The sequence below is a fragment of the Patagioenas fasciata genome, chromosome 30 (assembly GCF_037038585.1).
Source record: "Patagioenas fasciata isolate bPatFas1 chromosome 30, bPatFas1.hap1, whole genome shotgun sequence".
Lineage (NCBI taxonomy): Eukaryota > Metazoa > Chordata > Aves > Columbiformes > Columbidae > Patagioenas > Patagioenas fasciata.
The window spans coordinates 2674538-2810507 of NC_092549.1; the positions used below are offsets into that span (position 1 = coordinate 2674538).

The 135970-nt window shown below is 59.4% G+C and overlaps 10 protein-coding genes and 1 pseudogene across 12 annotated transcripts in view; 7 read left to right on the plus strand and 4 right to left on the minus strand.

The window, feature by feature from the left end:
- Positions 1-4659: 4659 nt before the first annotated feature.
- On the minus strand, positions 4660-26319 carry IQGAP3 (IQ motif containing GTPase activating protein 3). Its single transcript, XM_065857504.2, has 38 exons — positions 26242-26319; positions 24133-24220; positions 23621-23777; positions 23309-23386; positions 23026-23102; positions 22795-22862; positions 22447-22560; positions 21301-21479; positions 20923-21010; positions 20479-20642; positions 19318-19405; positions 19037-19200; positions 18731-18891; positions 17895-18019; positions 17552-17715; positions 17116-17206; positions 16844-17011; positions 13689-13831; positions 13444-13614; positions 12487-12570; positions 12149-12220; positions 11588-11657; positions 11054-11262; positions 10493-10645; positions 10231-10394; positions 9842-10066; positions 9622-9762; positions 8703-8787; positions 8189-8421; positions 7969-8101; positions 7581-7683; positions 7285-7429; positions 7039-7126; positions 6555-6767; positions 6270-6436; positions 6045-6146; positions 5742-5850; positions 4660-5585 (listed from the first exon to the last, which is right to left on the minus strand). The coding sequence occupies exons 1-38, from the start codon at positions 26282-26284 to the stop codon at positions 5472-5474; spliced, it is 4941 nt and encodes a 1646-aa protein (XP_065713576.1). The 5' UTR covers positions 26285-26319; the 3' UTR covers positions 4660-5471.
- A 679-nt stretch (positions 26320-26998) lies between these two features.
- On the plus strand, positions 26999-31353 carry TTC24 (tetratricopeptide repeat domain 24). Its single transcript, XM_065857587.2, has 8 exons — positions 26999-27372; positions 28138-28905; positions 28985-29197; positions 29278-29406; positions 30263-30384; positions 30476-30589; positions 30722-30828; positions 31227-31353. Exons 2-8 carry the CDS (start codon positions 28152-28154, stop codon positions 31351-31353), a joined length of 1566 nt encoding a protein of 521 aa, XP_065713659.1. The 5' UTR covers positions 26999-27372; positions 28138-28151.
- A 1583-nt stretch (positions 31354-32936) lies between these two features.
- On the plus strand, positions 32937-36063 carry NAXE (NAD(P)HX epimerase). Its single transcript, XM_065857665.2, has 6 exons — positions 32937-33148; positions 34650-34758; positions 34856-34966; positions 35092-35205; positions 35279-35426; positions 35508-36063. The coding sequence occupies exons 1-6, from the start codon at positions 32970-32972 to the stop codon at positions 35714-35716; spliced, it is 870 nt and encodes a 289-aa protein (XP_065713737.1). The 5' UTR covers positions 32937-32969; the 3' UTR covers positions 35717-36063.
- LOC136112777 (G patch domain-containing protein 4) lies at positions 35092-38921 on the minus strand. The gene is made up of 7 exons (XM_065857647.2): positions 38766-38921; positions 38215-38288; positions 38038-38130; positions 37361-37468; positions 37106-37212; positions 36929-36979; positions 35092-36819 (listed from the first exon to the last, which is right to left on the minus strand). The coding sequence occupies exons 1-7, from the start codon at positions 38839-38841 to the stop codon at positions 36339-36341; spliced, it is 990 nt and encodes a 329-aa protein (XP_065713719.1). The 5' UTR covers positions 38842-38921; the 3' UTR covers positions 35092-36338.
- A 7826-nt stretch (positions 38922-46747) lies between these two features.
- On the minus strand, positions 46748-59795 carry UBQLN4 (ubiquilin 4). 2 transcript variants are annotated; one of them, XM_065857547.2, is made up of 11 exons: positions 59620-59795; positions 56863-57014; positions 54282-54487; positions 53232-53494; positions 51849-52007; positions 50942-51167; positions 50301-50440; positions 49757-49840; positions 49017-49132; positions 48315-48492; positions 46748-47932 (listed from the first exon to the last, which is right to left on the minus strand). In XM_065857547.2, the coding sequence occupies exons 1-11, from the start codon at positions 59767-59769 to the stop codon at positions 47780-47782; spliced, it is 1827 nt and encodes a 608-aa protein (XP_065713619.1). In that variant the 5' UTR covers positions 59770-59795; the 3' UTR covers positions 46748-47779. The 2 variants fall into 2 exon arrangements, with proteins under 2 accessions (XP_065713619.1, XP_065713620.1); XM_065857548.2 differs by lacking the exon at positions 49757-49840.
- An 841-nt stretch (positions 59796-60636) lies between these two features.
- On the plus strand, positions 60637-63592 carry LAMTOR2 (late endosomal/lysosomal adaptor, MAPK and MTOR activator 2). Its single transcript, XM_065857703.2, has 4 exons — positions 60637-60774; positions 62260-62422; positions 62530-62619; positions 63358-63592. The coding sequence occupies exons 1-4, from the start codon at positions 60707-60709 to the stop codon at positions 63412-63414; spliced, it is 378 nt and encodes a 125-aa protein (XP_065713775.1). The 5' UTR covers positions 60637-60706; the 3' UTR covers positions 63415-63592.
- Positions 63593-63737: 145 nt separating this feature from the next.
- Positions 63738-67802, plus strand: RAB25 (RAB25, member RAS oncogene family). 2 transcript variants are annotated; one of them, XM_065857683.2, is made up of 5 exons: positions 64055-64736; positions 65720-65915; positions 66026-66219; positions 66326-66406; positions 67058-67802. In XM_065857683.2, the coding sequence occupies exons 1-5, from the start codon at positions 64697-64699 to the stop codon at positions 67186-67188; spliced, it is 642 nt and encodes a 213-aa protein (XP_065713755.1). In that variant the 5' UTR covers positions 64055-64696; the 3' UTR covers positions 67189-67802. The 2 variants fall into 2 exon arrangements, with proteins under 2 accessions (XP_071656451.1, XP_065713755.1); XM_071800350.1 differs by lacking the exons at positions 66026-66219; positions 66326-66406; positions 67058-67802 and having other exon boundaries at positions 63738-64736; positions 65720-65858.
- Positions 67803-68808: 1006 nt separating this feature from the next.
- Positions 68809-74862, plus strand: LOC136112798 (ras-related protein Rab-11A-like). Its single transcript, XM_065857680.2, has 5 exons — positions 68809-68903; positions 72252-72447; positions 72522-72715; positions 72792-72872; positions 73089-74862. The coding sequence occupies exons 1-5, from the start codon at positions 68864-68866 to the stop codon at positions 73226-73228; spliced, it is 651 nt and encodes a 216-aa protein (XP_065713752.1). The 5' UTR covers positions 68809-68863; the 3' UTR covers positions 73229-74862.
- Positions 74863-84903: 10041 nt separating this feature from the next.
- On the minus strand, positions 84904-100584 carry MEX3A (mex-3 RNA binding family member A). The gene is made up of 2 exons (XM_065857580.2): positions 99820-100584; positions 84904-88689 (listed from the first exon to the last, which is right to left on the minus strand). Exons 1-2 carry the CDS (start codon positions 100283-100285, stop codon positions 87584-87586), a joined length of 1572 nt encoding a protein of 523 aa, XP_065713652.1. The 5' UTR covers positions 100286-100584; the 3' UTR covers positions 84904-87583.
- Positions 100585-106895: 6311 nt separating this feature from the next.
- On the plus strand, positions 106896-107014 carry LOC136113036 (5S ribosomal RNA; annotated as a pseudogene).
- Positions 107015-123853: 16839 nt separating this feature from the next.
- The window catches only part of LMNA (lamin A/C), a 22818-nt gene continuing 10701 nt past the window's right edge, over positions 123854-135970 (plus strand). The window contains exon 1 of the mRNA XM_065857544.2: positions 123854-124320. Within this exon, the coding sequence (XP_065713616.1) occupies positions 123971-124320 (350 nt within the window). The 5' untranslated portion in view covers positions 123854-123970. The remainder of the gene's footprint in view (positions 124321-135970) is intronic.

Below are 135970 nucleotides of genomic sequence, written 5' to 3' on the forward strand. Positions count from 1 at the left end.
CCAACCCCTTCGGTTCTCCTGGCAGGAATAACCATCAGAGCACCGTGCTCTGGAGGCTCCGGGAGGACGGTGCCCACGTCCTGAGGACCTCAGTTCTTAGATTGATAGAGTTGTAGAATCAGTTGTTTTGGTTGGAAAAGTCCATCAAGATCATGGAGTCCAACCACAACCCACCCCTGTCCCTGCCCCATGTCCTGAGAACCTCATGTCCGTCTGTCCAGCCCTCCAGGGATGGTGACTCCAGAACTGCCCTGGGCAGCCTGTTCAATGCCCCACAGCCCTTTGGGGAAGAAATTGTTCCCAAATCCAACCTCAACCTCCCCCGGCGCAACTTGAGGCCGTTTCCTCTGCTCCTGGCGCTTGTTCCTGGGGAGCAGAGCCCGACCCCCCTGGCTCCAAGCTCCTTTCAGGCAGTTCAGAGATCAGAAGGTCTCCCCTCAGCTCCTGTTCTCCAGCTGAACCCCCAGCTCCCTCAGCCGCTCCATCACCCTTGTGCTCCAGCCCCTTCACTTTTCCTGCTGCAGCCCCCGAAGGGTTAACACACATCTCTGGTGCTGCTCTGGCTGCACAGAGGGTTCCAGGTCCCCAGGGGCAACATCACCCACCTCCTCATTGCTCTGCATCGCTGGGCTCCGGCTCTGCTGGGTGTCAGCCCTGCACAGCCCCGGGGCTGCAGGAGGGATCCAGGGGCTTTGGGAGCATCCTCATCCTCCCCAAGCCCACTCAGCTCCTCTCCCCTCCCTGGCCACCTGTGTCCAGGTGAACCCACACACCGTGTCACCCCAGCAGCCCCTCTGGCGAGCCATGCACAGCGCTGCACAGCACCAGCCACCCTGCTATGATACAGCCGGTTTGCCACCTTTCTTCTGGATGTAAAAGGAGCTGAGCCCAGATACTCCCCAAGCACCCCAAGGAACAGCCGGGCCGGCCGCTTTCCCCACGGAACCCGTCAGACCCATAAGCCATGTTTTCTTTGCTAATCTCAGATCTGGGTCCCTCTGTGGGTGCAAAGCAAGTGCCCATCCCAGGCTCACCCCGCCGGACACAAATGCCCCCCCATAAATTCCCCTGCCCCAAAGCCCCCCAGCCCAACCAGCGGTTTGCACCGCGCTGGCATCTTCGCCCTGCAGAGCCGAGCCCCAGCTCCTCGCCGTGGAGCGCGGGTACCAACGATGCTACAGCCTGGCATCTCTTCCCGGGGTTGCCAAAGCAACCGCAGAAACACAACAAACAGCAACAACACGCAGCAGACAGTCGGCAAACATTCCCCTCTTATTTGCGCTCCGTTTGTGCTTCTCCCCCTCTCCCACGAGGAAGCTGCTGCCATCGGAAGGGAACAACAATATTATTCTTCGAGCCCGCGCCATCCCAGCGGGACCCGCATTGCAAAGCCCGTGGTGCCAGGAACGCGGCTCCTTCTGGGGAGAAACCCAGCAAATCCGTGCTGAACCCCGAATCGCAGGCTCGAGCCGCTCACCCACCTCCTGGGTGCCGCAGGCGAGGTCCTTGGAACCGAGTAACCGGGGCTGTGCCGACGCCAGGTTGGCCAAGTGGGGTGAATCCGTCCTCCTGGGCACTGCGGTGCTTCCCTGGGTTGTTGGGGTGTCCTGGCCTCAGGGCGTACCCGGTACAGCCCAACCTTGTGGATCTTTACATCAGCCTCTGTCCAAGGGTGTGTTTGGGGGGTTTGGGGCTCAGCACCCTATGGCACAGAGCAGGGAGCACATGAGCATCCTCAAGGCTGAAGCAGGAGCAGGCAGAGGATGTGGACGTGGCACTGGGTGCAGGGACACCCCGGTGCAGGAACACCTTGTGTGCAGGGACACCCCGGTGCAGGGACACCCTGTGTGCAAGGACACCCTGGTGTAGGGAGACCCCATGTGCAGGGACACCACAGTGCATGGACACCCTGTGTGCAGGGACATCCCAGTGCAGGAACACCCTGGTGCAGGGACACCACATGGGTAGGGACACCCCATGTGTAGGGGCACCCCGGTGCAGGGACACCACAGTGCATGGACACCCCAGTGTAGGGACACAATAGTGTGGGGACACCCCGGTGCAGGGACACCCTGGTGTAGGGACACCCCATGTGCAGGGACACCACAGTGCATGGACACCCTGTGTGCAGGGACACCCCGGTGCAGGGACACCACAGTGCATGGACACCCCGGTGCAGGGACACCCCGGTGCAGGGACACCACAGCCCGAGCTCTACAGCCACCTTGGTGACGGGGATTAGCGGGCGCAGCGTGGGGTGCGGGTTTTCCAAATGGGACCAGCACCGCTGCGGCACGCGATGCCAGGGAGAGCAGCTCCCCGGGAGCGCCACGACCATCCAGCCTGCCCGGCGCCGAGCTCCCGCTGCACCGGGCCAGGCGGCCCCGAGCTGGTGGGATCAGCACCCGCGGCTGCACATTTCTGAGCCAAATTTAAAAACTTATCATCCTTTTTGGGGTTGTGGAGGTGGCAGCTTGCAGAGCAGTGGGGCACAACTGCCAGCTCCTCCGCAGATGACACCGCATGGCAGCCGGGTGTGCCAGGGCAGACTTGGGGGGTCCCACTGCAAGGACAACACGTGTGGGTGTGCAGGGAGCGCAGGGCGCTGGCCGGTGACCGGCTGGAGAGAGTCCAGCGCAGCCACCAAGATGCTGGAGGGAGTGGAGCATCTCCCGTGTGAGGAAAGGCTGAGGGAGCTGGGGCTCTGGAGCTGGAGAAGAGGAGACTGAGGGGGGACTCATTCATGGGGATCAAGATGGAAAGGGGCAGTGTCAGGAGGATGGAGCCAGGCTCTGCTGGGTGACACCAGTGACAGGACAAGGGGCAATGGGTGCAAACTGGAACACAGGAGGTTCCGCTGGAAGATGAGAAGCAACTTGTTGGGGGTGAGGGTGGCAGAGCCTGGCCCAGGCTGCCCAGGGAGGTTGTGGAGTCTCCTTCTCTGCAGACATTCAAACCCCCTGGACCCCTTCCTGTGGAACCTCAGCTGGGTGTTCCTGCTCCGGGGGGATTGCACTGGATGGGCTTTCCAGGGCCCTTCCACCCCTCACATCCTGGGGTTCTGTGATTAGGTGAAACATGAGCCTCAGAGGGAGCCCAAACCTCCCTCTTCCTCCCCATCCTCAAACGCCACTTTCCGGATGGTTTTAGCAGCAGCTCAAGGTGGGAATGGCCTTTCCTCCCTGTCCCCTTTCAGCTGGCTGTCCCAGCCTTGGCCAGCAACACGCAGCCCCCAGCAAGCCCTGCGTCCTGGGCAAAGCCCCCAGGGCAGGAAAGAGCCCAAGGGCCATGCATATGAGGACAAGTCCCCTGCGCCCATGTGCCCCAGCCCAACATTCAGCCTGCGTGCCCAGGGATCCGTGCCACCGCTCCATCCCCCCAGCCAGGACCACACCACAGGCACAACACCGCAGCATCCAGCACCCCGCAGCAGGAGGGTACCGGTCCCCGCGGTGGCACAGGGTGCTTGGAGCACCCACAGTGCGCAGCCCCGTACGGCACAGCACCAACAGCCCATGTCTGGGTGCCCATGGCCACCGCGCTTTCCCCAGCTTGCAATGACACCTAGTGGAGCTGCCTCGGGGATCGCTCAGCTCCTGTCAGGCCTGTTCAGCATCACTGGGCCTGCTTGGCATTGCTCAGCCTCGCTGGCATCACCGGGCCTGGATTTCACCCTCCAAACTCCTTTTTGAAACCACAGAACCCCAGAGTGTGAGGGGTTGAAGGGCCCTGGAAAGCCCATCCAGTGCAATCCCCCCGGAGCAGGAACACCCAGCTGAGGTTCCACAGGAAGGGGTCCAGGGGGTTTGAATGTCTGCAGAGAAGGAGACTCCACAACCTCCCTGGGCAGCCTGGGCCAGGCTCTGCCACCCTCACCCCCAACAAGTTGCTTCTCATCTTCCAGCGGAACCTCCTGTGTTCCAGTTTGCACCCATTGCCCCTTGTCCTGTCACTGGTGTCACCCAGCAGAGCCTGGCTCCATCCTCCTGACACTGCCCCTTTCCATCTTGATCCCCAGCAATGAGTCCCCCCTCAGTCTCCTCTTGTCCAGCTCCAGAGCCCCAGCTCCCTCAGCCTTTCCTCACACGGGAGATGCTCCACTCCCTCCAGCATCTTGGTGGCTGCGCTGGACTCTCTCCAGCAGTTCCCTGTCCTTCTGGAGCTGAGGGGCCACAACTGGACACAATATTCCAGGTGTGGTCTCCCCAGGGCAGAGCAGAGGGGCAGGAGAACCTCTCTGACCCACTGAGCACCCCCTTCTAACCCACCCCAGGTCCCATTGGCTTCCTGGCCACAAGGGCCCAGTGCTGGCTCATGCTCACCCTGCTGGCCCCAGGACCCCCAGCTCCCTTTCCCCTACACCGCTCTCTATCACAAATAAATAGTTTCACTGTCAAACGCTGTTCCTGCAAAGCCAACAGCTGCTGGAGGAGACTGTGGCAAACCTGCAGGGAAAGGGCAGCTCTTATTCCACTGAAAGCAAGAAAAGCAAAGCAATATAAACCATGGCGATAGGTAATGTACACCAGCACCCCCCAGAGCCCTCATCCCTGCTGGCAGCACAGCACCCAACAGCTTAACCACATCCTGCTTTAGAACTGCAGGAGTGCTGCAGCCTGCTCCCCATTCATTCCTCCAGAGATATAATCATAGTCTTCGTAAGATGTAATCATAGTATTTATTCAGGAATTAAGTGTGTCTGAAAGCGGCCTAAATTCCCCATGCAAGAGCCGAGTGGAAGCAGCGCTGAGTCAGACGCCGAGGGATGGGGCTGCAGGAATTGTCACCAATGTCACAAAGCAGGAGGGGACCGTTGAGCTGATACAGTTACTGAAGCAGCAATAGAGCTGTCCCAAAAAACCTTCTTTGTGGAGCAGGAGAGCAGCTCCCTCCTTTATTTCTGCCCCCAGCCTGGCTGGGGAACACATAGTGAAGTTAATTAAAACCAAAACCATCTCCCATGGCACTTTGGCTTACTAGGGAACAGCCCATGAGTGTCTTTGGAAGCAGGTATTGCTTCTATGTTCTTCTGAGCCTCCTGTAAGTCTAATTCTGTCATTTCCCCACCTTTAGCGGGAAGAAAAATATATTAAAATACCTTTATTTAATCACTAAAAGCATGTATAGTGTGTCCAGAAATCCATAGTGTCCTCGAGCAGCCAGCTGTTCGCTAAACAGCAACCAAACAGCCAAAATACCCACGGAAAAAGATACTACAAGGTGCTGGGGCAGCTAATTGTCCGTGCAGGGGGGGTCAGGTCCGCTCACGCCTGCGCAAGCAGGACCGGGGGGGCCCCAAGGGATTTGGGGATGCCCGGCGCTGAGCTCCGAGAGCTCTGCATTGGGTGCTGGTGGCTGCGGGTGCTCAAATGCTACATGCAGGCAGGAAAACTCCATTGCGAGCAGCAATGTGCAGAGACATGGAGCACCGGTCCCCCCCAGCACCCCCGTACCCCCACCCGCCGCCCCCGTTACTTCTTGAAGAACTTCTTGTTGAGGAGGAAAATGAGCAGGTTGACGTTGACTTTGGCCTTATCGAACATCTTCATGACGGCTACGCCCTCGTATTGCAGCTGCAGCAGGTCCTGCGGGAGAGGTGACGGTCACCGCCACGCCGGGGGGTCTGTCCCACCCTCGGGAGCCAGCACGGAGCTGGGTCTGCAGCAGCGAGGTGTCCCCAGCTCAGGTGCCCCCAAAACCAGGTGTGGGGGCACCACCCACCCCCAGATCAGCTCCCCCACCTGGTAGTGCAGCTGGAACCGCTCCATGTCGATCCCCATGAACTTGGCTTTCACCTGGAACCTGCCCGATTCCTCGCAGGGGATGATGTCAAAGATCACGTTCCTGAACCTGAAGGGACAGAGCCGCTCGCTACCAAAAGGAGCCCAAAAACCCCCTCTGCATCCCAACCATCCCGTGCTCCGGTTGTGCCTGGACCAACCAGCCCTAGCACGGGGAGGGACAACGCCAGGCGCTTGTGCACCCTCTTCCCAGGCCTTTTTGCCCCTCTTGCACCAGCTCTGTGCAGAGCAGGCGTTACATACTGGCTGAGCGGCAGCTCCTCGATCTCCAGCAGCACCCCCTTCTCAAACAGCCGGGTCGCCGTGTAGCGCAGCGGCTGCAGCTTCTTGTTCTTCCCGCTGACCCTTGAAGAGAAGGGACCACACGCTCAGAGCCAGACCAGCCTCAGACCTCACAGCATCCAGACAGCAATGAAAAACATATATATTGCTTAAAAATTATTGGGGTTTTTGGGTAAGGAAACATACTTGTTGCTGGCCGCCAGGTTGTCGAGACAGGTCTTGATGTACTGGTTGTAATAATCTATTTGCTCCTCGTAAAACGAGGTCTTGGCGTTGAGGCCCTGCAAGGTCTGCCGCAGCTTCAGGAGCTCCTCTCTGCGGTGCTGCCGGTACCGCCGCTGGTTGCGGATGTCCTGGAGGAAACAAAGCCACGCAAGAAACGCTGTACGGCTCACCCAGAGCGTGGTTGAAGCACAAGAGTGAGATCTCAGGTGGGTTTAGTGAGTCCCAGATCAGTGTCCCCCAGCACACCTTGGCCAGCTGGTTGATGAGCTCCTGGTACTGGTGAGCAGAGTCCACCAGCCCCAGGCTCTCCAAGCGCCGCAGGTTGCGGATGATCTTGCGCTTCTTGTCCTCCATGGAGAGCTGGTTGTTGGCGGCCAGCGAGCGGTTGCGTTTCAGCGTGACGGGGGTCTGGGCCTCCCGCAGCGCTCGCCTGCGCATGAGGTGCTCGTGGGAGGCTTCCTGGGGGTGAGACAAGATGGGGTGAGCCTGGCACCCTGCTGGAATGGGACAGGAGGAGATGGAGCAGTTAAACCCACCCCCTCTTTTGATATGAGTCTCTCCTAGCCCAAAATATATGCTTTCTAAGAAAAAAGGAGCCCAGCTCCTGCTGGAACATAAGAGCAGCGACCCAGCCTTTGAGAGGAGCAGGGCAGCTTGTTGCTCATGGCTTGTTCCCATTTTCCTTAAGAATTCTTTCAGCTCATCCCAGCAGCAGCCTCGTGCATCCCACCTCATGCTCCGAGGCCCGTGTCCACAGGATCTCTGTGAGGGAATCTCCTGCCTGCGACTGGATCACATCCACCAGCATCTGCTTGGTGCTAGAGACCAGAGACAGAAGTGGAGGGAGGTCCCTCAGGACCATGACCGCCCTCTACCAGAGCAGCATATTACTTAGTTGTCTCCCGAGGTTTTCTTGCCCCCCACAAGCATCCCAACCTCCAAGAGCCCCCCTGGAGCTCCCAGAGCCTGTTCTCACCTCAGCAGCAAGCTCCTGGCATCGCTCTCCTCGCTGCTGGTTGCCGGCACCAGCTTGCCGGTGAGGGTGAGGGACATCTCCATTTTGCTGAGGTGGGCGAGTCCCTGCTCGGCGCTGCCGTCCGCGGGGCTGGGAACGCTGTCCCCTGCGAGGGCACAGAGAGCCCCAGTAGCCACGTGTGGCTCCGGAGGGTTGGTTCCCCCAAGCCCAAAGCAACCCAGCTAGAGCTTCATGACAGAAAACCATCCTCATCCTCCTCCTGCCAGGGTGGGTGGTGAACACGGAGCTCTACCTACCGACAAGGGCCTGGACCGTAGGAAGCTCATCGAGATCTTCCAGCAGCTCGTGCAGGGGGTCTCCGTGCTGTGGAGCGATGGAGTCCTGGTGCTCGAGCAGGAGCTGGATGGTGCAAGAGTGAGTGGCAAAGAACAGGGAGAGAAGGCCAGCTGGGGATGATCCAACAGCCTTCGCACCCAAGTGGGAACTGCAAAGTTATGAGGTTCAGAGAAGGACAAGCAGTGGAGAACCTGCAGAATCTGGATTATTCTCTTGCTTAAAAGATAAAAAGGGCCAGGAAGGAGCCATGCTGGTGGTACAGAGGAGGTGATGAAACACAGCAGGAAGCCCAGGAGGTGAGAGCAGATGATGGTGCCTGCGTCTCTGCGGTGGGTTTGACTCCCTCACCTTGTGCGTGTTGATGAGCTCCCCCACTGTGATGTAGATGACCGGTTTGGCCACTGCCACCATCTCTGAGTACTCATCCACGTTAAACCTCTCTTCCGGCTCCGGGACGCAGCAAGCAGCAGAGATGAACCTCCTGGGAGGCAGGACCCCTGCAGTCAGCCCCAAACCCTTCCACCGGCTCCCAGCCGCTCTCCCAGCCCAACGCCACCCCCGTGCCCACCTGAACTTGTGGTAGGTGTCCTCCAGGTACCGGTTGACCCCGCAGAGATGCGCGTTCTCCCCATCAAAGGCCTTGCGGGCGGCTGCGTGCTGCAGCACCTTGGCGATGGAGCCCAGGCTGCGGCGGTGGTCGGGGTGCAGGGTCACCCCGGCTGAGATGTCCACGATGTCAAAGCCATCGGGGGCCACCACTGCTGGGTTCATGAAGCGGTAGTAGAGCAGGTTCCCCACGACCTAAGACACAAGACAGGTTGAGTGGTCAGGAATAGGCGGCTGGTGCCCGAGGAGGTGGTCGCTGAGCTGTTTTGTCCTCGCACGGCCCGGTGGGACCCTCGTGAGGGAACAACAGCACAGGGAACGGCTACCATGGGCATTTCAGTGGCTCAAGGAAAATATTGACTTGAAGGAGTGTTTCAAGTCAAGGAAACTCGACCTTCTGTGGAGGGATTGTGTCTGTCCACATATGCACGTGGCTGAAGGCCACCAAACCACATGGCCCTCCAGCCCCAGGGTACCTTGTCGATCTCCTCCTCGGGTGCCTTGGGGAACTTCTCAGCCAGGGATGTCCTGAGGATTTTGGCCACGTAGCGCATCCCATAGCTGAAGAGAAGACAGGGAGAGGTCCCATCAGCACGCAGAGCAGCACCAGGCTCAGCACCCTGCCCCATCCCTACTTGACATCACACAAGCAGCACCGAGTCCCAGCCTTGGGGTGAAGGAGGAGCCCACAGAAAGGGCTGGAGGCTGCAGCACCCATTGCAGGTCCCCCCTCCACCCTGCTGCCAGCCCAGGAGTCCCCAGAGGGGCCTTCACCATAGAACGATTTTGGTTGGAAAAGCCCCTCAAGACCATCGAGTCCAACCATTAGTCCACCCCTGCCCCTGCCCCATGTCCTGAGAACCTCATGTCCGTCTGTCCAGCCCTCCAGGGATGGTGACTCCAGCACTGCCCTGGGCAGCCTGTTCAATGCCCCACAGCCCTTTGGGGAAGAAATTGTTCCTAAATCCAACCTCAACCTCCCCTGGCGCAACTTGAGGCCGTTTCCTCTGCTCCTGGCGCTTGTTCCTGGGGAGCAGAGCCCGACCCCCCTGGCTCCAAGCTCCTTTCAGGCAGTTCAGAGATCAGAAGGTCTCCCCTCAGCTCCTGTTCTCCAGCTGAACCCCCAGCTCCCTCAGCCGCTCCATCACCCTTGTGCTCCAGCCCCTCACCAGCTCCGTTCCCTTCTCTCCACTCGCTCCAGCACCTCAAGCCCTGAGGGGCCTAAAACTGAACACAGCTCAGTAACTCAACCCTGCAGCAACTATGGGTGGGAAGACCCCAACTAAGGGGCTGGGAAGCCTCCATCACCCAACCTCCCTTTCCAAGGCTTTGCTGAAGCCACCTTCAAGCTGCCAGTGCTGCACGGACACGTGTCCAAACCACTGAGGTACATACGGGATCTTGTCTACAGAAGAGGTGATGGCGGAGACAAACTTGTCCGTCATGGCAAGGAGGTTGCGGATAGAAATATCCAAGCGCCTTCGGACCTCGGTGTGGCTGAGAGCCTGCTCGGGGCTGACCTCGTACGGGAGCTTGCTGTGGATGGAAGACAACGTCTGCATCCCCATCCCATCAACCCTGTGGTCAGGCCAAGCCTCCTTGCCCAGGGCCTGACCTTTTCTGCCCGCTCTGCGACTCGGTCTGGTTGATCCACGCCTTGTAGATGTCCACGGGGTCAGTGCGGATGCTGAGGGTCTTGTCCCGCAGCACCTCCTGCACCGGGCCCCCCAGGATCTGCCGCAGGGCGTTCTGGCCACGCGCGTTGCGGTAGAAGCCGACCACCAGCCGGATCACCGTGGCGTTCCCCGTCAGGATGTCATGGACGTGGTCCACCTTGGACCTGGGGAGAACAACGGGATAGACGGGAACAAGGGGATGGACCGGTGTGCTTGTTCCCTAACACAGGAGGCAGCAGCCAGTGGAGACGACTGCATCCAAGCTGATGCTCCTGGTCCAGCCTTTTCCCAGAACCACCCCCAAATCAAGGTACCCATGGCCACCCACCTGATCTCCTCCTGCAGCGCTGCTTTGAAGAGCTGGAGCAGCAGATAAGCCTCCCGGGGGTTGGATGCATAGTTGTAAAGCGTGAAGATCACCGACTCCATGAACTTGGTGGATTTGTTCTGGGGCATCTGGAAGATCAGCCGGGCCAAGTACACAGGCTGGGTCTGCAGGGATGAGGGACACCAAGCTTAAGTCTTGGGGTGGGAGGGGTCCCCACACTGCTCCCCAGCTGTGGGGACACAGCAGAGCCCCCCAGTCCCACCTGCAGGAGGTAGAAGAGGTGCTGGTAGGCCTCCAGCTTCTGCCGCTTCTCCTTGCTGAGCGACTTGAGCCCTTTCTGCTTGTCTATGGCCATCAGCTCCGAGAGCTGCTCCTTGTTCTTCTTGGTCAGCTTCTTGCAGTGGGAAACAACCTCCTGGAACCGCACGGCAAGCAGAGAGAATCACAGAGTCATTTTGGTTGGAAAAGCACCTCAAGATCATCGAGTCCAACCATTCCCCACCCCTGGCACTGCCCCGTGTCCTGAGAACCTCGTGTCCGTCTGTCCAGCCCTCCAGGGATGGTGACTCCAGCACTGCCCTGGGCAGCCTGTTCAATGCCCCACAGCCCTTTGGGGAAGAAATTGTTCCTAAATCCAACCTCAACCTCCCCCGGTGCCACTTCAGGCCCTTTCCTCTCATCCTATCACTTGCTACTTGGCAGAAAAGACCAACACACTCCAAATCCCTTCAACAACTTTAAAAGCAAAGTGGAGAGACGTTCAGTCTGTGATTGCAGAGGGTGAAGGACCAGCTCGGACACTGAAGTGTCTCCTCCTCCCCACCTGCAGCGTGATCCTGTTCTTGACCAGCAGCCCGATCTTGATGTCCATGAGGTCCAGGTCGCTCTCCAGCTGCCGGCTGGCACGGATCCTCTTCACCACCTCCTCCTGCAGCCGCAGCACCTCCGACTCCTCCCAGAAGTCGTGCTGGCTCTGCTCCAGCAGGTGGATGAAGCGCCGGACGATGCTGAGCGGTGGGCTCCTCGTGTGGACTGCAGGGCACAGTGCCACTCGTGGGCAAAACTGAGCGGCCACCGCCACCGTGGGGCCTCAGAGCCCCAGCATCTTGCACGGACACGCTCATCCTCCTCCCCAAAAAAGCATCTTGTCACACCAGGAGACAAGACAAGGTGTCACCATGCTCTGAACACCTCCCCGGGCACACTACGTGATGCTGAGAGGCCACCGAGCCTCTGCCACACTCACGCTTGCCACGGTGACGCTGGGGCCCCACCGCGCTGGGCCAGCGAGCGCCGAGGCAGAGACCCCTTCCCAATTAGTTACAGCCGCTTCAGAGCGGAGACGAGCGACACTTACCCAGCACCCTGTAGTCCCCACGGGCCTTGTTGGCTCGCACAAAAGCCTGGATTTTTATTACAGCTTTAACCTGCCAAAACAAACAAGGGGATGGGGATGTTTGCCCAAAGCAGCCCTGAAACACCCAGCTGCCCGCGGGGAATCTGCCCACACCCAGGACAAGGGGTTGCAAAACCCATAGGGGATTTCAGGGTTTCAGTCTCATTGGGAACCGCTTCCCCTCCACTTGCTGCATCTCACAGCAACCCCAGAGACGCAGCTTCGCTTCCTGCAGCCACACACCCTTTTTCCCCCCAAATCACCTTCCCTCTGATAAGCATCTGGAAGTCCTCGTTGGCTTTTGGTGCAAACAGAGTGGTTTTTCCCTCCTCACACTTTACAGACCCTGATAATTCAGCTCCGACACCCACCAGGCACCTTTTCCTTCCCATCCATCCCCCTGCAAGGACGCGGTTTCTCCCTCCAGAGCGCTCGTGGACAGAGGTCTGAGCACAGTATCATCCCCTCCATCCTCCATCTCATGCCCCCAGGTGCCGTTTTCCCCCCTGTCCCATCACTCACGTTCTCCCTGAAGTAGCGCAGCCTCTCCTGGTACCTTTTCCGAGCCCGCCACATCCTCACGCCCGCCTGGATCTGGGAGAGAAGTGCAAGCAGTTGGATGCTGGAAGGACTCGCTCGGCCAAAGCAAAAAGGTGCATTAGGGGAAAAAACATGGGGTTTTTGCAAGACGATCTCCACCAACACGAGCTCTCCCCATTCTCTCACCCAGCTGCCGTATTCCCCCGTTTCCTCTTTACTGGGTGGGAGGGAAATGCCGCGCTCATCACCGAGCACATCACCGAGCACACGGGTGATGCCCAGTGTGGGAGCAAAAGGTGAAGAGGAAGAGTCTCCCAAACCTTTATTGCAGCATCTGTGTTGGCTCGCAGGTAACGCAGCCTCTCCTGGTAAGCTCTGCGCTGCTTGAACCCCCTCCAGCAAGCCTGGGCATGAGAAAAGACACCAGGTACTGAGATATGCACAACATGGCTGGTTTTTCAGAGACCACACAATAAGGGGGGATAGTGGCCAACAGGACCAGTGACCGAACCTGTGCTGGGACCTGGGGAGGCCAAACTGTGAATCCTGGGGGCAGTTTTGGGCCCCTCAGCTCAGGGTTCAAAACAGTGGCCCCAGGGGTGGTGGAATCACCTCCCACCAAGAAAGGCCTTGAGGTGCTGGAGCGAGTGGAGAGAAGGGAACGGAGCTGGTGAGGGGCTGGAGCACAAGGGTGATGGAGCGGCTGAGGGAGCTGGGGGTTCAGCTGGAGAACAGGAGCTGAGGGGAGACCTTCTGATCTCTGAACTGCCTGAAAGGAGCTTGGAGCCAGGGGGGCCGGGCTCTGCTCCCAAGGAACAAGCGCCAGGAGCAGAGGAAACGGCCTCAAGTTGCACCAGGGGAGGTTGAGGTTGGATTTAGGAACAATTTCTGCCCCAAAGGGCTGTGGGGCATTGAACAGGCTGCCCAGGGCAGTGCTGGAGTCACCATCCCCGGAGGGCTGGACAGACGGACATGAGGTTCTCAGGACATGGGGCAGGGACAGGGGTGGGCTGATGGTTGGACTCGATGATCTTGAGGGGCTTTTCCAAGCAAAATGATTCTCTGATAACGCAGCATAGGAAGAGACAGCAAACCAGATCCCAGAGCAGCTGCTATGAGAAAAAACAACCCCCATCCCACCCTCTGCAGCACCTTGGGTGGGTTCTGATGTTAAATTTACTGCCAGCACTGGTGCTCCCAAACTGCCAGAGGATTCTGCCAACAGTCACCCATGGTTCGCACCCCCCAAGAGAAGGGACAGCTTCTGGCAGCGTCACCTGGATCCTGGTGGCCGCCGGGCGCTGCTCCCGCAGGACGTGCCGTCGTGCCGCGAACTCCCGGCGCACGAGGAAGCCCCGCAGCCGAGCCTGCAGCCGCACCACGAAGGCGACGTTGGACGCCCACAGGCACTCCCGGTCGTGCGCCGCGGTCACTTGGGTGATGACCGACTGCGGGGAACACGATGCACCAAGCTCAGCCCCGGCGATGCCACCAGCGCCCAGCCACCCCGTCCTGCCCGTACCTGGACCTCGTCCCGGCTCAGGTGCGTGGTGTTGGGGGCGCCGTGGCGCGGGCGCTGCCAGCTGCCCTCCAGGCTCTGCAGGCTCAGGTAGAACTCGGCGCCGTCCGCCAGCCTGTGCCGGACCCAGCCCAGCTGCGCGCTCCCTGCATGGGGAGACAGGGGGCTGCAGGGGGGGATGCTGGAGGAGGTGGGGGGGATGACGAGGAGGATGGTATGGGGGGGACACAATGACAATGAGGATGATATGGGGGGGACGATCAGGATGAGGATGATACGGGGGGGAACACGATGACGATGAGGATGATACGGGGGGGGAACACGATGACGATGATACGGGGGGGGGACGGGACACACGATGACCATGAGGATGATACGGGGGGGGGACACACACGATGACGATGAGGATGATACGGGGCGGGGGGACACACGATGACGATGAGGATGATACGGGGGGGGAACACGATGACGATGAGGATGATGGGGGGGGAAACACGATGACGATGAGGATGATGGGGGGGGAACACGATGACGATGAGGATGACGGGGGGGGGACGATGAGGATGACGGGGGGGGGACGATGAGGATGACGGGGGGGGGGACGATGATGATGACGGGGGGGGGGACGATGATGATGACGGGGGGGGGGACGATGAGGATGACGGGGGGGGGGACGATGAGGATGACGGGGGGGGGGACGATGAGGATGACGGGGGGGGGGGACGATGAGGATGACGGGGGGGGGGACGATGAGGATGATATGGGGGGGGGACGATGAGGATGATATGGGGGGGGGACGATGAGGATGATATGGGGGGGGGACGATGAGGATGATATGGGGGGGGGACGATGAGGATGATATGGGGGGGGGACGATGAGGATGATATGGGGGGGGACGATGAGGATGATATGGGGGGGGGGACGATGAGGATGATATGGGGGGGGGACGATGAGGATGATATGGGGGGGGGACGATGAGGATGAGGATGATATGGGGGGGGACGATGAGGATGAGGATGGTATGGGGGGGACACGATGAGGATGAGGATGATATGGGGGGGACGATCAGGATGAGGATGGTATGGGGGGGACACGATGAGGATGAGGATGATACGGGGGGGAACACGATGAGGATGAGGATGATACGGGGGGGAACACGATGACGATGATACGGGGGGGGGGACACACACGATGACCATGAGGATGATACGGGGGGGGACACACACGATGACGATGAGGATGATACGGGGGGGGGGGGGGGGGACACACGATGACGATGAGGATGATACGGGGGGGGGGGGGACACACGATGACGATGAGGATGATACGGGGGGGGGGACACACGATGACGATGAGGATGATACGGGGTGGGGGGGGGACACACGATGACGATGAGGATGATACGGGGGGGGGACACACGATGACGATGAGGATGATGGGGGGGGAACACGATGACGATGAGGATGATGGGGGGGGAACACGATGACGATGAGGATGATGGGGGGGGAACACGATGACGATGAGGATGACGGGGGGGGAACACGATGACGATGAGGATGACGGGGGGGGAACACGATGACGATGAGGATGACGGGGGGGGAACACGATGACGATGAGGATGACGGGGGGGGAACGATGAGGATGACGGGGGGGGGACGATGAGGATGACGGGGGGGGGACGATGAGGATGATATGGGGGGGGGACAATGAGGATGATATGGGGGGGGGACAATGAGGATGAGGATGGTATGGGGGGGACACGATGAGGATGAGGATGGTATGGGGGGGACGATCAGGATGAGGATGGTATGGGGGGGACACGATGAGGATGAGGATGATACGGGGGGGGGAACACGATGACGATGAGGATGATACGGGGGGGGGAACACGATGACGATGATACGGGGGGGGGACACACACGATGACCATGAGGATGATACGGGGGGGGACACACACGATGACGATGAGGATGATACGGGGGGGGGGGGGGGGGGGACACACGATGACGATGAGGATGACGGGGGGGGGGGGACGATGAGGATGACGGGGGGGGGGACGATGAGGATGACGGGGGGGGGGACGATGAGGATGACGGGGGGGGGGACGATGAGGATGAGATGGGGGGGGACGATGAGGATGATATGGGGGGGGGACGATGAGGATGATATGGGGGGGGGACGATGAGGATGATATGGGGGGGGGGGACGATGAGGATGATATGGGGGGGGGGGACGATGAGGATGATATGGGGGGGGGGGGACGATGAGGATGATATGGGGGGGGGGGGACGATGAGGATGATATGGGGGGGGGGGACGATGAGGATGATATGGGGGGGGGGACGATGAGGATGATATGGGGGGGGGGACGATGAGGATGATATGGGGGGGGGGACGATGAGGATGAGATGGGGGGGGACGATGAGGATGAGATGGGGGGGGGACGATGAGGATGAGATGGGGGGGGGACGATGAGGATGAGATGGGGGGGGGACGATGAGGATGAGATGGGGGGGGGACGATGAGGATGAGATGGGGGGGGGACGATGAGGATGAGATGGGGGGGGGACGATGAGGATGAGATGGGGGGGGGACGATGAGGATGATATGGGGGGGGACGATGAGGATGATATGGGGGGGGGACGATGAGGATGATATGGGGGGGGACGATGAGGATGATGGGGGGGGGGACGATGAGGATGATAGCGGGGGGGACGATGAGGATGATACGGGGGGGGGGGACGATGAGGATGATACGGGGGGGGGGGGGACGATGAGGATGATACGGGGGGGGGGGACGATGAGGATGATACGGGGGGGGGATGATGAGGATGATACGGGGGGGGGATGATGAGGGGTGGGGGACACGACAACGATGAGGATGATATGGCGGGGGGGGACACGGTGACGATGAGGATGATATGGGGAGGGGATGATGAGGATGATATGGGGGGGACTATCAGGATGAGGATGATATGGGGAGGGGATGATGAGGATGAGGATGATATGGGGGGGACGACCAGGATGAGGATGATATGGGGGGGACGATCAGGATGGTATGGGGGGACACTGGGGAGGGGTGTGCTCCCCAAACAGCTGGGGCAGGGGTACACTCGGGGCTCCTTGGAGAGGGGGAAGGTTTTGCACCCCCAACTGTTACCCGCGTGACTCCTGGTGGCCATCAGAGCCGCCAGCCGGTCCTGGTAGGCGGCGGCACAGGCGCTGACCACGCCGCGCAGGGACACGGCGGGGTTGAGCAGCACCCGCAGGGTCTGCGCCGCCTTCCCCTCCTTGATGGCCTGGTTGATGGCAGCCATGCCCAAAGCCACTGCAGGAGAGAACGGGTTCACGTGAGCACCTTCTTGCCCCCCACACCACCCCCCTGGCTGATGGGGCCAGGACCCAGCCCCCACTTCTGGGCAGAGCACTCACTGCTCCGGGCTGCCGCAGTGTCCTGGTTGGCCCTGCAGACCCCCTCCTGGATCTCCTCCCACCAGAGCTCAGCTCCATCATCCTCTGTGGCCTGCAAGACAGGGGGAGACAAGGGGAAAGATGGGGTCTAGTGAGCCGGGGGTACCCAGTGATGGGGGATGCTGGGGTGGGTACCGAGTGATGTGGGATGCCGTGCTACCGAGGGGGTACCGAGTGATGGGGGACACCGGGGGGTACCAAGTGATGGGGACTGTTGTGTTGCCAGGAGGTACCAACTGATGGGGGCTACTGGGGGGTACCGAGCGATGGGGGACGCTGTGCTGCCAGGGGGGTACCGAGTGATGGGGGATGCTGTGCTACTGTGGGTACTGAGTGATGGGGGACGCCGCGCTGCCAAGGGGAGGTTACTGAATCACCGGAGGGGGTTCCACCCCACCTGGGCTTTCAGGCGTCGCGCCCGCACCAGGACGTCGTGGTAGCGCCGCGCGGTCGGGAGGACGATGCCGGGCAGGGCGGCTGCCGGCAGCAGCAACGCCGCCAGCGTCTTCTCAGGGTCCGGCTGCTCCAGCGCCTCGTTGATCAGCCTGACAGCGAGGACGCCTGCGTGGCAGGGAGGGGACAGGGGTTCAGCCCCCACCCCAGGAGCACAACAGCGTCACAGCCCAGGGCAGCGCGAGTTTCCCTGGTGTCTGATTCAGGATGGGCTCTCAGTGCAACCTCTCTCCTGGAAAGTTTGCAGAGCACCCTCCTTGACCAACCCCCCCAGGAGCAGGACTCACGGTCGTTTTCCTCTTGCACTGACGAATTCGTGTTGTTGACACTGTCCTGAATGTCATTCCAGCTCAGGAATTCAGCTCCTGCTTCCCTACATTGGCCTTTCAGCTGCATTAAGTCCTCAAAATACCTGCAGGAGAGACACAGGGCAGCAGCTGAAAGGGGGTTGGAGCCAGAAAGGGATGTGGTTTGGCCCCTTCTCCCAAGTAAGAAGCAACAGGAGAGGAAACGGCCTCAAGTTGCACCAGGGGAGGTTGAGGTTGGATTTAGGAACAATTTCTTCCCCAAAGGGCTGTGGGGCATTGAACAGGCTGCCCAGGGCAGTGCTGGAGTCACCATCCCTGGAGGGCTGGACAGACGGACATGAGGTTCTCAGGACATGGGGCAGTGCTAGACCTGGGTCGCGATTGGACTTGATGATCTTGGTGGATTTTTCCAACCATGATTCTATGATTTTAGGCAGGAACAGCACTTGCCTGAGCTGCTACCTTGCTTTTCCAAGGGGAAAGGGTAAGGCACAGGGTGACAACACCGCTGAAACAAACCTGCGCAATGCCCAGGCCCCCCGGTCACCTCTTCCCAAGGGACTGTTCCCTCCCAGCCACCCCAAGACCACCAAGACCACCAAGACCACCAAGACCACCAAGACCACCAAGACCACCAAGACCACCAAGACCACCAAGACCACCAAGACCACCAAGACCACCAAGACCACCAAGACCACCAAGACCACCAAGACCACCAAGACCACCAAGACCACCAAGACCACCAAGACCACCAAGACCACCAAGACCACCAAGACCACCAAGACCACCAAGACCACCAAGACCGGCATCCTCACCGCTGCGCATTCGCATCCTCCACCGCCGCCAGGCCCAGGGCAGGGCTGGCCAGGCTGCTCCAGAGCCCGCGGGCGTCCCTGGCGTCCAAGGCTCGGTTAACCAGCACCACGGCCGAAAGCATCTCCACGGCCACGAAGAGCTCCTCCTGCCCCAGCTCGCCCTGGACAGAGTGGGCAGAGACACTGACCCCTGTGCCCCCACCCTCCAGCCCCAGCATCACCCACAGATGTACAGGACCACCCCCAATCCTCACACCGATCCCTCCCCACCCATGGGTCCCCAGCCCGGTCCTGGGGAGCTCTCACCCGCGGGTGCTGGCGCTGCAGCTGGGCCAGCTGGTGCTGGTACAGGGGGGCGGCCGGGGGGTACACGGCAGGCAGCTGCGCCGCAGGGTCCATCAGCGCTTCCAGCGTCTGGGCCGGTGTCCCTCGGCGGATGGCCGCGTTGATGCGGCTGATGGCTTGCAGCACTGCGGGGGAGCCCGGGGTGAGCGGGCACAGGGGCTGCTGGCAGGGCCACCAGCTCCAGGGGCTGCTCTGGGCAGCAATAGCTGCCACAAGCCCCCTGTCCATCACGGTCAACTCACTGGCTCTCTCCTCATCGCCCCTCTTGTTGGCCACCAGGACGCCGGCCACCAACTCCTCCTGCTCCAGCAGCTCCATGTAGCCCAGATCCTGCAGAAAAAGGGACTTCATAGAATCACAGAATCATTTTGGTTGGAAAAGCCCCTCAAGATCACCAAGTCCAACTGTTTCCCCACCCCTGTCCCTGCCCCGTGTCCTGAGAACCTCATGTCCGTCTGTCCAGCCCTCCAGGGATGGTGACTCCAGCACTGCCCTGGGCAGCCTGTTCAATGCCCCACAGCCCTTTGGGGAAGAAATTGTTCCTAAATCCAACCTCAACCTCCCCTGGCGCAACTTGAGGCCGTTTCCTCTGCTCCTGGCGCTTGTTCCTGGGGAGCAGAGCCCGACCCCCCTGGCTCCAAGCTCCTTTCAGGCAGTTCAGAGATCAGAAAGTCTCCCCTCAGCTCCTGTTCTCCAGCTGAACCCCCAGCTCCCTCAGCCGCTCCATCACCCTTGTGCTCCAGCCCCTCACCAGCTCCGCTCCCTTCTCTCCACTCGCTCCAGCACCTCAAGGCCTTTCGTGGTGTGAGGGGCCCAAAACTGCCCCCAGGATTCACGGTTTGTCCTCCCCATTCCCAGCACAGGTTCGGTCACTGCCCAGTCCCTGCTGGCCACACCAGTGCTGGCACCAGCCAGGATGCTGTGGCCTCTTGGCTCATGTTCAGCCCATCACCAACACCCCCAGCTCCTTTTCCAGCCGCTCTTCCCCATCCTGCAGCGTCCATGGGGTTGTGGTGACCCAGGCACAGGACCCAGCACTTGGCCTTGTTGAGCTCAGCCAATTGGCCTCAGCCCAGCGATCCAGATCCCTCTGCAGAGCCTCCTGCCCTCAGCACATCGACACTGCACCCAGCTTTGTCTTGTCCATGAACCCACCGAGGGTGCCCTCGATCCCCTCATCCAGATCGTTGGTAGATATATTAAAGGGAACCGCCCCCAGTGCCGAGCCCGGACGTCTGGTCTCTCACCAGATCCTGCTCGTGCTGACAAAGCAGCCACACTCACACCCTTCGCAGAACGCTGCCCATCTGCAGAGCAACCCCCTGTATGGGGGGATCCCCCCTCCCTCCTGGAGACCACGGCAGCCCCGGGTCACCCCCCACCACAGGCTCCCCAGCCCCTACCAGCGCCTTCTGCTCCCGGTCGGCGCTGAGCTGCTCCAGGTACCGGTCCAGGTTGTCGCGCTGGAGGTGGCGCAGGGCCAGGACAGGGTCCTGCAGGGCACGGAGCAGCCCCGGCGCGTCCTGTCTCTCCAGGGCATCATCCACCTCCTCCAGAGCCCCGAGCACTGGGAAGGAGACCAGTTCACAACCAGACGAGGCGAGCGGGTGAACCACCCCACAGCCCCAGGGAGCTACAGCTGGAGCCATCGTACCAACAGCTGTAATTCCTCCTTGGGAATACGCTCCCAGCCCCGCTCCCCACTGGGTCTGAAGCTGGCCTGAGCACCTGGCTCCTTTCTGCTGTGCCCCCCACCCCGGGCAGGCTCTCTCCTGCAGCCTGGGCTACCCCAGTCCCACCAATAAGCTCTGGAGACCCCCCAGGAGGGAAGACATTTGCTCGCTCACCATTCACTTTGTTGATGTTCCCTTGGATTTCAGCCTGGGTCAGACAGCGGTCATAGATGTCCTCGCCCTCCGGGATCCCCTGCAGGTACTGTAGAGGGACACCCCACCCTCAGCTTTCCACCCAAGCACACCCCAAAACCACACAAGGGGGGTCCCTAGCAGATGCCAACACTTATTCCCCAAGCCCTGGATCAACCAGCCCCCAAAAAGGAATTATCCCCCCCTCACTTTCCCCATCTTGTGACCAGCACATGAGCTCCCAGGCTGCGTTTTACCCACCGCACGTGGGGACGGTCTCTGAACAAGTGACACCCCCAGCACATCACTGAAGGGGCTGCTCCTCTCCAGCGCCCCAGGAGCCTCCCGTGCCCTCCTCACCCTGTTCCTGGCATTGCTGCCCTTCTCCAGCTTGGCGCGCTGGAGCACGTCCTGGTAGGCACCCGCCAGCGCCTGGCGCAGGTCGCGGAGCATCGCGCTGGGGTTGAGCAGGGCGGCCAGCGTCTCCGGCACCACCCCGCGCTCCACCGCTTCGTTGATGGCCAGCACCGCAGCGTGGACTGGGGGAGAGAGGGAAGGAGGTGGGTGAGAGGGGCCACGATGGACCAGCTGCTACATCCATGTGCGCAGTGGGACAAGTGATGCCACGCACGATGGTGGCGACCGCCCTTCTCAAAGGGCAAATTGCAGCCTCCAGCGCCTGGGAGGCATCAGTGCTTCTGCAGTAGCTACTGTGAAACCTGGGGGCTGCTGGGGGGTGTGCCAGGCCCTGCAACCACACACAGGGCTGGAGGAGCAGCCAGGTGCCTCCACTGCATCCCAGAGCACAGAATCAGAGAATCACTACGGTTGGAAAAGCCCCTCAAGATCATGGAGTCCAACCATTCCCCACCCCGTCCCTGCCCCGTGTCCTGAGAACCTCATGTCCGTCTGTCCAGCCCTCCAGGGACGGTGACTCCAGCACTGCCCTGGGCAGCCTGTTCAATGCCCCACAGCCCTTTGGGGGAGAAATTGTTCCTAAATCCAACCTCAACCTCCCCTGGCGCAACTTGAGGCCGTTTCCTCTGCTCCTGGCGCTTGTTCCTGGGGAGCAGAGCCCGACCCCCCTGGCTCCAAGCTCCTTTCAGGCAGTTCAGAGACCAGAAGGTCTCCCCTCAGCTCCTGTTCTCCAGCTGAACCCTCAGCTCCCTCAGTCACTCCATCACCCCTGTGCTCCAGCCCCTCACCAGCTCCGTTCTCTGCTCTCAACTCGCTCCAACACCTCAAGGCCTTTCTTGGTGTGAGGAGCCCAAAACTGTCCCCAGGATTTGAGGTGCATCCTCCCAGGTTGCAGCACAGGGCGGTCACTGCACTGGTTCTGCTGGCCACACCAGTGCTGGTAGCAGCCAGGACACTGGTGGCCACTGGGCACACTGCATTTCCCAGAGCATCACGCAGTTTGCTGGGCTCAGATTTGACATTTGGGGGCTGAGCCAAGATCCTGCCCTGGCTGCTGCCCAGCCCCGCTCCCTCCCTGGGCACCATCACCTGCTGCTTCATCCACCGAGAGCTCGTTGGCCAAAATGCCGCCGATCCTGCTGAAGGCGGGCAGCTGCAGGCCGTACTTCTCCAGCTCCCGCTTCATGTTGGTGATCTCCTCCTCTGGAGCAGAGCACAGAGGTGTCACCATCACCAGGGCCCAACCCGGGAGTGGGGGTGGCAGCAGAGCCCCCGTTCCCCCACCAAATCACAGCAAACACCCACCCTGGGGCAAGCGTCACCCAGGCAGCTTTGGGAAAGCTTGGCCAAGGTCTTCGTTCCCCACACCCCTCCCACCGCAGGGACCCCGCAGCGCTGCCGGCAGAGCCCCGCACCGGTTCCCCCGCGGTGCCGTACCCGTGAAATCCACCTTCCCGTACAGGTCCTGGATCTGAGGAGCCAGCCCCAGCTTGAAGAGGTACAAGCTGAAAGACGAAGTGGCCACCATGAGCGCGCAGTTACTTGTTTCTCACTCCAGAAGCTTCTGCAACGGCCGAGGCCATTGCGGTGATCCCCCCCCATAGGGCTCCTGAGCACCAACATGAATCATGCCAGGTTTTGCCCCCAATGCCGAGCCAGGGACCCCACCTGAGCGCATGGATGCAATAGACCACCCGGGGCATGTTCTTCTTGTCATAGATGTCGGTGGTCTCCGGGTGGAAGATCTGCCCACAAAACAGAGACTGCTCAGGTGGAGACACCACCAGGATGGTCCATGGGCAGGAAGGTGTCCCAGGGTGGGGGGACAGGGATGAACCCCCCCCTGCAATGCCAGCTCCCCCCACAAGCCGAGCTGGTGCCACTCAGCACTGGCACAAAGGCAAAGGCCAGCGTGTCCTTTGGCACGGGGGGGGCGCAGGGGACACGTTACCGAGGGAAGCCCCACGTGGCTCATGGCGTCACGCCAATAGTTGATGTTGTCCGTGTGCCGAAAGTGCAGCCCGGATGCCTGGAGGAGAAGCTGGAATCAGGTTGAACCCCACATTCTGTCCATGGGGGTCCCCCTCTCCCTCAAACCCCCCCAGCTTGGAAAGGGAAGCAAAGCCTGTGACCTCCCCACCCTGGGCAGCCTGCTCAGTTAATTTGCCCTTGATTGCAATTAGTATGTCACATCCCCACTTTGCATTCAGCAGCGGTGCAAAGGCCCCTGCAATTCTGGGGTTACGCACCCCCTCCATCGTACCTTGTAGCGCATCTGCTCGCGGTCGTAGATCTTCTTCAGAGGGACCACGGTGGGGGCGAAGCAGTGGCCCAGCTTGGCCAGGACCACCCCATTGCGCAGGGTCTCCTCCAGTTCCGTGGGGGGGGGCAGCTCCTCGCTCAGACAGGTCTCCATCCAGCTGGCAGGGCCGAGATGGGCACGTCATGGACCCCCCCGGGTGGGAAAAGGAGGCACTGTGTCCCCTCCGTCCCCATCAATCCCCTCCATGGCAGGGAGAGGTTGTCCCCCCACCCCTGTGCTGCAGGGTTTATCAAGCAGGTGTTTCTCAGTTTGGGTGCAACAGGATGAGGACCCCCCCCCCAAAAAACAACCCCCAAAACCAACTCCGAAGGCCCCTTCGGAGTTGGTTTTGGGGGTTCTTTTTTGGGCAGCAGGGGCAGGCAGGATTTCACAGCTTTATCCCCTTCCCCCCCAATCTTCTACTCCCTTTACCCCCCCAAATTTCAGAGGGGCCCCCCCAGCCCCAGCCTCACCGCTTGGCTTCCTCCAGGCGGCACAGGTACTGGTAAGCAATGTTCTGCCGCCTCTCCTCGTCCATCTCCTCGGCGGTGCGGCGCTCACCTGGGCGGTAACGGGGGGACGTGAGCCCCCCAGCTCTGGGGGTGCTTTTTTAATCGCCCTTTCCCCACCCAAATTAAGATTTGTAACGGACGGGGCCTGGAGCGAGCACCCCAAGGGGATGCAGCTGCGGGTTGGGGGTCCCTTTTGTACCACTGTGGCACCCGGCAGCACCCCCACCCCACACATCCCCAATGGGTGTCCCCTCCAGCTTGTCCCCAGGTGCCTCGGGTCCCACCACTGTCCCCCAGATCTGTCCACGCACACACTGATATGCACCCCCTGACCCTCCTGTACCCCCACACCCACCTGCACCCCCAGACCCTCCTGTCCTCCCACATTGACCTGCACCCCAACCCTCCTGTACCCCCACACCCACCTGCATCCCCAAACTTGCCTGTACCCACACTGGCCTGCACCCCGACCCTCCTGTACCCCCAGACCTGCCTGTCCTCCCACATTGACCTGCACCTCAACCCTCCTGTACCCCCACACCTGTCCACCCCCACACTGACCTGCACCCCAACCCTCCTGTACCCCCACACCCACCAGCACCCCCAAACTTGCCTGTACCCACACCGGCCTGCGCCCCGACCCTCCTGTACCCCCAGACCTGTCCACCCCCACATTGACTTGTACCCCTGCACTCCTGTACCCCCATATCCCCCCGCATCCCCAGACCCTCCTGTCCCTCCACACCCACCTGCACCCCCAGACCTTCCTGTCCCCCCACATTGATCTGCACCCTGACCCTCCTGTACCCCCACACCCACCTGCACCCCCAGACCTGTCCACCCCCACACTGACCTGTACCCTTGACCCTCCTGTCCTCCCACACCCCCCTGTGTCCCCAGACCTGCCTGTCCCCCCACATTGATCTGCACCCTGACCCTCCTGTCCTCCCACACCCCCCTGTGCCCCCAGACCTGTCCACCTCCACACTGACCTGTACACTTGACCCTCCTGTACCCCCACACCCACCTGCACCCCCACACCCTCCTGTCCTCCCTCCTCCAGTCCCCCAGACCCGCCTGCACCCCCAGACCTGTGCGCCCCCACAATGACCTGCACCCTGACTCTCCTGTCCCCCCACACCCACCTGCACCCCCAGACCTGTCCACCCCCGCATTGACCTGCACCCCAACCTTCCTGTCCCCCCACACCCCCCTGCACCCCCAAACCCTCCACACACCCACCTGCATCCCCAAACCTGCCTGTACCCACATTGACCTGCACCCCTGACCCTCCTGTACCCCAAGATCTGTCTGCCCCCACACTGACCTGCACCCTTGACCCTCCCCTGTCCCCCCACATCCCTGTGCTCCCCCAGACCTGCCTGTTCCCCCACACCCACCTGCACCCCCAGACCTGCCCACCCCCACATTGACCTATACCCCCACCCCTCCTGTACCCCAGACCCACCTGCACCCACAGACCCTCCACACACCCACCTGCACCCACACTGACCTGCACCCCCAACCCTTCCGCAGCCCTGGACCTGCCTGTCCCCACACCCTCCTGCACCCCCACACTCCTGCCTCCCCCACCACCCACCTGCACCCCCAGACCTGCACTCCCGACCCTCCTGCACCCCCAGACCTGCCCATCCCCCCACACTGACCCGCACCCCCACCCCTCCAGTCCCCCAGACCCCCCTGCACCCCCAGACCCTCCACACACCCACCCGCACCCCTGGACCTGTCCATCCTTACACTGACCCGCACCCCCAACCCTCCTGTATCCCCACACCCCCCTGCACCCCCAAGTCTGCCTGTTTGCCCACACCCACCTGCACCCCCACACCTGCCTGTCCCCACAACCCCCTACGCCCCCAGACCTGCCTGTCCCCCCCACATTGACCTGCACCCCCAGGCCTGCCTGTCCCCCCACACTGACCCGCACCCCCGCCCCTCCTGTACCCACAGACCCACCTGCACCCCCACACCTGCCCACCCCCACATTAACCCGCACCCCCGGCCCTCCCGTCCCCCCAGGGCCAGCCCCCGCCCGCCCCGGTCACTCACAGCGCCCGGATCCGGATCCCGCTCCCATCCCCGCTCCGTCCATGGCTGCGGCCGCGGCGGCTCCACCCGCGATTTGAATCTCCCGCCGCCCACGTGACGCCGCGCGGGGGCTGCCGGGAGCTGTAGTTCGGGACCGGGGCCGCGCGGGGCGGGGTTGTCACACGCGTGGGTGCTGGGGGGGGGGGGGGGGTACAGCCCGGGGCCAACGCACACGCGGGGACACAGGGGGACACACGGGGGCGTTGGGCATGGAGCATCTCCCGTGTGAGGAAAGGCTGGGGGAGCTGGGGCTCTGGAGCTGGAGAAGAGGAGACTGAGGGGGGACTCATTGCTGGGGATCAAGATGGAAAGGGGCAGTGTCAGGAGGATGGAGCCAGGCTCTGCTGGGTGACACCAGTGACAGGACAAGGGGCAATGGGTGCAAACTGGAACACAGGAGGTTCCGCTGGAAGATGAGAAGCAACTTGTTGGGGGTGAGGGTGGCAGAGCCTGGCCCAGGCTGCCCAGGGAGGTTGTGGAGTCTCCTTCTCTGCAGACATTCAAACCCCCTGGACCCCTTCCTGTGCAACCTCAGCTGGGTGTTCCTGCTCCGGGGGGATTGCACTGGATGGGCTTCCCAGGTCCCTCCAACCCCTGACACTCTGGGGTTCTGTGATCTGCCCCCCAGGCTGGGCCAGCTGGGGGTGCCAGTGGGTCCCAGGTGCCCGTCAGCCCCACTGCACCACACCCGGGTCCCCACTAAAACCCACAGCACCTACCACGAGCTCGCTGGGCCAGCGAGGGCCCGGCTGTGCCCGTCGCACAGCTCTGCTGAACCGAGTTGCCATGACGCTGGACACGGCGCCGGTGACGGGGGTGAAACCAGAGCCAGCCGAGCCATTGCGGGAACGAGCCCCCCCAGGACGCCCGGCTTTGTCCCCGTTTGTGCCACGCAGCACCTTGGTGCTTTCCTGGCGCTCAGCATCGGGCCCCAGGCACCGGCACTCAGCACCCGTGGCTTCCCAAGACACCCAAGGCGCCTCAGACACCTCCATCCCGTGCAGAGAGCAGCGGTTTGCGGCTTCAGGTGACGGTGATGCCACAGCCCTCCCCTCCACGCTCTCAGCACCCTTTACGCCTACAGAACAAACAGTAAGTGTGTGCAGCTGATTATTCTGCCCCCCCAAATACACCCCAGGAGCCCCCACCCCGTGCTGTTGTGTGTCCCCCTATTCCCCTCTCCTCTCTGGCAGCCGTGCAGGTTTGCAGGACGCACCGAGGGCAGAACCTGGGCTGGGGTTCTCCATAGAAAGGCCTTTTCACCCTTCAAACTTTAGTAGCAAACAGGTTACAAGACTTTTCTAATATTTTGCTTAATATTATAAAATAACGGTGCTTGTTTCAAGTGTGATGGGAGGCCAAGAAAGGCCTTGAGGTGCTGGAGCGAGTGGAGAGAAGGGAACGGAGCTGGTGAGGGGCTGGAGCACAAGGGTGATGGAGCAGCTGAGGGAGCTGGGGGTTCAGCTGGAGAACAGGAGCTGAGGGGAGACCTTCTGATCTCTGAACTGCCTGAAAGGAGCTTGGAGCCAGGGGGGTCGGGCTCTGCTCCCCAGGAACAAGCGCCAGGAGCAGAGGAAACGGCCTCAAGTTGCCCAGGGGAGGTTGAGGTTGGATTTAGGAACAATTTCTTCCCCAAAGGGCTGTGGGGCATTGAACAGGCTGCCCAGGGCAGTGCTGGAGTCACCATCCCTGGAGGGCTGGACAGACGGACATGAGGTTCTCAGGACATGGGGCAGTGCTAGAGCTGGGTCATGGTTGGGCTCAATCATCCTGAGTGTCTCTTCCAACTGAAATGATTCTGTGGTTCTATAAGAAGCCCAGCACCGCGCCGGCTCAGGCTGCGTCTCTGTGCCGCAGGCAGGCTGCTGCCCATGGCTTCCGAGGACGCTGCTAATGCAGGAGCAGAGCCCCTGGCCCCCGCGGAGCCCGCGCTCAGGAAGAAGAGCAAGAAGAAAGGAAAGGGAAAGCCCAAGGAGGGTGCGGGTGCCCAGCACGGGGAGGACGAGGCCGCGGGGCCGGCGGCTGAGATCGCGGCGCTGACGCGAGCCGGGCGCCGGGCGCTGGCGCTGGGCAACGCGCGGGAGGCGCTGGGCTGCTTCAGGAAGGCGCTGCTTCTCTCCAGGGACACCGCGAGCCCCGGGCTCCGCCGGGCTTGTGCCTTCAACCTGGGGGCTGCCTACGTGGAGAGCGGGAAGCCCAAGAAGGGCCTCGAGTTCCTCCTGCAGTCCCAGCCCTCGGAGGGGGAGAGCAGGGAGCACGTGGAGGACCTTTACTTCAACATCGGGGCAGCTCATGAAGGGCTCCAGGACTTTCCGAAAGCCCTGGAGTGTTTTGGCAAAGCCGGTGGCCACGGCTGCGCGCCGCAGGCCGGCGGCCGAGCGGGGACCCACGTGCGCATGGGCTGCTGCTACCTGGGGCTGCGGGCGCCGGCGCGAGCCGCGCGGTGCTTCCTGGAGGCCGCGCAGTCCTTCATATCGGCCGCCAGCCCCGAGGCCGCCGCCGTGGCTCTGAGCAGGGCGAGCGGCTCCATGCTGCAGAGCCGGCGCTTCGGGCCGGCGGAGATCGCGGGGGTCCTCGCCCAGTGCCGCGCGCTCTGCGAGAGCATCCCCGACCCAGCCCTGCGAGGTAACGCCGCGCCGCAGCCATCGCTCTCGGTGCCCTGGGGAGCGGCGCCCGCAGGCAGCTCTCCCCTTCTGCCCCGCAGCGAAACTCTACGGTGACATCGGCCTGGGCTACTCCCAGCTCCGCATCTTCTCCCTGGCTGCCGAGAGCTTCCAGCAGGCCCTGGCGCTCTGCGGCGCGCAGCCGGACCGGCGCAGGGAGGCTGCGCTGCTGCAGAACCTGGGCGCTGCACACAACGCCCTGCGCGGCTTCCGCACGGCCCTGGGCTGGCACCGGCGGGCGGCAGCGCTGCACGGTACGTCCCACCGGTACCTCTGGCTTGTGGCTTTGGTAGATGTGCCGGCTCGGGATGGAGTCTCACGTCCCCCATTGCAGGTGCTCTAGGGAACCGGACGGCGCAGGGGCAGTGCTTTGGTAACCTGGCGTATGCCTGCAGCCAGCTTGGGAACCACGAGGCTGCCGCCGAAAACTACCTGCATGCCTTGCAAGCCTTCCGGGACTCAGGTAAGGGGAGGCGCAGGCAAATTGGCCCTGCGCGGGAGCTCTGCAGCGTCCGGATGCTGAGCAGACTGGAGCCAGGTGTGTGCTGGATCCAAAGGGCATCGGCGATGCTGCTTCCCTGGGATCTGGGCTGCAAAGTGGTGGGTCAGTGCTAGAGAGCGATGAAGGGGAAAGGGAGCTGGGGGTCCTGGGGCCAGCAGGGTGAGCATGAGCCAGCACTGGGCCCTTGTGGGCAGGAAGCCAATGGGACCTGGGGTGGGTTAGAAGGGGTGCTCAGTGGGTCAGAGAGGTTCTCCTGCCCCTCTGCTCTGCCCTGGGGAGACCACACCTGGAATATTGTGTCCAGTTGTGGCCCCTCAGCTCCAGAAGGACAGGGAACTGCTGCAGAGAGTCCAGCGCAGCCACCAAGATGCTGGAGGGAGTGGAGCATCTCCCGTGTGAGGAAAGGCTGAGGGAGCTGGGGCTCTGGAGCTGGAGAAGAGGAGACTGAGGGGGGACTCATTGCTGGGGATCAAGATGGAAAGGGGCAGTGTCAGGAGGATGGAGCCAGGCTCTGCTGGGTGACACCCAGTGACAGGACAAGGGGCAATGGGTGCAAACTGGAACACAGGAGGTTCCGCTGGAAGATGAGAAGCAACTTGTTGGGGGTGAGGGTGGCAGAGCCTGGCCCAGGCTGCCCAGGGAGGTTGTGGAGTCTCCTTCTCTGCAGACATTCAAACCCCCTGGACCCCTTCCTGTGGAACCTCAGCTGGGTGTTCCTGCTCCGGGGGGATTGCACTGGATGGGTTTTCCAGGGCCCTCCAACCCCTCACGCTCCATGATTCTGTCATTCCGTGCTGACTCTCTCCTCCACCCCCAGGCGATGTGCAGGGGCAGTGGCAGGTGTGCGAGGGGCTGGGGTCATCCTGCTTCCACCTGGGCCACCCCCAGAAAGCCATCGGGCACTACAAGGAGGCCCTGACTTTGCTTTCCCATTGCCAGGTAAGGCACGGCGGGGAGAACCCCAAGGCCAGACCCTCCCATGCATCGTGGGGCATCTCCCCCAGCCTGCATGGGGCTCTCTCATCCCCAGGACACCCCCAGATCCACCCGTGAGCGGGTGGTGCACAAGCTCACGGACGCCATCCAGCACCAGCTCTGCCTGCACGGCCGCCTGTCCCACCAGGGGGGCTGGGCCCCCACCCCGGTGAGCACCACCACGGGCTGTGGGGCGCATGGGGGCGCTGGGACTGCCACCCCAGCTGGGGGGCGGTGGAGAGAGGCACCGGGTCAGGGGGGCACGCGCGTGACATCCCAGACTGTCCGTCTGTCCTAGCAGGACCACAACCACCTGCGGGTTTGCTCCACGCAGCCCCGCGGCCCATCCGAGGACGCCGATGGTCCCAGCGCCGCTCCGGGCTCTCACAGTCAGCTCCGCGCTAACAGGTGGGTGGGCGAGGGGGGAGGCGCCCCAATGCAGCCCCTTGCACCCACAGAGCAGGTTTTACCCCTTGTAGTAGCGGCAAATGTAACACGGCAAGCGGCATCACCCCGGGGACTTCACATGGTGAAAATCCACCCCTGGGTGGTATTTTCAATCTAAGTTTATATAGATATAGAAGAAAGCAACTGGAATAAGGCAGTGACTGCACCTACAACTCAACGAGCTAACAGAAATAGCTTTGCTTGTCGTTATATAGCAGAGTTTTAATGATGTGTAGCTCTGGGGAGCATGTTTGAGGTAATTCAAGCTGGAATTTGGGGAGGCTTCAGTAATAAGGGTGGAGATTGTCACACGGATGCTCCCCGTCCCCTCCACACGAGCATCTCTGCTTTGCCCCCAGTGACCCGAGCGCCCCCCCGCGCCACGGCAGCCTCCGGCCCAGTGAGTACCAAAACTCAACCAGAGCTGCTCTTTGGCAAAGCGCCGAGGGCCGCGGTTCTCACAGCGCGTTTCACAGGGCACCGTGACCACCGAACCCTCGGGCCGGCGTCCCTGGAGCGGTAGGTGACGGCTGGAGGAGCGGGAAATGGAGGGGATGGGGGGTCTGGGTGTCCTCTGAGAGGAGGGTTCAGGGATGGAGACCCCGGGCAGGGCTGGGGACACCCCTGCGCCTTCCAAGGGCTGTGTTCCCGAGCCCAAAACCACAGGGCCTTGGGATTTTGGGGCTTTGCAGCCAACCCCAAACCCTGGCGCGTTCAAGCACCCCCCCTCCTGTCATTCTGTATCCCCCTGGGCACTCCTACACTCCTTAAACTCAGTGGTCCCGGTGCTCCCAGCTCCACCAATGACCCCGCGTCGGGGACACAGGGACACGGGAACCGGGAGCCCCGCACGAGGAAAAGGACCCTGTCCCTCATCTGCAGCCTCGTGTGACAGCAGAGGACACCGGGGAGGTGGCTCCCGCCCACGGCGGGACCGGGCAGCAGGGCCTGGTCTGGACCGTGCGCCCCCCGGACAGGGCCGAGCTGCCGGTGGGAGATCGATCATGGTGCTTGAGACAACATGGTTTGGAATATGGTGCTTTGCCATCTTCCTTTGCGTGCTGCGGTTGGGTGTCCTGGAAGGGGGGGACAATACGGACCTGGCTGGCTGTCTTTACCAACGATCTGAACAAGGGGATCGACGGCACCCTCGGTGGGATCGTGGACAAGACAAAGCTGGGTGCAGTGTTGATGTGCTGAGGGCAGGAGGCTCTGCAGAGGGGTCTGGATCGCTGGGCTGAGGCCAATTGTCTGAGCTCAACAAGGCCAAGTGCCGGGTCCTGCGCTTGGGTCACAACAACCCCATGGACGCTGCAGGATGGGGAAGAGCGGCTGGAAAAGGAGCTGGGGGTGTTGGTGATGGGCTGAACATGAGCCAAGAGGCCACAGCATCCTGGCTGGTGCCAGCACTGGTGTGGCCAGCAGGGACTGGGCAGTGACCGAACCTGTGCTGGGAATGGGGAGGACAAACCGTGAATCCTGAGGGCAGTTTTGGGCCCCTCAGCTCAGGGCTCAAAACAGTGGCCCCAGGGGTGGTCGAATCACCTCCCACCAAGAAAGGCCTTGAGGTGCTGGAGCGAGTGGAGAGAAGGGAACGGAGCTGGTGAGGGGCTGGAGCACAAGGGTGATGGAGCAGCTGAGGGAGCTGGGGGTTCAGCTGGAGAACAGGAGCTGAGGGGAGACCTTCTGATCTCTGAACTGCCTGAAAGGAGCTTGGAGCCAGGGGGGTCGGGCTCTGCTCCCCAGGAACAAGCGCCAGGAGCAGAGGAAACGGCCTCAAGTTGCACCAGGGGAGGTTGAGGTTGGATTTAGGAACAATTTCTCCCCAAAGGGCTGTGGGGCATTGAACAGGCTGCCCAGGGCAGTGCTGGAGTCACCATCCCTGGAGGGCTGGACAGACGGACATGAGGTCCTCAGGACATGGGGCAGTGCTAGAGCTGGGTTATGGTTGGACTCCATGATCTTGTGGGTTTTTCCAACCCCAGTGCCCCCATGGCCGCAGCCGGGCTGCGAACCCGCGTTCCCGGCTCCCGGGCCCGGCCGCTGCGCTCCGCCCCGCGCATGCTCCGTGCGCCGCGCTGCTGCGGGGCCGGGCCCGCCGGATGCCGGGGCCGCGGGCGCTGCTGGGGCTGGGGCTGCTGGTGGCGGCGGCGGCGCGGGCGGGCGGGCGCTGCCCGGGCCGGGGCTGGGGCTGGGACCGGAGCTGGGACCGGGCCTGGTGCCGCCCCCGCCGCGCCATGCACGGGTCCAGCGCCGGGCCGCAGGGGCTCCGCTTCCTCGGGTACTGCTGGGAAGGGGACCCGGGTGGGGGTACGCGGTAGCGGGGGCACAATTGCAGGGGTGTCCCGAGGGTGGCAGAAGGTGCGGGGGATGCTTGGGGGTCCGCAGGGTGCAGGGAGGGTGCGAGGGGGGTAACAGGGGCCCGGGGTGGGGTGAGGGGTTGGGCAGGACGGGGTGCAGAGGGGTTGGGGGGGACCCATGGGGTGCAGAGGGGTTGGGGGGGACCCATGGGGTGCAGAGGGGTTGGGTAGGATGGGAGGTGCAGAGGGGTTGGGGGGGACCTATGGGTGCAGAGGGGTTGGGGGGGATCCATGGGGGTGCAGAGGGGTGGTTGGATTGGACCCATGGGGTAGAGAGGGGTTGGGGGGATCCATGGGATACAGAGGGGTTGAGTAGGACCCATGGGGTGCAGAGGGGTTGGGGGGACCTATGGGTGCAGAGGGGTTGGGGGGGACCCATGGGGGTGCAGAGGGGTTGGGGGGGACCCATGGGGGTGCAGAGGGGTGGTTGGATTGGACCCATGGGGTACAGAGGGGTTGGGGGGATCCATGGGGTGCAGAGGGACTGAGTAGGACCATAGGGTGCAGAGGGGTTGGGGGGACCCGTAGGGGTGCAGAGAGGTTGGATGGGACCTGTGGGGGTGCAGAGGGGTTGGGGGGGGATCCATGGGGTGCAGAGAGGTTGAGGGGATCCATGCGGGTGCAGAGGGGTGGTTGGATAGGACCCATGGGGGTACAGAGGGGTTGGGGAGATCCATGGGGTGCAGAGGGACTGAGTAGGACCCATGGGGTACAGAGGGGTTGGGGGGGATCCATGGGGTGCAGAGGGGTTGAGTAGGACCCATGGGGTACAGAGGGGTTGGGGGGGATCCATGGGGTACAGAGGGGTTGGGGGGGATCCATGGGGTGCAGAGGGACTGAGTAGGACCCATGGGGTACAGAGGGGTTGGGTAGGACGGGAGGTGCAGAGGGGTTGGGGGGACCCATGGGGGTGCAGAGGGGTGGTTGGATTGGACCCATGGGGGTACAGAGGGGTTGGGGAGATCCATGGGGGTACAGAGGGGTTGAGTAGGACCCATAGGGTGCAGAGGGGTTGGGGGGACCCATAGGGGTGCAGAGAGGTTGGATGGGACCTGTGGGGGTACAGAGGGGTTGGGGGGGATCCATGGGGTGCAGAGAGGTTGAGGGGATCCATGCGGGTGCAGAGGGGTGGTTGGATGGGACCCATGGGGGTACAGAGGGGTTGGGGGGGACCCATCACATGCAAAGGGTTTGAATAGGACCGATGGGGGTGCAGAGGGGTTGGGGGGGACTGGTGGGGTGCAGAGGGGCCCGGGGGGCTCAGCGTGGGGGGCCGTACTCTGCCTCCTCCCACACTCGCTGGCACTTCGCAAATCTGAGGGGGCGGCAGCCGCCCCTGAGCCCCCAGACCCAGGGCCTGTCCCATGTTTCGGTGCCTGTCCCATGTCTGGAGGCCCCTAGAGCCGCCGTCCTCTCCCCCAGGCAGGACGAGGCCCAGGCCATTGACCAGGAGCTCTTCACCGAGTACAAGTTCAGCGTGGACCAGCTGATGGAACTGGCCGGGCTGAGCTGCGCCACCGCCATCGCCAAGGTGGGCGCACAGGAGCCAGGCAGAGTCCCCGGGGTGTCACCGTGGTCCCTGTGGCCCCGCTTCCCCAGCATAACCCTCCACCTCCCGTCCCATGCAGGCCTACCCGCCCAGCTCCTTCACCACGAGCCGGCCCGCCGTGCTGGTCGTGTGCGGGCCGGGGAACAACGGCGGTGACGGTTTGGTCTGCGCCCGGCACCTCAAAATGTTTGTGAGTGTCTCATGCAGGCGGCTGCACGTTCACCCCACGAGGGCGCCCGTCCCCCTGCACCCCTGAGCTTTGGGGGTCCTGCTCTCCGTGCCCGGGTGCTGCTCAGGTCCCTCTTGCTCTTGCAGGGCTATGAGCCAACTGTGTATTACCCCAAGCGCCCCAGCAAGCCCCTGTTTGAAGGTTTGACCACCCAGTGCCAGAGGATGGACATCCCCTTCCTGCCCGAGTTCCCGGCTGAGGTGAGGAGCACCCCCTGGCTCAGGAGCAGCCGTGCCCAGGGCTGTTTTCCACCGTTTTCCTTGCCCCCCGCAGGCCGCGCTCATCGATGAGCTCTACGGCTTGGTGGTGGATGCCATTTTCGGGTTCAGCTTCAAGGGCGCGGTGCGGGAGCCCTTTGGCAGCATCCTCAGCACCCTGGAGCGCGTCACGGTGCCCATCGCCAGCATCGACATCCCCTCGGGTGAGTAACGGCCAGACCTGCCGCAGTAAAGCGCCCGCCGGGGTCTCGCAGGCTCCAGCGTGGTCTCGGCGCTTGTTGCAGGCTGGGACGTGGAGAAGGGGAAGGCGGACGGTCTCCAGCCTGACATGCTCATCTCGCTGACGGCACCCAAGAAGGCAGCGATGCATTTTGCTGGCCGCTACCACTTCCTCGGGGGCCGGTTCGTGCCCCCCGCGCTCCAGAAGAAATACGATCTGAATCTGCCACCGTACCCCGAGACGGACTGCGTCCTGCAGCTCAGCAAGGCCTGAGGACGGGCAGCCCAGGGTGGGGGGCTCGGGGTGCCAGACTGGGCTGCAGCGCAGCAAATCGCAGCCTAATTCTGCCAAACGCTCCACTCTCTGGGAGGAGGATGCTCAGCACCTCTTTGGGTTTCAGTCCTACCCAGCTCTGCCAGAAGGATCGAAGTTTGGTGGCCAAAAGCCCCCCTGAGCTCTGGACTGAAAGTGCAGTTGCCAGCCAGGCTGGGCTTGCTCCCTAATCCAAGTGCTTTGGGGAGCAGGCGCAGTCCAGGGTCTGCTCCGTAGCTCACGTCACGATAGTTTTGCTGCAATAAAGATTTATTGATGCCATTAAAAAATCTGTCAGTGCTCTGCGAGATCTGTCCCTTGTGTCCTTCTGCGACTGACCCACACAAACAGGTCCCTGCCCCTGGGTCTGCTGGGACCTGGGGCCACCCCTGATGGGAGGAAGGCTCATGGGGTGAAATAAAAGCTTGATCCAGCTCCAGATCACCCAGTCCCAGCGCAGTGCTGTGCTCCACCTGGGAAGAGCCTGGAGCACCCCTGGGTGCCAACCAGCACCGGCGTGCAGGATCTGGACCCTCCCAGGCAGACGGTGCCGGCAGCTCAGCACAGCGGCCCCGGCCCTCGCTCACTCTGCCTCCCTCTTCCTCTTCTTCCTCTTTTTCCTGGGGCAGTGCCCAGCCTGGTCTGGCCCGTCTGTGTCTTCCAGAGGTACCTCTGTCTCAGCCAGCTCTTTGTCCTTTGTCTCAGCCAGCTCTGCTTTGTCTTTCTTCTTCTTTTTCTTCCTCTCAGCCACCTCTTGTTTGTCCACGCTCTCCTCCTCCTGCTTCTTTTTCTTCTTCTTCCTCTTCACAACCTTCTCCTCCTCTCCCGCCACCTCCTCTTCTCCACTTGGCTCCTGGCTCTGCAGCACCTCAGGATCAACTTCATCCCTGCACGATTTCCCTTTCTTCTTCTTCTTCTTCTTTTTCTGCTGCCTGTCCGCTGTGGGGCTGCTCTGCGGGGGCTCAGGCTGTCGCTCCTTCTGCCGGTGCGTGGCCAGGAAAGCTCGCTCCTGCTCCTCCAGGCGCGCCAGCTTGGCGCTCATGGTCAGGCCATGACGGGCACCCCTGCAACAACCACGGGCAGCTGGGGTCTGGCACCTCCCGGCCGAGGAACGCGCCCCCCAGCCTGCTTGGAACGGGGAGCCCACCCGCGCAGCCCCACCAAACCACTCACTTGTGCGCCGTGCGGCCCCCGCACGCTCGCATCAGCTCCTCATCCGTCAGCCTGTGGGACACACGGGACACGTCACCCCCAGCGCCAGGGCTGGGGAAAGGGGCTCCCCCTCGCAGCCTTCATCCCTCCCCACCGCCGCATCGCGGGGATGGACGTGAGCTGCTGCCCCGGCCTTGCCTGCGGGCCGAAGAGAGGTCCAGCTTCTCCTCATCCTCCTCCTCGTCGCCTCCTGAGCCAGCGGGCAACGTCGTGGCCTCCTCCCCGTGGGCTGTGAGCGTGGCTGACTGCAGGGAGACAGAGGGGCCGGGGGAAAGGGGGACAAGGAAACGGGGGACCCAAGGGGCACAGAATGATCAGCTGGGGCAGCTGTGCTCGCAGCAGCCTTCCCGGACACACCAGCTGCTCCCCGAGCCGCCCTCCCAGGCCCGTTACCTTCACAAAGCGGCCGTACAACATGTTGCCAGCGCTGCCGGCCTTGCGGGGCTTCTTGTTGCTGATCCTGACCCCCTGCTCAGAAAGCCTCTTCACGCAGACGCCGTCCTGGGGCAGGGAGAGAGTCGCAAGGGGCACTGAGAGAGAGTCGCAAAGCACCCCTCTGCCACCATGTGCTGTTAGGGGCTGTGGGACACACAGCGACAGCGCAGAGGCCACCAAAGGTGACCCTGTGGGAACGGCAGGGTGTGTGGTTCCAGCTAAATGGCCTGGGACAGGTTATACAGAACTATGTTCTTTATGAGCGTAAGGACAGTGAGAATGGTATCGCGGGGCAGAAATCCACCCCTATATGTACGATGTGTGAATGTCGGGCCTGGGTGTGTGAATGAGTGGGTCGGAACGGCGCCCACAAGATACGCATGGGAACGTGACTGAAGACGGCCACAACACGAGTGTGGTGTGCTTGTGATAACATCCCTTGTAACAGCGTCCAGGCCCGTATCTATAAACCTATAAATTGGGAATTGTTAATAAAAGAGGGCTCAGCTCTGCCTGGCTCTGCTCTCACTGCTAACAAGAACTCTGGGCCTGTGTGTCTCTATGTGCTGCTCCTCATGACCCCAAATCCCTGCCCTGCCGTCGAGCCCCATCCCGGCCCCACCGGGGCACCCTACCTGCCCGGTCTCCACCGCCACGTTGGCAGCCGCCTCGTTGAAGACGTGGTCCCACCAGTGGAAGGTGAACGGCTCTGCCGCGTCGTGTCCCACCTGTGGGGCACAGAGGAGCCACCGAAACCGCTGCAGCGCCCCGCGGCTCCTCGGCTGAGCCCAGCGGGACAGGGAGACGCTCACCCCCGCGGTGTCGCACTTGACCTTCACCCGGATGGCCTCGGCGATGCCGTCCTCCCGCTTCCCCAGCCCCTGCCCTGCGGACAACGGGATCTGTCACTGCGGTGGCTCCTCCAGAGCCCCCCAGGGCTGGGGAGGCCACCGGGGGCTGCGGCTGCTGCGGGAGCCCAAGTGTCGGGGTGACAAGGGGGAAGGGGAACAGGGGAGGGGACCGGGGAACTGATGGGGACCGGGAAATTGGCGGGAACTGGCGGGGATTGGAGAACCGGAGGGAACCGGGGAACCGGCGGGGATCGGGGAACCGGCGGGGATCGGGGAACCGGCGGGGACCGGGGAACCGGCGGGGGGACCAGGGAACCGACGGGGACCAGGGAACTGATGGGGACCGGCGGGGACCGGGGGGCAAAGGACCGGAGGGGGCCGGGGGACGCCTGGCCCACGCCGAACAGTGTGGGCGGCCGGGGACACGCAGGGAGCGCCAAGGGCTCGGGGGACACGCCGGGGAGCGCGGAGCGGAGCCGGGGGGGCTGAGGCGACCCCGGGGCAGCCCCCACCTCGCCGCCAGCCGTGGCGCCGCAGCTGGTTCTCCGCGAAGCGCATCCCGCGGCCGAGCGGCTCCGCTCCGCTCATGGCGGCGGGGATGGCGGTTCCGTGGGTGGCGGTTCCGGGGATGGCGGTTCCGGGGGTGGCGGCCCCGAGGGTGGCGGCTCCGGGGGTGGCGGATCCGGGGGGTGGGGGGACTCGGGCGGTCCCGCCGCCGCCTCACGTGGAGCCGCCGCCCGGCAGGGAGCGCTGGGTGCGCGCGCACGCGCGGCGGGAAGGGGCGGGGCCGGGGAGCTGCGCGTGCGCGGCGGGAAGGGGCGGAGCCGGGGAGCTGCGCGTGCGCGGTGGGAAGGAGCGGGTACGAGCGCGGCGAGTGGGGGGGCAGAGCGGGCGCGGGCACGAGGACACGGGGGGGACGCGAACACGGCGACACGGACAGAGGGGACACGGACACTGGGACACGGACATTGGGACACAGACACGGGGGGACACGGACACGGGGGACACGGACATTGGGACACGGACACGGGGGGACACGGACACGGGGGGACACGGACACGGGGGACACGGACATTGGGACACAGACACGGGGGGAACACGGACACGGGGGACACGGACACGGGGGGACACGAACACAGGAACACGGACATTGGGACACAGACACGGGGGGACACGGACACGGGGGACACGGACATTGGGACACAGACACGGGGGGACACGGACACGGGGGACACGGACACGGGGGGACACGAACACAGGAACACGGACATTGGGACACAGACACGGGGGGACACAGACACAGGGGACACAGGGACATGGACATTGGGACATGGACACGGGGGGCACGAACACAGGGACACGGACATGGAGACGGGGACAGGGACATGAGGGACACAGGGACACAGACACTGGGGGACACTAACACAGGGACACGAACATGGGGACGGGGACACACGGACATGGGGGACACGGGGGACGCGGACACATGGGGGACGCGGACACATGGGGACATGGACATGGGGACACGGAGGACACCAACACGGGGACACGGACACAGGGACACATGGGACATGGACACAGGGACATGGACACGGGGAGGACATGGACACAGGTGACACGGGGACACAGACATGGGGACACGGACACGGGGGGACACGGACACGGAGACATGGACATGGGGAGGACATGGACACAGGTGACACGGGGACACGGACACGGGGACACGGACACGGGGGGACATAGACACAGGGACACGGACACAGGGACACAGACAGGGGGGCGACATGGACACAGGGATGGGGACACGGGGGTACACAGGGAGACGGGGGACACAGGGACACAGACAGACACAGGGACACGCTGACGTGCAGACGGATTTACAAACACGTGTGCACACACACGCTCACATGCACGCACACACATACACACCCCTGCATGCATACGTGCGCACCCGTGCACAGACGCGTGCTTGCATGTGAGCACACGAGCGCACACAATACACGCGCACGCTTGCACGCACCCACACACCATACACACGTGCACCAACCCCCACCATCTGGGGCTGCCATAGGAACACACACGTGTTGCACACACACACAGCACTCTACACACCGGTGCCTGTGCACCGCGTGTACACGCTACACGCATACTGCATGCATGCAGCTATACACGCAGTTGCATGGCGTGCGTGCCTGCTGCTTGCTGCCTGCTCTGCACGGGCGCTGGAGCTGCTGGGGGGCAGAGGGGGCTCTGCAGCCTCAGAGGCACGTGTGCCCGTGTGCTCTTGCACGCGTGTGTGCAGCGCAGTGTAAAGCACGGTCCAGCGCTTGGCCCCACAGCGGGGGCTGCTTGCTATTCCCAGGGGGCTGTGCACCAGACCCTGAGCTGGCGCTGCGGTGTTTGCGCAGCTCAGGAGCCCCGTTTGTGACCCCCAACGTGCACATCCCACGGCCAGGCCAAGCCACGCTGTCCTTGTCCCTCCCAGCTCCAGCCCTGCGCCGGCTGCCACTCAAAGCTGTCACCAAGGCCGGTCTATTGCCAGGCCAGTCTCGCTATAAGACTCCCAGCAGCTGCCAGCACCCCGGGCTCAGCTGCGCCTGCAGAGCCGGGGACACCCGCCCCAGCACCCCTCATCCCGCTGGCCCGAGCGACACCGCAGGGATGGAGCCGGGTACCCCCATCGCAGCCCCGGAGCTCCCTTTCCGCGCTCCCTAAAGGGGGAGGAGGACGCGGCGCAGCGGGGAGGCGGCGTGGCGGGGGTGTCCCCGTGAAACGCTTCGACGTCCCTGCACGGCCGCTCACACCGTCCGGGACGAGCAGCCCGGAGCTGCTGCGAACTCTTGTGGGAGAGCCGCAGGCGCCAGGTGAGCGGGGGCGCGATGGGGCATGCGATGGGGGGTGCGACGGGGCGAGCGCGGGGCGGGCGCTGCGCAGTGGGTGCTGTGCAATGGGCCGTGCCCACGCTCACCGAAAGCACCGGTTCGTACTTTGCACCGCTGCAGGTTGCATGCAGGAGCAGCGTTTGCTGGCATGGCCAAGGGGGTCCGGGACGTCCCCCCAGCGCTCCAGCCCCACATCGCTCCCATAGCCCCCCCATGCTTGGCTTTCCCACTCAAACACAGCGTCCTGGCTGCTTCCCCTCCTGCCACCCTCAATAACAGAGCCTGGGGTTTATCTCCAGGGTTGTGCTGAGCAGCCCAGAGTCCACAGGGCAGCAGCCTTGACTGCTCCATATTTCACCGCTATCTGCTCTGTCTGCTGGGGTGAAAAACAAGCAGCAATAACCTTCGTGGAGGGACCGTCTCACGGCCGCGCCGCAGGGGCGTCTCAGGAGGCGGCGGAACGGAGGCAGCGACGTGGGGATTCCCAGCAGGGCACCCAGGAAAGCGTGAGCAGGGCAGGACCCAGCGCCTCAATATCTGCCGAAAGCAGAGCCCCTTCTGGAGCTGCGCCTCCAGCCACCTGCGGTCTGGGCTCTCGGGTGGATCAGGGCTGAGCTGGAGTGAGATCCATCGCTGGCACCGGGCGGGGGGACGTCAGGCACAACCGTGAAGCCCTCAGGCCCCTGGACCTCCCCTGGTGCACAGCAGAAACCCAGCAGGTTTAGCGGGTCCCTCGTGGCACGACAAATGCATCAGCCAGAGCCAACCGGACCCTGTGCAGGGTACACGGAGGCGCAGGGGGACACAGAGATGATGGAGCAGAGCATCTCCCGTGTGAGGAAAGGCTGAGGGAGCTGGGGCTCTGGAGCTGGAGAAGAGGAGACTGAGGGGGGACTCATTGCTGGGGATCAAGATGGAAAGGGGCAGTGTCAGGAGGATGGAGCCAGGCTCTGCTGGGTGACACCAGTGACAGGACAAGGGGCAATGGGTGCAAACTGGAACACAGGAGGTTCCGCTGGAAGATGAGAAGCAACTTGTTGGGGGTGAGGGTGGCAGAGCCTGGCCCAGGCTGCCCAGGGAGGTTGTGGAGTCTCCTTCTCTGCAGACATTCAAACCCCCTGGACCCCTTCCTGTGGAACCTCAGCTGGGTGTTCCTGCTCCGGGGGGATTGCACTGGATGGGCTTTGTGGTCCCTCCAACCCCTCACACTCTGGGGTTCTGTGACACGCCGGTGCCCAACCAGCACTTCTCTCCCTTTCTCTCTCCCCAGGGAGCTCCGGCCGGGCTCTATGGCCAACCCTGTGCCGCCCACACGTCCTTCATCCCCGGGCAGGCTGGAAGACTTGTGATTTTGTTGTTTCCAATGCCAACGGGAGCAAACAACAAATCCCAGTCTCCGCCCTGCCCGGGGCGCAGGCTCCGCACCGGTGATACCGGCACAGGAAACCCTGCACCACGGCAAACCCTGGTGAAACGTGGTGAAAGAAACATGGCCAGGGCTGCACCATCCGTGGGGAACCAGGTATCAACTTGCTGGAGAAATTAAAAATAAACCAAGTCAGAGCAAGGTGACTTTTTGCCCCGAAATCCTGCAGGATTGGGCGAGGAGGCCGAGGAGCATCATTGAACCTCCTCTACCTCCAGCCCTTCCTCACGGCTCCCATGGCTGAGCAAAGGAGCCACAGCAACTCAATCCCGCAACACCTCCCTCCTTCGCGTTTAAGAGGTTTTATTGCAGTTTAAAGCGTTAGGTTTGGTTATTGGGGGAAAAGGCTGCAGTTCTGCCCCAGGGAGGAAGGTCGAATAAAGTGAAAATAAGTTCTTGACAGCACAAATCTCTCTGAATCAATCAGCCAGATTCGCCGTTACCTGCTGAGGAAATTGCTCCTTCCATTACATTTTAAAGGAATTAATTCTATTTATCAGAGAGAAAAATGAGGGGAAACAGTCGGCGAGAAACACCTTTGGGAAATTCCTTGGGGAAGCAGAGATAGAACAGCGAGAAAGTGCAATTGTTGCTCTGAAAGGGGCTTTTTGAACAGCACATTACGGAGGATTAGGGAGAGCTCTCCGAGGGGATTACGGTTTCACTCTAAAGCTCCTTCGCCCCCATTCTCAAAGCCGCCTGTTCCCCCCGAGCCTGGGCCGACCCAGGCCAGGCCGGAAGAGCCGAGTGCCCCGTGGGGCTGCACCCAAACCCCCAGACCGCCCCCTGCCAGCCCTGCTGGGGAACGCGCGGGACCGGCCCCGCAGCCATTCTCCCCCATTGTGAGAGGGGTCATTGCGGCTGCTCCCGTCACCCTGCCCGGAGACTCCACAGGCCCGGGCACAGCGGAAGGGAACGGGTGACAGCGGCTGAACGTGAGCCAAGAGGCCACAGCATCCTGGCTGGTGCCAGCACTGGTGTGGCCAGCAGGGACTGGGCAGTGACCGAACCTGTGCTGGGAATGGGGAGGACAAACCGTGAATCCTGGGGGCAGTTTGGGGCCCCTCAGCTCAGGGCTCAGAATGGTGGCACCAAAATCAACTCAGGGCTCAGAATGGCGCCCCCAGGGGTGTCGGGATCACCTCCCACCAAGAAAGGCCTTGAGGTGCTGGAGTTGAGAGAAGGGAACGGAGCTGGTGAGGGGCTGGAGCACAAGGGTGATGGAGCGGCTGAGGGAGCTGGGGGTTCAGCTGGAGAACAGGAGCTGAGGGGAGACCTTCTGATCTCTGAACTGCCTGAAAGGAGCTTGGAGCCAGGGGGGTCGGGCTCTGCTCCCCAGGAACAAGCGCCAGGAGCAGAGGAAACGGCCTCAAGTTGCCCAGGGGAGGGTGAGGTTGGATTTAGGAACAATTTCTTCCCCAAAGGGCTGTGGGGCATTGAACAGGCTGCCCAGGGCAGTGCTGGAGTCACCATCCCTGGAGGGCCGGACAGACGGACATGAGGTTCTCAGGACACGGGGCAGTGCTGGGGTGGGGAATGGTTGGACTCCATGATCTTGAGGGGCTTTTCCAACCAAAGCGATTCTCTGATTCTGTGACTCTTTACTGCTCCCCGAGGAACCAGGAAGCCCAGAGCTTCAAGAAACAAGGCCCAGCGCAACCTTGAGGGCAATCGCTCCTGTGAGGGCTGAGGGGTTGGGAAAAGCTCATCCCTGTCCCCATGGGGGACGCGACTGTTCCCCCAGCACCGAAGCCACGAATCCGCCCGGCTGCTCCACACAAAGCCCCTCGGCAGCAGCCAGGCCGAGCGCAGAGGGCGGCAGCTTTGCCAAACTGCCCTGGGGAAGCTGCGGAGCCGGCGGGTGAGCATCCCCCGCAAACGGAGCCCTGTTATCTTTGTCTCAGCACCGTGGCTGGCGGGCCGGCAGCAGGTGGGGAACGATCTCAGACTGACACCGAGGTGGATGCTGCGGCGTGGAGAGGCAGAAGAAATGGGTTTTCCTGCTTAAACAAGCAGAGACGGCTGAGGAGCGAACAGTCTCCTCGCTTCTCCCCACATAGACGGTCATTATGCTCCTACGGGAAGCGCTGGAGCAAACCTTCCGTGCGCTCAGCACGGTCCAGAGCGCTCTCCGGAAACACAGGACCCCCAGATTAAGAATTCAATCCCCCCATGCACAGATCCCACGCCTGCATGTGATTTATGCAGCGGCACTTGCTCACACTGAGGAAGGAGCTGGAAGGACCGCGGTTGGCCAGAAACAGCGGTTTGGGAATAGTTTTGCTGGTTAAAGAGGCTGAAATGTAGCGCACGACCTTATGGCAGAGATGGGGACACAGCCCGGCTCCCGTGGCCCAGCAGCACCACCTCTCCTCCAGCTGCCTTTGCTCCTTGGACTGGGTGCCCCTTGCTCTAACACATTGTTTGCAAGAGCCGCTTGCACGGGTACGGAGCCTTAGCAGAGATAAATAGACCTTGGTTGAAGGCAAAGGACATCGGCCAAATCCAAGGATCACCAGGGACCACAGAGGCTCGTTTTTAGCTGCAAAGAGGCCAAATAACATTAGGAAAGAGCTCAGACCCTACCAGCGCAACCAGGAGCTCCAGCACCCGTCCTTACGCAACTTCTAACAAATGCTTTTGATGTTTGAAGAGAGGTTGCAAAAAGAAACCCATGTGTATGTGCACAGGAGAGATTAAAGCTCAGCTTTCTGGACCCGGGTCTAAAAAGCCCTGGTCTTGTTGCGATGCACGTTGCAGAAAGGCAGCAGCGTTTCCAGCCCACGTGCGCTCCCGTGTTTTCTCAAGCGGCTGCTTCTCCACCCACGCGCTCCCAGCACCACCGGGTATTGATAGATCCCATCTCCAGCGCAACGCCGGGTACAGCAGGTTTTACAGGTAGCCAGGAAAGCAGCGCTTGGATCCCTCCCACCCCCTCTCACTGCCCGGTCCCACCCTGCCAAAAGAAACCTAAAACCCCCCAAACAAGCACATTAGAGCCAGCAAACAGCAAGCACTGTGATTGCTGCAGAAAAGCGGGGGTGAAACCCGCGGTGCCCAGAGCTGCTCGGGTGCCCCGAACACCCCTGGGGTCAGCAGAACACACTGGGCTCCTGTGCTGGAAATCAGGTCACCCAAAGAATTACCGAGAACAGAGTCATTCTGGTTGGAAAACATCTTTAAGATCGAGTCCAAGCGTGAACCTGATGCTGGCACTGCCCCATGTCCTGAGAACCTCGTGTCCGTCTGTCCAACCCTCCATGGATGGTGACTCCAGCACTGCCCTGGGCAGCCTGTTCAATGCCCCACAGCCCTTTGGGGGAGAAATTGTTCCTAAATCCAACCTCAGCCTCCCCTGGCGCAACTTGAGGCCGTTTCCTCTGCTCCTGGCGCTTGTTCCTGGGGAGCAGAGCCCGACCCCCCTGGCTCCAAGCTCCTTTCAGGCAGTTCAGAGATCAGAAGGTCTCCCCTCAGCTCCTGTTCTCCAGCTGAACCCCCAGCTCCCTCAGCCGCTCCATCACCCTTGTGCTCCAGCCCCTCACCAGCTCCGTTCCCTTCTCTCCACTCGCTCCAGCACCTCAAGGCCTTTCTTGGTGGGAGGTGATCCCGACACCCCTGGGGGCGCCATTCTGAGCCCTGAGGTGATTCTGGTGCCATTTTGAGCCTCGTCCTGAGGGGCCCCAAACTGCCCCCAGGATTCACGGTTTGTCCTCCCCATTCCCAGCACAGGTTCGGTCACTGCCCAGTCCCTGCTGGCCACACCAGTGCTGGTACCAGCCAGGATGCTGTGGCCTCTTGGCTCACGTTCAGCCCATCACCAACACCCCCAGCTCCTTTTCCACGGGGAAGCTTTCCCGTCACCCATCCCCGAGCCGGCAGCGTTGCGTGGGGTCGGTGTGACAAGGTAACCTCGTCCTACACACATTTCAGAATCCCCAATTCAAAGGTGGCTTCCAAACGGGCACATTTAGGGTCACATTTCGGGGCTGGGCTTCACAGCATTTGTTCTGCATCAAAAAGGTTTCCTGCCCCGAGAGGGAAGGACACACAGACAGGTGGGGAGGTGGGACAACCCCCCGTGATCTGCAGGAGGTGAGCACAGGGGGACACGGATTAATCACCAGTAACGTGGGGAGCTCAATCAGCTTCAAGGTGGCAATCAAGGAAGATACATGGAGTGCAGGGAGACAGATGGTTGTGCGCATTTATTTGTCTTTGATAAAAATGGTATGCAAATTACACAGCCATGGAGGCTCTTGGGAAAGTATCGCCCTGCTGGTCCTCGGGGAGTTCCTTGGAGAGTCCTAACATTGAAACACACCAAAACTGGAGGGGGGGATGGAGGATGGATCTAAACTGGGAAGAACATGAACTTCAACATTTTCCGGTTCAATTTCTCTTTTCGGTGGTGTTTTTTACAGCCTACGGAGCACAAGAGCCACCAAAGCCCTGACAGCCCTGCGCAAAGCGACGTTGCCCGGGCAGAACGCCCTTTTGGAACACGCTCTTCCGCGTGGCACCCTCGATTCAAGTTCAACAACAGCAAGCCTGATCTCTGAAGGGTTCCTTTATACCACCCAGGCTCCTTTATACCACCCCAAGAGTGTAAAGCGGCCGTATTTCAAATGTAGTTGTCACGCATGTGAACCCTCTACCCAGAGCCACCTGTGTGCGGGGGACACAGGCTCAGCTCATCCCACGGAACATGAAGACAAATGACATCAGAAATTTCCAGGTCATTTCCATTTTTCTTTTGATCCATTCCCAATAAGATGCCGGGAGAAATAACCAAACCCCAAACTTGGCTCATTTTTAAATATTTGCCTGAAAGGAGGGCTAGGGGAGGGAATCATGTACAGTTAAAATCAAGCTACTCAAAACACAATCATTCAGGTAAGTAACTAGAAGTATCGCCTCTACCATCTAGAGAGAGAGAGAAGAGTGTCTGAGACAGAGATATTTAGGAAAAAATACACATCTGAAGTCTCTGTGGCCACGATGAGAACTGGAATCCACATACAAGCCAGTTAAAGAGCATTTCAACATGAAATCTTAACTTAGTAGGAAGGGCAGGGCTTAAGCTGTATTTTTTTGTTGTTTGTTTTAAATACATGGACAGCTGTCAGATATGAAAATGATGGTGGGCTTTCCTGAAAGATCCCCTTGTGCATGTGTATGGATGCATGTGCTGGCGTCGGTGGGGCAGCGTGACAAGAGTTTAGGAAGGCTGGGAGCCCAGCAGTCTCTCAATAGCTGCATTGATGTCTCCACCGGTGGCAATAAGCGCCTGCAGGTTGGCCTCACGATTAATGAAGCCCATTGCGTTCAGCTGCTCCAGCTGCTGTTGGAATCGCACTTCAGGGCTCTGCGCCTACGGGGGGAAAGGACAAAGACCTTAGAGATCAACGTCCAACACAGGCGGGGCGAGCAGCGATGGCTGAGCAGGGAGCCTGAGCTCAGCTTTAGGTGTGCTGAACCGCTCCAGGTCTAGCGATGTTACCGCTCTCTCCGCAGGTTTAGTCCCAGCTTTGCACCAGGTGGAAGCAGCACTAGGAGAGGATCCTTGACACTCAAACCTGTGCCAAGGGTTCCAACACCCCAAAGAACCAGCCAGCCTGAGACAACAGACTTCACAGAAAGCACCATGCCCAAGAGAAACCTGTCGCGAACCACAGAGCGGGGTGGGATCGGGACAACCTCTCGCTCACCCTGGAGACGCTCCCCCCACTAAAATCATATCGGGTGTTACATACTTGAGAGCTTCCTCCGGCCAGCAGCTGGATCATCTGCTGCATGAGCTGCTGTTGGGGGTTCCCACCCCCAGCGGGAGAGGCACTGGCCGGTGTCGAAGCGGAGGGAACGGGATTCTCCGGGATTGTGCTTCCTCCTGTGGAGGACGGGGGCATTCGAGGCAAGCCGAAGGAGCCGAGGCTGTGGAGGAAAGCAGGGCCGCTCAGGACAAGCTGACACTCGTGGGCGCCCCTCGAGAGCCGGGCAGCGCGGTACCCAGCGGGCTCTGCCCTCGCTGAGGCCGGTACTATAGCTTTGTGAGTTCAACCAGCACATTGGTGTCCTGGTCGCACAAGGTGTAAACGCTCCTAACGGAGGCACAAGCGTGTCCCACGCTGCCCGTCTGCCCCCACGTGCCCACCCAACCTCGGGGCTGCGCGTCTCCTCAGAGATAAAATTATTGTGTTCAGCCGACCAACTATCGCAAACAAAAGATGGGGAAGGGACCACGCGGTTTCCAAAGCTTTCCTCCAAAAAGAAAGGGTCAAGGATTTCCTGTGGGAATTATGAGCGGAAAGCGTTAATTAGCTGGAGCTCCGAGGCCTGAAGGCGCACACAATTCTCCATGACAGTGCCCTAAGCAGATCTCCTCGATGAATCAACAGCCTGTTGGTATCGAGCACATCAGCTCTGCCCACAGAAAGCCACTTGAAAGCGTTTCTTACCTTGGCACTAGTCCTGGGGCCTCCGTTTGCAGCGTCTGGAGCCCCTGCTGGATCTGGAGGAGAGCCTGCATGGCGCGGGGGTTGGTGAGAATGGAGAGGGAGTCTGGGTTCTGCATCTGCGAACAAAGGCAAAAAGACACAGCGGTACCAACCAGCGAGAGCTTCGGCAGCCAGAGATCCACCGGCTTTAAATCTGCACGGAAAATCGGTGCAGCGCCTCTCGCCCTGCAGCCAGAGCGAACCTGCGAGTCTGGTTCCTCCTCCGAGTCTCCAGACTGCAGGGCGCACCCACAGGGATCGTCACGGAGCTCAGATCCAATTTCCAAAACGAACTGGGTGAATCAGATTAGAACTGGGGGGCACAGGCCTTCGGAATGGAAGTGATTTTGTTTGATTTACCTGAGCGAACCAGCTGCTCTAAGCGTAATTAGGCGTTTTAATTTTTGTAAGCTCATTACAGGGACTGTCCACACAGGGGTTTCACGTAGCTTAACTAGTCTAATTCAAAATCCACCTTTAGGTAATTTAAATGCCTTAATATCGATTGCCTTGTCTAAGCAAGCTCTCCCTTCCTCTCTCCCCTGCGCAAACCCCTTTCTTTCACAGCCCAAACCACCCAAGCCCACGCGCTCCCTACTCCGCTTGACTAAGCAGCCGAGATACTCCCTTTCCTCCAGAGGACGGAAAAGCCGTGGAGCGTGGGGGCTGAGAGCAGCACAGGGCCAGCCAGGGGCCTTTACCTGCTGCAGGAAGACAGGGAGCTGAAGGCGGAGCTGTTCTTGAAGCTGTGGATTCCCAGCAAAGAGGGGGACATTTACCATGATCTAGCAAGAGACAGCACACGTAGGCAGGGTCAGAGGGTTGTTGCCACCGGCTCTTAAACCCTATGTAACTAAGCCATGAGGAACAACTCTTCCAACTGAAATGATTCTATGATTCTAAGTCAGTCATGCCCCTGACTCCCTCCCTGGCCTTTCCAGACATTCTCCTGCTCACGGGGACTGAACCGGGACAGCTCAATTCCTGGCAGCAGCCTGGAACAGGGGCCACTTGGCCATGGGCAAAGAGAAGGGCCATTCCCTGTCCCTCTCAAAGCCACCTGCTTTTGCTAGGGGCTCTGCTAAGCCGCAGTGTTCAGCCTTCAAGCTACGGAGAACAAAACTGTCTATATTCACTCAGCTTTCCAGTTTCTGCAGGAGGAACCACTCCCGGCTACGGAAGCAGAGCGGTCTCACGAGCATCGGGCTCACGGCCCGTCTGACAAGACAACCGCAACACTTTTACCTGTGCTGCAAAGTCCGGGTTCTGGGCGAGGGTTTGCATCATGCTCCGCATATAAGGGGCAGAGATCATGTTCTGCATCAGCTGAGGATTTTCAGAAATCTGCTGCAGGAGTCCTTGCATCTCCGGGCTGTTAAACATCCCTGCAAGGGGAATGGGAAGAGGAGACAAAGGAAAACTCCTTACAAGCCCCAAATACAACATAGAACGGCAAGGTCTTTACTTCATCCCCTGCTCAATGGCAAATACGGCTGCGGACAGCCATGGCAATGCTTTGCTTGCCGCTTTCCCACACTCTCTGGGGTGACAGGGACATCAGAGTTCCCAAATGAACCCTGTAACAGGCACACAAAACAACTCATTTGTGCTTGCACCTGGGCTAGAATCATTCACCTGGGGAGCAGCCAGGGACAGGCACTCCAAAGGGAGGGAACCACCCCCCAAAGAGAGGGAACCACCCCCCAAAGAGAGGGAACCACCCCCCCAAAGAGAGGGAACCACCCCCCCAAAGAGAGGGAACCACCCCCCCAAAGAGAGGGAACCACCCCCCCAAAGAGAGGGAACCACCCCCCAAAGAGAGGGAACCACCCCCCAAAGAAGCCCATTCTCAGCAGCACCCTCTGGTTCCTCTCCTGCTCACGTACCAGCCCCGATGCTCGCGGCGTTCAGCCCAAAGGGGTTGGATACAGTCGGTGTGCTCTGGGTGGTTCCCGAGCCAGTGCTCCCTTCACTGCTGGGCACCTGGCTCTGGGAAGCAGGAGGCGTGGGGCTCCAGGGGTTCGGTAACGGCTCTCTGTTCTCCGTTCGCAAAGGCTGAGAGCTTGAGCTATCAGAATTCCCCGTCAAGGAAGAGAAAGGATTGTTGCCAAACTAGGGAAAAAGAAATAGGTGCGATCAGCCAGCAGAGAACGTCACATTGGCCCCACCGCTGTATGAGCTAGGGAACGGCCCATCGTATTCATCCAGGTCCAGAATTTCCTTAACACTTGGAATAATTTGCCTCTGGAGAAATCTGTAATCCACAACACACCTCGCTTAGAAAAAGGCTCAAGAAGCAGCCACAGCCCTAGATTTGGCTCCCAAATGCAAGGCTTCGAAACACCCATGTGAAATCAGCACCTGGCCATGCCGGCAGGTAACGCCAGACGGGAGTGCGGCTGCACAGCCTTCTGCAGACAGACCTGCGCTCGCTCCTCCTGCGCTCCGAGCCAGCTGCGGCCCAGCCGGCTCCAATCCAAAGGCGTCAGGCTTGAGCTAATCCAGTAAGCCCTGCTGAGAGCAGAGGGCTGCGCTAACGAAGCTACAGGGCCTTCACTTTGGCCACAGCTGGTATCCAGCCTGCTCGGAGGCCAAAGGAGAGAGGGCAGGTCCCTGCTCAGATACAAATGAACCTTCTAAGAGAAGCAGACAACTGGTGCTGCGCAACGGTCTCCTGCCGGTGGCTGCGTTCATTAGCTTTGGGAACGCGGCCCTGTTAGCACGGGGTTCAGGGAAAAACCCCTTTTCCGTGCTCAGCGCACTGCACCCCGCTCACGGCAATGCATGTGGTACCTGCTCCCTGGCTGCGCTGAACATGGGCTCCTGGATGTCCGTGTACATGCGGCGCAGGGCGTTGTATCCTCCTGGAATGCTCTCAAGGTTACTCAAAGCACGGTCCTGGTTCCGCATCATCTCCTGCATCATGGCAGGGTTACGAGCCAATTCCATTGTCTGCAAGAAGGATGGAAACGTGGAAAGCTCAGGTGCGTGGGTACCGCGGAAGGCCGGAGTGGATCGAGAGACTGGTTAGCAGCCCAGTGGTATTCTGAGCTACCAGCCAGGCACTGCAAGAGTTAAACCTCAGCTCCCAGAAGAAAGAGTATAATTAAACCCATTTCACAGCCAGAGAGCAGAGAGATCATTTATCCAAGCAGGGAGAGCCCAGGGATCCTGGCTCCTCCCATCCTTGCTCAGCTCTCTTCTTTCTCAACCTCAATTCAGCTGGATAAGATTGTTTTGTGTCTAAGCAGTATCGGGCCATCCAAACATTTACCACCCATATGTTCCCACTCAAAGGAGATGGACTGCGTTCAAAAACTCAGAAGGTGGAAGAGATTGGATCCTTTCCATTTCCAGAAAAACAAGAAGCCCACCCTCTGTGGGGTTCTGATGTGTCTCCCCTGCACAAGGAACATCCAGAGCTGTTTAAGTACGGATCACGCCCAATTTAGTCCTATAGCTCTAGAATTTCATGTATGGCCGACACAGTTGAGCAGAAGATAACCAAGAAGCAGATGGAGGGGAGGCTCACTCAGCAACAACCCAGAAAGGTCTCCTGGCCAACCTTCCTGAGGGAACAGCAGAGCCCTGTCAGGCTGTTTAACACTTGGGCTCTCACTCGTCCCTTACGCTTCCCTGCCGAGGAGCCTTTGCTGCTCCAGCCAGCCGGTCCTCAAGGGCACGGGCCCTCTGTGTCCTGCGATTGTACAGAACATCGAGACCTTTAGGATCCTGGCCTGTCACAAGTGCTCCCCACTTATAAAAGCAGTAAAATACTGACTGTACAGCTCTGTACTTTATCAAGAGAGAAATGAAGCACTTTCGCAGTAGCTTCACTTCTCTGGGACTGCTTTTAGTCCCGCTCCTGAATCAGAACACAGAAGCCTTTATGCAGCATGCCAGGATGATCCCAGCATCCCTTTTTTTGCTCAACACATGATGAATTCAATAGCCCTGAAAGGCAGATAAGAGTTGGAAGCATGTGGGTTGAGTAATCAGTATTCACATAACTCAAGACCACCATCTGTTTGTGGGGAGCTTACAGCAGGAAGGAAGAGATCTCTAAAAATCACCAATCTGGCATCCACACACTCCCTTGGGAGAGCAGACACTGAAGCTGGTCCACAAAGATGCTCCTGAACATGTTTTAAACCAGGTCGTGGCATCTTGACTCACCTGTCTCATGAGCTCTGGGTTATTCAGCATGTGGCTTATCTCCGGATTCCGCTCCATGAGCTGCTGCATCTGGGGGTTGGCCATGATCATCTGTCTCATGAGGTCAGGGTTAGACATCATGTTCTGCACCAAGGGGTTCTCCATGATCTGAGAAAGCATCTCTGGGTTGGACATCAGCTGCCGCTGCATCTGCTGCTGGAGCTCCATGAAGTTGGCAGAGCCCATCCCAAGGTTGCCCAGCCCAGTGATGCCACCAAAGCCAGCTGGAGAGAGAACAACACGAGTGGGGAGAGGCAGGAGTCAGTAACCGTCAGTGACCGCAAAAAGGGGACAAGCACAGCAGCTGAACTGCACCCACGCTGATCTAGGGCGATCCCGGACTCCTGCAGCGGCCAGCTCTGAGGCAGGACACCCCTGAGCACGCTTCACTGAGGGCTTCGGCATTATCACAGAATCATAGAATCGTCAGAAAAGCCCCTCAAGATCATGGAGTCCAACCGTTCCCCACCCCTGGCACTGCCCCATGTCCTGAGAACCTCATGTCCGTCTGTCCAGCCCTCCAGGGATGGTGACTCCAGCACTGCCCTGGGCAGCCTGTTCAATGCCCCACAGCCCTTTGGGGAAGAAATTGTTCCTAAATCCAACCTCAACCTCCCCTGGGCAACTTGAGGTCGTTTCCTCTGCTCCTGGCGCTTGTTCCTGGGGAGCAGAGCCCGACCCCCCTGGCTCCAAGCTCCTTTCAGGCAGTTCAGAGATCAGAAGGTCTCCCCTCAGCTCCTGTTCTCCAGCTGAACCCCCCAGGTTCCTCAGCCACTCTCATCACACTTGTGCTCCCTTTCCCAGCTCCGTTCCTTTCTCTCCACTCGCTCCAGCACCACAAGGTCTCTCTTGTTGTGGGGGCCCAAAGGAAAGCGAGGTAGGCCAGTGGAAGTGAGTCATGTGAAGCCCAGAGCACACACAAACAACTCCAGGGGTCAAGATCCCCAATTCCTTGGTCTAATCCTAGGAAACTCTTCTTTTGTGTCACATCCTCTCACAGCCATCACTTACACAGGATGGATGTCGCACTGTTAGGGCCTCCATCTCCAGGACCTCCCATGGTCCCTGACCCACTGCTCCGTCTGCTGCCGCTCCCTGCGTCAGGGGCAGAGCTGCTGGATGTGGAAGGCTGAGATGGGGCAGCAGGAGAAGAAGGGGTTGCAGTGGGGGCAGAAGCAGCATTGGGGGCAGAAGCAGCAGATGTTGGATCTTGGACCCTGAAAAGAAACAAAACAAGGTGTTAAACTCCTAAGATTCAGGAAAGGCGAGCAGCGTCCTCTGTGGGGGACACCGGAGGGTGCACCCCACGCTGAACAAGCCTCCCTTCCCACTGCTGTCCCTGGCTGCTCCCACTCCTACAGGACGGACGCACAGCTCTGCTCCCAGATGCCTTCCATCTGCTGGAATCTGCCTCCCATCCTGAGGTACAACAACCCCTGACGTTTTATCCTGGCCCACATGAAGTGGCTTGACTGGTCTTACCCTGAGTCGTATCGAGCTTTTCCTTGAATCACCCTGAACTATTTACCTCAGCTGTATCCCTGAGCAAAGAGTTTGCTCCAAACAGGAAAATCCTCCTGCTGCTCCCACAGAAACCACAGGAGGTTACAGCTGGGCTGGTGCACGGGGTAAACAAGAATCTGCTTTTCTGCAAACCATCCCATGCACCAAATATTCCTATCAGTGCTCCTGGGGGTGAAAAGAAGTATTGGCGTTACTCTACAGATAGGGAAACTGAGGCACGAAGCAGGCAGCATCTGTGCTGTGAAGCTGCAGAACGGTTCTGGTCAGCTTGGTTCCAAATTCATCATCTGCTGCACCTTGCATGCATCTCCATCCAACACAAGTTGACTAGAGCTTCTAATACACACACGCAGATACTGCGCCCACAAAACACAGCGTAGCAGATGCTGGACATCAGCTACATTGACTTAAACCAACCCGAACTAGTACCTTGTAATCACACTTCCTCCTCAGGGCTCTTACAGGAATTTGAAAGAGAACATGTAAAGATTCTCTGAAATATCTGCAGTCACAACAGTGAGTCCTGAACTAGTCCTAAAGAGCTTTCACATGAAATTAGACGACAAAATTCACTTGTGTCAGATAAGAAACGCTACTATGCCACTGACAAGTAAATAAGAACAATGATTTCTTGATTTTTTTTCCCAAACCAAGAATGATTCCTTTCTAACTCCCCTTCCTTTTTCACTCTTATTCTAGGACTTTAAGAACAAAAATCAAACTGAAGGTCCCTGTCCACTTTCCAGACTCATCTGAAAAGCAGCAGCCACCGAGCAGGAGGCAGAGAGTGGGGAACAAAGCAAAAAGGAAGCTGAACAAAAAAGGAAGAAGGAAGCTGGAGAAAGGTCACTTGGTTTCTCTCAGCACAGGAAGAAGCTGTAACACCTTCAGTAAGCACTTCTCTGTGACTATTAAAGGGAAAAAAATCAGCGGTCCAGGACAGCTCTCTGATTTACCCTTCACAATGGTTCACGAGTGCCGCAGTTTGCGGTGGAGACAGCGGTAAACAACATCAGCCTGTCGGACTACCTGGAGATGCAGAATCCAGAGAGAGGCCTCCTGCAGCAGCTGACAATACACATGTTTGTCTTCGCGAAAAAAAGCGAGAAGAGAAATAAATGAAAGCACTAATCTTGACTAAGGCAGTAAGGCAGCTCTCCCAAGGGACAGCAGGGCTGTACAAAGAGCCGCTCAGCGGGAGCCTGAGCAGAGCGCAGCGGGGAGCCCAAGGGATGGCTGCAAAGAGCCTCTGGCTATCAACAAGATGTGGCTGCACCTCAAGTCCAGCAGTTGTTCCCAAGAACCGTCTGTGCCCACTGGAGAGCACTGGGAAAAGCCTAAACTGCAGGATCTTGTGGTCAGTCCTGTGTCCTCTCCTCATGCCCTGATGCAAGCCCAGTCCCAACAGAGTGACCACAGGGCTGCACCCGCAGCGCTGTGCTTGAGCCAAGAGTCACACATGGTCACAGGGCCCAAGCCTCCGCACGTCCCCTCCGAGGCAGAGCACCCACTGTGGACAGGTCTATAGGTACCCCAAGGAAACGCTGTTGTGCCCTACAGATAGTGCTGTCCCCATGTGGCACAACTGCCATGGCACCAAAGTAAAAACCAGGTATTAGTTTCCACTTTGACACAAATTCACTTGGGAAAATAATTTCTGCTCATAGCAACTTTGTTAGAATTAGGATGGTATCAAGTTCCAATGGGTTCTTTCAAGATTACTATATTATAAACTAATATTTAATATTTACATATTAAAATATGTAAAGCCACATACATAAGTGGTGTTAAAGAAGAGTCAGCCCCCTCAGGTACTTGCCACAAACCTACACAGGTGTGTAACGTATGGAAAAGACAGGCGGAGGTACAAAGCCCACAGCTGTATGGCAAAGCCATGACAAGGACAGTTTTCCTGCTGATCACAGCCACAGCCTCATACACAGCCCGGAGCCAGCGCTCGGGCCCCAAAACTGCTCCACTTTGTCACCGACAGCACAGAAAAGCTCCACCATCGCTTATTCCCATCACCCATCTACCCCCAAGCCCCCAAAACGAAACAGTTTCTTACTTCTGTGGAGTCTTAATGACCAAGTGTACAGTCAGCCCATCTTTGATCCCATGTTGATTCAACGTGTCTCCATCCTTCAGGATCTTCCCGGCAAAGATCAGAACCAGCTGATCCTGTTTGGCTTTAAACCTCCTGGAAATCTCCTCTTTGAACTGAAAAACAAACAAAGCACTTTTCAGACAAAGGACCAAGACCAGAAATGTAAAGCTAATACTCCAGATATCACATCCACTATGCAAACAGCATAAGAAACCGACGGTCCTTCAGTACCTCACCCAAAAGGAGCCCATGCAGGTACCAATTCAGTCACCGGTTGCTGAGGATGTCTGAGGTGTTAAGGAAAATAAAAGGCAAGTCTACACTTAAAATGCAGAGTAAATTCCAAAAAGAATAGAGCAATTACCTCAAGATGAGCTGAAGGCTTCCAAAGCAAGACCAAGTGTGGCTCTTAGGTCTAATCCAAATATACCATTTATCCTCTGAATGCCTGATTTCTTTTTTATTCTCTGCTCATTTGATTTTTTTTTTCCTAAGGAAAGCCCAAGTCTGATTTAATACAGGACAGAGCTCTATGGAAAAGGGAACAATCCTTTGTCAGCCAATGGAAATAAACTGGGTCTTCTCCAATTCCTATTTCTGCGACTGAATTCCCTCTGAGCGTGCCACGCCACGGAACACTGGCACCTCTTTACTGTGTGATGGGCTGGGATTAACACCTGCCAATAAAATTGGCATTGTTACGGGGCATTCCCAAGTTGATTTACGAGGAAAAAAGGCCTTGTCTTTGGAAGCCACCAACTACAGGAATTTCCAAGAGAAAGAGAAGCACACATCTCTCCCAGAGGAACTCGCAGCGTTTGCACCTGAACCATCAAAAACAACGCCTGGGAGAGAGCAGCCCCGGTCACAAAGCTTCACGCTTTCCTCTGCACAAACCACCGCTTTGCATCCCACTCATACTGCAGGGCTCACGGAAACCGAGCGGGAAGGAGCAGGAGGGCACAGGGACCCCAGATCTCCGGTGGGTCTTTCACACCACAGCCTCGCGCCCTGCACCCCAGACCAAAGCGCGCAGCGAGCCAAGAAGCCGAGCGCCGTGCCGATGTCAGCTCGTCCCAGCGGGCACGACCCCTTCCACAGCGCTGCAGCGGCCCTGGGGAAGCCCAGTAAGCCCCAGTCCCCTCCTGCTTGCCCCATGAGCGCTGGGGAAGCCCAGTAAGCCCCAGTCCCCTCCCAGTGACCCCAAGAGCCCTGAGAAAGCCCAGCAAGCCCCAGTGCCCTTCTGCTCGCCCCACGAGCCCTGGGGAAGCCCAGTAAGCCCCAGTGCCCTCCTGTTCGCCCCAGGAGCCCTGGGGAAGCCCAGTAAGCCCCAGTGCCCTCCCGCTCGCCCCAGGAGCCCTGGGGAAGCCCAGTAAGCCCCAGCGCCCTCCTGCTCGCCCCAGGAGCCCTGGGGAAGCCCAGTAAGCCCCAGCGCCCTCCTGCTCGCCCCAGGAGCCCTGGGGAAGCCCAGTAAGCCCCAGTGCCCTCCTGCTCGCCCCACAAGCCCTGGGGAAGCCCAGTAAGCCCCAGTGCCCTCCTGTTCACCCCATGAGCCCTGGGGAAGCCCAGTAAGCCCCAGTGCCCTTCTGCTCGCCCCATGAGCCCTGGGGAAGCCCAGTAAGCCCCAGCGCCCTCCTGTTCGCCCCAGGAGCCCTGGGGAAGCCCAGTAAGCCCCAGTGCCCTCCTGCTCGCCCCACGAGCCCTGGGGAAGCCCAGTAAGCCCCAGTGCCCTCCTGCTCGCCCCACGAGCCCTGGGGAAGCCCAGTAAGCCCCAGTGCCCTCCTGTTCGCCCCACGAGCCCTGGGGAAGCCCAGTAAGCCCCAGTGCCTCCTGTTCGCCCCATGAGCCCTGGGGAAGCCCAGTAAGCCCCAGCGCCCTCCTGTTCGCCCCATGAGCCCTGGGGAAGCCCAGTAAGCCCCAGTGCCCTCCTGCTCGCCCCAGGAGCCCTGGGGAAGCCCAGTAAGCCCCAGTGCCCTCCCGTTCACCCCACGCCGCCGTGCCTGGTGAAGCTCCCTGGCAGGACCAGACATCCCTGTCCCCCTTCCCTCTGCTCCATCCACCCTTTGCCCCAAAGCCTCACCCAGCCCCTCTCCCCTCGCTTAAGGGATCTGCCTCCCACCCCACCGCCCCATACGTGCTCCGTCCCCAAAGCTGCTTCTCCCCATCGCAGCACCCTCCCCAAACCAACTACTCACAGAACACCCTCCCTTCTCCTCCCCAGTCCTTCCCACAGGCACCAGCCACCCCAGAGCTCTCTTCCCTCTGACCACTCCCCACGAACCCGCTCTCCCAGCCCCTCGCACACCCCCAACAACGCCTTGGGTTTGACACCCCCAGGACCGGTCCCCCCGCCCCGAACTGTCCCCAAGGGTCAGCTCCTCACCCCGCCCCCAGCACCTGCCCTCACCCAGGGCCCCCAGCTCCCTCACAGCCCCGCTCCCATAAGGCCCCAAAGGCCAAGGGGGTGCGCCCAAAGTCTTCCCAGCTCCCCAAAAATCCTCCGAGTCCCTGTGCCCCTCACCTCCCACCCAGAGCCACGATCCCTCACTTCTCGGGAGCCCCGGCTCTCTCACCCCCCAACGAAAGCCTTCACCCCTCCTCAAAGCGAAGTTCTTCCCCTAAAAATCCCCCTCGGCCCCCCAGCCAGGCCTCCCCTGCGCCCCCCACCCCCAAACCAGCCTCCCCTCGCCCCTCCACACCCCCCAGGCCCGCCCCCACCTCGCGCACGGAGGCGCCGTCCGCGATGACGATCTCCTCCTTGTCCTTGGGGGTCTTCACCGTGACGCGGATCAGAGCCCCCCCGGGGCCGCCCGGCCCCGCCTCGCCCTCCCCGCCGGGGCCGGGCCCGCCGCCGCTCGGCTCCGCCATCTTCGCCGCCGCCGGAGAAAGGCAGCGCGCGCCGCCGACGCAAGAGCGCCGCCCCGGCCTCCCCCCCATACAGGCGGTACCGCCCCCTGGCGGCTCGGCGGGGAGATACAGAGCCAGGGGGCCGGGGGGGTAAAGGGGCGGGGGAGATCACAAAATGACAGAAACACAGAGTATCAGGGGTTGGACCCCAAAAGCCCATCCAGTGCAATCCCCCCATGGAGCAGGAACACCCAGCTGAGGTTCCACAGGAAGGGGTCCAGGGGGTTTGAATGTCTGCAGAGAAGGAGACTCCACAGCCTCCCTGGGCAGCCTGGGCCAGGCTCTGCCACCCTCACCCCCAACAAGTTGCTTCTCATCTTCCAGCGGAACCTCCTGTGTTCCAGTTTGCAGCCATTGCCCCTTGTCCTGTCACTGGGTGTCACCCAGCAGAGCCTGGCTCTTCTGTGATGGAGCGGCTGAGGGAGCTGGGGGTTCAGCTGGAGAACAGGAGCTGAGGGGAGACCTTCTGATCTCTGAACTGCCTGAAAGGAGCTTGGAGCCAGGGGGGTCGGGCTCTGCTCCCCAGGAACAAGCGCCAGGAGCAGAGGAAACGGCCTCAAGTTGCGCCAGGGGAGGTTGAGGTTGGATCTGGGAACAATTTCTTCCCCAAAGGGCTGTGGGGCATTGAACAGGCTGCCCAGGGCAGTGCTGGAGTCACCATCCCTGGAGGGCTGGACAGACGGACACGAGGTTCTCAGGACATGGGGCAGGGAGAGGGGTGGGGAACGGTTGGACTCTTGATCCCGAGGGGCTTTCCCAACCAAACCGGCCCCGCCGCACCCCCGCACGGCGCACACGGCGCCGCCGGCTCAGGGACTGCAGTTCCCGGCGTGCTCTGCGCTCCAGCCCCGCGCCGGGCGCGCCGCTCCCGCCCGTCCCGCCATCCGGCGCGGCCGCCATGCTGCGCCCCAAAGCGCTGACGCAGGTGCTGAGCCAGGCCAACACCGGCGGCGTGCAGAGCACCCTGTGAGTAGCGGCTGGGGGCGAGGGGCGGCCTCCCCTCCCCGCCCGGGGGCTGGGGGGCAGCGCCGGGCTGCCGCAGGCCCCTGGAAATGGCTCCCGGGGGGCGAGGGGCCTGGAAGGGGTGTGTGTGGTGCTGGGGCCGTGCACAGTGCCAGGGTCATGCACACTGCGCAGTGCTGGGGCTGTGCGTGGTGCCAGGACCGTGCACTGGGCACAGAACATGGTGCATGGTGATGGAACCATGCACTGGTCGCAGAACATGGTGCACGGTGCCAGGATGATGCACAGAACATGGTGCACAGTGCCAGGACCATGCACTGGTTACAAAACATGGTGCATGGTGCCAGGACCATGCACCGTGCACAGAACATGGTGTATGGTGCCAGGATGATGCACTGGTCACAGAACGTGGTGCATGGTGCCAGGACCATGCACCGTGCACAGAACATGGTGCCAGGACCATGCACAGAACATGGTGCACAGTGCCAGGACCATGCACTGGTCACAGAACATGGTGCATGGTGCCAGGATGATGCACAGAACATGGTGCATGGTGCCAGGACCATGCACCGTGCACAGAACATGGTGACGGTGCCAGGATGATGCACCGTGCACAGAACGTGGTGCCAGGACTGTGTGCTGTGCACAGAACATGATGCACGGTGCCAGGACCATGCACTGGTCACAGAACATGGTGCATGGTGCCAGGACCATGCACTGGTCACAGAACATGGTGCACGGTGCCAGGACCATGCACTGTGCACAGAACATGGTGCACGGTGCCAGGACCATGCACTGATCACAGAACATGGTGCACGGTGCCAGGACCATGCACTGATCACAGAACATGGTGCATGGTGGCAGGATGATGGACTGGTCACAGAACATGGTGCATGGTGCCAGGACCATGCACAGAACATGGTGACGGTGCCAGGATGATGCACTGGTCACAGAACGTAGAGCATGGTGCCAGGACCATGCACCGTGCACAGAACATGGTGCACAGTGACAGGATCATGCACTGTGCACAGAACATGGTGACGGTGCCAGGATGATGCACTGTGCACAGAACGTGGTGCCAGGACTGTGTGCTGTGCACAGAACATGGTGCACGGTGCCAGGACCATGCACTGGTCACAGAACATGGTGCACGGTGCCAGGACCATGCACTGGTCACAGAACATGGTGCACAGTGCCAGGACCATGCACTGATCACAGAACATGGTGCACGGTGCCAGGACCATGCACTGATCACGGAATATGGTGCATGGTGACAGGATCATGCACTGTGTGCTGAACATGATGCGTGGTGCCAGGACCATGCACGATGCCAGGACCATGCTTTGGTCACAGAACATGGTGCATGGTGCCAGGACCATACAGTGTGCACAGAACATGGTGCGTGTGCTCAGCCCTCTGGCACTGCAGCGGGCTCTGCTGTCCCTCTGCGTTTAGAGGCACCAATTTGTCCCTGTCTCTTGTTTCCAGGCTCCTGAACAATGAGGGGTCCTTGCTCGCCTACTCAGGCTACGGGGACACTGATGCCAGGGTCACTGCGGCCATCGCCAGCAACATCTGGGTGGCTTACGACAAGAATGGACACCAGGCGTTCAATGAGGACAACCTGAAGTTCATCCTCATGGACTGCATGGTAGGTGGGGCTGGGAGCTGCCCTCCCCTCCAAGGGGGTTCCCTGGGACCCCGCGGGTGGTCCCTGCCAAACTGGGGTTGTGATGGGTGCTGTTTCTCCCCGGGCAGGAGGGGCGAGTGGCCATCACGCGGGTGGCAAACCTGCTGCTCTGCATGTACGCGAAGGAGACGGTCGGATTCGGGATGCTGAAGGCCAAGGTAATCCCAGAATCGCAGAGTGTGAGGGGTTGAAGGGCCCTGGAAAGCCCATCCAGTGCAATCCCCCCATGGAGCAGGAACACCCAGCTGAGGTTCCACAGGAAGGGGTCCAGGGGGTTTGAATGTCTGCAGAGAAGGAGACTCCACAACCTCCCTGGGCAGCCTGGGCCAGGCTCTGCCACCCTCACCCCCAACAAGTTGCTTCTCATCTTCCAGCGGAACCTCCTGTGTTCCAGTTTGCACCCATTGCCCCTTGTCCTGTCACTGGTGTCACCCAGCAGAGCCTGGCTCCATCCTCCTGACACTGCCCCTTTCCATCTTGATCCCCAGCAATGAGTCCCCCCTCAGTCTCCTCTTCTCCAGCTCCAGAGCCCCAGCTCCCTCAGCCTTTCCTCACACGGGAGATGCTCCACTCCCTCCAGCATCTTGGTGGCTGCGCTGGACTCTCTCCAGCAGTTCCCTGTCCTTCTGGAACCAAGAGGGGGGCACAGGGCTGTGTCCCCACTGTGAGCTGGGGAACAGCTGTTGAGGAGGATCAGAATGGTGCAGGAACCTGCTGTGCTTGGGATGCCTCTTCCCTCTTTCCAGCAGCTCCTTTGTCCCCTGTACCAGCCCAGATGCTGCACCACACCTTTTTAAGGCTCTAAAATGAATTAGAGATTAAAACGAGCACACGGTTGCTGGGCGTGCAGGTTCCAAACCCCCCCTGGCACTGCTCACACCGCTCTCTGCTCACAGGCGCAGGCGCTGGTCCAGTACCTGGAGGAGCCGCTCACGCAGGTGGCCGCATCCTGACCACGGGAGCCGAGGGGCTCGGAGGTGCCACCGGCAAAGGCCGTTTGTTCAACACTGTCACACGTGGGGGGTGAGCAGCCCCACAGCGATCCCAGAGCTCGGTCCCGCTTTGGTGTGGCCTTTAAAAATAAGGTGGGGGGAGCAAAACACTGTGGGGGGAATAAAAGTGTGACTAATGCTTGTGTTTTGTGTCTCTTGCAAATAAAAGGGGCAGGGGGGGAACACATGCCAGGCAGGGCTGGGGGTGCCCCAGGCAGCATTCTGTAGCCCCATGATGGGTTTGGGGAAATCAAGGCAGGCGCAGTTGGGGGCTCATGTCAAGGGAGAGGGTACGACAGAGCTGGGCCTGCTCTGCACCCCTGCCCGGCTGCACTGGGGTGGTGTGGGGGGCTCCCTCCAGTTTCCCCGGGTTTCACACGATGGCAGCAGAGACGAGGAAATGCACTCGCAGCCGGGTGGAGCTGGGGTTCGGCTGCCGCTCCGCCTGCCCGCGCTGCCTGTGCCGCCGCCTGTGCCCCGAGCTGCGCCGGCCTCCCCAGCCGGGATCAGGCCCCGGCTCCTCCTCCGGCCGCCCCGTGACGGTCCCAGGGGTGACACTACCTGCCCAACCTGCGCTGCGACACCCGGTCCCACCCCTTGAGTCAACCGGCCGAGCCGCGCTGCCAGCCCGCCCGCCCCGCCGCTCCCGGGACCCCTCGGACCCCGAGCCCCGCTGGGACCCCGGACCCCGCTCGGACCCCGGACCCCGCTCGGACCCCCAGACCCCGCTCGGACCCTCGGACTCCGTTCGGACCCCGGATCCCGCTCGGATCCCAGACCGCGCTCGGTCCCCCAGACCCCACTCGGACCCCAGATCCCTGTCGGACCCACCTCGGATCCCGGACCCCGCTTGGACCTCGGACCCTCAGACCCCTCCCGGACTCCGCACCCCGCTCAGACGCCCAGAGCCCGCTCGGACCCCCAGACCCCGCTCGGAACCCGGACCCCGCTCGGACCCCGGAACCCCTCTCGGACCCCGGACCCCGCTCACTTTCCCGGGCCCCGCTCTCTCCCCGGACCCCGCTCGCTCCCCGGACCCTCCTCGGACCCCGGGCCGCACACCGCGCTCGCTCCCCGGACCCCGCTCGGCCCCCGGCCCGCGCCGCTCCCTCCCCAGCCGGGCGGGCACCGGGAGGACCCTTGGCTCCCCGCATCCCCTCCCCCGGTGCCTCCCGGGCCCGTCCCCCCGCCCGCCCGAGGCCTCGCCGCGGGAAGGAGGAACCCGGGCGGCAGCCGGGGCGACATGGGCAGCGCCGAGGAGGATTACAACTTCGTGTTCAAGGGTGAGTCCTGGGCTCGGGCACAACCCCCGTGCCCAAAGCGGGTGGAGAGAACGCTGGGGCTGTGGGGAAGGAGCTGGGGTGCTGTGTCCCCAGGGCTGCTGTGTCCCCAGCTGGCTCTGGTGTGTGCCAGGAGCTCCAAAGGGTTTTGGGATCAGGGAGCGGGCACCGGCCTTGGTCGCGTCCCTGGTTGACGGCGGCAAGGTCAGGGCTCCGAATGGCACCGGGGTCCGTGGAGGCGCCGGGAGACCCGTCCCCGCGCCAAGGCTGCAGACGTGGGGCGCTGGGTGAATTGCTGGTGCGTGGTGGTGGCTGAGGCGGCCAGGGCTGAGCGTGTGGGGCAGAGGCGGCGTGCGAGCCCATTAACGCTCGAGAGCGGCAGGTGTTTAAAAGTCCTTTTGCCGCGGTGACCTGGGTGGTGACGCACGCAGAGGACGTGGGGTCAGAGCTGGGCTGGAGAAATGGGGGCACAGCCTCATGTCCCCCAGCTGGAGCTCCAGTGATGTGACAGCCCCGTGTCCTGCGTCTCTGCCGGGGAGACCTCACTGGGATTCGATGATCCCCTGAGGGAAAGGGAAGATGGACGGGCTCTGGTGCAGCACCACTCCTGGGTGCCCACCGCGGAAGGGTGACCTGAAGGGCATCCTCACCCTGCTCCTGCTGCCTGGTCACCCCCTGTCACCCCAGAGCAGATGGGGTGCACGGGTGGGCTCAGCCGAGATGGCTCAGCCGCACTCAAGGGGCTGAGAGCTCACGATGCAGGGACGGGACCCCCGTTTGCTGAAGGAGAGACCCCGGTGGGTGTCACACCCACAACCAGCATCTGTGGTCATGAAATGAGGGGTGGTTGTGCGCCCTGTGCCAGCCGCTGCGCTTCCAAGGCAATGAGCTGCTGGCTTGGGTCAGAAAGGTTGTTTGAGTTACTGCGAAGGGTGCTGGAGCAGCCTCCTCTGCTCCACAACAGGCTCTCTCCCTTCCTTCCGCAGTCGTCCTGATCGGAGAGTCCGGGGTGGGCAAAACCAACCTGCTCTCCCGCTTCACCCGCAACGAGTTCAACCACGACAGCCGCACCACCATCGGGGTGGAGTTCTCCACCCGCACCGTCATGGTGGGAGACGCCGCGGTGAAGGCTCAGATCTGGGACACGGCCGGGCTGGAGCGGTACCGCGCCATCACCTCCGCGTAAGGATGGGACGTCCCCCTGCTCCTGGGGTGGTGATGCCCTCGTAGTTGAGCCCCACGGGTCAGGGTGCCACGGGGGGTGTCCCAAGCGTGGTGGGATTCTGCCGTAGGTATTACCGAGGGGCTGTGGGTGCCCTGGTGGTCTTTGACATCACTAAGCACCAGACGTACGACGTGGTGGAGCGCTGGCTGAAGGAGCTGTACGACCACGCCGAGGCCAACATCGTCGTCATGCTGGTGGGGAACAAGATCGACCTCGCGCAGGCTCGGGAGGTGCCCATGGAGGAGGCGAAAATGTTTGCAGGTACGGGCTGGCACCCTGAGAGCAGGGACCCACGCCTGGGTGTCTCTAAAGGGCTCTCCAAGTGCGCTTGCTGGGTCTGCATTGTCTCGGGGGACTCTTCTTGCAGACAACAACGGGCTGCTGTTCGTCGAGACCTCGGCGCTGGACTCCACCAACGTCGAGCAGGCGTTTGAGACCATCCTGAAGGGTACACGGCGCGGGGAACGGGGACGCGGGGCTGAGCGGAGGGTGCGCGGCGTCTCCGCGCTGCTCCACGCGAGCTCTTCGGGGCTGGTTTTGGCGTCGTCTTTCTGGCTGGTTTGGTTTCTTGGCCTTTCTCGCTGGGCGTTTCACTGGCTTTGTTCTCACAGCCCCAGGGTGTCCCCAAAGCCCCGGGGGCTCCTTCCCCCCCTGTAATCCCCGGTTCCCCTTCCTGTTGTCCTGGCTCCTGACTCATCATCTCCAGCATCCTGCTGAACCAGCCCTGGGGACCTGGGGGGACAGGGATGGCGATTTCTCCAGGAATGGCAGCCAGTAGCATTGGGACAAGAATGTGGTGAGGTGTGCTGTGCCATGCTGGGCCATACTGGGCCATACTGGGAGAGCCGCCAGCCCTGGCATGGGGTGAAACACTAATCCAGGTTGGGCAAGAGGAAATTGCCCAAGCGCAGGGTGTTCCTGAGGCACCGCAGAGATGCGACTTGGGGGAGCTGCTCCCTGGTCACCCCTCAGCTCATCCCCTCCGCTGCCCGAAGGGGACGGAGCCACCGATGTGCCAAGCGGCGGCTGCGGGCTCGACGCTGTCGCTGCTTTTCCCCTCGGCTGACACGCAGACCCCTCGGCACCCCTTGTTTTGCAGAGATCTTCCACAAGGTGCAGCAGCAGAAGCAGAGGAACAGCCAAAGCACCGCGGTGTCGCTTGCCAACGAGAGCCCGGAGAGCGCGGCCGCGGCGCAGGTGGAGAAGCGCCCGTGCTGTGTCCCCCTCTGAGCTGGCCGGGCACCCCGGGTGGCCCCTGGGGACCCCGCAGCCCCGGGACGTGCCGGTGCCATAGAGCTGGGTCTGCCCCCGCACAGACCACTGGCACGGGCTGGTGCCACCGAGCCTGCGGTGCCACCCTCATCCTGGTGCCGTGGGGACCAGCAGCCCAGGCAGTGGCCAAATTCTGCCCTAAACGGTGAGAAGCACCAGTGCCGGGAGCCCTGCTCTGTCTGCTTTGTTTGTGCCGGGCCTCCCAGCCCCCTCGGACCCGCAGAGGACCGGGACCCCCCGCGCTGGAGCTGGGGTGTTCTGGCCAGGATCGTGCCCATGATGGGAGCTGCTCTGCCCGCAGGTGACCCTGGGGTTGCTCCCGCGGGGTCACCCTGTGCCAGGCGCTGAGGATGCTGCTGTCCCCACAGCTCTGTCCCCACCAGGGACTGCTCTGGGTTCACCCCAAGCCCTAAGGAGCTCAGCCCTTGGCACAGCTTTGTCCCCATCCCAGACATGGGGCAAGTGTGACAGCAGGACCCAGCGAAAGTCCCTCCCGTTGGGGTTTGGTGCTGTGCGTCCGGCACGGTGGTGACACAACCATTAAAGGCCTTGTGAAACGGCAGGTTTGCTGAGCTGGAATTCCTGCGTGCTTGCCGTCCCGTGCTGTGGTCCCTCTGCACCCCCTCACATGTCCCCACACCCTCGGTGGCTCATAGGGGACAGCTGGCTGTGAGTGTCCCCACCGGTGGCACAGCTGTGGCCTCTCCCTACTGCCGTGCGGTGTCTTGCATGGGGATGATTGAGTGCCGTGCACCCCAGAGCCACGGGGAAGGCGCAGCAGCGCTGAGCAGGTACCAGAGCCCTCACCTGGGGCCTTGGGGACAACCGGTTGCTGCCACCTCTAAGAGATGGGGCCTGGCCTGTCCCAGCCAGCTGTGGGAGCAGCTGCATTCACAGAATCGCACAATGTGAGGGGTTGGAGGGCCCTGGGAAGCCCATCCAGTGCAATCCCCCCGGAGCAGGAACACCCAGCTGAGGTTCCACAGGAAGGGGTCCAGGGGGTTTGAATGTCTGCAGAGAAGGAGACTCCACAGCCTCCCTGGGCAGCCTGGGCCAGGCTCTGACACCCTCACCCCCAACAAGTTGCTTCTCATCTTCCAGCGGAACCTCCTGTGTTCCAGTTTGCACCCATTGCCCCTTGTCCTGTCACTGGTGTCACCCAGCAGAGCCTGGCTCCATCCTCCTGACACTGCCCCTTTCCATCTTGATCCCCAGCAATGAGTCCCCCCTCAGTCTCCTCTTCTCCAGCTCCAGAGCCCCAGCTCCCTCAGCCTTTCCTCACACGGGAGATGCTCCACTCCCTCCAGCATCTTGGTGGCTGCGCTGGACTCTCTCCAGCAGTTCCCTGTCCTTCTGGAGCTGAGGGGCCACAACTGGACACAAGATTCCAGGTGTGGTCTCCCCAGGGCAGAGCAGAGGGGCAGGAGAACCTCTCTCCACCTAAATTCCTGCCCCCCCTCCCCTTACCTGGCACAGGTGAGCACACCTGTGCAGTGACGGGCAGCCCCGGCCGCCAATGGGTGCGGAGGAGGAAGGGCTGTGGCCACCAATGGGTGCGCAGGGGACGGTCCCTGCCAGGGCTGGATAAGTCCCGGAAATCCCAGTTGGCCCAGTGTGAGCAGGGCTGAGCGAGATGCGGGGCAAGGATGACGAGTACGACTACCTGTTCAAAGGTGGGTGTCCTGCCCTGGCCGAGCTGCAATGAGCTGGGCACGGTCTCAGCCCTGGGTGGGTGGTGCTGTCCCCATGGGTAGAGCTGGATGCTGCGGCTTGTGCGGGGAGATAACAGACAGTCCCAGCGGTTGTTGGGGCGCTGGGCAGAGCGGTAGGGGGTACCGGTGGTGCTGGAGCTGTAGCATGGAGCTGAAACACTGCCAGCGGTCTGGGGGTTTCTCACTGCTGGTCTGGGTGCTGGGGACTGTTTGTGGCCCTGGTGGTAATTAAAGCTGCTCGTTACTGCTGTGGGAGGAGTCCGGAGCCCTCAGCGGGGTGCAGCACCCCAGGGTGCTGGGGAGCTGCTCTGTGGGTGCTGTGTGGGTCTCTGGTTCGGGTGCTCCCCTCTGGCTGGGCTCAGAGGAGCAGTTCTGGGGCTGAGCGAGCAAACTTCCAAGGGGAAAAGCTGAGCTGCTCCCCTTGCTGGTCCCAAGGGGAAGGGGCCGGTTTGTCCTACCCGGTGCTGGTTTGTCCTTCCCGGTGCTGGTCACGCTGTGACCCCTCCAGCGTGCGAAGGGGACAGGGCTGGGACCCTGATGGTGCAGCGCTGGTTTTCCCGGCTGTAGGAACCCGTGGAGCATCTCGCTCCGAGCTGCCGCCCCCTGCACGCACCAGCTTCCCGGTGACGGTGGCTCTACCCTTGTGCCGGGTGAAGCCAGGGGACGGCTTGGCAATGTCACAACCTCCCGAGCAATAAAAGCCGGGGAGTGAGATCACCCATCGGCTGCCGTGAGTCAGCGCTGCCGGAAAGGCCCCGAGTGATCCCAGTGATTTCAGCCACCGCCATCCCGGTCCCTCGCACACCCTCTGGCCCCTGCCTGGGAAAATCCCCTTTTCCGGAGCTATTCGGGACCCAACAAGGGGGAAACGCTGATGCCTTGCAGTGAGGTGTCTGGGCAGGGTCTCCTTTGGCTGGTGCCGTGGCAGCCGTGCGGCTCCGTGGTGATTGTGGCACAGGGTCCTCCTGCCATGCCGTCCCCTCCCTGGGGTCCGGGGCTGAGAGCAGCTCTGCATCCCCTTCCTCAGTCTCCTGATGGTCTCTGGAGTCCTTAGAACGACCAGAAGGCTCAGTTTTGAGCGCAAGGTGTGCTCACCCCTCCTGAAGTCCAAGGGAGATGTGATTTTTAGGGCCTGTGCTGTCTGGGGTTGGATGGCCCCGCTGAGACCTCCTACCGCTGAGAAACAGGATGGTCGCTGCTCGACACGGCCTTATCCTCATTGCCACCGAGGTGGGAGCACCAGCCGCCTTCTCACCTTGCCAGGAACGATGTGGATCCCAGCTGCGCTCTGGGGAAAGCCCCCGGTGTTGCTGGAAGCCTTGGGAGAGATGAGAGATGGACCTGGGCGCTGCTGCTCCGTGGACCCTTCCCCGGGGCTCCGGTGCTGGGACGTGATGTGTGGAGGATGTTCCATCAGCACCCGTGGGGTTGTGCTCTCTGCTTCAACCGGCTCGATGTTCCATCAGCACCCGTGGGGTTGTGCTCTCTGCTTTAACCGGCTCGATGTTCCATCAGCACCCGTGGGGTTGTGCTCTCTGCTTCAACCGGCTCGATGTTCCATCAGCACCCGTGGGGTTGTGCTCTCTGCTTTAACCGGCTCGATGTTCCATCAGCACCCGTGGGGTTGTGCTCTCTGCTTTAACCGGCTCGATGTTCCATCAGCACCCGTGGGGTTGTGCTCTCTGCTTTAACCGGCTCGTGCTGCGTGTTCAGCGAGGACTGAGCGTGACAAACGCTTTTGTGTGTGGGGTGGAGGATGCCGCTCGAGTCCCTCGGTGCGGTGGCCCTGGGGACCCACGCGGGGTCGGGTTTGTGCCTGGCAGGGGCTGGCCCTGCTCCGTTCTCCCTCCTCAGCCTGGTTTCCCAAGGCTTTCCCCTACCAACCCTTCTCTAGCTGGCTGCAGGGGCGATGCAGCGCGACAAGCTCGAGCCTCAGTTTCCCTCCGCTGTGCTTAGTGCTGGTTTTGGCAGGTGGGGCTCTGAGGTGCCAGCGGCGCTGGCCTCCTGTCCCCAGCGCACGGAGGTGCTTTGGTGGCGCCAGTGACACCACGGCGCTGCTGGGACAGGGACGGACGTGGTGGTTGAGCTGTGGGAAGCAACAACATCCCCCGTGACTTTGGGTGCTGCTTGGAGGAGCCACCCTTCTCTCCCTTGCTGGCGCCATGGCTGGTGAGGCTCTGGTGCCTTTTGGCTACTGTTGGTGACCCCAGGGAGCTGCTCCGCACGCTACAGGGCTCCACAGAGCAATGCGGAGCCTGCGATGGGGGTTTGGGTGGCCCAGGCAAGGCAGCCGAGTTCCTACAGCTGGAGCTGATGGGGAAGGACACGGAGCAACCTCCTTGGAGGACGGTGGCTGCTGAGCCTTCAATGAGCGTGGATGTGCCATGAGGATGAGTGTGGATGTGCCCTGAGGACGAGCGTGGCCGTGCAGCACAGTGGTCCCTGGCTCGGTGTTGCTGCTCCGGCTTTGTCCCCAGCGCGGTGGCTGCGTGGTTGGGGTCTCAGTCCCACTGTCGGCAGATCTGGGGAGGGAGAAGTGTCCCCCGAGCTTGGTTCCAAGAGGGTGGGTAAAGTGAAGTTCAAGTGCACCCGGAGGACGAACAGAATCGGCAGTGAGGGGAATTAAACAAACCAAATGAAATCAGAACCTGTTGAGTCATAAACTCAACAAACTTGATAGGGGAGCTGCGTGATAAAACCTCCCCAGAGCCTGTTCCACCGGATTTCACAGGCACCGGCCAGGTGTGGGACAAGCAGAAAGTGCATTTTGCTAACCCACACCCAGCGATTTCCCCACTCACACTCAGGGCTGGACAACAGCAGCAGATGAGGATGCTGCTTCCTTTTAGATGGGGTCTTTCAGTCCTCTTGTGTGCCCCCAGGGCTGGAGCTTGGGCTGGAAATAGGAGCCCTGTTCTGCTTGGCCTCTCTGTGCGGGCTGTTCACACAGCTCCTGGCTCTGGTTTTCTACCTGTTTGGGTACACAGGTGTATACGGCACCTTCCTGCTGCCGGTGCTGGGACAGAAACCCCTGGAACCTTCCAGACAGGGGTTTATTGAGGGGTATTTAGAGGTGGCTGCGGTGTCGTGGGGATGAGCAGGGGCTGTTGGTCCTGGTCATTGAGTGCAGTTTGCCATCGCAGCCCATCACCCAAAAAGTGGAGGTGGGTATGGTTGGGGGCACCACTGGGGACCCACCACCCTTCCCGAATTGGGCAGCGGGCTTTGCCGGGATGGTCGGTGTTGCCAGATGCAAATGACTTTGCTGGGTGTCCTGGGGGGGCTGACACTGCGCTTGTGTCCCCCCAGTTGTGCTCATCGGGGACTCTGGGGTGGGGAAGAGCAACCTGCTCTCCCGCTTCACCCGCAACGAGTTCAACCTGGAGAGCAAGAGCACCATCGGGGTGGAGTTTGCCACGAGGAGCATCCAGGTGGACAACAAGACGGTGAAGGCTCAGATCTGGGACACGGCCGGGCAGGAGCGGTACCGGGCCATCACCTCGGCGTGAGTCCCCTTGCTCCCCGCACACCTCCCTCACCCGGGGCTGCGCTGTGACCGCGTCCCCTTGCTGTCCCCAGCTACTACCGGGGGGCGGTGGGAGCTCTGCTGGTCTACGACATCGCCAAGTACCTGACGTACGAGAACGCCGAGCGCTGGCTGAAGGAGCTGCAGGACCACGCGGACGCCAACATCGTCATCATGCTGGTGGGCAACAAGAGCGACCTGCGGCACCTGCGGGCCGTGCCCACCGACGAGGCCCGGAGCTTCGCAGGTACGTGTCCCATCCTGTCCCACCTCGAGGGACATGCGGCTGGTGGCACCTGCCTGAGCTCGCCCTGTCCTTGCAGAGAAGAACGGTTTGTCCTTCCTGGAGACGTCCGCTCTGGACTCCACCAACGTGGAGACGGCTTTCCACAACATCCTCTCAGGTAAGGGGCAACCAGGAATAAGGGGGATGGAGATGGGTTTGGACGCCCCGTTGAGAACCCTGGTTGTACATTGTGGGGTGAAATCCTGCTCTGCTGGATGGGGCGGTGTTGGCATTTGCACCCCTTGAGATGTATGTTTTAGGAGGGGGCAGCTCCTCCACCAAAATATAGATTTAAATATGTATATGTGTTTTGCTCTGTTCTCTCTCCTGGCAGAGATCTACCGCATCGTGTCGCAGAGGCAAATGGCTGGGCAGCCGGAGTCGGAGTTCGGCCCCGCCACGGCCATCGAGCCCATCCGGGTGCTGCCCACGCAGCAGGAGGGCAGGCAGGCGCCGTGCTGCCAGAACATCTGATCCCGGGTGCCCCCGCCCCGGCCGTCATGTCCCTCACCCTCCACGTCTGCTCGCCGCAGCCCCCCGGGGCACGGTTGGCTGGTGGCTGCCTGGGCACGGCTGCTCTTGGGTGCCTGTGTGCTGTGTTTATGTAGGACCTACACAAACTGGGGGGAGGGGGGGGAGCATCAGGGCCTCACCCCACGGTTGGGACATGCCCTCCCCTCGTGTCATTGCTTCCTTTAGCCCTGAAGGCGCAGTCACGGGGTGACTCGGGTGGCACTGAGCAAGCCCAAACGTCCTCACTGCCTTGTTCGGTGTCGCGTTCCAGCGGCACCCCTGGGTGCAGCTCTCGGGTGGGGTGGGGGACACCGGCTGCACCCTTTTCTCTCCAGTGAAGCGAGCAGCAGCACAGCGGGTGCACCCAGCCCTGCCCCTTCACCACTAGGGCTGGGTGCACCTCTGGGTGCTGCGGGGGACACCCCGGGGTGGGTTCTGGGGGTCACTCCCTCCTTGTCCCTGGAAGGACCCATTTTTCATGCCATGAGCCCCCACAGAGGGAAAAGCTGCACGAGGGGCTGGAGCAGGGACCAGGGGTTGTGTCCTTCGAGGGGGGGACAAGGGAGTCCCATGGGTGGCGTAAGGTGGGTCCTTGCTGCGTGGTGGCCGGTGCCGCGCAGGAGCCGCCCTGTCACCCTGGCCTGACTTGGACCCGCTGCGCTCTGGCCGGTGTCACTCGAGGCTGGTGACAGCGTGGGGACACCGCTGCCACTAGATGGAGCGGCTGCTGCACCCATGGGGCGACAGCGGCCCTGTCCCCTGCTCGGGGACAGCGGGTGCCTACCGGGGGGACATCACCCGAGATACTGGGACGAGCCCAGGGCCATTCTCAGGGTGATGGGCAGGTGTCAATCAAGGTGGGTGCGGGTGCTGTGCTGGCCTTCCTGGGAGAGCCTGGCCCTCCCCATTCCCCCCAGTGCTGGGAGCGTGTCCCCATTGCAAGATGGGGTTTGGGGGGTCTATGTCTCTCCATGGCTGCCCATCATTCACCCCATCTCGCTGGGTGCCCCCTTGGTGTCTGACCACATGTGCTGGTTTGACTGAAAACGGGTTGATTTCCCTCACTCAGTTACAAACCTTTCTCTTCCATCGCTCGTTATTTGGACTCAGTTTGAGAACAAGAGGTACCAGCCCAGCCCAGCACAGTTAATCTGTTTAATTGCTCTGCTCTGAGAGCCAAGGGCACTGAGCTCTGCCCACAGGGGTGAGGCAGCGAGGAAGGGGATGGACGGACAGAGCCGGACTGACACCCACACTGAGCAATCCCAGTGTTCCAGCCCATTAGTGTCGTGCTCCAGATATAAGGAGAGTTGGGTCTTCTGCTCGTTTTCTTGGCCGCTTTCTCTTGCACGTGTTGGTTTTATTCCTTTGCTCTTTTTGGTGCAGCTGGGGGAGCTTTTGGTGCGGGATTTTTCTGCCTTTCCCCTCTTTTCTCTCTCTGGGATGGGCTGTGGGACCCGGTGCCGTTTCCTGGCACTGGCTGCTCAGCGTGTTCATGAGGAATTGCCTTGACCACCTTTTATTTCTGTTTTATGTAGATATCTACTAGTAGTGCGTTAGTTCTTTGTTATTTTATTAAACTGTGTTTATCTCAATCCAAGTTTCTCCCTTCCCTGTCAATTCTCTCCCCTATTTAGGGGTTGGGGAGGGGGTGAGCGAGCGGCTGCGTGGTTGTGTTGCCAGCTCGGGTCAACCCACGATACCATGGTTAGAGGTTGTCCCCAGGTGCATGACAGTTCCAACCACCCTGTGCCCACACCAGCTGGCAGGGGCACAGCGCCGTGCAGAGCCACGGAGAGCGGCCACCGCCTCCCGCACCATCTGCCCGCACCGAGACGCGGCGCCAAGAGGTGATGTCAGCCTGGCAGGGGGGTCCTGAGGGCGTGAGGATTAAGGATCCTGCCCCCAGCCCTGCTTGAGCCAAGTGTCCCTTGGGGCTTGTGGCCAATAAGTCACAGAATCGCACAATGTGAGGGGTTGGAGGGCCCTGGAAAGCCCATCCAGTGCAATCCCCCCGGAGCAGGAACACCCAGCTGAGGTTCCACAGGAAGGGGTCCAGGGGGTTTGAATGTCTGCAGAGAAGGAGACTCCACAACCTCCCTGGGCAGCCTGGGCCAGGCTCTGCCACCCTCACCCCCAACAAGTTGCTTCTCATCTTCCAGCGGAACCTCCTGTGTTCCAGTTTGCACCCATTGCCCCTTGTCCTGTCACTGGGTGTCACCCAGCAGAGCCTGGCTCCATCCTCCTGACACTGCCCCTTTCCATCTTGATCCCCAGCAATGAGTCCCCCCTCAGTCTCCTCTTCTCCAGCTCCAGAGCCCCAGCTCCCTCAGCCTTTCCTCACACGGGAGATGCTCCACTCCATCATCTTCATGGCTCAGATTTGCCATCCCACCAAGCGCTGACATGGACTCGTGGGCTGACGAGCTCATTTAGGCTCACGGAGACACTTTCAGCTCAGTTTCGCTCCAGGTTTTCCGGCTTTTAAAGGGTTTCTGCTGGAATGAAGCAGCGGGAAGGGTGAAACGCGGCCCAGGCTGCACACGAGGCTCAGGGATGGGGACGGCGCTGCCGACGGGACTGGGAGCAGCAGCGGCTGCAGGAGAGCTGCCAGTCCTGAAATCAAGTTCCATTGCTTTAATTAACCCTTAATTAACCCTTAATTAACCCTCAGAAGTGTTCCCAAAGGCACGAGACACTCATGGCGGTACCAGGTTATGGTCCCCATCCCAACTACTGCTCCTGCCCACCCTACAGCATGGACAGAAACCAAGAGCAGACACCGAGTTTCTTAAGTAATAATACTTTAATAAAATTAAGTTCTTAATGTAATTTAGCACATTTAATACATTAACCCTTTCCCTTCTTTGTTTTCTACAAGTTGTGCAACATCATTATTTTAATTTTTTATTTTATTTTAACTTTTTTTTCCTTCTCCCCTTATACTATATGCCTCAAAACTCAGACAACGAGCCTAACTCTACTTCTATGTTCGGTTATATCTCTCTCTCAGGCCTTTAGTTTGTGTTTTTGCGTAACGCCGGAGAGACGGAAATACCTGGATGGAACATTGTGATCAGTTTCCAATAGTAACAATCCCGACTACAGGTTTCCTATGACGTTAAAAGCAAAATAAGAAAGCCAACGCAACATAATAGGGGATGGAGTTGAAACGGAGGGGCCACACAGTCGGGCTACAGCGGGCAACCCTGCGGCTGCTGGCTCAGCACGAGCTTGGCGGTACCGTGGAGCAGGACCGCGGGACGGCGCCGGGAAAGCGGATACACGCGAACTTGGACAGCGGCTCCGAGCCGGGACGAGAGCGAACGCAACGCCGGTCAAGCCAAATCGTGAAGGGTGGATGTATCGCCCGCATGGGTGGGTTGGGGTTTGCTTGAGCTTACGTCTTAAGCGGGAAGCCCATAAGCGGAGCCTGGATTTGAGCCGGGCACAGCCCTGCGGCCACGAAGGCTCCGATGGCGCAGCCATGGGGGTTCCACAGCCCAGCGCACCCACCGTTTGGGATCCACTCGCTCCCCACATCCCACCGCCTTTCACGTTTGCTTCACGCTGCTTTGAACTCAAGAGCGAATCCTCAATTGCAAAACAAGGATCAGGCTCCTGATTTTGATTTTCTTACAGTTATCTCGACCGGGATTCATAAGGGAAAATGTTTCCCAGCCAGCCTGTGACCGCGTCTCTGCGTCCCAGCTCCGGGAGCAGAGCCATGATCTCCGAGGCCGCCGAGCGCTGCTCTATCTCGTCGTTCTGTTTCTCTGCAAGTTACTTCAAAAGCATCATCGCAAACCTGAAAGCACGTTCTACCATCAGCCGCCCGGTAAACCGGTGCCACCGTGACTTCAGTTTTTATCCTGCGGTGGAACAACTCCAGATTTGACATTAGTGACTTCCAATCGGCTCCATTAGTGATGCTGGAGCGTAGGCTGAAACGGCTTCGGATTCCAGCAGAGCAACCCCAATGGAACAGGGAGTTCCACGGGAGGACCTGCCCGACCTTCAGCAGAACTGAAATCACCCCAGCACCAATTACGGCTGAATTTTCCATCCAACTGACAGCAGAACGTGCATTCGGGTTTCTACAGTATGTGAAAATGCACGATGAAATACAGAGATTGCTCCCTAACATCCTAGAAAGGTTATTGGAAGAACCAGCCCATCGTGGCTCTGCTCCTGCCGGTGCCGACAGAGCCAGGATGGGACCCCACTATTAATACACAAGTTACTATAAAGTGCATCCACTTTCCAGTCCAGGGCATCACCGTACGACGTCAATCACTGACTCTTCAAGTATCGAAACGAAAGAAATGAGGTAAAACAAAACAAATGAAAGAGCAAACAGGCTGCCTCGCCACCCCTGCGAGGAAGGACCAGGCGCTTGATTCCACCGAGCACGAACCCCTCCGAAAGCGCGGGAGACATCGTGCCCTGCTTCCCGAAACCTGAGGAGGGTCCCGTGATCGCTGATTCACAGTGCTAAACGCAGAAACCCAATGAGAACTGTCTTTGCTTCCTGTCCTAACCTATTGCATGGCTTTGCTGAAGGAATGCTGGTAAGCGGCTGCGTCGTCCCACCCCGGCAGCGGCTGCGCGGGTTGTGGGATGAGGGGCAACCGCTGTGTTTCTCAAAGGCTTTGGGATCGTTGTGGATGCTCCTGAGCTACAGGACATCGCTGGGTTCGCTACGGATAGGACAGGAGCCCCCCCAGTAATGAATGGAGTCGACGCTAGGTCGAGTTATACCATGTAAACAGCGATTTTGGTGCGGTGAGAAGCAGTCACCAACGTTCCGGAGGGAAGTGCTGGCCCGGCTTTGAAACGTATGGACCAGATGAACGAGCCGGTCGGGGCCACGAGGCAGATCCTGCCCCAAACGGCCCGGTGCGGAGCTGCCGGCAGCGGCGAAGCGGAACGGACCCGCCGTCCAGCGCCGGCACCGCGCCGGAACGGCCTCTGCCTTCGCTTCCGCTGCCGAAAAACGGGTGCTCGAGCGTCCCCATCCCCGGGGTGGCTGCGAGAAGGACCCCGTGGCCTCGGGGCTCAACCCGGCGATGGAGCCTGCCGGAAAACGGGTGCTCAAGCGTCCCCATCCCCGGGGTGGCTGCGAGAAGGACCCTGTGGCCTCGGGGCTCAACCCGGCGGTGGAGCCTGCCGAAAAATGGGTGCTCGAGCGTCCCCATCCCCGGGATGGCTGCGGGAAGGACCCCATGGCCCCGGGGCTCAACCCGGCGATGGAGCCTGCTGAAAAACAGGAGCTTGAGCGGCTCCATCCCTGGGATGGCTGCGGGAAGGACCCCGTGGCCTTGGGGCTCAACCCAGCGATGGAGCCTGCCCAAAAACAGGAGCTCAAGCATCCCCATCCCCGTGGTGGCTGCAGGAATGACCCCATGGCCTCGGGGCTCAACCCGGCGATGGAGCCTGCTGAAAAACAGGAGCTCAAGCATCCCCATCCCCGTGGTGGCTGCGGGAAGGACCCCATGGCCTCGGGGCTCAACCCGGCGATGGAGCCTGCTGAAAAACAGGAGCTTGAGCGTCTCCATCCCTGGGATGGCTGCGGGAAGGACCCCGTGGCCTCGGGGCTCAACCCGGCGATGGAGCCTGCCGAAAAACGGGTGCTCGAGCGTCCCCATCCCCGGGATGGCTGCGGGAAGGACCCCGTGGCCTTGGGGTTCGACCCGGCGATGGAGCCTGAGCGCAACAAACCCACCCAACAAGCCAAGACGTGGCATCTTCAAAGACGCCGGTTGCTAACCGAGCCCATCCACGGCGCGCATCGTTTCTTGGGTGCGGCGCTTACCTCCCCGGGTCTGGATACGACCAAATAAAAGGATATTAAAAAGAAAACCAAGCAAAAAGGGAACAAAGCAACCCTAACGTGCGGTGCGTCCTGCCCAGCTCGAGGGCAGCGAGCCCAACGCGCGGCCCCGCGCCGCCGCACCAGCACCTCGCTGCCCTCGGGCTCTGTCCGTCATCATAGAGGGGACTTGATCCAATTGTCCTTTCCCACCCGGGTGTTGTCCCATCGCCGGGAGCCGCCGACACCTTCGGTGCTCGGAAAACACCATAAACAGCACAAAAAAGGCAACGGCGACTTCGAACGCTGCTTATTGTTCAATTTCGCGCTCCAGGCCCAACGCTGGAGGTCGGAATAAGGCAAAAATAACAGCCTAAAACTGGGTTTTGTTCGGTGAGTAGCCAAATCTTTCTATTTGTATTAAAAAAACATAAAACCCCGAACTTATCTTGTTAAAAAAATACATATTATTAGATCCCTTTTTTGTTTTTTTTCTCCCCTCTATAAAAATAACTTCAGGACTTTGACGGAAGGTACCGGTCGGGGGGGTGTTATTTGTTAGGCTTTCGGTCGTTTATTTGTTTGCTTCAGAAAAATAGCACCAAAAAAGATGGAATTTGTGGGGAAGTTCAAAATGATCTCGTTTCCAAGCTTATTTTACATTCTGCTCTGTCTGGGATCACTCGGATCTACTATAGATTAAACAATATGGATAGCATCTACTATTTGAGCTAGTTAATTTCATTTTCCTCTTTACTCTAGGATTATATGAAATAAATTTGAACGTTTATTATTATTAATTATTATTATTATTAACTTTTTCTTAATACCCATTAACTCAAACTTTTTGTTTCTTCTCCTTTTTTGGTTAAAAACAAACAAACAAACAACAAAAATGTATTGTTTTCAAATGCTTCTTTGAAAGGCAACAGAGCAGAAGCATCTTCCAGCTGCTTTGGGCTGGTTGTGATGGGCGCCAGAGCCCCTGGGCGCTCGATGCTGCTCAACCCGCCTGGAAAGCGGCTCCTTGGGCCAACGCGAAACACTGGGGGACGTGGTTAAACTAAAGCTTAAGTGCTTTCCTGGATTAAAGCCTCACGGGGACACTCCAGGGTTGTCCCCACACGCATATGTGGCCACAGGGGGATGGAAAGGGGGACGTTTCCCCAGTTGGGACAGAGGGACATTGGCTCTGTGCATGTTGTTCCATCCCTTGGCCGCTTGCTCGGGTCCCCAAAGCGCAGCGGGACATGGGTCCCGTGCAAGCTCCCAAAGGATAACGGTGGCCTTGGGGCTCAACCCGGTGATGGAGCCTGACGAAAAATGGGTGCTCAAGCATCCCCATCCCTGGGGTGGCTGTGGGAAGGGCCCTGTGGCCTCGGGGCTTGACCCGGCGATGGGGCCTGCCGAAAAATGCGTGCTCAAGCGCCCCCATCCCTGGGGTGGCTGCGGGAAGGACCCTGTGGCCTCAGGGCTCGACCCGGCGATGGAGCCTGCCGAAAAATGGGTGCTCAAGCGTCCCCATCCCTGGGGTGGCTGCAGGAAGGACCCTGTGGCCTCGGAGCTCAACCCAGCGATGGAGCCTGACGAAAAATGGGTGCTCAAGCGTCCCCGTCCCCGGGATGGCTGCGGAAAGGACCCTGTGGCCTCAGGGCTCGACCCGGCGACTGAGCCTGAGCACAACAAACCCACCCAACAAGCCATAATGTGGGGGTGTTTGGACACCGGGATGAACCCTCCCGTCCCCACAGCCCGCTCGCCTACGCACAGAACCGGCGGCAAAGCCGAGGGTGGCAATGGATGGCGATGGATGGCAATGGCCGGCAGAGCGGCCGAGCCAGCACGCTCCGCCCGGGGATGGCCGAGCTGGGAAACCCTCTCTCCTGGGACAAAAGCGGGTTCATCCGGGGCGCCCTGCAATCCCGCTGGGAATGGGACCGACGGCACAAGTCCCCGGGATGCGCCGGCGCCTGGCGGGAAGGCGAGCAGGGCTGAGGAGCGGGCAGAGCGCCCGCCAGGCCCGCGCTCCCCACAGAACCCGCAATGGGGGCCCTCGCACGTCCCCCGTGCCCCCCGGGGACGCTTTGGGACAGGGTGACACTGCCCCGAGGCCCAGCCCGGCCTGGGGGGGTCACACACACCGAAAAACTCCCCAGACCTAGCAACAGGGATTGGCAAACACGATGGGGGCTTCGAATTGACCGCGCGGCCTTTGATTCATAGTGGTTCTTCTCTTCTACCTCTCTGGTTTTTCGTTACCATTTTCCTCTTTTTTTTTTTAATTAATTTTTCATTTTATTTCTTTAAATACATCCAACTGTGTTAATTTCTTTCTGGAAAGGGCTATCTGCACCATAACTATCACCTTTTACATACACACACGCACACACGAGAAAGGAAACATATATTAAAAACACTTTTTAAGCAATACTCTGGATACAAATGTATTTTTTAACCTACATATATTCTAAACCTTCTAAACTTTTAAGGATCACTTTATCATAAAATAAAATATCCTTTTTTCTTATAATAAATTACCTAATAAAAAGTATTTTTATTAGCCCAGTTCCTTGCTACATTTACATGTAATAAATGCATTTATTAAAATAGAATATTAAATTATAAAGAAATGTTCTAATTTTAAAATCTTCAGTCTTTTTTTTCCCTCCTCTCTCTCTCTCTTTAAAAAACACCAGGAAATGCGACAAAATAAACCCTTCAAACACCAAAGGAACAGGTTGAAGCGTTTGGATTCCAGAGGTTCACAATATTAACAGTCTGAGCCTTGTATGGATGGAGATTCCTTTTAAGAAAGAAAGAAAAGAGAAAAAAACAATAGATATCCCTCCAGCTGAAAAATACTTTTGCAAATGGGAGCTAGGACAAGATATTTTTCATAGTATCTCCTCATTAAATATAAATCCAATTTTGGTTCTTTTTGTTATGTATTATAATACATACTATTCTCTATATAATTTATGAGGATGACATCACAGCATGATATTACTTCATCCCTCCGTTTCCCTTCGTTAGCTATCGTCACCCTCTCCCCCGCATCGTCCCTTCTCCGGGAGTCCCTGGCCCCCCCCCAATTCGCAAAAACCAGCCCAAGACACAGAGGGTTTGGGGGATACCCCAAAACCGCCCCCCACCCCGGTCACATCTCCCCATTCCCCCGCCACAAGGAAAGCTCGCAGGATGAGTCCCAAATTCAGCCCCTCGCTCCTCGCGGCCAAATTGGCCGCGGTTTGGCAAAGCTGGCGAGTTAAACCCCGGCGATGAGCCGAACCGGGGTGGCTGGCACCACATCTGCAAGATGTGCTCCATCCATCCATCCATCCCCAGGTCTGATCCTGTCCAAACCAACGCTCAGCACCTTCCATCGCGGCCACGCTCCAAAGCCAGCGCTACGGGACCCGCTCTCCAGCCACCCTGCTCGTGGAATCACCCGCCGCAGGATGAGTGCCCAGGGACACCGCCACCGGCATCGCCTCGGCACGGCTGGGTCCTCACCCAGGCTCCACCGGCCCCTTCGGGTGATGGAAACGCTCGGGGATGATGCACGAAACCAGCAGCGCCCAGTTGCACTGGGTCGCCCGCCAGACCCCGTCCTGCGCGCACCCGTGTCGGGGGTGCTTGCTCGTCGCATGGCGATGCAACATCAAGAGTCCACCAAATGGTTCTGTGGACCAACTCTTAGAGCGATGCAACATCACGAGCCCACCCAATGGCTCTTAGGACCGACTCCTAGAGTGATGCAACATCACGAGCCCACCCAATGGCTCTTAGGACCGACTCCTAGAGCGATGCAACATCACGAGTCCACCGAATGGCTCTTAGGACTGACTCGTACAGTGGTGCATCTCAAGTCCACTGAATGGTTCTTAGGACCGACTCTTAGAGCGATGCAAGATCACGAGTCCACCCAATGGTTCTTAGGACCGACTCCTAGAACAATGCAACATCAGGAGTCCACCCAATGGTTCTTAGGACCGACTCGTACAGCGATGCAGCATCACGAGCCCACCCAATGGCTCTTTGGACCAACTCTTAGAGAGATGCAACATCACAAGTCCACCGAATGGTTCTGCGGACCAACTCTTACAACGATGCAACATCTCAAGTCCACCAAATGGTTCTTAGGACCGACTCCTAGAGCGATGCAACATCACGACTCCACTGAATGGTTCTTAGGACCGACTCTTAGAGCGATGCAAGATCACGAGTCCACCCAATGGCTCTTAGAACCGACTCTTAGAGCGATGCAACATCACGACTCCACCAAACGGTTCTTAGGACCAACTCTTAAGAACGATGCAACGTCACGAGTCCACCAAACGGTTCTGTGGACCGACTCGTACAGCAATGCAACATCATGAGTCCACCCAACGGCTCTTAGGACCAACTCAATACCTCGAGTCCACCCAATGGCTCTTAGGACTGACTCAACATCTCGAGTCCACCCAATGGCTCTCAGGACTGACTCAACATCTCGAGTCCACCCAATGGCTCTTAGGACTGACTCAACATCTTGAGTCCACCCAATGGCTCTTAGGACTGACTCTTACAGCCCCTGGCTGATTTGCAGGACGGGGGTCCTGAGGACCAGGCTCCCTAACAAGGGTTTTGCTGCTCCTAAACCAGCGGAACAGAGACGGGTTAGGTCCCGGCGCCGCTCGCCTCCCCCGGGCGCAAGCGGGGTGCCCCGAATCAACCGAGCACGCGGAATGGGGGGCCCAGAGGGCTGCTCCGGGCAGGGTTTAGCCCAGCTGGTTTACATCCTGTCACAAAGAGGGGGTCACCAAAGGGACCCCCGTTGCGGAGAAGGGCAGGGTGCAGGGAGGAGGGCTCTGTCTTTAGTTACCATTATTGCTGGTGAATTCGACCAACAAGCCATTATTTTAGTCACCTATCAAGGAAGATACAAGTCAGAGCAAATAGTTAAGGTCATGGGCATTTTTCTCGTTTTTTGTTTTTATTTTTTTTCTTTTTTTTTTTTTCAAGATTTTTATATATATACATATATTTAAAAAGAGAAAGAATAAAATAATAATAATAATTCGAAAACAAAAATGACGCAAATTTGTTGGTTAAGCCCCGCAACCGGGCTCCCCTCGGATGCTCACAGGCAAGGCCCCTCTCTCTGGGTGCCCCCCATAGCTGGGGGGCCGAGCCCCCCACGCAGCCCCCCAGGTCAGAGGTAGCTCTCAGTGCGTTTACAGCGCCCGCTTTTCATTCTGCCAAAGCTGCTACATCAAAATACGGACTCGGCGGGGGTAGAGGGGGAAAAGGAGAAACCAAAATAAAACCGGGGCCGAAATACTTCTATTCATTTTCAACTAAAACTGCTACATCAAGCTTTCTTTTATATATATGTATATGTATATATATATGTATATATATATATATATAAAGGTTATTGGAACTGAAGGTTTTATTAAAGGCCAACTTGGAGACTTGAGTAGGAACGTCAGACCTGCCGCTGGCTGGACAGACGGACAGACCCCCGCGGTTCCCACCAGCAAACATGGATGTTTGTTTGGGTCGTGATTCCTTTTATTTTTTTGTCGTCGTTTCTTTTTTCTCTTCTTTATTTTTTTTTTTTCCTATTTTTTATTATTTAAAAAGAAAGGTTTTCTCTATTTTCGTGTTTCCTCTTAACATTTTCAGCATGCAGGAGGCTTTTACATCGCTCCTTAAGGCGAGGGAGGGAATCAAAGGAGCAGCTAAGAGCCCCCCTCACCTTCTCCCTCCGCGCTCCCCGGGGTCGGCGCTACAGCAGATCCACCCCAACCCCAGGTCCCCAACACGGGTGTCTCCTTCCCCCCTCCCCGCTCCCCCCCACCTCTTCACAAACCTGGCATCAAATAAAGACATATTGATCATAAAACTTGCTCACATTACCACGAACAGACTTCACTCAGCCAAGAACGACTAGTCACTCAACTAACATATCGGCCCCCGGGGGACTCAGCCGAAAGGGAAGCGTTCGCCATTGTGGTTTCCAGCTGAATCCCCCCCACCCCGTTACCAACACGAACGTTTCCAAATGCCCCTCTGAAGGGTGGTTGCATCCCCCCCCACCGCCCGCCCCCGCAACGCAGCTCTTGCCCCTCATTTTGCACATGGAACGGTTCAAATACAGCCCTGGGGACACGGCGGAGGCGGCGGCGGGAGGGGAGGGGTGGCACAATTGGCCCCCTCCTCTCCCTTCCATGTCGTTTACCGGGACCAAACCCAAGCCAGAATTTGAAAGAGAACTGGGCCGGTTTTCCAAAGGATGTGACCAGAGCCGCCTGGGGCTCCGGAGCCTTCACCGAGGCCACTTCACGGGGGGACGGCTCTCAGGTCTGCGCCCCTAGGAGGGCTGTGGGGACACCCCCAAGCTCCCGTGTCACCCCACGGCTCCCACCCGCACCGGCGGCTCCAACATCGCACCCCACCAGGGCCAGGAGAACCAGGGCCGGGAGAACCGCGCATTCTTAAACCTTTGGGGAGGAGGCGACTACAAAGGAGGCGACCACAAATTCGACCCCACCGTGTCCCTTTAGCACGGCGGTTTTGCCCCCACCAGACCCTACGCACGCCGCGCCCCCCTCCATCTACCTCTTGCCCCTATTTTACCATGGATGCGAAAGCGGTGGAGGCGCATCATTCACACCCCTCCACCCCATATCTGCAGATGGAAAGCGGATCTTTATCCGTATCCCGGAGCGGCCGGTAAGCGAGGACGGCTCGAGCGGACCAGCGGGAGCAAACCGAGAAGAGGGGGATGTTCCCAAGAACATCATTACAATGAAAAGAAAGTCTCCTGTAACTGAAGGGAAAAAATAAAGCAAATAAAGCAATTTTTCCTTCTTTTTGCTGTAGAACTGTCTCTGCCAAGTTGTGCAACTTGTTGGTTCAGCTCTAAATCAGGGTCCGGGATGTGTGAGAAGTTGAGGGGTAGGAGATGGGGCAGCGGTGGTGAGAAAATTATATATATATAATTTTACATACACACATATATATATATATAGGTGCTTGATGAGTTAAGTGCCTATATATATATACACATCTATTTCTAGATGGGTATCCTGGTGGATTAATCCAACACATCTTGACCATTTTGGCATCCAGGGACCGGCTGAACAAACCTGATGTGGAGATGCTGCCGTGCGCATTGGCGCACAAACCAGATTCGAAGCCCATCCTCACCCACCTCCCAATGCTTTCCAAAAGTATCTGATTTAACAAAACCAGGAGTCTTGAAATGCTTCAAGGATGTTCAACAAGGCAATTTGTTTCCATTCTGAAAAAAATAGAATATATAAAAGCGGCCAACCTCAGGAAGATCCAGGTAAAGGACAGCGGAAGAGGTTTTGGTCCATAAAGAAATACTTTTCCTTCTTTTTTTTTTCTCCCCCCGCTCGGTTTTGGGTAACAAAAGTTTTGGTCCAGTTTAAAAACGCCGACAACAAAATTATATCTATAAACTCGGGTTTGTTTTTGCATTCTGTTGGGACGCGCGCCGGTTGCGTACGGGCTCGGCGCCTCTATTGCGCGATCGTCTCTCTTAGGTTTTGGTGCGATATAGATCTTTGAAGAAAAGAAAAGCACAAGGTTATGTGTGTGTGAACATGCACGGTGTGTGTAGCTGCGGCTGGTATCGCTTGGAATAAAGGATGAAACTACGGAAACGTGGACGTCGACGCACTCCCCGCATGGATGGGAACGTTTGAAATACCCTGTTAGTGACTCCTGATTCGGCTGATGAACAAATCCCTGCTCGGATAAGGAAATAAAGAACAAAGTCCCAGACTCCACGGTGGCTCAGAATAAGAAAAGTTCTTTAGCTGCTGTGGTTATTTGTTTGTTTGTTTAAATCTTTGAGGTAATACAGTTGTGCCCTCGTTCTAACACGTTCCCAGAGGTCGATGGTTTCTTTTTTTGTGGTTTATTTTTGCCTAAATCCCCGTCATCCGTTGTCCTTTCTTTCTATGTGTTTCATTCTGAGCTCCCAGCTGGGCTGACACCCCTTGGTGGGGGACACAGTAGGGGCTTCAGACCAAGGTGAAGCTTGGATGTAGCTGGAGAAGAAAGGCGGGCAGGGCCCCCCCGTCCTGCCCCGTCCCCTGGTCTGGTCAACACAGCCAATCCAATCCCGCTCTCGCCACCGAACCGAACTGAACTAAACCGCTTCGCTTGCAAGATCCGAGTGCGCGTTCAGAGTACTTGCGTTCAGAAAAAGACATCGCAGGCCGGAGCATCGGTCGCCCTTCACAATTTCTGGCTTTGCTATTCATTTTAATTTTATTATGCGCTTTTTTTTTTCTTAAAAAATAACATACATCGCTCGTAAAATAATTTTTTTTTTTTTCTCTTCTTCTTCTTCTTTAAATTAATTTATTCTTTCGTTTGTTCTTCGGATGTCATTATTATTATTATTAGCATTATTATTATTATTCTTTCCTGGACCCCCCTCACGGTCCCTCCCCCCCTCCCCAATGCCCTGCTGTGTCTCTTTAGGAAAATATTCTAATGGCCTGAGTGGCTGCAGCGTGGCAAACGGGGCACTCGGGATCAGTCCTCTCGCAGATCCTCACAGCACACTCCATGCAAAACAGGTTGTGGCCGCACGGCACCAGAGCCGCCGTGACTTCGCTTTCGAAACACACCATGCACTCCCGGCTGCTGGAGACGGACGTCCGGGCAGCGCTCGACGTCCCCAGCTTGGAAAAGCCCTGGAGCGGTTCCCCCTGCGACCGCCTGGGGAGAGCGGAGAGATTGGGCTCCTGGATGGAGGAGGACGGGGAGCGATGCGAGTTGGGGTGGATGGCGCCGGTGCTGCTGGAGCGTTGCTGCTTCGAGAAGAGCACCGAGACAGGGTTGGTGTTCTCCTGCCCAGCCCACATCGGGGCTCCCGACTCCGGCACGCCGTAATACAGATCTTGCTTGTTCACGCCGTAGTTGGGGAAGAGGTAACCGTAATTGAAGTCGTTTTGGTCGTTCAGCCGCGGGGTCTCGTAGACGGGGTCCACGGAGCAGTCGCCGATGCAGCCCAGGCTGTTCTGCCGAAAGGTGGAGAGCGGCTTGCAGCCCGGCGCCGGCGTGTGGACCCGCCAGGCCTCCGAGTAGCGGTTCTCCATGCCGGAGTCGGGGCTGCTGGAGAGGAAGTCGTTCTCGTTGTTGTACTCCAGGATCTTGCCCGTCCTCACCGCGATGTGGGTCTCGATCTCCTCGCGGGCGCGCTCGACGTTGCCCGGCGCGCCGGTGATTTCGAAGACGGGGTCCCGGTCCCGGCTGGGCGTGATGATGTAGGTGTTGGTCTGCTGCTGGATGCGCTTGATGGTGGCTCCCTTGGGGCCCACCACCAAGCCCACCACGCGGTAGGGCACACGCACCCGGATGGTCACTTGCCCCGGCAAGGTGGGGGCGCTGCCGAACGTGGTGCCGGCCTTGTTGCGGGACGCCCTGATCATGGAGAAGTGCTCGGCGGCGGAGATGATCTCCCGCCGGGCCATGGCCACGTCCTCCCGCCGCCCCGTCACCATGAAGACCGGCTCCTCGCCCCGCACGGGGGTCTTGATGTAGGTGTTGGTCTTTGCCCGCAGGGCTTTGATCTTGCAGCCTTAGGGAAGAGAGAGAAAACAAGGCAGGGAGGTTAGAGAGGCTGGAGCTGCCATCGCCCTCCCGCTCTCCTCAAGAAACCAGGCTGAGCCGCCATGTTTCCAGCAAACCCTGCACCACAGAGCAGCCACTGCCCGGGGACCTAAAGTGAGAGGAAGGTCCTGTTCACCCAAACCCTGACAGGAGAGACTCCAGAGGAAGGATTCCTGGTCACCATCCCCAGAAAGCTCCTCTCTCAGGAGCTTCCCTCACCCTCACGGAGAGGTCACAGAATCCCAGAGTGTGAGGGGTTGAAGGGCCCTGGGAAGCCCACCCAGTGCAATCCCCCCGGAGCAGGAACACCCAGCTGAGGTTCCACAGGAAGGGGTCCAGGGGGTTTGAATGTCTGCAGAGAAGGAGACTCCACAACCTCCCTGGGCAGCCTGGGCCAGGCTCTGCCACCCTCATCCCCAAAAAGTTGCTTCTCATCTTCCAGCGGAACCTCCTGTGTTCCAGTTTGCACCCATTGCCCCTTGTCCTGTCACTGGTGTCACCCAGCAGAGCCTGGCTCCATCCTCCTGACACTGCCCCTTTCCATCTTGATCCCCAGCAATGAGTCCCCCCTCAGTCTCCTCTTGTCCAGCTCCAGAGCCCCAGCTCCCTCAGCCTTTCCTCACACGGGAGATGCTCCACTCCCTCCAGCATCTTGGTGGCTGCGCTGGACTCTCTCCAGCAGTTCCCTGTCCTTCTGGAGCTGAGGGGCCACAACTGGACACAATATTCCAGGTGTGGTCTCCCCAGGGCAGAGCAGAGGGGCAGGAGAACCTCTCTGACCTAGTCACCATTTTGTGTGCCACTCCCCACCACACAATGTCCCTCAGCCACCTCCCCTCACTCCTCAGCAATGACCCCTCAGAGATCTCCCTTTCCCACCCCTCCAAGCAGCAGGGGGCCGGGGGGGCCATCGAGCCCTCCCCACGGGCCAGCGGCTCCTGTGAGGAAGCCGTTCCCGCCATGCTGCCCCTCAGAGAAGATGGCGGCCCTGGCTCCCTCCTCATCAGCGCAGCTCTCGGGCCTGCATGGATTCAGCTGCCGCACGGGGCCATGAGAGGCTGGAGATGACAGGACCAAGCAGGGGGACACTGAGCCCACAGCCGGGCATGGCTGATGTGGAGCCTCTTCACCAGCCCGCTCCCCTTCACGGGGAACACGAGGGGAGAGCCGTCTGCCATAACTCAAGAGAGCAGAGCCCTCCATCGGGACTTCTACTGTGGGGCTTTTGGGGCAAATCCGGTGCGACCCAGGTCACTTTTGGGGGGACAAGTCTGAGGGGGCAGCAGAGGGGCTGCGTTTTGCCCTTCACTCTCTGGTGTATTCAACACGGATGATGTTTGATCCTCACCAGAGCGGCCTGGACCCTTTCCTGAGGTCCCTCGCCATGCCAGTGCTGTTGTACATTGGTATCCCCCCTGCACCCACCAACTTATCCCCCTGTTCTTTACACCTTCCTGCTCTTCAAAAGGCTTCCGTAAGCAAGAAATTAAGATTCCTCAGCTGATGGGCTGGAATGTTTTTATTTGCAGAGATCCTAATAAATAACAATATCTCGGAGTTCAGAGCTGCCACTCTCAGTGCTGCCGCTTCTCCGCAGTTCGTCTCATGAGACACGGACTTGTGACATCGTGATATTTACAGGAACCTAACGATCCTACCACTGCGTATCATCGGACAGAATTGAACCCCGCGCCTTGAGCGATAAAAACGGGGCCTCGTGGCGCTATGGCTGACAAGGCCGCGGCTCGCGGTGGCGAAAGGAACAGCACGCGGTACAACCGACAGGCACAGGCGCCGCAGCCCCGCGGGTCACGCTCGCAGCTCACGGCACCGCGGTCCAGCCCTGCCGGCACGGAACGTCCCCATCGGCTCTGCAACCCCGTCAGCGGCTCTTGGCACCGCTGTAGGACATGTGCCGGCAAATCCTGCCTTCGCCGGCCGCTCCCGGTGTAGCCCGGAGCTCTCCGAGCATCGCTCCCGTTTGTGGAATGGGCGGAATAGCTGCGTCTTGCTCTGCGTTACTGCAAAACGTCCTGTAACACCTCGCGTTACAACGCCGCCGCGTTAAACTCCATCTCTAAGCCGCTAACTTCGTGTTCCTGGGCGACAGAAACCTGAGGTGGGCAAATCATCCCAATTCCAACGAAATCCACCCCCTAACAAGCCCAACGTAGCTCACAAGTTGCTCCCTGCTGAGTTTGCACCCCGAAGTATATTTGCAATGCTTTGTTTAGTGAAGTCTCCAAACAGTTGGTGTGGCCGGATGGTCATCGGCAGCGTTATTAGCGCTTAGGAAACTCAAAGAACAGGACGTTGTGGTGCAAGGCGAGACACAAGGGTCGAATAAAACGACACAAACATCACAGAATAAAGGTTCATGCCAAGGAGGCCGCGGAGGGCAGAATAAACCCACGAGGGGTCACCTATGGCCGCCCGCAGCCCCCGGGCCGGCCCGGTTCTCCCTGGCAGACATTTCCCTCGCTCCAAAGATGGAGATTCCATCTTAGGAAGATTAACTGAGATGCCACCATTTCCCCAGGGATATCACCGGAGCGTCGCACGGAAAGAAAGGGGGTGTAGCAGCGAGCGTCCGCGCTGGAAATGATTCCCGTACATCGCCCCGGCGCGAAGCGGCGGCGGCCAGACCCTCGGTGGCCCCCGTTCCGCCTGCCGGGAGCGCGAGGTTCGCTCTCTTTGGCGAAAGGGCCTCAGGTGGGTGTTTTATCGGGGCGTTTTTCTAAGCCACGGGACAATGGCTGCGTGTGGGGGCAGAGGGATCTGAGCCCAGCACGAGGAACAATCGAGGAGACGGCACCAAGGGTCAGGCAAGCGGAGCAGTGACAAAGGATGGGGCTCCATGCTGGGGACAGATGGAAGGAAGCGGTGGTAGGGAACACACATGAATAAGGGCGAGTTACACGAGGGTGGGAGAGAGTCGGGGATGGAGGAGAGGTGATGGAAATGGAGGGAGGGAGGAGGATGAGGGGTGTGGAGGCAAAGACACCCCAAGATGGCAAAAGGGAGACAGGCAAGGAGAGCACGGCGAGAGCGGAGGGAGGACCGAGCCACGGACAAAAGGACGCGTGGTGCAGTGGATGGTGTGAGAAGCAGGGGGAGGAGGAGGAGGGAGGGTCTGTGCAGGCCTGCAGACAGGAAAGCCAGCTTTGCGGAGACAGACAGATGGGGAATCCTCTGCTTAAAAACTGCAGAAAATAACCCCACAGGAAATTAGACCAACTCCATCAAGACCAGCAGGTTCAGTGGCCCAGATCTCCAGCCGCTCTAAACCGGCGCAGACAACAGGCCAAGCCATCAGCTCTATCAACGCACAACTCCACCAACTTCCAGGAGAGCCGCGCTGATTTCCAGCAGCCAAAATCAGGCTGGGTTTAAATCTGATGCACCCACTTAGCGCCGAGACTCCCGGCCCATCTCAACCCCAACCCTGACCGCGCTTCGCACAACTAGAGGGGCCGAGCCTTTGGCATCGCTCCGTTTCCCAACAGAGCACAGCGAGATCAGGATGCGGCCCTCTAGATCCTCACCACACGGGTACCATAGTCACAAGTCCTTTTTCCCCATGAAATTTGGTGGTAAAAATGCAAAACTAAGGCAAAACAAGGACCTGTAGAAACCATAATCACACATAAGTTTGCTGTAGCGTTCTACTCTTTAAGGCAACGTGCAGACTCCTGCCAGGTAGATTTTTATATTACAGAGAGAATTAAGCCCTTTCTTGTTGTGTTTCCACTACCTGGCTTCTATTATTCTGGTTTTTGCCAATCCCAAAGCATTTTACAAAGGAGGTTTGTGTGATTATTTCCTCCCCCCACCCCTTTGTAACTTCAGTTAAGGGATTGCCAATTGACTCCAAGTAAATCTGTTGGCAAATTACTAAGCCACAAATGTTACCGTACAGGAACAAACCCTTGAGGATTGCAGCACCCAGACCAGTTATCTAACTGGGAGTTAATCCACAGGGCAGCTAGCTCTGTCTAAACACAAATAAATGGAGTCTGCACATTGCCAAACTGGGGAGAGGTGGAGTGGGAGAGGTTTGGATGCACAGCTGCATTATCTGCCCTGCCCACCTCTGCAATCGGGGTAACAAACCCACCAAAACAGCTCAGTCCACCTCAGCCAAGGCGGGTGCTGACATGAGGGTAACAAGGGTGTCAGATGCACCAAATCTGGCAGCCGTTTCCTCTGCATAAAGCCATCGCAAATCTTTGCTCACCATAAACACAATGCACTGCCACAGGACCTCGCTGTGGCTACACCACGGCGCCCGGGCACGGCTATGGCAATGGGAAAAGGCCGGAGCGGCGCATGGGATGGATGCGCATGGGATGGATGGACACGGGATGGACACGCATGGGATGGATGGGATGGACAAACACAGGATGGACGCGCACAGGATGGACACTGGGATGAGTGCACATAGGATGGACAGGATGGACGTGCACGGGATGGATGAGATGGAAACGCACAGGATGGACGTGCACGGGATGGATGAGATGGAAACGCACGGGATGGACGTGCACAGGATGGATGAGATGGAAACGCACAGGATGGACGTGCACAGGATGGATGAGACGGAAACGCACAGGATGGACGTGCACGGGATGGATGAGATGGAAACGCACAGGATGGACGTGCACGGGATGGATGAGATGGAAACGCACAGGATGGACGTGCACGGGATGGATGAGATGGAAACGCACAGGATGGACGTGCACGGGATGGATGCCGGCATGGACGCACCCGGGATGGATGAGATGGACGCACCCAGGATGGATGCGCACAGGATGGACAGACACGGGATGAACGTGCATGGGATGGACAGACACGGGACGGACACGCATGGGAGGGATGGACACGCACGGGATGGATGTGCACGGGATGGACAGACACAGGATGGACACACACGGGATGGATGGAATGGACGCACATGGGATGGACGGACATGGGATGGACGGACATGGGATGGACGGACATGGGATGGATGGACATGGGATGGGCGCACATGGGATGGACGGACATGGGATGGACGGACATGGGATGGATGCACACGGGATGGATGGACATGGGATGGGCGCACATGGGATGGACGGACACGGGATAGATGGACACGGGATGGACGGGATGGACTTGCACGGGATGGACAGACACGGGGGATTGACAGGATGGACAGACACAGGATAGACGCTCACAGGATGGATGGACACGGGATGGATGCGCATGGGATGGAAGCGCATGGGATGGACACGCACAGGATGGATGGGCTGGACAGGATGGTCTTGCACAGGATGGATGGACATGGGATGGACAGGATGGATGGACATGGGATGGACGCGCACAGGACGGACGCGCACGGGCTGCCCCACTGCCCCCTGCCTGGTGAACCCCAGCAGAACGCCAGTGCAATGGAAAACACAGCCATGCCTGCCAAGTAGTTCCACTGCATATTTGCCTCCAGTGTAAATCCAGAGCTGAACCCACTGACGACCTCCTCCTCCCTGCCGCGAGAAGGTCGGATCCTGCACAGGCCCACGGCGCTGCCGGGGCAGCCCAGGTCTCACGTGGCACACTCCGGTGCATCTCCAGCACGTGCCATTCATGCCCGGAGGTGCGGGCTTCACCCTAAAGCACCATCAGCGGTGCTGCACCAGCTCAGAGCAACCGGCTACGGATCCAGCCCTGGGGTGGCTTTTTAAACACAAACCACACCACACAAATCACTCCAGCTACTTCTGTTTCTTATTTTCATCAGATACAAAATCATCTCTCCAGACAAAGGATTTTCAGCCCTCTTCTCGTTTATACTGGGGCACCTTTACACTGCACCGGTATAAATTACACCTGTAAATACCCCACTTAGGACATTTTGACATTGCTGGTGCGGTGTGAGAGATCCTAAGGGCAAATTAGGATTTGGTCTTTTTTCTGTTCTAGTGGTAAAATTAAAGAGGACCATAAAATAAAGAGCCCTCGAATATCTCCGGTAAGGTGGGGCGTTCTATTCCCGTTTAAGATGAAAGCCGTGTTAAAAGACAAGCACACAAAGAACATCACAACTAAACCCTCCTGAATATCTGTGGGGTGAGATTCTGCTGCATCGGAGATCTGACGAAAGCGGCGTCAAAAAGCACAAATGCGCAGTACAGGGCCACAAACACCTAAACGTTTGCGTGGAGGTTTTATTGTACTGATGATGCAAGTTGTGTTTACAAGGAAAGGGGGGAAAAAACACCACGAAACACACTATCACGCCATAAAAACAAGCGACCGCCTCATTCCGGCACGGCGATTTGAAGCTTTTTCGCGTAGCGATGAAAGTTGTTTATAAGAAATAAAAGGGAAAAGCAGCAACGTGACCCAAAAGCAACAACCCAGATGCCACAGACAATCGCTGCCTTGTTGTGCGGAGGAGGGAAGTTGGGTTGGAAGCCCCCGGCCCCGGGGCGGCCGCTCTCACCCCATTGGGGTGGGGGCGACCGGAAAGCGGGGAGAGCGGGCCGGGGCGGCCGCAGACAAAGGCAGAGCCGGGGGGGCCGGGCCCCCAGCCGATGCCAACACACTTTCCCAGTGCCCTAGATTCCGGGCGGCTCCGCGGTGCGGTTCACTCGGTCAGCGGTTGGATGGGATGCGCGGAGCGCGCGCGTCTCCCTAGAAAATTCCCTTTGTCTCTCTCTCCCAGACCCGTTTTCTCCTCCCACCTCCAGTTCAAACCGCACAAAGTCAAGCCCCGTCCTTGCACTTTTCCCCGGTGTAAATTCCGATGGCTTCTCGTTAACACTTTATAACTATCCGGCGCCAAGCGCGATTTCTCTCTGCCGCCAAGGCCCATCTCGAGCTGCCGGAGCGATGGAAGGAGGTCGGTTTTCAGGCCCTGCCGGACCGGGTGGCTTTAGCTCCGAGATTTACACACAGCAAGACAAGAGGATCTGACCCCCGCGCTGCTTCTCGGATGCTGAGCATCCACCTCCACATGGTGGGTGGGGGAGCTGCAATCATCAGACTTCCTCAATGAAAAAGGCTTCCTTGGACTATTTTTAAATGCTGGAAGCATTAGAGCGTGTTTGGAGCTACACAAAGAGCCCAATCACCTGGGGTTAGTGGGGCCTCTTGTTATTTGACTTCACCTTGCCAAGAAAGAGCAATTTATGTTAAGCTCCTCTCTCACATAATCTCATTCCTGTTGACAACAGGCTAGTTAGAGCAGGCTGAGAGATGCTTCATCAAAGGGTGGCTGTGGGTACAGGTGACAATGGATGCTACTATTGATGAGCAGAGCAAAAACACTGATACCACAGGGAAGGTACCTGCTGGGAGCAGGCGGCTGGAGCTGTTGTGCTGTTCAGCTGAAGCCAAACGGACCCGCCGCCTTCTGCACACACAAAGAACCGCGACCATGGCCCCTAAGTACAGGATCCGGCCTTAAATGTGCCCCGCTAAGGGTGCAACAGCCTCTTCCCTGGCTCCGCCGACAGCTGCCCGGTTTCCCAGTGGGAGCAGATTTAACACCGCCAGAAGCGTTGGATGATGCATCTGCACCGGGCTGAGCTACACCTGCCTCAGGTGGCTTCTAGGGGAGAACGTGGACACCCACCTGTCCTGGTGGCTCAGGATTTCTGCCCCTTTCTAACTTCACAGTCCAAGTAGCCAAAGCACGACACCGTTAGACACCGTCACTCTTCCCATCTCAACCCACACCCTTGGGCTGCAAGGACCTTCTCCTTCACAACTCCCTCCACGTCCCACCAACGTGCAAAACACATCGGTGCTTTGTCTTTGCACGTGTATGTGCGCAGCTCCGAGAACGCGCGCAGCCCCGCAAGGGGTGTTGGAGGGACGATGCCCACGACAAGAGTTGGCGGGTGAAGCACAAGAGCCACCAAGCACCCCGATGCACCAGGACCGGCTCCGGCACTCCGGAGCAGCGCGCCACGCCATGGCACGCACCGCATCATCCAGACACCCAAGCAGCTCACACGCTTGCAGGGGAAACGGGGACGATCTGCAGGAGCCGCGACACACGCAGAGACACCCCTGCTCCTCACCCTTGCAGCAGCGGGAGGGCCCGGCTGCGCTTCCAGCAGGGAAGGGAGGTCATTGCCAACCACGAGTGGAAAAGGTCACTAATGGCAGTCAACGGGACCGTTGTGACTTCATCCTCCTGTTCTAGTTCCCATTCTTTCAAAGCAGCCCTTGGCGCATCCCACCGGCCACCCGGCTCTCCACCCCGGACCCCGGGGCATCGCGGTGCCGCTCTGGCCAACTCCAGCAAAGTCCCTCTTCCAGCAGCCCGTCCCAGCTCGCCCCGCGTCCCACCGGCCCGGCCGCCGCGCCGCTGACGCCGCGCTGCTCAAATTCAGCGCACAAACCAGCACCACCGCAAACTCCGGCGAGGTTTCCAGCATGCGATTGGCTCCGCGACAAGGGCACGTTGGCAGTTCCCGGGGAGAGCAGGGAGCCGCCAAGCCCAGGTTTAGCTCCTGCAGCATCTCTTCAAAGCGGAGCCGCCCCCTCCACCACAATTAAACCTCTTCGCAAATCACGCTCACAACCCTTCCAATAAAAATATATGGGGCTTGAGCCTTATTTATACTCAAGCGCTTTTACGCTCTTCCAGCAAAGGGCAGGTGGAAATTCCATTGGAAGACGCACGTAAAAGGGCCCCCATGCCCAGATCCGGGCTTCTTACACACATGTGGCACTAAGATACACTTTTAAAGATGGTAGATATTATTTTTAAGTAACATAAAGGAGCAGTGTGGTTTGCCAGATGAGAAAATACAAACTTAAAGCTCAATCCTGTTACCAACCCTGAAATAACATCTCTCGGGGTGCCCTGCGCCCAGCTCCATCTGAGAATACACCCTCGTCATCTGGCCTTCTCCACAAAAACAAGACCCAGGAGACATTCCTATAGGCCTTTAGAAATACCAAGTGTGGGCCACAATCTCAGCTGTGGGTCTCTGCCGAAGCAATTTTGGTTTCTACCAGCCCAGGATCCGGCTCACCCGCCTCTACAAAGGGCGCAGCTCGCACTGGCTGCCCCATTGATGGAGTGGGGCCGGGTCCCACTGACATTTCCCAGCTGTGGGAAAGCCCTCGCATGCACACACACACAAAAAATGGTGGAACAAATCCAGGTCTCCACGTTCCTCGCCATCACTCCGGCCACGCCGCCCAGCGCAGCGGAACACACCCCCTGCTCGGGAGTTTGGGGCAGCGGCGAGATCCAGGAAGAAAATAGCCCAGGCACCTCCCGCATTGTCTAACGTTTCCCCCCTGATTCCGCCCGCTGGATCCTCTCTCTTTCCTAACTTTATTAAACAAAGGGAGCCTGATTCTCCACGGCCTTGCACTCGCCAGCGCAGAGTTGGTGCAAAGCCCCGCGCTCGGCTCGCCGCGGTGTAAAAGCATCACGGGGAGGATCAGCCTCAGGCTCGGCCATCCCTTCACCCCCTTTTCCCTTCATTCACCCCCTTTATCCCCCCAGTCCCCAGCGCAGGGGCCACGAGCGCAGTGTGGCGGGGGGAGCCGATGCAAAAGCCGTTCCCTCCGCTGCGGACACGCTGAGCTTTTCGGGGGAACAGCACCCCCCGCACCCCTGCCCACCCTCCATCCCAGCACGGGAAGTGGCCTCCAGCACGCTCCGAGCTCCGCTGCTGCGGGAGACCTGAGCCAGCCCAGGCCCCATTGTTCCCACAGCATCCTCCAGTGTAAGGATGCTCGGCCATGAGTCATTTGTGTCCCCCTCCCCACGGCTTCCCCTCGCCCAGTTCAGCCCCGCACATCCCCTACTGGGAGCACTGGGCTGAGGAGCCACCCTTGCCCATGTCAAACTGCAAACCCCCTGCTCGGCCCATTTCAATTCCCAACCCAAGAGGAAGCATCTGGCTCTGGAGCCGCAGTCTCTGCCCGTCACACTTCCAGAGCGTCAAGTTACTTGCTTAGAGAGAGAGAGAAAAAATCTCACTTAGCCACACTATTATTATGGGTTTTTTTTCCTCTGTAAGCGACACAAAACTTCTCTCCCCAGCCCCACGTTTCAACACCGCGACGGCCCCGCGATGCCAACGTGGGGCTCGGCGGAGCTGCCCCCCCCAACACACCGGGGAGCCCGGAGCGGTGGGGGTGGGCGAGGGGTGACTTAAGAGTGGGTGTGGTGTATATATATATATATTTTAATTCTTATTTTCAAGCCCTCCTCCATTCCACCTCGCTCCGAACAGACCCGTAAGGAGAACAAAAGCATCACTGTGGCGGAGCGTGGCCCGCGGCGGGGCCGGGCGGCGGGGGCGGCCGGGGCGGGCGGAGGGGGGGCCCGGGCGGGCCGGCCGGTGGCCGCTCCGGGGTCCCCGCCAGTCACATGTCTCCAAGAAGAAGTTCAACTCCCATTAACGGGTTCTCCGGCCCCGGTGCTCGGCCCGGCAGCGAATCGCTGCAACCACACCCCCTCGCTCCACCGAACCCAACAAAGGGGATTTCGCTCCCCACCGCGCCGAGCCCGGCCGGCAGCCAGCCCCGCTCTCTTCTCTTTCTTTCCTCCCCGCGCTTTATTTTCTTTCCCTTTGTCTTTTTTCCCCCTCTTTCTTTCTTTCTTTCTTTCTAAGGAGGAGGGCGGAGAGCGCGATTCAGGAACAGCTCTTTCGCAGAACCGGAGGAGCGCCGGGCTCGGGGCTCCGGTGCAGACACCCGGACAAACCCCCGCAGACATTCCTATAGATTTTTTCGCCCACCGTCCCAAAAAAAAGCGCCCCCCGCCCCCCCCGCTAGAAGAGCGGCGACCCGCTGGCAGCCCCGCTCCGCCCGGGGAGGGAGGCGGGCTGTCCCCTCCGCTTTGTCCCCGGCGGGGCTGAGCCGGCCGGGGCGCGGGTGCCCGCCCGGCCCCGGTCCCGAACAATGGGAGGGAGGGAGGGAGCGGCGAGGGGCGAGTCGCGGGGGAAGTTGGCGGGGCGGTCCCAGCCCTCCCGGCCGCGGGGATGCCGCGGGCGGCGGGGGAAGTTTCCCGAGGAAGGGGCCCGGCCGGGCGGGGAAGGAGGTGGGGGACCGGCGGCCGGGCGGGGACCGGCGCCCCGGCGCTTACCTTGCCGGCCCACGATCTCGGCCACGTGCTCGGAGCTGGGCACCGGAACGCACTCGGTGGTGTTGGAGCTGCTCTTGAGCCGCAGCTCGGCCTCCTTGTACAGCGCGCACAACTTGGGCTCCGCCGCCCCGGCGCTGGGCGCCGACGAGCCCTTCGGGGCCGGTGGAGGAGGCGGCGGCGGCGGCGGCGGCTGCTGCTGCGGCGGCGGCGGCGGCGGCGGGGGCTGCTGCGGCGGCGGCGGCGGGTTATTGTTGTTGTTGTTGCTGTCCTCCACCAGCACCACGGCGGAGGAGGAGGAGGAGGAGGAAGGCTCGCCTAGCCCCAGCAGGCAGAGCTGGTCCAGGGCGAGCTGCAGCGCCCGGTCATCCTCCAGCAGCGCTCTGTCTTTGCCGCTCCCACCGAAACAGCCTAAATCGCCGAAACCCCCGTTCCTTTCCATTATCCCTGGTACTACCAGGCTAGGCATGGCTAACAAAGACTTGAGAGGGGGTTGGGTGGTGGTGGTTGGTTGGGGAGGGGGGGGTGTGAGAGCGAGAGGAGGGGAGTGGGGGGGGGGGACACACAAAGAGCTCGGGAGGGAGAAGGGAAAAAAAAAAAGGCAGAGGGAGAGAAACAGACAGAGAAAAGGACCCTCCGCCCACCTCCCCTCTGCCTGGCCAAGCCCCTTTCTCTCTGTAACCCGAGCTCCCTCGCCCAGGCACTTCCAGCCCGCCGGGGTCCCCCCGCCGCCGCCTCCGCCCCCGGCTCGCAGCCGCCGGCGGGGTGTGCGGAGGGGCCGGCGGGGCGGCGCGGAGCCCCGCGGGGGGAAAACTCTTTTGTTTGAAGGCGGCTGGGCGCAGCGGGAGCTGCCCCGGCCCGCGGCCTGCTGGGGGATGTAGTCCCGGCCGCCGCGCACAGCCCTCGGGCGGCGGGGACACCCGCGGTGACACGGGCAGGGGCTGCGGGGACCCGCCTGGATGTGGGTGGAGGAGGCTGCGTGGGGACCTGCCGGGCCAAGGGTGGAGCGGGCTGGAGGGGGACCCGTTGTGACACGGGTGGAGGGGGCTCTGTGGGGACCTGCCATGCCAAGGGTGGAGGGGGCTCAGTGTGGACCTGCCGGGCCAAGAGTGATGGGGACAGTGGGGGGACCCGCTGTGACATGGGTGAAGGGGGCTCTGTGTGGACCTGCCATGCCAAGGGTGGAGCAGACTGTGTGGGGACCTGGTGTGACATGGGTGATGGGGACTGCGGGGGGACCCACTGTGACATGGGTGAAGGGGAATGCATGGGGACATGCCATGCCAAAGGTGGAGGGGGCTCTGTGGGGGACCTGCTGTGACATGGGTGAAGGGAGCTCTATGGGAGACCCACCATGACATGGGCGGAGGGGACTGTGGGGTGACCTGGTGTGACATGGGTGAAGGGGGCTGTGGGGTGATCTGGTGTGACATGGGCGGAGGGGGCTCTGTGGGGACCTGCCATGCCAAGGGTGGAGGGGGCTCCGTGGGGACCACTGTGATGTGGATGGAGTGGACTGTGGGGGGACCCATTGTGACATGGGTGGAGGGGACTGCATGGGGACTCCCATGCCAAGAGTGGAGGGGGCTGCTTGGGGCCCTGCCACTCACCAAACAGCTGGAGGGGGCTGCAGGGGACCCACCGTGCAACGAATGGGTGGAGGGGGCTGCAGGGGACCCACCATGTTGTGTGTGTGGAGGGGGCTGCATGGGGACCTGGCAATGTGCAGACCGCCAAGAAGGGTCTGTGTGGGGCCCTGCCCACTCATGAGGGTGCTGTGGGGACATCCAGGGTGGAGAGAGACCCAGTGGCACAGCGGGGACCCTTGGGACAGCCCAGGGTGGAAATGCTGGGGCCACAGGCTGGCAGCAGCACCAGAGGCTGGGGGAACGGTGAGGAGGGGGCAGGTCCTGGAGGGATGCGCCCACCTCCCATGGACAGGTAGCTCAGTGGCTTCGTCCTTGTGCAAAAGGGGACGTGGCCTCCAAAGAGGTGCTGGGTCCCCCGGGCGTGGGGGCTTCAGTCTTGTGGTGGGAAGACTCCCAACCAAAATCACAAGGATTTAAGGTCAAAACCACGCATCCGGCAGCACCGGGAATCATGGAAAGGGAGGAGAAGGGGGAAACCCCCCAGCCCAGGGCCTGGTGGTGGCTCCAGGAGCAGGAGGCTCCGTGGGATCGCTGGGGCTCGGCTTTGTGGCTCCCGGCCCCAGCAGAGCCCCCCGCACACCGGAGAGCTGGGGGAGAGCCATGGGACAGCCCCGCTCCCCTTTCTCATTGAAATGAGGAGCGATTTAGCGCAGAGGAAAAGCATTGAAAATAGCTTTCCAGCTCCCTGCCAGCGCGGCCGGGCTCTGTGTGTGTGTGTGAGTGAGTGCGCGTTTCTCCCCTCTTCCCCTTTCTTCCCTTTGAATCAAACCAGATGTCTCTCCCATGAAATGAGATTGCATGAGCTTACACTGGAGAGAGACAATGCAGAACGATGCGAGGCTCCCACCGAGCCACATTGCGCTGCAGCTCTGGCAGAGGCGACGGCTGCGGCGACGGCTGGGGACGGAGCCGGGGGGGTTGGTGGCACTGATGCCTTGTCACCGAGGCAGGAATTGTCTACCCCCCACTGTATTTCATACAGTTTCCTCCCTCTGGCTCTCAGCTCCTTGCTGCAAGGTTTCTCTCTCTCTTCCCCCTCCCACCCCTTTTTCTGGGTCTACAAGCAGAAGATCTCAGCTTGCAGATGAACTAAGCAGATGGGGCACCCAGCACAAGGAAATGGCTCATCCACTGACTCAGCCGGTAAGGTGTTGCTGTAGCTTTCCCCGCAAGTTTGCCCAGGCCCTTTGGGAAGGGGGGATTTTGCTTTGGTTTCCTTTGGGCGGCCAGGTTTCCCGCTCCGGAGCACCAAGTCGGGGCGATGCTGGGACAGCCCGGTTCCAGGTTCCTCCTTGGGGGGGGTTCGGTGTTTGCATTGGGAGCTCAGAACAGAGAACCCACCTCGTGCTGTTGCGTTCCACGTGGCTCGCTTTGCTCACCACTGTAGAGCTGCGTTTGGAATTACTTGTGTATTGGTTTTGAACCTTTTGCATGGTGAAAGTCTGGCAGTTTGGGGTGTTTTCCTCTATCTAAGGGGTGGTGTCTGCAGGTGAGGTGGTGGAGGGTGTCTCTACACGCACACACGCATCACACGGAGTGTGTTTTCAGTACGTTCGTGCATGCGTTTAATACACGTGGGAGTTCACCTACGTGTGTGCTACTCTTGCACACACCTTAATAAACATCACTCGCACGCTTAAAAACGTGTATCCCTATATCTGTGTGTTACAGGCGTGCGTGTGCAAAATGCAAACAGTGAGCGTGCACGTGGCGTTTGCTCGAAATACGTGCATAAACTTCAAATGCATTTTAATACGAAGCTATTGGTGTGCGCGTATGTGTGTGTGTGCAGGTGTGCTCACGATGCGGGTGTATGAACACGTGTGCGCGTGGTGGGTTGCGACACTGTTGGGAACCGTTGTATTTTGCCCTGTGAATTACAGCGCTACGTTTTCATCTCTTAAAGTTTCGTCTTATTCATTAAGCCGATCGAGACGCCCGATCTGTAGGTACCACATCGTTTTAGGGACACAGTTTGATTTCCAGCTTCCATTTTAAGTTCCGTCCCGGCGCTTTCATGAGGATAAAGTACCCATTGAAATCATTAAGTGAAAAGACATCTAAAAAGCTTTCAAACAGGCCCAGAAGCTGTAGAAGTGACTGCAAAGTTCCTACTCCACACATCCACATGACTCACGGATTTCAGGCAAACGTGAATGCTCACAGAAAAATGGCAAGAATTGGCAACCCGAGCAGTGACGAATCCTGATGGGTCCTCGATAGCAACGTTTCTCGGTTTGTACAATATTTTGGGGGCGTAACTGGGCTCCAACCAAGACTTTGATCCTCCTCACGGTGATAGCAACCGCTTAGGAATGATCTTACCTGCTGTCTGGTGGTGGTGCCCTCTGGGGAAGCTGCGTTTCGCTCGTAATTCAGGTTAAAGTTAGCGCTGCCAGGTGGCTTGAATTGACTTGATGAGCTGGAATAGATCAGCCGAGCTCGTATCGCGGGGCTGTCGGAGGTTGAATGTCTGCGGCTCCATGGATGGGGGGGTTCGAGGTGATATTTTGGTTCCAGGTGTTGGACGAGGAGCGTTTGCTGCGGGTGCTTCTCCGTCCGCTCTGCAAAGCTCCCGAGGTTTGCCCTGCGGAAGGTGAGGATAAAGCTGCCATTGACTGGGGTGCTGCCAGCAGAGCGTCCTTAGGCAAGGCTTAAATTCATCGTCGCGAGCAAACGCAGGGAAGAAACGTTAATGCTGGGTGAGCATCCCCATTCTCAAAAGCTGCTGTGGAAAGCCAAGGGTGGTGTGGGCAGCAGAGAGGCGGAAATGCTGCTTGTGACCAGGACACCTTCGTTAGACTGTTCTCCATTCTCATTTCCCATTAGGCCGAAGCTGGGGTAGAATCATCATGAGAGCTCTGAGACTTCGTCTCCCCATCCCTGGGCAGCTCATCTCGATAACTGCACAGCCACGTGTGAAATGGGAGGATCGAAATGCTCAAGAGCTGGAAGGGATCCGTCCCACCCTGCGGGTACTGGAGCCCGGAGTCCGCAATCTGCTCCCGGTGCGGGCTGGGCAGGAATTGATCTGCACTCGTGGTGGCCGATCCACCGAGGGCTGGTCAATGATCCACCAAGGGCTGGTCAATGATCCACCAAGGGCTGGTCAATGATCCACCAAGGGCTGGTCAACGATCCACCGAGGGTTGGTCAACGATCCACCGAGGGTTGATCAACAATCCACCGAGGGTTGGTCAATGATCCACCAAGGGCTGGTCAACAATCCACCGAGGACTGGTCAACGATCCACCGAGGGTTGGTCAACGATCCACCGAGGGTTCATAACTGATCCACTGAGGTTTGGTCACTGATCCACTGAGGATTGGTCACTGGTACACCTAGGATTGGTCAATGATCCACCGAGGGTTCATAACTGATCCACCGAGGGTTCATAACTGATCCACCGAGGGTTGGTCAATGATCCACTGAGGGTTTGTCACTGATCCGCTGAGGGTTGATCAACGATCCACTGAGAGTTCGTCACAGATTCACTGAGAGTTGGTCAACGATCCGCCGAGGTTTGGTCAATGATCCACTGAGATCTGGTCAACGATCCACTGAGGGTTCATAGCTGATCCATTGAGGTTTGGTCACTGAGGGTTGGCCACTGATCCACTGAAGGTTGATCAACAATCCACCAAGGGTTCGTCAGCGATCTACCGAGGGTTTGTCAGCGATCTACCGAGAGTTTGTCACCAATCTACTGAGGGTTCATCACCAATCCACTGAGGGTTGATCAGTGATCCACTGAGGGTTGGTCAGTGATCCACTGAGGGTTCATCAGCGATTCACCAAGGGTTGATCAGTGATCCACTGAGGATTCATCAACGATCCACTGAGAGTTGATCAATGACCCACTGAGGGTTCATCACTGATTCATCGAGGGCTGGTCACTGATCCAATGAGTGTTCGTCACTGATCCACCGAGGGTTGGTCACTGATCCACTGAAGGTTGGTCACCGATCCACTGAGGGTTTGTCACTGATTCACTGAGTGTTCATCACCAATCCACCGAGGGCTCATCACCGATCCACCAAGGGTTGGTCGCTGATCCAACGAGTGTTCATCACCGATCCACCGAGGGTTGGTCACCGATCCACTGAGGGTTTGTCACTGATTCACTGAGTGTTCATCACCAATCCACCGAGGGCTCATCACCGATCCACCAAGGGTTGGTCACTGATCCAACGAGTGTTCATCACCGATCCACCGAGGGTTGGTCACCGATCCACTGAGGGTTCGTCACCGCAGCCCAGGCTGGGGCTGAAACTGCCCTTAACGATTCATTTGCTGCTCATTGACTTTAAACCTCTTTGCTTTTTTCCGACTGATAGCAAGAAGCATCGTGCTTCCCATGCAGGGATTCTAAAGTGCTTTGCAAACATTTGTTAATTAAGCTCTTCTGCGAGATAAGTAAATTACCACAAAGCTTTGATCCAAAGCTCCTTGAAGTCCATTGGTTTTGGTGAGTCCAGGTCCATGGGATAAGGCCCAGGAGACCAGATTTGCAAACCCCTCAATTTTGCTAAGAGCTCGGCATATTGGCTGCAGATGGAGCGCTAAGCTACGGGGGCAATCTGGCGGTGGGGCCGCTGGTGTGAGCGATCTGCAGACTCATTGGGACTGTACATGTGGAAGTTTTGCACTTCCAAACACGAGGTTTTGTGGAAAAACTGCCCTTAGGAGGTTGAGGAAACTCCTTCAACGTGAAATCTGGATGATTTTAGGTCTGGGATTGAAAGGGGGTTTTAGTTTCGGTGTCACAGTCTCCCCTTATTCCTGCTGCTTTGTTTTCCTTTCTGTTGGAATCCCATCTTCTGGAAGCAGGTAATTCCCCATTTCAACGTCCGGAACACCAGGATTGCCATTTCCTTGGATATATCTTCCTCTAAATCCTCAAAATTCTATCCAGTGGGGGATATTGGGGTTTTGGCCACTTGTCTGGTGTTTTAGAATCTACGTCAGCCTCGAAATCCTGGCACATTTACACCAGCACACGTGCAGAGCAGCTCTGGGAGCGTCGTGGGATGTGTTTCCCCATCGGCCGCATCCGCGGGGATTCGGATGCTTCATGTTAACCCGAGGCCCATGTGCTGCCCAGATGGTCCCTGCGTGCCCAGCGAATCCAACGCGTCCACGATGCGTTGAGTTCATGGCACGTTCGCTGTCAAGGTGCGCGGAGCATGTGCACGTGTTTCTGTCCAGGAAATCTGGTGTGGACACACAGCAGCTTCATCCGAGGGTGAGCATGAGCCAGCACTGGGCCCTTGTGGCCAGGAAGCCAATGGGAGCTGGGGTGGGTTAGAAGGGGGTGCTCAGTGGGTCAGAGAGGTTCTCCTGCCCCTCTGCTCTGCCCTTGAAAAAAGGGTTTAGTTCAGACACTATCAGGATATATTGGGGAACATATATATATATACATAATGTAATCTATACAGCCATAGCACCCTGAGAACGCCCCATCTCGTCTGATCTGGGAAGCTAAGCAGGGTCGGGCCCGGTCAGTGCTTGGATGGGAGACCAGCTGGGAACAGCGGGTGCTGTGGGCTGAGCCAGCACTGGGCCCTTGTGGCCAGGAAGCCAATGGGACCTGGGGTGGGTTAGAAGGGGGTGCTCAGTGGGTCAGAGAGGTTCTCCTGCCCCTCTGCTCTGCCCTGGGGAGACCACACCTGGAATATTGTGTCCAGTTGTGGCCCCTCAGCTCTAGAAGGACAGGGAACTGCTGGAGAGAGTCCAGCGCAGCCACCAAGATGCTGGAGGGAGTGGAGCATCTCCCGGGTGAGGAAAGGCTGAGGGAGCTGGGGCTCTGGAGCTGGAGAAGAGGAGACTGAGGGGGGACTCATTGCTGGGGATCAAGATGGAAAGGGGCAGTGTCAGGAGGATGGAGCCAGGCTCTGCTGGGTGACACCAGTGACAGGACAAGGGGCAATGGCTGCAAACTGGAACACAGGAGGTTCCGCTGGAAGATGAGAAGCAACTTGTTGGGGGTGAGTGTGGCAGAGCCTGGAATGGGATGGTGTCACGGGTGGCTGTGCCGCGGTCTGTGGAGTTTGCTCCATGGACGGTGTGGAAACAGTGAGGGCACAGCCAAAAGGGAAAAATAACAGCTCAGAAAAGCTAATTTGAGCACCTTAAAGGTTTCTTAGCGTTCTCCTCCCCTCTGCCTTGCAGGGTTTGACGCTCCTGGCAGTACCTCTGATTGCCAGATATAAAGAACAGGGGCTGTGTCCAGCCCAGGTGTGGACACGCGGCCTCGACCCATCTTGGTTTTGCCCACGAAGTTTCTCCCCCGGGTGCTGCAGCGCTGCGGGAGCCGCAAGGAGGCAGGATCAGGCCCTGAGCCAATTTAACCCTTCTTCTTATCAGTCTAGACATCCTCATTATCCAGATAAATGTCTGATCCCTCACCGAATCCCACTAAGCTCCAGCACTGGATGCGAGGGTGGGCGATCCTGCCCTGGCCCTGGCTCCTGCGCCAGGAGCAGATCGCGGAGCGAACGTGTGTTATTAAGAGCGCTTTACCAATTACAAGTCATTACTAACGCCTTTATTACTATTATTTAATAGATCGTGTTAATTATTATTATTCGTTTCCTTTAAAAGAAGCGTTTCCATAGCAACGGGGAGATGTGTGCTGATTTTTCAGGCGCGTCAAGTGGACGCATTCCTGGCCTCATCCAAAATGGGCTGACAGGGTGGCTGGGAAGGTTGGGACTCCATCGTAACTGTGCTGAGATCCTGGTGCAGACCGGTACCAGCAGGGCCATCTGGAGTAGGTGACAGCGCTGTCTGTGTCACCCAAAGGTCCCTTGTGCCATTAAAAAGTTCCTATGGGATGCAGACTTGAGGGTCTTCTAAGAGAGCAGAGTTGGTGTGATAACGTTTGTGAATGTGCGTGTGATCCGGGGATAAAGGCACCCGCTGTTAATTATTGCACTGCTGAGTGCCCCGGACTCTGTGGCTTCCTGAGAAAGTTCCTTGTCTCATTTGATGTTTCCCCATCAGCTGCAGAAGGAGCGGGGCTGGGAAACCAGGCAGAAATCCAGCCCATCTGGCATCACCCAGCTGTGGGATGGTCCTGGACGTCTGTGGTGAGACGAGGAGCTGCTGCTGGCACACGGAGGATGCTCGGAGCCGGCGCCGCGACGGTCCCGGGGGTGCAGGACCCTGCGGAGGCTGCTCGGATGTCACCTCCCCGGTCCCAGGGGCGGACGGGCTCTGGTCCAGGTGAGCTGCGGTGAAAGGGGAGCGCGGGGCGCGACGCGGGCAATTTGGGGGTGTATTCAAGGCGCTGTGTGTTTGCTGAGGCTGAGAAGGGCACCCAGGTGTGCAGCGGCCTCGTGGCTTTGCAAGTGAGGTTTAAACCCTGGGTCTATGGTGATAGTTCGTCTGCGCACACCATCCCCAGCTTTGCCGTTATCATTCGTCTCCTGCGGAGTGGAAGCATCTCAGGGAGGATGCGCCTCACCCCACAGCTCCTGGGGGGCTGAGGGGCTGGAGGTGCGAGCGGGTGGGGAATGGGGTCAGCCTGGAGTTTGCCGGCGTGGTTGACAGCAGCGGTGGTGGCGATGGCGGCGTGTTGGGGCTGTGGGCAGCGGAGATGCCGCTGGCCGAGGCTCAGCTGGGAGCGTAGGGCTGGGACGTGCCCGGAGCCCCCAACGTTGTTCAGTCAAACCCCATACCCAGCGATAGCTCCAAAACCTACTAATTAGCACCTTTGCTGAACGCAGGGGGACCACGGCTCCCATCTGCCCAACCCCGACAGGTCCCTGCGGGGCTGGAGCGAGACAGGTTGTCGCCTTGTCCCTGCTCGGTGTCCCCGGGGGTGACACTGTGAGCACGGATGTGTCGCGGTTTAACCCGAGCTGGCGAGACAACCACGCAGCCGCTCGCTCACCCCCCGAATAGGGGAGAGAATCGAGAGGGAAGGGGGAAACTTGGATTGAGAGAAACACAGTTTGATAAAATAACAAAATACTAATACACTACTAGTAAATATCTATATAAAATAGAAATAAAAGATAGTCAAGGCAATTCCTCATGAACACGCTGAGCAGCCAGTGCCAGGAAACGGCACCGGGTCCCACAGCCCATCCCAGAGAGAGAAAAGAGGGGAAAAGGCAGAAAAATCCCGCACCAAAAGCTCCCCCAGCTGCACCAAAAAGAGCAAAGGAATAAAACCAACACGTGCAAGAGAAAGCGGCCAAGAAAACGAGCAGAAGACCCAACTCTCCTTATATCTGGAGCACGACACTAATGGGCTGGAACACTGTGATTGCTCAGTGTGGGTGTCAGTCCGGCTCTGTCCGTCCATCCCCTTCCTCGCTGCCTCACCCCGTGGGCAGAGCTCAGTGCCCTTGGCTCTCAGAGCAGAGCAATTAAACACATTAACTGTGCTGGGCTGGTACCTCTTGTTCCCAAACTGAGTCCAAATAACGAGCGATGGAAGAGAAAGGTTTGTAACTGAGTGAGGAAAATTACCCCGTCTTCAGTCAAACCAACACAGTATGGCTCCCCGTGCAGACCGGGTCCTTGGCCTCTGCATCGTGCTGGTGGCTCGTGAGCAATTGCATTTCCCCAGCACTTTGGGAGTTGTCGGAGCAGTGGGAATTGGGCACCTTTATGGAGGTCACAGCCAGCAGCCCCTGCTCAGCCCAGTGGCTCCTGAACAGGGCTCTGAAAGCTTCAACCTGTAGGAAAACCAGCAGTGACGCCCTGGGCAAGCAGCAACGCTTAGAAACACTTGTTTAGTGGTTTAGAAGCACTTGTTTAGCGTTTTAAAAGCACTTGTTTAGTGATAACATGTCCTGCATCGCTCTGATTTACCCCAGCACCCACCTCCTCTCTCCTGGAACTGGGATGTGGGGGACCCTGCTCAGCTCTACGTGTCCCCTGGGGAAAGCAGCTCCTGGAAAGGCTTCAGTCTTGGCTACTGATGGTCGGAGATGGGAATGGCAGGTGGGACAACGCACTGTCACCCCCATTGCCAGCCTGCAGCATCCATGGGGCTCGGGGCAGCCGGTGGGTGAGTCAGGCGCAGGCGATGATGTCCAGATGGGACCTGCTGGGAACGTGGTGGCATAATGGTCCCATGGGGACACCTGTGCAGCTCGGTGCTGCACAAAAGCTGCTTTAAGAGCCCGCGCCTTGCCCTGCTCCTTCGAGAAGTGGAGAAACACAAAAGAGAGAGGCAGGAGGGGCTTGGAGCTGGTGGGAGAGGGAGGGAGAATCCCCCAGCTAATCCCAGCTCTGCTCCGGGAGGGATCTCGAATAACAAACCTCTGTGGTCGGGGCCAGATGGATTTGGTTTAACAACAAAGCAAGGGGGCCTGGGATCATTTCAGAGCCTGCCAAGGGGCTGGGTCCTCTGCGAGCAGCAAAGGGCCACCTGGTGTAAATCCAAGCTTGAGCTGCAGACAGCTCAGATGATCCCCAAAATGTTGGGATTGCCTTGGCTCTGGGAGCGTCCTCCTGCCCCTTGGGAGCTCGTGGGGTCCCGGCCATCTGTGGGGCACAGGGCTGTGCCGAAGGCACAAGGGCCGCGGGTGTCTCATGTGGATGTGTCCGGGAGGGAGAAGGTGAAGGGGAGCGGGAGGCAAAGCTGGAGGTTCCCCAGACCTGGCTGCGATGTCCTGGGCTGGGCTCTCACATTGAGCCGGACTCTCACATTGGGCCGGACTCTCACATTGGGCCAGGCTCTCACATTGAGCTGGGCTCTCATGTTGGGCTGGGCTCTTGCGTTGGGCTGGGCTCTCACGTTGGGCTGGGCTCTCACATTGGGCCGGGCTCTCACATTGGGCCAGGCTCTCACATTGAGCTGGGCTCTCGCGTTGGGCCGGGCTCTCACGTTGGGCCAGGCTCTCATGTTGGGCTGGGCTCTCACGTTGGGCTGGGCTCTCACGTTGGGCTGGGCTCTCACATTAGGCCGGGCTCTCACGTTGGGCCGGGCTCTCACATTGGGCCGGGCTCTCACATTGGGCCAGGCTCTCATGTTGGGCTGGGCTCTCACGTTGGGCTGGGCTCTCACGTTGGGCTGGGCTCTCACATTAGGCTGGGCTCTCACGTTGGGCCGGGCTCTCACGTTAGGCCGGGCTCAACGTTGCCTCAGGCTCACACCTCTCCATGGGGTGAGCAGCGAGAGGAGCCCTGAGACCCCCACTGCATCCCGTGATGACTGAAGCCTCCCAGTCCTTAGTTTCAGCATCTCAGAGGCAAGGAGGTGGCTCCGGGCAGTGCCATCGGTCCCTGTGACACACCAGGGAAAGAAGCAGCGGGTCAGGTGAGGGAGTAGCGCACGGGACAGTGATGTTGGTGCTGGTTTTACGCTGCTCTTGCCTCACATCCCACCCTGGCCTTGCCTTGCAGACAGGGTGTGGATGGGCTTAGCCTCCCTGCCCAGTGGGAATTGCAGGGAGGTGTTTCTTGCACATGGCCCAATTCAGCACTTTGGCAAAGAGCCACTTGGCTGGCTGAGCCCCCTCCTGCTCCCATCCTAGATCCCGGTGTCAGGAGACGCTGGGGGCTCCATCACCTTGCTCAGAGGAGCTGTGAGCTCCGTGTCAGCGGGGCAGACGCTCAGGACAGTGCTGAGGTGCAGGGCTGGGGACCAGGGTGGCTGCAAGCAGCACCAAGAAGTCACTTCCTGGGCGATGCTCCGTGGCGAGCAGGGTTGCAGCCCGGCCGCCTTCACCGGCGTGTTTGCCACGTCTGCCAGTTGGTGCCTGGGCCCCGTAGCCTCCCCGGAGATCTTGTTTCTGGAAACCGGAGAAAGCTCGGCGCTGCCCCTGCCGCCTCCCCGAGCAGCGGGGAGGTGCTGCTGTCAGCCCGACACCTGCAGCTCAGCGCGGCTGTCAGCCTGCTAACTATTCCCATCCCATTGCTTGGCGCTCTGCCTCGGGAGCAATGAGATCCCGGCGCCAGCGCTGTGCCGCCGAGAGCAGAGGAGGGGTTTGTGCTCAGGGGACGCTGTGTGGCTGGGTTGGAAGGGTTGGGGGGCAGGAAGGACCATGGGTCCACCCCAGAAGCAGGGAGCCACGATCCCGGCTCTATGTCCGGCATGCTGCATGCAGGGAAGAACTATCGCTTGCATCCTGAGTCTCCAGCAACCCATGGTGTCTTTTTGGTCCAATGCTATGAGTTTTTGTCTACGCAGGGCACTGCGTTCATCTCCACCCCGTCCCAGCTGCTCACCCTCTCAAGGTGCTCTGTGCAGGGGCTGCAGCTGCTTGTGATTCCCACGTTCACCGGTGTTGGCAGCGGGTCCTGTCTCCTGCTCGGCTCACCGGGACAATCTGCTATCCGAGAGCCTTTTCCCCTCTCTCCACCTCTTCAGCATGTTGTTGGCAAATGGCCTGGATGGAGAAACGGGCCGGTGTGGGGTGGTGGGTGCTCGGAGCGAGGGCGCGAGCGCTGCCGTGCCGCTGGCAGGCTCAGGATGTGGTTGTTCTCCCCACACCAGCACTGAGTGCAAACAAGGGGGAGCTCCCACAACCCAGAGCTGCACTGGGTGCGCAGAGACAAACGCTGCAGGCAGCACAGACCCCGGGGAAGGATTTCTCCTCTCCCCGTCCCCTTTGCATCCCTTGGTAGGACGCCAGCCCGCTATAGGAGCTCAGCACCGTTTATTACCAGGCTCTGCTGCTCTAATGAGAAGCAGTTTCCCAGCCCTGGCGCCGTGCCTATAAAAATGAATCTGTGCCTGTGCTTTCGGTGCCATGTGCTTTGCAGTAAGAGCAGGGCGGCGTGGGGCAGCGGGGGGGTGCAATGGGGTAGTGAGGGGGTTGCATCCTGTGGGCGAGCATCCCTGGATGGCTGGGAGCCCAAAAGCTCTGGAGGAGCTCTCAGCAGCCGGACGGTCCCCACGCCACCCTGGCTCTCCAGGCTGGGGACAGAGACAAGTGACACATCTGTCACAAGGCTCAGCCTCCCCCAGAAGCCGTGGGGTGAGGGTGGATGTGGCGCTGGAAGGCCCCAGGACCCACCGCCCGCAGTGTCCCCGGGAGATGGGGACAGGAGCCACTGTGGACAATGTTGTCCCAGAATTGGACTCGTCCCTTCTGTACTGCACACGTCGGACACGAGATGGAGCTGCCGTTCGCTCCTGGGAAACCGCGGTGTGCTGAGCTGAGCTGAGCTGAGCTGAGCTGAGCTGAGCTGAGCTGAGCTGAACTGAGCTGAGCTGAGCTGCTGACCCCGTCCGGCTGAACGCGGCCTCTCCTGGGGACAGGGCCAGGAGCCACGATGGACCCTGTGGAGACAGGACAAGGGGTGATGGTTTGAAACTAAAGGAGGGAGATTGAGGCTGGATAGAATGGAATTGTTGCCCTGAGGGTGGTGAGAGCCTGGCCCAGGTACCCAGAGAGGTGGTGGATGAACCATCCCTGGAGACATCCCAGGCCAGGCTGGATGGGCTCTGAGCACCCTGAGCTGGTGGAGATGTCCCTGTCATGGCAGGGGGGGAGTTTAAACCTCCCTTCAGCCCAAACTGTCCTATGATTCTGTAAGAGAAACTCTCAGTGAACAACTAAGGTGGGAAAAGGCTGGAGGAAGGTGCTCACTGCATTCTGGCAAGTGGGGAAACTGAGGCACATTGTGGATAGATGAGCTTTGAGGACTCAACAGTTTGCTGGAGGGCAGAAGGGTTTTCTATGGAGACCTCGCAGACCAGGTGGGGTAGATCTGAAAGGTCAGTGCGGGGGTCCAGGCTTTGCAAAGATAGAAATGGAAGCAACTGGAAGGGGAACTCAGCTCCAGTATGGGAATGGGAGGACAGTTTGGTGCTCTCTGTGCTCATTATCAGAGCCAAGGGTGTTTCCTGATGGTCTGGTGAGGTCTCTCCTCCAGCCCCTCTTGCGCAGTGGTTTTTGGGGTTCAGCACCCTGTGCTCCTCCTGGGTGAGCCAGGGGGTGACGCTTGGTGCATCGACGGCTGCCGTTGTGCCCCACGTTCTCCATCGCCATCGCTCTCTGCTGTGAGGCACATCCAGCATTGACCACAGGCTCCTTCCTTCCCAGTCCAACCAGCTCCGATTCCAGCTCCGCCATCAGATCAAGGGCAGGATTCTCCCCGGTTTCCCCGTCCCAAACCCCTTTGGTGAGTTGGAAATAGTGGCTGAACCACAGATCTTGCAGATCCCGAGCTGCAGCCACAGGGCACTTGGCAACAGGCAAACAAACAAACAGCCCAGCGCGGAGCTCCGTCGCACCACAGCCCGCAATGAGCCGCGGGGACGGAAAGGCCGGTTTGGCCGCTTGGGCCCTCCCGCCAGCAACAGAACCAAGACGAGGCGCTTTTACATCACATTTTTCCTTTGATGTTCATCTATTCGCTCCCAGCCTCCGCTGCCTTTTACGTCCAAACCCCATTAAGAAAACTCCCCCTGCTCTTCCACCCACGGAGCCGGCGATGCCGTGGGATGGGCTGGGATCCACAGCACCAGCAAAACCTGCATCCCGGGGATGCTGCGGCTTCACCCGCATCGCCAGCCCCCTGGTAAAACACAACCTGACGCTCCCCGCTGCCGTTTTGGGGCTCCAGTCCCTTCCCCAGAGCCAAGATTTGTTCACCCTGCTTTGGAGAGAGACTTTTCCACCCTCAGCATAGACAGGAGCAGCCTTGGCGCTGTTGTGGTCGCACATCTGGGCTGGAGCGAGCGGGGAATGAATCCCACGTCCCCTTTTCCGCGGGGTCCGCGCTTCGCTCCGCCCGCGGCTTCGTGCGACGTTCCGCTCTCATTTCTGCAACCGAGCCTGGTTCGTTTTCTCTTGTAATCTACGGGGCTACCCCGGCGCTTCCGTTTGGTGTTTTGCATTTTGAGTGCGTTTTTTTGGTTTTCAATTGATTTCGCTTTTCGCAGCGCTAAAGCGCGGTAAAGCAAACCAGCCCACATCCTCCTCCTCTCGTGCCCAGCGGGGCTGGGAGGAAGAGGTGGCCGTAAATAGCAGGAAAACAGCCCTGTTGTAGAACGCTCCGTAAAGGGAAATGAATGGAAGGCGGGTGCTGACGCACCGGTCTGGGCACGGGATGCTTGGCTGGCGCGGCTTCCCCATGGATGGGTGATGGGGAGCGATGATTCGTCTCAAGGAAAAACGGGGTGCGGAGGGAAGGTTCCAGCTCTGGGTATGGGTTGTTTGTCCCTTCAGGTCCCGCTCTCTTGAGCTTTCCAGCGTTGCTCGGTCGCACTGTGTGTCCGCAAGCGTTGGAGATTTAGGTGGAAAGATGGGAAGGACTGAGATTTCCCTATCGCTGCGGTTCAGAGGTGAGTGAAGCAAACAGCGTGTTTTGTGTGAGAAAGTGTTTGGGATAGAATCGTGAAATCATTTCAGTTGGAAGAGGATCATGGAGTCCAACCATAACCGAACTCTAGCGCTGCCCCATGTCCTGAGAACCTCATGTCCGTCTGTCCAGCCCTCCAGGGATGGTGACTCCAGCACTGCCCTGGGCAGCCTGTTCAATGCCCCACAGCCCTTTGGGGAAGAAATTGTTCCCAAATCCAACCTCAACCTCCCCTGGCGCAACTTGAGGCCGTTTCTAACAGCGTGTAATGAAAACGAGGAGTTCATTGGGATCCGGGGTGGCCAAAAGGCCAACCAGGCTCGAGAAGGGGTTGAGATGGTGTTTTGGTAGGACCGGTGAGTTTGTGGAGCATGTCTGACTGAAGAAGACCCCGAGGTGCTGGTAGGTGGGTGTGCTGGGCTGGATTTCCTTTTGCGGGGTGGGAGATGGGCGGCCACCTGGACACACGTGTCCCATCGCCGGGGAGCTGCCAAGAGGTGACAGAAGGAGATGGTGGCACCTGCTCAAGGACCCGGAGCTGCGTGGGGACGTGAGGCGCGTGCGTTCTGTCCCCTCTGCACCGAGGATGGATGCACTGGTGTGTGCTGACGCTCGCGGGCCACCCCTGGCCTCTCCCAGTTCTCCCTTTGAAAGGCTGCAGATAGGGATGTGAATATGGAGCGTGGGGCTCCGGGTGGTTGTCCTGGCACCGCCCCAGCTCATGGACCTTGTCCTTGTCCCCAGCGCTTCCCCAGGGCTGCAGGAGTGAGGGAGCGATGCCCAGAGGCTTCTGGCCGGTACAGACCCTGCACAGCCCCCAGTAAAAGTGCTTTTAGGTCCCTGTAGCTGCCCACAGAGCAGCAGCCAAGGTGCCAGGCTGGACATTGTATGTACAGGCAAAACCTAACAGGGGGAGAGGTCACCTTAGAGTTAGGATGAGTTCATCCTGAAACCATCCCTGGAGATATTTGCCTCATGGCATCCTAAAAGCCCCAAGCAATGAGACCGCAGAGCCCGTGGTTGTTTTACCATAGGAGCAGCAACAGCCCCCGGTTGGGATTTATTCCACCCGCAGCCCTGGGGCTTCCCCGGGGACAAGGCACCAATACAGGTACGTGTGCCCTGGGGCTGGAGCTTGGAGGGTGCTGGGGGTGCTCAGCAGGGTGAGCCCTGGAGGCAGGATGAATTTATCCACCTTCTCCGCGGGGTTTTGGCACCGCGGGCGGGGAGGCTGAACACCCTGAGTGTCCTGGAGCTTCTCCAAGTCCATCCTGCACAAACATCCTTTTTGGCACCTTCGCTGCCCTGCCAGGACAGACGAGGGTTTCTCTGGCCTGGGATCATAGAATCATAGAACAGTTTGGGTTGAGGGGAGGTTTAAACTCCCCCAGTGCCCCCCCTGCCATGACAGGGACATCTCCACCAGCTCAGGGTGCTCAGACCCCGTCCAGCCTGGCCTGGGATGTCTCCAGGGATGGTTCATCCACCACCTCTCTGGGTACCTGGGCCAGGCTCTCAGCACCCTCAGGGCAACAATTCCATTCTATCCAGCCTGAATCTTCCAATTTAAAACCATCACCCCTTGTCCTATCACACCAGGCCCTGCTCAAAATCTGTCCCCATCTTTAAGTCCGGAAAGGCCACACTAAGGTCTCCCCGGAGCTTCTGTTCTGCAGCTGAACACCCCAGCTCTCCCACCCTGTCCCCCAGCAGAGCTGCTCCAGCCTCACATCATTCCTCCCTACTCTTGACCCTGTCCAGCGGGTCAATAGCGACAAGCTCAGGCACATCGGCGTTGGCTGCCGGGCCCGCTGGGCTCCGCGTTTCGCGTGCCGGGTTGAGCCGGCGCAGCGCGCGTGGGAGGAAACGTGCAAACCACATCCCTGCCTGCGCGCCCCGGGCTGCCCGAGGCGCCATCCCCAGCCCGCTCAGCTCGAGCACCGCTGGGGAGGCTCAGGATGGACCCCCAGCCCTATACATTGAGAACACAGCCTGCCCGCATCCAGCCTGGGCGTATCATGACAGATATATCTGCTTTAGACCTTTCTCTAGCAGAAATAGTGAGAGCAGCCGGGAATCACCACGGGCAGCTTGGCTTTTTGGTTGGCAAAGCCTCCATCCCCCGGCTCTACCCAAGCTCGAGCATCGCGTGCCCATGGAGATCCCCGGCTCCCCGCCGCGGCAGATCTGACTCTGTTACCGCCTGTGTGGGAAGCAGAGATTCATTTCCACCAGTGGGGAGGTTCCCCTAATTTGCTCCAGGTGTTTGGGCAAAGAGCAAAGGGATTTTTAACTCCTTCGAGCCCCAGCTCCGTGTCGATGGTGCCGTTCCCAAGGTGGCATTAAACCGGGCGCATCCCAGCGGGTGCGGGTGCCCCCGTCCAAAACCACAGGGGTGCCAGCCCGTTGTGTTCGCTTTCCTGCACGTGCCACGATCGCTGCTTGGGGACAAAATGGTCATTAAATGTGAGTGTGACTCCAACCCAGCGGTGCTGAGGAGTTGTGTGGGGTGGAAAACTGCGGCTTGCACGGGAGTTTGCACTCAAAAACCTGCGCTTTTTGGTGAAATGGGATATTTTGGGTAGATGTATGCATGGTATGTTGGCTTTATGGAAAACAGGTTGATTCTGCGCTATAGGAATGACGCTCATCAAAGCTGGGAGGGCTCAGCATCCCATCCACCCCCCGACCCGCACCGGACTTAACGTGCAGGTTGGATAACGGGGCTGTAAAGCAACGTGACACCGAAACAGCTTTTCCTTTAAACCCCTCCCTTCGTGGGGAAGCCATGAGATGCATTTTCCATTGGTCTCGCCGCAGCGCCGGCGCTTTGGGTTTGGGGGAGCACGGAGCCCGGGGGTGCCCCGGCACTTTGGGTGTGCTCCGGTCTCTGTCGCTGCACCCTCAGGTTCCTGCAGCCTTTGGTCCCCGCTGTCTTGCTAAAGGGGATTCAGAGGCTGCATTTTAGGGATGGTTTTCCTCCCATGGGACTGGCAGGGGGGCGCAGACACCCCCTTGGCCATTGCTGCGGGGCAGATGTGCCACAGCTGGAGCAAACAGCTGTTCGCATCCCAGCGGAGGTGACTTGGTCCGGTGTCCCCGGGGACACGGCAGGGACCCCATGAGCCTGAGTGTGCACCCGTGGAGCCCCATCCTGTTGTTCGGCGTGTCCGTCTGTCCAGCCACTCTGCTTTAACCCCTTGGCTGCCGATCACGGGTGCTCGTGGTTCCCGGGCTGTTTTGGGCAGATTGGAACAGGATTTGTGGCAGAGCGGCTCCATGGCCTCTCTCATTTCTGCTGTTGGCGGTGTCAAAACTGCCACCATCATCATCATCATCATCATCCTCATCATCATCATCATCACCCATCAGCGCTGCCCTGGCTGCTCGCTGCAAGTTTCACCTCTCTCAATAAATAGAACTGGTAAACCTATTCATTTTACAGCTCTAATTGATGTATTGCTGCAATTATTTTTTATAACAAGGCAATTAAGCCCAATTAAAGATTATTAGCTAATTAAAACTCCTCTCTAGTCGCACGCCATGTGCACAGGTTGTTGGTGGGGGCACTGGAAGCCCGTGGCCATCAGAACCTTGCAGGTCAGCACGATGAGTGGCAGGATGCAATGGGGTGGGATGCTGGATGCGGAGATTCGGGTCCCATCCCCACCTCTATCACCACGTTTCTCTGCATCCTTGGGCACAGCATTTACTGCCAGGGCCGTAAGGGATGGGGACGGCTACGTACGCCCAACCCAGCAATTTTTGGCTGCTTAGGACCCAGTGGAATGAAACTTGGAGGCTGGGATCTTCTCATCCTGGTACTGGGGTGGTTGGAGATGGAGGGTTAACAGCGCTGTGTCTTGTACAGAAAAGAGGGCTGGAAAAGGAAAATCCCCATTTGGAGGTGGGGTGTGTCTGATTTGGAGGGAAATGGCTGGAGAAACGGCCTCTGGGGTGCGTGGGCTGTGGGGAGCGCTTGGACGGTGCCCGTGGACCGCGGCGGCTCAGCCCTGCGTGGTGGCCTGGGGAGTGAAGCCCTTGGAAAGAGCCAAGAAAAGGGAGAAGTTTGGGCTGAAAAGCCACCTGGAAAGCAGTCAGCAGGGCTCCCTGTCCCCATGGTCCCTACCCCTCCATGCCGGAGCGGCTCCATGATGCGAGGGGCCCCCATCTCCTCTCGCCCACCCGCCCCCCCAGCAGCTGCGCTTCGTTGCTGCCCACGTGTGCACGTGTGTGTTTGCACTGTGGCATTTGCAGGCACTCAATGTTTCCAGGCTTTTTCGCAGGCCAAAGACGTCTGGAGGCTGCAAAGGGCTTGGAGCTCCAGGGATGTGACTGTTCTTTGCCTTCTGAGTCACGCCGGGGATGCAGCCCGTGCTCAGAGCCTCCCCGCGCGCCGCGCAGCCTCCGCGTCCGTCCCTCGCCCCTCTCCGGTTCCCCTCGCTCTGCTGCTCCAGCTCCCGAGCGTTCGTGGAAACCACAGGAATTCACGTTTGTGAGCTGGAGCGTCGCGTGGAGCCGCGGCGGGGCTGGCCGTGGCCAGGAAGGGCGGCGCAGAGCGTGTCGGTCCTCCCAGCAACACAGCCTGGCTCATCTGCTTCAAATTAAACCCCTCCTGCCTGGCACAAGTGACAAGAGCCTGGTTGCTGGCCATGGGACAGCCAGACTCGGTGGATGGCTCAGGGCTGCGCTGGTGATCACAGAATCACACGACATCAGGGGTTGAAGGGACCTGGAGAGCCCATCCAGTGCAATCCCCCCGGAGCAGGAACACCCAGCTGAGGTTCCACAGGAAGGGGTCCAGGGGGTTTGAATGTCTGCAGAGAAGGAGACTCCACAGCCTCCCTGGGCAGCCTGGGCCAGGCTCTGCCACCCTCACCCCCAACAAGTTGCTTCTCATCTTCCAGCGGAACCTCCTGTGTTCCAGTTTGCACCCATTGCCCCTTGTCCTGTCACTGGTGTCACCCAGCAGAGCCTGGCTCCATCCTCCTGACACTGCTCCTTTCCATCTTGATCCCCAGCAATGAGTCCCCCCTCAGTCTCCTCTTCTCCAGCTCCAGAGCCCCAGCTCCCTCAGCCTTTCCTCACATGGGAGATGCTCCACTCCATCATCTTCTGTCTCTGCTCCTGCCCTGGTCCAATGCTGAGGGCATCATCCCTGCACCCCTGCTTGGGGCTGGTGGGAAAGATGGGGCGATGTGGGGCTGTCTGCACCCAGGAGAAAGGGGTTCGCAGGGTTGCAATGTGGGGGCGTCCCCATCCCCACCCGGGGAGGCTCAGCGCGGAGGAACTAATGCAGAGGAGATGGAGCCTGACCTTCCCCAGGGCTCTTTACTCCAGGCTGCTGATGCTGCCGGGGCGATTGCAAGAGCCCTGCGGGGTCCCCAGAGCAGCGTCCCCCATGCCCCCCGTGGTCCTGCTGCCTCCAGACTCAGTGAAGTGTGGGACCCAGTGCCAGGGTCCCATGCACGGCAGGAGCTCCGCGGGGAGTGCAGGGAACGAGGACGTGCTGGGGGCTGCTAAAGCAAGGGCAGGCTGTGCCCGTGACCCTTAGCTGTGATTTTTAGCTATTGCCCAAGCTTCTCCCTCCCCGCCTTCGCCACGGCCGCGTTTTCCCGCGCTCCGGCCGTCGTTGTCGCAGGGACCCCGGTGAACACCACCTACCCGGGGCTCACCTGGAGGCCAAGGGCACAAAGCTCATTGCTTCCCTCCCCTCCCCGGGGTTACTTTTTAAAACAAAACAAAGCAGCAGAGTGGAAAGAGGCTGTTTGTGTCCCACAGTGCCCCGCGGCTTGGCAGCGCCGCGCCGGAGCCGCTGGCCAGACCCCGCCTTCGGCAGCCAGGCTGCTCCGCACGGGTGTCCCCGGGGACACGCGCCCTGGCGCGGCCCATCGTGGTGCCAGGGCCATTGTCACCATCCTTGTCCATGTGCCCTGGCTGTGTTGCTGTGTCCCAGAGTCCTGCATTGTCCTGCTTCCCTTGGGGTTGTGACATGCGTGGGGTTCCCGTGATGCGGCGTGTGTGTCCCCCCCAGGAAGGGGATGAGTGCGTGGGGGGACATTGGGGAGGAAGGGCAGCCTGGGCCAGGCGAGGAGGCAGAAGGAGGGAGGGAAAGGGGAATTTGGCTGTAAATGCGAAGGAAAAGGACCAAAGCAAGGAGAGGGGTAGAAGAGAGCAGACACGGGGCCACCAGGGAGACAGAGCTGGGGGTGGCACAGTCACCCCCTACTCACAGCGCCAAGGGGTGTCCCTGGGACCCCCAGCAAGCAGAGATGGGGAAGGGAACACACTGAGACCAGGGGAGCTGAGCACCCCAAATACCCCCTGAACCTCCACCATAGCGGTGCCAGCAGGGCTGTGCCAGGCTGCCCCGGTGCTAGAGCGGCTTCCTGGCATTGCCCCTGTTGCTTTTTGAAAGTTGGCCCCTGGATTTTCGCCGTGCTCCCCGTCCCCACCCTGCTACCGTTCGCCGGCGGCGGTGACTCATCGGCGCTGGGAGAGGAGCGGGGATTAATCATTCATAAAGTGCGCATGCACACGCACGCGTGTGTGTGTGTGTGTTTGCATGTGTTGCTCTGGTTGCTGCGTGAGTCATTCCCGGCCTGCCCGGGGCTTCGCTGCTCTACAATTAGCGGGGAAGTGGCTCCAGCGCCGTCGCAGCGCAGCAGGACGAGCTGGTCCCGCCGTAGCTCGGGAAGCGGCTCTTTCGCCGTTCATCTCACCCCGACCTCCATCCGCAGGGGGTGGCTGGGACAGGTTGTGCTTGTGCCAGCGTCCCCAGCCATGGGGTGCAGCTCCATTTCCAGCTTTCCTCGCTGCAGAGCCCAATTTTGCAAGGGGGGACCTCACAGAGCAGGAAACCAGAGCTGCCCCTCATTTCTGGAGCGCAGAGGGGTCGCCTCTCCATCCCCCTTGCCGTTCCAGTCCCGTGCAGGAGGGGTTTCCCGTTTATTCCCCGTTTCTCTCCCTTCTCAGTACTTCAGAGCCAGTTATTTTATATAAGACTGCAAAATCATTTTGGGGCTTGTTAGTGCGGCGAGTATTTCTGGATGTTAATACCGCATTCATTTCCTTGATGGAGATCTTCTCCATCTTCAGCTCCTTCACAGCTTTTACCAGCGCACCAGCCTTCGGTCTGAGAATGATAAAAAGCTATTAGTCACCTAAAAATTCACCGGCGCTTCGTCTTGGTAATAGCGGTCAATATATGGAACCAAACCAACCTTCCCTTCGTGGTACAAAGCACAGGGTGCGAAGTTTGAGGAGGGAACAACCCCCCCATGGTGGCACTGGTGGGTGTTGGAGAGCGTGCGGTGGAGCTGCCAAATCTCAGCGGTGCTTTGGGGGGACAGGGCACCCTGCACCCTCCTCCAGCGCCTGGGAGGGCTGGGAGCCACCCAACTGGGGATACTGGAGGAATGACAGTGCTGGGAGGACTGGGAATGGGTGGTGTTGGGAGGTGGGGGAATGGGAGGCAGGTGGTGTGGGGGGAATGGGCTCCCCTGGTGCTCAGGATTGCAAAGTGAGAGCAGCTGGTGTGGGAAATTGGGAGAAAGGATAGAAGTGGGCACAGCTGGTGCTGGGGAGAGCTGGGAAATGGGCATGAGCAGTGCTGGGAGAACTGGTGCTGGGGAAGGGGTGTCCTCTGTGTCTGTGATGCTTTGGGGTACCCCAGGTGATGGTGTTTTGGGTGACCTGGGATGCTGTATTTGGGTCCTCGGAGTTTGTGGGGCTCCAGGGTCCTGTGCAGCCTGGGGGTCCTGCAGTGGGGGTGTCCCAGGACCACCCAGCACCTGTGCTGTGGGGCAGCGATGTCCTGAGCGTGCACCCCATTGCCGCAGCCCCTCTTGGGGTGCGCTCATCCATTGCCACGTCCCCCCCCAAGCTGAAAGCCAGCTCAGCTGGGGGGGTTGCACTAGGAAAGAGGGGGCACGGGATGTTTGCAAGGGGGGTGGCCCTGGGCTGCCACCCCAGAGCTGCCCTCCCAGGGCCCCTTTTCCCAGGGATGCTTTCCCAAGCGAAGGCCCTGGCTGATGTCAGTGGGTTGTCCCCACCCGGGTTTCGGATAACTCCACCCTCCTCCTCCTCGCAGCTCCTCCTCCCGCTGCACAGCCCAGCTGGGATATAAGCAAGTCACTCAGACAGCCGGGAGCAGCAGAGACAGCTGGGTGGGTGGCGTGGGACATTGAGCTGTGACCTGCGCCGCGTCCTTTGCCTCGACACCGGACCCCATGGCGACGCCTTCGCAGAAGAGAAGCACCCGCAGCGGGGCTTCGGGGACCCCCTTGTCCCCGACCCGCATCACCCGCTTGCAAGAGAAGGAGGAACTGCAGGAGCTCAATGACCGCTTGGCCGTCTACATCGACAAGGTGCGCTCGCTGGAGCTGGAGAACGCGGGGCTGCGGCTCCGCATCACCGAGTCGGAGGAGGTGGTGAGCCGCGAGGTCTCCGGCATCAAGGCTGCCTACGAGTCGGAGCTGGCGGACGCCCGCAAGACCTTGGATTCGGTGGCCAAGGAGAGAGCTCGGCTGCAGCTGGAGCTGAGCAAAGTGCGGGAGGAGCACAAGGAGCTGAAAGCCCGGTGAGTGCCCTGGGGACGGGGGGGGGACGGTGTTGGGACGGTCGCTGTCGTCATGCTTGGCATGGAGCCGGGAGGGAGGAAGGAGCAACCTGGAGGAGGCAGGGAGAGGGGAAACCCGTGACCCGGCGGGGCAGGAGCGTCCGTGGTGGGGACCGGGAGCAGGGAAGCTGTCCCGGCATTCCTGCTCTCCCTCCAAGCGCCATCTTTGGCTGGGATGCCCTTGGACGGGGGATCTGGGGCCGAGCCGTGAAGCTGGGGCTGGGGCGAGGGGACGCGTCCCCGGCTCCGGGCAGCGTGTGCGTGACGTGGGTGCGAGCGCCGAGCTGGCCCCTCCGCCCTCGTCATCCTGCAGCCATTCCCGACCACGCCGGGGTGCGGAGGGGAAGCGCTGCCAGCCAGCTGGCTCCGTCCTGCCCACAGACCTCGCCTGCTCGTCCTATTTTCCTCTGCTGTCTTTGGCAGCGGTTATAGAACCTGCTCCGCTTTTGCGTGTCTTAACCCTCCCCGTGCTGAGCTGCCTGCGCTCAGCGGGATCCCCTGCTTTGGGGCGAGCGACGCTCGGGCAACGCCTCATCCCGTCCCCATGGGCTGGCTCTCGGCGATGGGCTCCAGGGCTGCTTGGAGGCTGAAATTCCCCCAGCCTATTCCTATCAGGTTTTATCTTTCGCTCCCTGACATCAGCAGTGCCCTCCTCATTGCCACCGCCTGGCGGGTGCCTCTGCCCTCCCCTTTTGGGATGGTGGCAGATGCCCAGCGCCGGTCCCCTGAGGACGTGGATCCCTGGTTGGTGTCACAGCAGGGGTCGACCACTGGGCTTCCCCAGGGCTCTGGGACCATGGCCCGGTCGTGGAAGGAGCAAGCGCATCCCTTTCTGTCATCGGCTTTGGCTTGGGGCACAACCTGCGCTGGGCAGTGGCGCGACACCCCCCTTTCTCCATTTAATCTTTTCCCTTTCATTCCGGATGCCTCATTTCGAGTCTGTACTAAACAACACTAAAATTAACTTCCTCGGAAGATGCCATAAACGTTCTGCTCGCAGGGAAGGGAGCGAAGGCGCAGCCTTTTACAGCTGTCTTTGAAAGCTACGCCGTGTTTTATATTTAGCTCGCTGCTTCCCGTGCGCTGCCGCTGCGGCTCCGCGCCCCGATAAGGCGGCTTTGCTCACCCCGCTCGCTGCACGGCACATCCCGAGGATCGGGGAGCTGGGGAACTGAGCCGTCTAAAGGCTTTTGCTGCCTATGTGAACCCAGAGCTATCTTGGCTGGGATCTTTGGAGGGCTGGAAAAAATGCCCGGCCTGCAGCCGTCGCTGGCTGAGCGCTGCGCGCTCTGTTCTGCGGCTCCTGGAGCTCACCGTGCGTGCTGTGCTGACGCTGACAGGTCCCCCTGCAAAAAGGCTCCGACAGGGGATTCCCACAGAGCAGCTCTCGGTTTGGAGGTGGCTTTCGGTGGGTTTCGGACCGCTGATTTCGGAGAACAGGAGGAGAGAGGTGTCTCAATGCATTGAGTCGGCTCTGAGTCACCGTTTGCGGGGTGCAGAGCGGTTCTGCCGGGGGACGCCGGTGCGATTCGTTCCTCCTTCTGACGTGTCCCCCTTCCTTGGATGGTTGTACCCGTGCTGATTTCAACCCCCCAAAATCCCCGCAGAGGGGCTGCGGCTCATCCTGTGTCACTGGGGACCTTCTCGATGTGGCAGAGTTGCTTAAAAAGGGGCACAAATCGGCTGCCGAGCCGCGATGTTGCTCCTAAAGCTCCATTTGGCTGGGATGCCCTGAGTCTTTTGGGAGCGGGGCAGCCATGAGCCGGACCTGCGGATGGGTCGGAGCCGCTCACGGGGTCGGGAAGGGTCTGTCGTGGCGATGCTGTGCTGCTCCGCTCCACCATGGGGCCGGGCAGGGAGACACCGGTCCCACCGGCTCCGCCTGCCCCCCAAGCCCCTGGGTCAGCTCCATGACCTCAGTGTGGTGCCACCTTGTTTGGCTAATAAATAACACGGTGGCTCTTTGCTCCCCTTGCTGTCCCCGTCGGCGCCGGGGAAGCACAAGGTATCACCCGCGGGGCAGGCGGCTCCGGAGCCGCGTTATCAGCGCCCGCAGCATCGCCGCTGCCCGCGGCCGGGTTGTCTTGTCTGCGCAGGAGGGAGGGCGGGGGTCGGGGTGCGGGGTGCACGGGCTGCGGGCAGGGTGCCCGGCGCTGGTGGAGTCGGCGGGAGCCAGGCCCACCCTGCGAGGGAGAGGAGATGGGCTCCCCATCTGGGGCTGGCGGGAGCGGGACAGGGTGTGCGGACGGGAGAGCGTCCCACCGGCTGTTGGGGCGCTGGAGCAAGAGCTGTGGGGGTGGATGAGGGTCCAGAGCTGGGGTGAGCAGTGCGCACACACACAGTGTGAGGGGTGGAAGGGACCCCAAAGCCCACCCAGTGCAATCCCCCCGGAGCAGGAACACCCAGCTGAGGTTCCACAGGAAGGGGTCCAGGGGGTTTGAATGTCTGCAGAGAAGGAGACTCCACAACCTCCCTGGGCAGCCTGGGCCAGGCTCTGCCACCCTCACCCCCAACAAGTTACTTCTCATCTTCCAGCGGAACCTCCTGTGTTCCAGTTTGCACCCATTGCCCCTTGTCTTACCAGCTGCCTCCCATCACCCCTCTTCTGGCCAGCTGCTCTTGGCCTGGACCCTTCCCTGCCTGTTTGGTTGTTCTTGGTGCAGGAGGGTTTACCAAACCCCCCAGCTCCTCATCCCTGTGCAGCCTGGCGCCGGCTGTGTCCCTGGACAAGGGACCCCCATGCGTGTCCCCAGGCCCTGTGCTCCCCCACCAGCTCCCCAGCCCCGTGTTGGAGCCACGTTTGGGGCGAAGCAGAGGGTGTGGTGAGGGTGCCTGGTGACTCAGGGGTGCTGGAAGCACCCAGCATCCTCCCTTCCCAGGGCGTGGGGAGAGCCTGGACCCTCCTCCCTCTGTCTCAAGTGCCCCTCACCTGCAGCCCCCGGGGTGGACGGGTAGGACTTCAGAGGACACAGACACAGCGTGGAGATGCTCTGAGCCCCATCCTGCCCATCGCCCCCCTCCATGCTCTGACTCCTGGGGTGCAAACAGGAGCCTCAGCCTTGATTCACCTCATCCCACAACCTTGAGTTTGTCAGTGCAAGCCGTGGTTTGGGGGCACGGAGGCGTGCGATACAGCACTGGGGCACCCTCATCCCAAAGAGGGGAGCCGGGGGTTCCCGGAGCCCACCGCGCTGCGGCCGCTCCCTGCTCCGAAACAGGAACCAGACCCTCATTAGCAGTGCGGCTGACGAGCGATGGCTTCCTGAATTGCAGCCCCTAACCTAATTAAGCCGGTACCTTGGCAGCACCTCTTCCTCCCCAAGCCCTGATCTCCCCCTGGCACTGATGAGGAAAAATGCCCTGTTTGTCCAAAGGCTGCTGTGGGGGGGAAGCTCGTCCAAGGGCACAACAAAGGAGGCAGTGGTGGGGGTGCTGGGCTGAACCCCAACCCCTTCCCCATCCCCGGTGGGTTTTGCCCTGAGCTGTGTTCAGCAATGACCCTCCAGGGAGCAACAGGTGAACGAGACCCCTTTATTGGGGGGGGGGGTGGGATATAAAGCCTCAGTGCCGCAGGGCTGGGCGCCGGCACCGCGCCGCCCGCTGCAGCGATGTGTTTGTGCTGGAACGTTTTGCGTGGGGGAGAAACCTCGGGCTGTTTCCCCACTCTGTCACCCTGCCAGGGAGGGAACGGTTTGGCTCGGAGGCTTTGCCCTTTTGGAGCAAACAAAGAACAGCTTGTGCAGCCGGGGGGATGCTTTGGCGACATGGAGCCGGGGCTGGGACCCTCTTAGACACACCGTCCTTGAGTGTTCTGGGTAGATCTGTTCTCCCCAGGCACCCCGATACAGCAGTTTGGGGGGGCCGGGCAGCCAACCCTCCCCATGAGCTGCTGTGCCGAAAGCTCCGTGGCAAAAGCTCTTTTGCCTTGAAGCTGAGACTTTCATCACCGTCCGGCTTTTTCTTTGGGGAGAGGTTTTATTATCTGTGCAAACATCCAGCCCCCACTTTTTCCTGGCTCACGGAGCAGGAGGAAAAGCTCCAGCGCTTTCGTTTTGTGGCTCCGGCTGCGTTCGCCGTCCCTCGCTCAGCGCCGCGTTCGCAGGGACGAGGGGAGCGACAGCAGATCCCATTGCCCTAAAACATTCTTTATGATGGTGGGATCCATCCTGGCAAATTAAGGACCCCAACCGCGGAGCTGGGGGGTTAAAGAGAAGCGATCTCAAAGGGAAAGGGGGCTGAGTTTGGGGTGGGACGAGCCGTCCTGTGCCTCGCACAGCGAGTCCCGGCCTGCCTGGCCGCGTTTGCTGCCACAAGTGTTTTCCAGCCTCGTGTGCGTCACTTCAGTCGTCTGAATCCCATCAGTACTTCAACTTCAGGGTGCTGGGCAGAGGCATGTGAAGAGGATGGAGGGCCAGGGTGCGGCCCCTGGGCTCCTGCCAGCTCCTTATTTTAATGAATTTGTGCCCTTTGGGAACAGCAATTTCCTCCCCTGCTGGAGGGGAGGACCCCCCGGCGCTCTCCCCTTTGGGGAGCATCAGCCCAGTGGGTTCGAGATGCATTGGGAATCACCTCCCGCTCTCTGGGTGCTGGCTGGATCACCCGTGTTTTCCATCCCGGTCTCTTTGCGAGGCCGTTTGCTGAGCCTGCTCCTCCGTGATGGGCTCGGCGTGTTCCCAAACGGCTGAGGCCGGTGCCACGTGAAACCCGCGTCTGTCCGCACACCCTCACCGGGCTTTTGGGGCTGGGTGCCCACCTGCCTCCGCTCCCTTTCCTCCTTGCCAAGCGCTGAATGCCCCCAGTGTGAAGTGGAACAGCTGCACGGGACTGCCCCGGTCCCTTGTCCCCGCTGGATGTGGTGGCAGCTGCCGCCTCAAGCGCCAACCCCATGACACCCTCAGCTGTCCTGGGGAGCCCCCGTTTCCGTCCGTGAAGGGCGTTGCGCCGCGTCCGTGAGTCCCACGGTGCGACTGTGGGTGTTGATGAGAGGCGAAGGGTGTGGAAATGGTTTAATGAGGTGCATTGAGCTGAGCCCACAGAGCTGCCGCAAAACCAGAGTGGGGTGAGGGCGCCGCTGTCCTTGGACGATGAGTCAACATCGATCATAAACCAGTTTCCTCTCCACGCTGAGGGTGAAAGTACCCGTGGCTGGGGTTGTGCTCCGAGCTGCCTTCGTGTGTTTGGAGCCAGGAGGTGTGACAGCAATGGGGACAAAGTTCCCCAGCAGCCCGTGGGGTGCGCGCTGCCGCGCCGCCTGCGCTGTGCCCCGATTCCTTACAGGGCTGCACCATGGTGGTTGTCAGCGCTGTGTCCCTGCAAAGAGGCGATGGAGCTGGGCTTAGGAGCAAACAATGGCTCTTCTGCAGCTTTGGGCTGCGAGTGGCCCAAAAGCACCTCTGCAGGAGGGGGTTCTGATAGTGGAGGTGGCTCAACCCTCTTGGACAAAAGCCACCTCTGGCCGCTTGCTCCGGCTCTTGCTTCCGACACCTCTGTCCTCCTGCCACCCAGCGTGGTGACCCAGCCCTGGCCAAGCGACGCTTGGCACCTCCCTGCCACGGCGCGCGGTGGTGCCGATTTCTTGGGGGTTTGTTTAACACCAGTTTAGGGACACATTTTTCTCCATTGAAGCCCCAACTCTGAGTCGTGGGAGCTGAAACTCCCCTGGGTGCGACAAAACAGCAAAGAGAAGAATGGAAGAGCAAACTGGAAGGTCCAAACTTTGCTTAAATAATGAGCGTGATGCTAATGGGCTGGAACACTGGGATTGCTCAGTGTGGGTGTCAGTCCGGCTCTGTCCGTCCATCCCCTTCCTCGCTGCCTCACCCCTGTGGGCAGAGCTCAGTGCCCTTGGCTCTCAGAGCAGAGCAATTAAACACATTAACTGTGCTGGGCTGGTACCTCTTGTTCCCAAACTAAGCCCAAATAACGAGCGATGGGAAAGAAAGGTTGGTAAGTGCATGAGGGAAATCAACCCGTTTTCAGTGAAACCAGCACAACCAGGCATGAGGGGGGAGATGAGTCACGCTCAGCTGCACATCTTGGGGCCAAACTTCACCACAGCTCCGGAGCCACGCTCGCCCGCTCCTTCCTTCCTGGTGTGGTGGGTGCTCGCGGATAACCCACTGCCCAGCTGTATCTGTGGGGTGCAAGGGTGCTCCCCCCATCCTGAGCACCACACGCCACACTCGCTCCCCCTGTCATTTCCCCACAGCGCTGTGGGTACTCAGAGAAATTAGGGAGAAGTCACAGAACCCCAGAATGTGAGGGGTTGAAGGGCCCTGGGAAGCCCATCCAGTGCAATCCCCCCGGAGCAGGAACACCCAGCTGAGGTTCCACAGGAAGGGGTCCAGGGGGTTTGAATGTCTGCAGAGAAGGAGACTCCACAACCTCCCTGGGCAGCCTGGGCCAGGCTCTGCCACCCTCACCCCCAACAAGTTGCTTCTCATCTTCCAGCGGAACCTCCTGTGTTCCAGTTTGCACCCATTGCCCCTTGTCCTGGCACTGGTGTCACCCAGCAGAGCCTGGCTCCATCCTCCTGACACTGCCCCTTTCCATCTTGATCCCCAGCAATGAGTCCCCCCTCAGTCTCCTCTTCTCCAGCTCCAGAGCCCCAGCTCCCTCAGCCTTTCCTCACACGGGAGATGCTCCACTCCCTCCAGCATCTTGGTGGTTGCGCTGGACTCTCTCCAGCAGTTCCCTGTCCTTCTGGAGCTGAGGGGCCACAACTGGACACAATATTCCAGGTGTGGTCTCCCCAGGGCTGAAGCCCCGTTTGCAGGACGATCCTGCGCTTGCAGCGATTTGGGCTGAATTGTGCTTTCTAGGGATGCCGCGTCCGCAGCCCTCACGGGTGGGGAAGTGGTTATTTCCTGCACGCGTGCCGAACAGGTCTGGGCTCCATCCTTGCGCAGCGGGTGCTGGCGGGGAGCACCCACTGAGCTGCCTGCGTACGGCCGAGCGTGGCCAAGCACCAGCGCTCACCTTCCCCGCCGCTCCGAGCTGCGTTCTGATGGCAGCGCATCCAGAGCCATCCCAGCATCCACCCCAGCGGTGACTCACGCTGGCACCGGGCAAACGAGGCAGCTCCGGTGCAGCCCACGCCGGCCTCGCCGTTGCCGCGTGCAAACAGACCTTGTGGCAATGTAAACACCTTACCCGCCCGTTATCGACAGCAAACCCTCTTGTTCCCAGGGAGATGGGCGGCAGTTGTGTCAAACAATCCTCTGCTCTGTTTCTTAAGCAAATTTTGCTGGCCGGTAGCTTTGCGTACGCAGATTTATGGAAAATGGGGCGAGCTGCTGCAGCTGGAGGGGAAGAAGGGAGAGTTTGCTCCAGTTTTCCATCTCTTGGGACCTCTTTGCCTTGTCACATCTCACCCAGGGACCGTGAGGGTGCAGCTTGGTCCCTGCGTGCAAAGCTTTGCATCCAGAGGTGCCACGTGCGTGCAGAGGGAAAGGAGGCAACGGCCACGTTGGTAACATTTCCTCGCTCCTGGGGCTGGGATTTGCACCCCTGGGGCTGGATTTGCATCCCTAGGGCTGGGATTTGCATCCCTAGGGCTGGGATTTCCATCCCTGGGGCTGCATTTGCATCCCTAGGGCTGCGTTTGCATCCCTGCTCCTCCTCTGCTGCCCCATGTCCTGTCCACATCACCAGCGCAACAGGAGCTTAGGGCTCGTTTCCCCCCAACGCTCCCGATCCAGAAGACGTGATGAGTACGGGTGACTCAGCCCACTGGTTTTAGCTGCATTTCCCCGTGTTGAATTCCCCAGGGAAGCGTTGGGAATCTGCACTTTGTCTTCATCCTTTAAGGCAGTGTTTTGTAGGCCTTGCGTTTCTCATTCATATATTAAAGTAAATCTAATGTTCTAGGATTCGTATGGAGACTCAGCACTAGGAGTCGTTTTAGGTGCGGAAAAACCTACACACAAAACATTCCCGTTAAGTTTTAACCCAGTTATTGCAAACGCTGGGATTCGCTGTGTTGAGGGAGATGGTCAGGACTGAGCTAAATCCCTTGACTTTGATTCAGTCCAAAACGTAACTGTTGCGTGGATATTTGTCCGTGATATTAAGGGTCCGAAGCTGCCGTTGTCGCCGTCGTGTTCACAGTATCGCGATGAACACTTGGAATTGCCTTGTTCTCACCTCTTCCCAAAGGCAGAAACACGCGCAACGCAGGGTTAAGCTTTAAATACAACGCTACAGATGGTTAGTAATTCCAAATTGGGAAAAAAACGCTGCTTCTTGTGCCTTTTCTACTGGAAACTTGTCCTGGGAAGGTGGAAAGGGAAGCGGTGTGGAAGGCGGCGTATTCACACAGCTGAGCTATGTCTGAAGAGTTTCTTCCCAGCACAACTCCAGTTCTTTTAATCTGATGAAGGGCATTATTGCTTTAATCTTTACTTAGGATGGTTTAAGTCCAGGACATAGTGTGTCTTTTAGATAAACCGATGTAAAATTCTATATGGGAAGCCAGCAAAAGGAAGGTGGCACGTTCGTAATATCTGGGTTTGGGTTGTGCTGGCGAGCGAGGGCTCATCAGTGTTAGATTGTGGTTTTCGGAGATGTTCGGCTTTTTAAAGCCTTTGGTGGCCAGGGACCAACCTCCCTCTGGAAATTCCAGCATCATCCGGTGCCCTTGGGACCCGCACGGACAGCGATATTGGCCGGGTTGATTTCCCCCGTGCGCCGTGCAGATGAATCACTGCGCCCCGCAAGTGGCTCCGGAGACAAACGTGGGGTCGGATGGGTTTTGCTGAATCAATTCCACCTGGTGGGACTTCGGACTCGATCCCAGCCTGGAGGTGCTTGCTCCAGGCACCCAGGTTTGGTGTGAAGGGGATCCAGAGGGAATTCTGCCCTCGTTTCGCTCGCTCGGCCCCGGTGTCTTTCCCATCTCTTTCCCTTCTCTCTGCGTGTGGCCGCCCGCACCCCAGAAGAATTAACAGCAGCTGCAAAAGGGGGTTTCATGTGCACCAAGACACCAGTGGGACGTTGATATCCCTGCTCCGATATTCCCCGTTCCACAGGGAATTAACCCTGCCCTTCATCTGTGCAGATACGTGGATTTATACCCAATGCAAACCTCACCCGGTGCCCTCCAGAGCGCAGTGGAAACCCAAATCCCATCTGTTCCCCCGTGCGAGCAGGCAAACCCCTCTTTTCTAGCTATAAAACCCTCTCTGGTAAAACCTTCGGAGCCGCAGAGCCCTCCTGTTACTAAGGGGGACTCAGCCCAAATAGCAACGTCACTTGGTGACTTGGGATTTCCATTCTGAGCTGGGATGAGTCACCAGCGCTGGCGTGACAGCGCGGGACGGGGCGCGGGTGGCACCGGGGCTCCCCGGCCTTTCTCAGCTTTTTAATACACTATTTATTCTCGGAAATAGCATTTCCAGCTTTTAAGTAGGAAAGGGGGGAAGCCCATCGGTCCACGCCACGCGCGTCGGTTTGTCGCGGTGCTAAGGAAGCCTAATTGCTTTCCCCCATCAGAGCGATGATGATCGGGGATGGCACGGGGGGTTTGCTCGAGTGTATCCAGCAAAAGCAGAAAAGCTCCTAAAGGGTTTGTGGGGAGTATTTGCAGCTGATTCCTGGGGGTATCGGCTGAGCGGGTCCAGTTGGACTTGACTTTGTATGTGTGTGCAAATCCAGGTGGGGTTTAGTGGAAGGACTGAGATTTCGGTCCGTTCCCATCCCTGGGAAATGCTCTTTCCCGGTTCCCAACGAAGCAGCTGTTTTGGTTCATTTTTAGGATGCGAAGCGAGGCCGGATCCCAATTCCAGGAGGGGGAAGCCCAACCTTTAGGAGATGCCAACGAGCTGTTGGCACCACATGGAGCTGCAGGAGCCCCTTGGCCCCAGTTGTGCACGGGAAGGGGCTTTGGCACAGCCGACGCTGCCGGGCGGGGGCTGTTTCCGTGCATCCTTGGACACAACCAGCCCGGCATCCCCTGGCTGCCGTTTGGCGGGGTTTGGTGCCTAACAGGATGCTGGCTCCGTGCAGATGTTGTCCCCGCTATACGTTGTCCTGGCTATTTACAGCTCCCCTGCTAGGAGACGGGCTGGTGTTTATCCTGGTGATCTGGCAAAGGCGCAGCGGCGCGGATGAGTCAGGAGCTGGGAGAAGCTGCTTTGCCACATTCCCATTGCCCCACTGGGGAGGTTTTCCCAAGACCGCCTTTCCTTGGGCTGTCCCTGCTGCTTGTCCTGGGGGGCTGGTCCCTGGGGTATGGGGAGTGATCCCTGCGATGGGGGAGCGATCACTGGTTATAGGGAGCGATCCCTGGTTATAGGGAGTGATCCCTGCGATGAATGAGTGATTCTTGGTTATAGGGAGCGATCCATGGTTATAGGGAGTGATCCCTGGTTTGTAGGGAATGACCCTTTGATGGGGGAGTGATTCCTGGTTATAGGGAGTGATCCCTGTGATGGGTGAGCGATCCCTGGTTATAGGGAGCAATTCCTGGTTTATAGAGAGCAATCCCTGATTTATAGGGAGCGATCCCTGGTTTCTAGGGAGCGATCCCTGGTTTATAGGGAACAATCCCTGGTTTATAGAGAGCAATCACTGATTTATAGGGAGTGATGCCTGCGATGGGCATGTGATCCCTGGTTTATAGGGAGCAATCTCTGGCTTATAGGGAGTGATCCCTGGTTATAGGGAGTGATCCCTGTGATGGGTGAGAGATCCCTGGTTATAGGGAGCGATCCCTGGTTATAGGGAGTGATCCCTGCGATGGGTGAGCGATCCCTGGTTATAGGGAGCGATCCCAGGTTATAGGGAGTGATCCCTGCAATGGGTGAGTGATCCGTGGTTTATAGGGAACAATCCCTGGTTTATACAGAGCAATCCCTGATTTATAGGGAACGATCTCTGTGATGGGTGAGTGATCCCTGATTTATAGGGAGCGATCCCTTTTTTTTAGGGAGCGATCCCTGGTTATAGGGAGTGATCCCTGGTTTATAGGGAGCAATCTCTGGTTTATAAGGAGTGATCCCTGGTTTATAGGGAGTGATCCCTGGTTATAGGGAGTGATCCCTGCGATGGGTGAGTGATCCCCGGTTATAGGGAGTGATCCATGGTTTATAGGGAATGATCCCTGTGATGGGTGAGCGATCCCTGGTTATAGGGAGTGATCCCTGGTTTATAGGGAGCAATCCCTGGTTTATTAAGGGGTGATCCCTGGTTTATAGGGAGCAATCCCTGCAATGGGTGGGTGATCCCTGATTATAGGGAGTGATCCCTGGTTATAGGGAGCAATCCCTGGTTTATTAAGGGGTGATCCCTGGTTTATAGGGAGCAATCCCTGCAATGGGTGAGCGATCCCTGGCACCCATCCCGGTGCTGGAAGCCGCACAGTGCGCAGCAGCAAAGCCCAAGGTGGGGCAGAGCAGGAGTTTCCTGGGTCCTCCAGCAGCCAGCTCCACCGCACACCTCCTTGAGCACACGCTGACTCCCTTGCCTCAGTTTCCCCACCTGGAAATGTGCTGCGGAGCCTTTTCCGGGGCTGTGTTCCCCCAGTCTTGTTGCAGAGGAGCAGGCTGGTTTGTCTCTTGGTTCCCCGAGAAACCTGCATCCCCAGGGCTGCACACATGCAGATTTATAGATG

Coding starts and splice junctions, on each gene's coding strand:
- MEX3A (XM_065857580.2), bottom strand. CDS start 100,285: ATGCCTAGCCTGGTAGTACCAGGGATAATGGAAAGGAACGGGGGTTTC. Junction 88,690..99,819: donor CGAGATCGTGGGCCGGCAAG/GTAAGCGCCGGG, acceptor CTCTTCCCTAAG/GCTGCAAGATCAAAGCCCTG.
- LOC136112777 (XM_065857647.2), bottom strand. CDS start 38,841: ATGAGCGGAGCGGAGCCGCTCGGCCGCGGGATGCGCTTCGCGGAGAAC. Junction 38,289..38,765: donor GCGCCACGGCTGGCGGCGAG/GTGGGGGCTGCC, acceptor CGTTGTCCGCAG/GGCAGGGGCTGGGGAAGCGG. Junction 36,980..37,105: donor GACCTCTCTTCGGCCCGCAG/GCAAGGCCGGGG, acceptor TGTGTCCCACAG/GCTGACGGATGAGGAGCTGA.
- IQGAP3 (XM_065857504.2), bottom strand. CDS start 26,284: ATGGACGGAGCGGGGATGGGAGCGGGATCCGGATCCGGGCGCT. Junction 23,387..23,620: donor GCGAGCAGATGCGCTACAAG/GTACGATGGAGG, acceptor CTTCTCCTCCAG/GCATCCGGGCTGCACTTTCG. Junction 21,011..21,300: donor GCAGCAATGCCAGGAACAGG/GTGAGGAGGGCA, acceptor GTCCCTCTACAG/TACCTGCAGGGGATCCCGGA.
- LAMTOR2 (XM_065857703.2), top strand. CDS start 60,707: ATGCTGCGCCCCAAAGCGCTGACGCAGGTGCTGAGCCAGGCCAACACC. Junction 60,775..62,259: donor GGCGGCGTGCAGAGCACCCT/GTGAGTAGCGGC, acceptor TCTTGTTTCCAG/GCTCCTGAACAATGAGGGGT. Junction 62,620..63,357: donor TCGGGATGCTGAAGGCCAAG/GTAATCCCAGAA, acceptor CTCTGCTCACAG/GCGCAGGCGCTGGTCCAGTA.
- RAB25 (XM_071800350.1), top strand. CDS start 63,834: ATGGCAGCAGAGACGAGGAAATGCACTCGCAGCCGGGTGGAGCTGGGG.
- NAXE (XM_065857665.2), top strand. CDS start 32,970: ATGCCGGGGCCGCGGGCGCTGCTGGGGCTGGGGCTGCTGGTGGCGGCG. Junction 35,206..35,278: donor TGCCCGAGTTCCCGGCTGAG/GTGAGGAGCACC, acceptor TGCCCCCCGCAG/GCCGCGCTCATCGATGAGCT. Junction 35,427..35,507: donor CAGCATCGACATCCCCTCGG/GTGAGTAACGGC, acceptor CGCTTGTTGCAG/GCTGGGACGTGGAGAAGGGG.
- LOC136112798 (XM_065857680.2), top strand. CDS start 68,864: ATGCGGGGCAAGGATGACGAGTACGACTACCTGTTCAAAG. Junction 68,904..72,251: donor GTACGACTACCTGTTCAAAG/GTGGGTGTCCTG, acceptor GTGTCCCCCCAG/TTGTGCTCATCGGGGACTCT. Junction 72,873..73,088: donor TTTCCACAACATCCTCTCAG/GTAAGGGGCAAC, acceptor CTCTCCTGGCAG/AGATCTACCGCATCGTGTCG.
- UBQLN4 (XM_065857547.2), bottom strand. CDS start 59,769: ATGGCGGAGCCGAGCGGCGGCGGGCCCGGCCCCGGCGGGGAGGGCGAG. Junction 51,168..51,848: donor TCAGCGCAGCCAGGGAGCAG/GTACCACATGCA, acceptor CTTTTTCCCTAG/TTTGGCAACAATCCTTTCTC. Junction 49,841..50,300: donor ACCCGGACTTTGCAGCACAG/GTAAAAGTGTTG, acceptor GTCTCTTGCTAG/ATCATGGTAAATGTCCCCCT.
- TTC24 (XM_065857587.2), top strand. CDS start 28,152: ATGGCTTCCGAGGACGCTGCTAATGCAGGAGCAGAGCCCCTGGCCCCC. Junction 28,906..28,984: donor CCCCGACCCAGCCCTGCGAG/GTAACGCCGCGC, acceptor TCTGCCCCGCAG/CGAAACTCTACGGTGACATC. Junction 30,385..30,475: donor CTTTGCTTTCCCATTGCCAG/GTAAGGCACGGC, acceptor TCTCATCCCCAG/GACACCCCCAGATCCACCCG.